The sequence below is a fragment of the Mercenaria mercenaria genome, chromosome 8 (genome assembly GCF_021730395.1).
Source record: "Mercenaria mercenaria strain notata chromosome 8, MADL_Memer_1, whole genome shotgun sequence".
Taxonomy (NCBI): Eukaryota; Metazoa; Mollusca; class Bivalvia; order Venerida; family Veneridae; genus Mercenaria; species Mercenaria mercenaria.
The window spans coordinates 71,884,180-72,028,358 of NC_069368.1; the positions used below are offsets into that span (position 1 = coordinate 71,884,180).

The 144,179-nt window shown below is 33.8% G+C and overlaps 1 protein-coding gene across 4 annotated transcripts; it reads right to left on the reverse strand.

Moving 5' to 3' along the window:
• Positions 1-34,646: 34,646 nt before the first annotated feature.
• On the reverse strand, positions 34,647-90,805 carry LOC123566114 (ADAMTS-like protein 1). 4 transcript variants are annotated; one of them, XM_053550159.1, is made up of 16 exons: positions 90,563-90,799; positions 52,705-52,866; positions 51,392-51,625; positions 50,736-50,912; positions 50,104-50,243; positions 49,076-49,274; positions 47,697-47,847; positions 43,705-43,771; positions 43,324-43,436; positions 42,216-42,338; positions 41,667-41,796; positions 40,778-40,982; positions 38,809-39,657; positions 38,403-38,582; positions 35,789-35,936; positions 34,647-35,562 (listed from the first exon to the last, which is right to left on the reverse strand). In XM_053550159.1, the coding sequence occupies exons 1-16, from the start codon at positions 90,614-90,616 to the stop codon at positions 35,447-35,449; spliced, it is 3,048 nt and encodes a 1,015-aa protein (XP_053406134.1). In that variant the 5' UTR covers positions 90,617-90,799; the 3' UTR covers positions 34,647-35,446. The 4 variants fall into 4 exon arrangements, with proteins under 4 accessions (XP_053406134.1, XP_053406135.1, XP_053406136.1 ...); XM_053550160.1 differs by lacking the exon at positions 90,563-90,799 and adding an exon at positions 63,828-63,959; XM_053550161.1 differs by lacking the exon at positions 90,563-90,799 and adding an exon at positions 56,653-56,820.
• Between the last annotated feature and the right edge of the window lie 53,374 nt (positions 90,806-144,179).

Genomic DNA, 144,179 nt, shown 5'->3' on the forward strand with positions numbered 1-144,179 from the left:
TTTCGCTCTCGCCTGATATGGATTTCCTCGACAGCGTATATCCCGTATCCTGTCACCAACAAGCAGTGTAACTAATAATATTGCTGAGGTTTTCTAACTATACACTTTGGGAAAGATGTGCTTTGTCTCAGTTTTCATCAAACATAGTTTACCATTGTTTCCAACTGATTATTACCAGTATATTCCATGTTTATCCAAACATCGGAAATGAATCAGCAATATATTTGTGTGTTATGGTTACTGATGAATGATGTTGTAATATATTTTTCAACCTTCCCAGCAACAGATTTTTCGCGTTATATAACCGATTATGCCCCTTTTTCATTGTTTTTATTCATATCCTAATGTGTATATATTTGTACTCTGACTGCACGGCACTAAAACCAGAAATAGAATAGCATTCAGTGCAAGTGAAACCTAAAGATGAAAATTCTCGTTTGGATTTTATTTTTTATATTATACTAAGGAAATCAAAGTAACTATTTTGCCATACGATCCTATACATATTTGGTAACTGTGACGATAAAAATGTATGAAGACTTGGATATTCAGTAGGTGTACTACATAGTGTTAAATATCTCAGATGTAGAAGCTTTTAACGAAATAATGTCAAAGAGATATAATTACGTCAGCAGTTATGACAGGCGTATAATTTCAAGGAAGAAAAACGGGACACAAAGGCCGGCCGTTGTCTGTGAAGGAGGAAAATAAACCCATCAAACCACACTTTCCCTTGATTATATATCTATCAACTAAGGACTTGTTTTGTATCTATTGTATGTTCAAAAGTTTCCCCTTATTTGTTCCTGCACACGTCTGCCTGTGAATCACATTGAGGCTGGCTACGTCCATGGTTGCTCATTCAATTTTGAGGTATAACTTATACATATACGTTTATAACAAAACTGAACCATGTTTTGCTTATTTTACATGATTTTTTTACAAATATGGGCCAAAGTGAATTAAGTCAACAAAGGGTTTACGAAAGCCTTGTCACGTACTTACGCAGGCTACTCAGTACATAATGTATACCTATAGACTGATTATTAGTTATAGAGCTAAGAAAGTCAATATTTTGATTTTTGTTAGGGTTTAACTTTCCAGCTTTGATGGTGGAGGAAGGCACCAGTGCCTCTCCGTGCATTATTATTTCGTTACGATGGGCACCGACCTTCAGTAAGCCAGCAATATTTTGAATAAAAAGTAACTTTACCGTTTTTTTTATTTTCTCTGAAAAATAAATGCGTTCCCCAAGTTCTAAAAACAAAATTGACTTTCATACAAAGCAAAACAAAAACAAAACAGTTTGGCTCAGATGTTCTTTAATTTGTTAGAGGATATTTTAAATACATGTGTTATTCCTTTCCGAAGGGATTTTTCGTTTCGTTCGTATTATTAACTTATGTCACCATGTGTCAGTATGTAAGGGTCAGGGAAAACTACTTTTCATTATTTGATCAGATTGATACGTGTAATTTCCAGCTGTTAGCTACAGTAATTTTCTGATGACACAACATTTATATATGACGTATACGCGCTGCGGCAACGTTGTTAATGGACATTCACAAATTGGCATAGAGTAATTTTTGTAATTACATCCGTTTCGAATGCTATTATCTATTTGTTGTCTTTTCTAGACTTACCTTGTATCACTTTCAAATGACCAAAGGCAAATTGTTTTGCTTTGCGAATACATGTAAAACATGCGTTAAATTCACGCTTTAAGATTGTAGGGAGATTTAATAAATCGAGATAATTTGTCCTTCGCGGCTCTCTGGGCAAAATGTACTTGTCATCACATATATATCAGGAAAGACATTATTCTAGCAAGAAAACAAATTTGACAGTTTTTAATTCTCATTTCCTTTCGGAAGTTTGTCGATAATATCAGAAACTCAATTATAAATCTAATTAGGGATGTTAAATGCACATAAAGATATGGTATGTAAAGACAAACCGCCTTTTTTTTTTTTGCTAAGTGCTGCATACCACAATTATGTAATAAAAAAAATAATAATGATGCATTTCTTTCCATTTATTTTATGCTACCTGGTGAAATACCGAAAATCATCAGTGAGATATTTCTCTATCTGACCACAGTGCCGAACTTTTTCAGAAAAACAATGCCTTCTTTTTAGCAACTTTCTGAGAAAGGACCCAGTTGTACGAGACCGTAAGGATATGTATTGGATTGGTAGATTGTTGGTAAAGATGTTGTTACTTTACCAAATATTTTTATGGGCTAAACCTCAAGGAGGAACACAACAGTTTTTCTGTCATCAACGTATGCTATTAAACATTGCTAAAGAAAAGTGCAAGGTCGACTAAGAATTTAAGCTGCACGGCGTAATTCTAAAAGCATCATGATATATATAAAATATCAATATATGCACACAAACTTGTACAGTATACATACATGTATAAAAGATCAAACTAAGATCATTTCAGAAGAATTTGTCTTCACAAGCAAACTACGGAATAAGTAATATTTTTATAAGATGAAACGGAGAATCTGGTCAATAAACCTGTTCTCTGACGAAATGTTTTAGTTATAAAATACTTAAAACTGAAATAGATTTACACGAAAAGTTAACAGCATAAACTATATACATTTATTAAAATAATAAAATCAGTTATATCCCTTTCTGTTCCCATCCACTCAGTGGTTTTACCTATCTCAGAACCTATATCTTACTGCTTGTAGTTTGCATTATGCCTGAATAGATTTTTTGAAGTTTATAATTATTTTTCACCTAAACCAATAACAATTTGAAAAAGATGTATACATGTATCACACATTTTTCATTTAAATTGGCTTCGGAATTATATACTGGCTAGCCAGTAGCAAAGATATTTATTCGGCCCAAAGGTCCGGACCTGCAGATGATTTTCATAAGACAAAAACTTTTTCACGTACTTACGCATGATACTCAGTACAGAATGTATATAAATAGCGTGATTATCGAAACTTTGTCTTTTTCCATTTCTCTAAAACAATAAGTGCGGCAAACACATTTGACTTACGTACAAAGCAAAATATATAATGGCTCTATGTAATCCCTAAACCCCCTACAAACAAAAAGATCAAATGGTCATCTGCCTTGAGTTTTAAATTTATGATTTCAGTTTTGTCTTTTATGTAGTAAGTCATTTTTGCGGATGATGTATCTTCTTTGAGTTATTAGTGGATATTTTAAATGTATATGTTATTCCATTCTGTCGGTACCATTATGGAGATTTTTTGTATTATTACTTTGTTACAATGTGGCAATATGTAGGGGTCAGGGAAACCTCCTTTTTTATTTGGTCAAATTGATTTGTGTAATTTTCAGCTGTTAGCAAATCATGTCAGTTTTGATTTCTTACAGACTAATTTATTAAATGGAGATTTTACCCTAAAAGACGATCTGCTGAAAGGGTGCATAACATTTATCAAGTTTGTCTCTTGACTGAAGTATATGCGCTGCAGCAAAATTGATTAACGGTTATTGTTAATGGACATCCACAAATGGGCATGGGGTGATTAATGTAATTATACCAGTTTCTACTGCTATCATTTATTTGTATTTTATGCTTTCTTCCAATGTATCCCATTTAAATTGTTTTGCCTTGCCAATATATCTGAAACATGCATTAAATTCAATAAACACTTTAAAGGAACTGACCTCCAGATTTTGGCCAAAATGATCTTTATATGTTGAAGTTTGGTTATATTATGAACATTAGAACAAGTGTTTTTGTTTCTCATCTTTCTTAAAGAATATGTCTTCGGCTGAAAAATTAGACTATAATTACGTAATATGACCTATAACGATTGACTTTAATGGTCGTCAAATTTCAAAGAAGAGCTGGATACATTTTTTAAGTACAGTTAACTGAAACTCGGATGATTCGAATGCTACCCTTTGCTCGAACTCATTTTCAGGTCCTGGAAAAAATACCTATATAGTGTATAATTTTGGATGGCCCGAGCTACCGATAACTCGAACAAATTGTGCTGGTCCCGTCGCGTTGGAATACAACAGTTCAACAGTACAAATAAATAGCACAGCTTACTGTATATTAAATACAAAAATTCTGCGACAATAAAACAAACAAAAGTGCTTCATTTAAGAAATAATGTATAGAAAATCCGTGTTTTAACGTAATTAATGCACGGAAAGAGGTCATACGTCCGCGGAATAATTTCACGAGGGTGTAGCCCGAATGAATTATTCTAGCGATGTACAACCGATTTTGAGTGTATTATTTTAGGTAACTTATGCTGAGTGTCTCTCTCTCTATATATATACTAGGACAGACTCTTATGACAACATTTTTCTACACCTATGGAATTTAAGCGACATACAAGGGGTTCCAACTGGTGTGTTTCGAAACAAATCAAGCAGCTCAGTTTCTAAATCTACATCTACTACAGTTTACACAGTGTTTAGTAAAAGATGTATATTCAACAGAGATAAGTTAAAACATATCCTTTCCGCAGCCTTAACGTAATAAAACGTATTAGCGTCTGATGGCCCTTTCACGCTTCCGTAGAGTCAACATTTATTACACGAAATTTATTTTGAAAATATTTCTGGAATGTCTAGGTCTGCAGCTCTCAAATACGGTTATATCTTACATCCGAGGCATATATTGACACTTTCAGACAACATCAAAAACGTCCTTTTGAGTGATTTGATGAAATTCCAAAATTATCAATGTCATTTGGTCCGTTACGGACCCCTGTGGGATTTGTGTTTATCCCGAGCTCAAATATCCTTTCGTAGATGAAAAGCTGGCATGCCGTACTAAAGCCCAGGAATTTCAATTCGTTAGAAAATGCTGAAAATTGACTCCCAAATAACAATAGGGGGTGACCCCTGACTATCTACGAATCAAAATACGGCCTTCGTTTTCAAGTTTAGCATTTCTACTTTCATTTTCTTTACTTCCGGAAATAGCTGAAGGTCGAGTGGCGTCATTTTCTGTGCTGTCAGAAACATATATATGCCTGGTGAGATTGCATAAATATGTGCCGGCCGTCCTAGGGATATGAAAGATCCAAAGCAAAATGCAATTTTATTACTTTGCTGTTCAGATAGAATGCGAGTTTACTGGTTCTTTCTCACAGTGTTATATATTTGACATTTCTGGTTCTTTCGCACTATGTCATATATTTGACAGCTAAACATCAGCTTTATTCATCAAGATTTATGTTGTTTATAAGAGATAGACTACTTTTATAAAGATATCTACAACATTTGGACACATTTATGCTAAGAAACAGGAGTAAAATGAGATAATGAAAATGGCAATGTCGACCAGAAATGGGAATCAAACAGTAATATGAGAACAGTACTATTTGATTATATTGCTATTGCATCTATTACATGAATGTTAAAAGTACATATGGGCCATTCCATGAGAAAACCTGTATCACATGATATAAAATGTAGTGGAAAATCATCGTTTTTCTTATGTTCATGCAGAAACTAGAAACCAGTATATTGTAATTCAGATATCTAACTTAAAGGCAAATTAAATTATACCACTGTTTTACATATAAATGTTATTTGTGTTGTCGTGGCAAACGAAATTCCAAAGTATCATTGCACCTTGATAAAATAGATGCATGTGTATGTATAGATATAAAAGGTACAGTATAGATACACAAGTTATTTTCAGTAAAAACATGTTAAACTGTTTCTAATGTACGATGTTTTATTGGTGATACGTGTAACTAGTCGCATAAAGGGACATATAAAATACACGTCATGCACGACCACGTCATACTGCTTTCATGAAGATCCTAACGCCATGTCTCTAAATGCCTTCAGTGACTTATTTAAAATCATTGTAAGTCTTAAAATAAATACAGGTTTTGTCATGTACGGCCCATATTTACTTATATATTGGTCAAATGGGTCGGGCAAGGAGTTTTAACAAAATTAGCAACAGCCCTCCCGAAAATACTTTTTTTTAATTCTAATGTATACATTTTAGTTTGTCATGCACACAACATGACAGCCCTCCCCAAGATTGATTCGGGTTTTCGATTGTAAGATATATTGCAGAAACTTGTTTTAATAATTTAAACGCAACAAAGGCCCGATCGGCGTATAACCAAATTCTTCTAACACTCTTCTGCTATTTATCATTTCGATTATTTTATGTCATTTAAGTTCAGAAGCGGATCTAATGTGGAAGCTTTGTTTCTTTTTCGTCGCTGTATCGTTGATAACTGGAAATAAATCCGGTTTGTCATTTATAGCAAAGAAATGTGTCCGTACTTTTATTGACTTGGCACGTTAAAGAAGTAGGGAAAAAACATTAAACATATTATGTAGTTCTATTTCTATTTTATGGGGTTCGTCAGATAAGTTCCTGTTAATTCATGATGACGAAAATGTGCATTTTATTAATACAAAAAACTAAAAACAATTACTAGTAATTACAACAGTTGTACCCATACATATTAAGAATACGGATGTTGACATCAAATTTGTATTTGAAGCATCTAAATGCATGTCTGTCAATGAAAAACATATCTTCACAAAATAGATTGTAATTTTTGCTGCGTGGTTTTGCTGTTGTAAAAATAAAGTAGATATTTACTTATTCTTTCATTTATATAATTTAGCATAATAATTGTTCATTAGCTCAGCTAATACATACTTCACCATGTTTATATCATTAAGCAACAAGTAAGCAAAAACAGTAATTGTTATTAAGGATGTTTAAAAGTAAGTTTCATCTTTTTTTCTGTAAAACTCTTACGTTCATTCCAAGAATACTCTAGATAACAAAATCAGATGAAAAAGAGTCGAATTATTAGTTCTTGTACCAATCACATCAACAAAAAAACAGAAACTTGCATTCCTTGTACGTTCTATGGATAGAAAGTAAATACTTTACACATGCGACACTTCATTAAGCATATCAGCGAAGTGTTGATTTTCATATTCTTTTTGTTTTGTTTTGTTTTGTTTTAAGTCACAGCCGAATTTCATTGGTGAAGCAACTTTCTGACGACCCCCCCCCCCCCCCCCCCCCCCCCCCACACACACACCCGTCCTTTATGTCAGAAACAGCTGGGAACGTAAATAGAACCATTGTCCTTTTGTAAATCAGCTAGATGGTTTCATAAACAATCTTAGTAGGATTCGAACATGAGCTACTAAGTCCAACCTCGCGACTAAGGATACACAGGTGGAATAGTTGATGAAAACTGGAAAAAATATTGTATAGTCGATACTTCGGACATGCTTAGTTACTTTTACTCATGAGTGCATAATCTTTATGATTTTGCTAACCTGACCTACGTTTGCAAGGTTAGGAAAGGACATCAAAACTGAAATAAGATGTCTTGATAAAACAAGATAAAACAAGCAATAGTTTTTTCAAAATAGTCGTGTTTTAATCATTTTAATGACAGTTGATTTATCACATTACTGAATACAATAGAAATTCTGCTATCACAAAGAATTTTGCGACGTTCGAAAAATGGTAAGCAGTGACTACGTTATCCAAGAGAACAAACTAAATAGACAAAAGCTAATGCCCGAGGCGATAGGCCCATAATACCTTCAGTAATGAGTCTGTTTCTACAAACCATGAAATGTCTATTCAATATCACAAGTCTGACCCAAGTAATTATATAGGATTTTCTCTTATAGAAGATATGTTTATTAAAGTCTCACTTTGCATGATATACAAACACATACATATTAAAATAACATCAGGCATTAAAACATGCATACCTTTCTAATCAGAAATATGAGAGACTATAATCTTAGTATTCACAAGTAGCTAAAACGCTTTAGTAAACCTCTACCAAAACTGTACGACCAAGCCAGTACACACTACATAGAATCGAAACAATTCATAGTATCAATTATTTCGATTATAATATGTACTAACTTGGACGCACAGTTCCAACAAAATTTTACTAAAACCCTCCATGCTCACAAAAGTTAGTATGTAAACAAAAGGAAACTCTTAAATATTTTATTAGCAAAACCGTGTTTTAACACTATTTATACATTCGTGCGGTTATACGTCGTACACACAATTTCACTCGGGTTGCGCCGTCGTGAAATTATTACGCCCGACGTATAACCGCCCATCGTGCATAAATAGTGTTAAAACACTCTTTTGCTATAAATTATTTCTTAGTTATTACATTCTTATAGTTTAGTTTATTTGTTTATTAGAGTCTCTATCACATACATACAATAACAATATACATTTACAAACATACATATAATAGTACATAACTGTTCTATATAGAACTATTAGAGACTATACATTATACATTTATTCATCGTTAAAACAATTCTTCTATTAAAACCACTTCTATATACACTAAGATATATTGTACTATCTAAAAGCTTATTGCTATGTACACATGTACATTATGAAATATGTACTACATGTGAGGACAATATCATGGAGAAACCAAGATTCCGACTCATTCTGCCCCGAAGCATTCATAAGAAGACAACAAACAATCTTGATTCTCCCACAACATTCTCCCACTTTACTTGCACAAAAATGTCTGACGCCGTTGTAAAATTAAAAAGCAGGTTTTTGCACAATCTCTTATAATATCATCATTTGTAAACAGAAGTATGAATTTTTCTTCCTCTGTCATATTTCCAAAATCTACATTTAAATGTACAGCTTTTTCAAATAGTAAATTACGTAGATCATTATACATTGGACAAAAGAACAGAGTATGTATTTCATCTTCAACTAAAGACACACAAAACGGACACGTTCAAGCAGCAACAGGCAAGTTTTCATACCGCCCAGTTTCAGTTCTCAACGGGGCAACACCGGCTCTAAATTTTGCAAAGGCAGCCCTGTGAGATCTAGACATAATGAGTTTACAATAAGTTTCTACACCATAATCCTGTTTAATTAACTTATACTTTCTTAACTTATTACCTCCTCTTCCATTAATTCCATTAATTCTATTGACATTTTGTAACCAATTATTTTTAAAATCATTCATTATGTAGTCTGTAACTTTGGTATTGAGTTCTCTTTTATTAATAGTTGTCTCATTATTTACAATAAATTCTGAACAATTCATCTTACGTAACAATGTTTTAACTCTAAAATTCTAATTCCTACATCTGTAGTTACCAATCTTGTCTAGATATACAAAAATTCTTTTATTCAACCTGTTTATTATCCATTTTACTCATACGAACAATGAAATTATCAATGCTAATCCACTGTCTAGCGAGTGGCGGTGTCCAGCCCATATCGCCTGCTACTGCACCGGTCGGCGTATAAGTACAATGGCAAAGATCTTTTCTCTTATTTTACGTGGCAGACTGAATAACTGGTGTGAGAGTCAGTCTAAATTCAGTGATGTCCAGTTTGGATTTCGTAATAACTGAAGTACTTCTGACTGTGTATTCATCCTTCGCAGTATTATTCAGAAACTATTGTCAATTAATGAAACACTATATTGTGTCTTTATAGATTATGAAAAGGCGTTTGATACTATCGACAGAGAAATATTGTGGTATAAACTACTTGACATTGGAGTGAGTAGTAAAATGATTAAAATGTTATTATCTGTTTATGAACATGTATCAGCCTGTATTAAGGTATTCTCAAATATGTCTGATTTTTTCGAGGATGTCGCTTGGCTTGAAACTGGGGGAACCACTCTCGCCGATACTTTTTATTCTTTTCCTTAACGATGTAACATCAAACCTTGATTTTAATTCCCTGTCTGAAACTGATTTAATTCAATTATATATTCTTATGTTGTTATTTGCAGACTTTATACTACGAACAAACAAAACCTCAATGCTCAATTAGATAGTTTATATGTATATTCTGTTTAATGGGGATTAAAGATCAATATTAATAAAACAAAAATATGTATTTTTAGAAAACGAAGAAAAGTAGAAAATTATCAACGGTGTATTAATAATGAACCGTTAGAGATAGTAGACTCTTTTGTTACCTCGGGGTAAAGTTTAGCAGTAATGGATCAATGGTGGAGGCAATTTAATATTTGTCCGACCAGTCCATGGTTTATATTCAATCTTTTCTATGCTTAAATTTGATTTGAAAACAAAGCTTTTATTATTAGATCGCATGGCTGAACTGATTTTATTCTACTGCTCAGAGATATGGGGTGTATATGATACCAAATCTATAGATAGGGTTCATTTGAAATTCTGCAAAAAACCTTGGTGTTAAACCCGGGCCCCAACTTCTAAATATGGCTGTTCTTGGTGAATTAAGAAGATATTCTTTGTCTATACTGTGTAAGGAAAGAGTTTTGAAGTACTGGCTGAAAATGATGAATAATAAAGATTCACTTTAAAATTTGTACCATGTTTTTACTATGCAGTGTAATTATATTGACACTCCAAGATGTTTCAATTCGGCTAAACATGTGAAATCACTATTGAATGACTTAGCTTTTAGCAATTTGTGGAACAACATTAATGAAAATATAAATTATTTTCCAATGTTACAGAATCGTCTCAGAGACCAATTTAAGCAGAACTGGTACTTTGATATCAATAATATGTCAAAACTGGATTATTATGCAGAATTCAAAACCAAATTTAGATATGAGCCTTATCTTGATATTGTAAAAAATGATCTCAGAAAGTTGTTTAAATGCTTTCGTCTTAAAGCACACAGCCGGTCTATGGAAACAGGAAGGTATGTTGGTACCGATAGAGCTAATAGAATTTGTAGAAATTGTATTTATAATGTTGTAGAATCAGAAAATCACTTTTTGATGACTTGCGGCAAATATTCCAATATTCGATCAAAATACATACCACGTCTTTCATGGCCTACTATGCAGAAATTCAACATATTAATGAGATAAAAAAAATAGAAAACTGTAATAAATATTTGTAAATTTATCAACGTGTCATATAAATTAAGGGCAGAAACGTTATAGTTAAGTCTATTGATATGAATTTCTTTTATTATACATATAATTGTAACGTTTACTCATGTGCATGTAGTTATTTATTATAGTTATATCTGTTCATTAGCCAAAGACATGTTATGTCGATATTGCTAATAAAGTTTGTTGTTGTTGTTGTTGTCTTATTGACAAAACAAATCATTATGCGCTGGAATGTACTATAGTCCAATTTGTTTCGATCTTTTTAAAACTGTTTGTTCGGTGTTAAAACTTTATGTTATATGCTGCACGAAACATGTCATATTTTGTCTACCGCAAGACCTTTTCATATATGTGGAAAGTTATCATTTATGAATCAGCTTCATAATTCTTCTTTTAAACACTGTAGCAATCTTTATTACCAACGAAATAACATCCCGTAGACAATAACCCATTAGGCGCTTTCAGAATGCAATAAATTTTAAATTTATTACATATCTAACGTATTGTATAGATTACAGTAAATACAAAAATGCTGACATGATAATTATATATATCTAAATTGATGCAAAATATTACAAATAATTCGATATTTTGTATCATTTTAAAGACAATTCACTATGGTTTGTACATGTCATTCCCCATTATGCTTCAGTTTTTCTTATTTATTTAAGTATTGATGACTCAGTGTTTATTGTAAGGCCTGTCCTAGTTTACAGACATCATGTATGTTAGTACGTTATTTTTTCTACTGTTTTCCAAAAGGTTCCATCACAAATACCGATAAACGGGGTGTTAACACAATTCTAAGTCTGGGCCGGTTATTCTGTTTTGTTTTTCATAGTTTTCTTCTTAATTCTTGGTTATACATGAAAGTGCTGGAATCTTCCATGATGTTTACAGTAATAAGCTGTTTGAGGACAGGTAGAACCTAAGTTAGATGTAATTGAAAAAAAAAATCATGTATTTCGTAATAACAAAATATGACCAGTTTGGACATGAATTTGAATTGACCAGGACAGGATTTGGACTATTTTTGTATATTATATTTGGACTTTACGGCTAGTTAACACTTTCAAGGTATTTGAAATGTTATTTTTCAAAATAAAGTTTGTTATTGTTAATATTTGCTGGTTTACTTTTCTAATTCCTTTAGTATTTTAAGTAACAAACAATTGTTATTTCATGACGTAACAACTAAAATTAGTCTGACAGTTTACTTAAAATGCTAAATCAGTTATCTAAGATAAATAGTAACCTTTTAGTTTTACGATATCCAGTAAAACCGAAAGAAGTACAGATGAGGAAAATGTGTTAAACAGTAAGATGTACCGGTTTTATTTTTTATTTTAGTAAATTATATAATTTTTCATATAGAATCAAAAAATGCAAAATGATAATAAAAGCTGATAAAATAAATAGTTTTAGAAAGTAATACACATGACTAGGCAGATTAACAGCCAAGTAATAGAAAATATTAGATTATTAAGACCTATACAATGTAAAGTATATTTATCAAAGCTGGAAAAAATATTGCCAAAGACTACGCAAAATTATATAATTCTGTTCTTTATTTTCATATTAATATATTCAAAGATTTCAGATTTTCAGTGATTTCATGCTTAAGGCACCATGGCAACTAAATTAAGAATAAAACGCTGACCTATTGGTAAATTCAAAACTTTCAATCAAGTGCCAGTCTTTGATGCAGAAAAATGGCTAAAAATTCACTAGTTACGGTGACATCTGCTTGATTCAAATGCTTGTATTTCATATTATTAATGAAAAGTCGCTACTCCTGAGATTTAAAGCGCCGCCCTTCAGAACTTTTTCATCAACAAAATTCCATAAACCAACGTTTCAAGTTTTTTTTCTGGTCTGATCTTTGTTTCTACACTTCGGAACATTTAAAATAATAAAAGTGCTTTAAATGCCATTAATCATATATAACTAAATACACGTTTTTATATAGCATAAAGACAAACCCCTGTTACTGAAATAATAAAGGAAATCACATAATATTACGAACTTCGTTCAAAGGAATTGTTATCACAGCCGTCATTCAACCTGGCTGCTACAAGAGACATCCAGTCGCCATATACATTATATACGTACCAGTAATAGAAAAATCTCTCAGAAACGAGAATATTCAATTAAAATTTGACCTCAGGTCAGAAAATCTCCTTTTTTTTCGTTTCTGTTGACAATACGTTCCTGCAAGTATATATTATTTATTTCTCCATTTCCTGAAGGCATCAGCATAGATTTTTTGGTTCTTGTGGTTTTTGTTCTCAATACAACAGCTTTCGTTTGGTATTAAGCGACACTTTCCAATTTATTTTGACGGTAAGATTTTCAGCAAAGAGAAGCAAATCTTTTTCCATTTTTGTTTTCAAGAAAAAAAAATATTTAAAAAAGTTCAAACAGCTCAATTTCAAACACAAACAGCTATCTCATTTACATTTGAAGTAATTCAAACACATGTTGTTTTTTATATTAGCCATAAGATTTGTATTTTATAGGAAAAGTATCGTTTAATTTATCATTACACGTTTTGAGTATTTGTCTAGATTTAATCAATATGCAAATCACGAAGCTGGAGATCGACAAATGTATTTTCAAATGATTGTGCTTTATTTTTTTTTTTAAATACATAATGAATTATATTTTTTGCGAATGTGAAGTAGTTAACTCATTTAAAATAAGTTTCTGTCGTATTTTTTCATGAAAAAAAATGAATGCAACAAATATGTTTGAGTAATCCGTGCACGAAGAATCGCGTTAAAGTAAATAAATTTTAAAAATATGGCTTTCTTTTAACTGGTGCGATGATACGTTTTCCTCTGAAAGAGCCATTTTACTCCTATCGTTCTTCAAGTTGAGCTTACTTTTGAATATCCGAGGTCTAGGTTGCCAAGTTGGTAAGGTCACTGACATCAATTCACTTGCCCCTAGCAAATTTGAGTTCAAAACTTAGCGTAAATTGCCATTCAACTTGCTTAAGAATGCTTGTTGGTTCCGCCTAGGTATTTGCCAATGCCTGAAACAATATCTACGGAGGGGCAGGCAGCTGGGATCTTTCTCCACCGTTAAAAGCTGAAAAAAATCGTCATGTGACCTAAATTGTGTTTGTATGTCTCTAAACTAAACTAAAGGAAAAACTACTTTCGACAAAACTTTTGGCTGCATGTTAGATTCAATTCAAAAACATGTAAAATTTGGTAAGGAATAAAGATACTGCAGTGTTAATGACGTTACTTGTCGTTAAATCTTGTACTGTTTAGTGTCTCCTACCCGCCTCATTCCCACAGCAACTTTTCTCACAGTTTTTAAAGCTTTCCGTTCGATATACCAGATGCATTTACTACACACAATTTGCGGTTTAGCTAAGGATTCGAACTAACGTTACTTCTCATGCGAAACAGAAAACTTATTAAGTGTCTAATTCAATATTACAGACAACTCGTTAGTTAACTGGGCATTTATGTTTTTCTCTTCAATAAAATAATGCGTTATGAAAAGGCAATTAATATTTTATTGTGTAACATTAATACATCGTTGTCGTCAGTGATAGAACTAGTTGAATGCAGAGTGAACATATACAATGTGACTCATACATGTTTAATCAATTATCTTAATCATTACGACTGGTTGCAGAAATGTTGTTAACTTGTATTATATCTCTAGGGCTAGCTCATGAGTTGTTTGAATCTGTAATTTAATCTTCTAAATGTGAAATTTTCGATTTATTCTTGCTCTTTTTACTTTCACTGCATTTCGACAATTCCTGTGATACTGACTTGATTATTAAGAGCGGTTCATACAAATTTCTTGTTATCTTATTTATTGTGTAAATTAAAACTGTATGTTGATTTTAGTGAACACAAGTATTTAATGTCATATTCTGGCCGTACAAGTTTCTCGACAAAAGAACCGAAGCAGAGCAGGATATTCTTTGTATGTTTCTGTTGCTGGGATATAAATACCTTGACAATATTTTGTGTAATCAACGTAACTCACAATCATACATTTTCGTATATCCAGAACTTTATAATATATATTTATCGACAAGCTATTCAATAAGTTTTATGCTTTTATATCACTTTTTGACTTTAGCCCAGCATGTCTGTGTTTAGATCAATCTGTAATTCAATAACAAAAGGTATGTACCTGTGACTTCGTAAGGAATCAGGTCATGATTGTTTCATTAAAATCCGCGATTTTTTATGTATACATGTATAAATATATCAAATATCACCTGCAAAACCCTCAAGCTGCACAACAACACAAATGTTGCAGTTTTTGCAGGTACAGTATCGCATCTCTTATCTTTTCTTCATCTCACAATTCAGAAAAATTAAGTTTCCATAAGCCTTAGGGAATGTTTGGTATATCTGTGCAATAGTTTCTTCTTTTCGATCAGTATTTTTATCATCGCAATGTTAGATGTGAAAAATATTACAATAAGCGTAAACCGTATTGCTTTTATTTAATTGTCTGTGTTCTTTAATTTTACAAATTCCATGTAGGCATAGAGAACCTTATTTAAGAAAGCAATTAATTATGAAATCTTTAGTTTCTGGATCTATTTTCACGCACAAAAGCCTTGTATGTCATGTTGTATATTTCGAAAATATCAAATCATTGTAAAACTATTGTAGTACTAGAAATTATAACATTTTATCATGTCAACCAATCTGACTAAAGTACTTGATCTTCTAAACGAAGATCTGAGAACGACACATTCACATTCGTCTTCTGTATATTTTGGATTTCCAGTATTGCTATTTTTATTTTATCCAATCAGACGACATGTTCGAATGTCAAAGAGTAAGAAAAATGTGCAGTTATTCCAGGGCTCGAACCCAGGACCCCTCGCTTACAAAGCAAGTGGCCTACCGACTGAGCTAACCGGCTATCTGATATATTATGACATAAGAATTGTAAATATCAAAAGTCAAGGCTACAGGTAGATTTGCAAGATGTTGTAAGTTAGGCTCTGATTGGCTAGCGAAAGGGTCGTCAGAACGAGGCAATGAATAGGTCGTTGTCAGATCCTATGCGTAGCGTAATAGGATATGTACTTTAGTCAGATTGTCATGTCAACTTACTGTACGTGGAATGTTTCCACTGGCTTATGTATTCTCGCAAATGGTTTAGGCGGCTTTGTTTTATTTTGGTTAATATTGGTGTTTCTCCCTGAAACCATATAAACAGCTAATTTAGATATAATAGCCGTCTCGTCACCATACAATTATCATTTAGCCGGATAATGACATCAATTATGAGGTGGCGAAATGTATGTTTTCTAGACAAATAGATACCTCAAAGTGTTGATTATGTAGGTGACGCTGTTTTAGTGATTCTTTATCCGACATAACATGAACTTTGAAATATCTGAATCTAAAACAAGAAACGTCAAGTATCAATATTACTTGAAAAGTAATTCTTGTCGATTGGAATTACATTTTTACCTCAGTTTCTTGTGATGCATTTTATCCATTCATACCATAGTGAAATAAAGTGTTATATTTAAGTATGTAAGTCCAATTTTCCTCCTATTAATCAAACTGATAAGAAGACAAATGTTGAAAATTATGCTGGTTGTAGTAACATGTCATTATTTTGTTGTTGTTGTTGTTGTTTAATTTGTTGTTGTTGTTTGTTTTGTTGTTGTTGTTTTTTTGTCAAATTGAATAAAGAATTTAAATATTTCAAGAATATGTAATGCGAATTAACATTTCAAATTCGTTAAAGGTGAGTGTGATTTTGAAACATGTCAACTATTGAACATACTTGTAGGGTGTTATAACCATTCCAGACAATTCACGAATCGTGCTGTAAATAGTGCTGTTACAAGTTTCCATCGAACAATCATGAATTACAATGAACACTAAGTGCATGTAAATCCTGATTTATTTACTGCGAATGGAGAAGAGCTATCCGTTTTACTGAACCTCTACTTTTATATCAGATTCTCTAGTGCGTGCACAGGACGTTAATATTATTGGTTTTTCATTAAACAAATAAAGAAGTTTCATTCTTTTTATTCCCATAGTTTGATAGCTTCATTGTATTTTCAAAAGATTTGTATTTATAAAGCAAACATGGCATCATTCAACTTGACAAGCTTTCAGCTACTAAAAGCAAAAATACGACATTCTGACGCCATTCCATAAAAATCGTTCATGTTTCATAATAATTTTAGGAGCTTTCTCAAAAAAGATTATATTCGATAGAAAAAAACTGCTCTTAATTCAGACAGCTTCTTCTTCTTCGGAAGAATTTTCCTTGTATATTGAAACTATGCATATTATAAATTTGATGTCTGCTTCCAGGAGCTGACAAAATAGATTTATGACGTTTAAAGCACTATTTACATTTGAGACTTTGTGAGGATTTTGAAACAAGTGTAATTAAAAGTGTTTTTGTTATGCATTTGTGCTGGTAAATTCGTTATACCGTGATTGCTCATATGGAGGCGACGTCTTTTTTTCCTAATATTTTTCGTAATATTCAGTATCTTGTATTCCTGCGTCAAAAGCAGCCGGATACTTATACTTAAGCCGAAACTAAATGACTAAATGACTAATTCTCCTGATGACCAAGAGGTTATGTACTGACGTCTTCGGGCTATGGAGTCGTCATGTAGAATATAAGCATTGCTAAATATCGCACTTGCAACATACAAACTGAAATGTATACACTCTTCCTAAACCTAATAAAAGAACTTGTACAAAAAATGTCTTTGTAAAAAAGATAAAAGATCACACTTTATCACGTCATTTTCAAATCAAACTTCCTATTTATTAATGATCCATATTGACTAGAGGAAATTTCCTTTATTTCAGGTAATTGCAATACTATAGCTAATTATGTTGATATTTCAAAGTTGAAAATGATCATTTACATATAAATAAAATACTCCTCTGTGTAGACATTCACATTTTGAAAGGTGTACATTGGTCATCATGTACCATTTATAATATTTAGATCGACTGATGGTCAATCCAATTAAGTTTTTAAAATATTGTCACCATGCTTGAGTAATCACAAGAACTAGAAAAGCTTGCTAATTCACTTCAAATCATACAGCATATGTATCGCAAAGTAATAAGGCACTTCGGATTGGAATTAACTAACAATGAACAGTATATTAATCTGTAATTACATCCCCGGTATCGTGTTCAGCATCGGGCACATCATGCTTGTACTATGTGTATTATATACTTACCAGTAAAAGGGAATGTATCAGAAATTATAGTCTTTAAAAGAAAATTTGACAAAGTGTCAAAACTTTTTCAAATAATTCCTTCTTTTTTCCAGACGTATGTTTCTTGTATAAGTTCTCGATTTCCAAAAGGTGTCAAAATAGAGTTGTTATTATTTAATTTCCCCTCTTTTACTATTTCAAATAATGCTGCTTTAGTTTTGCTATTGATGTAGATTAGAAAATTTGGCAGTGTAATTTATCGCGGTTTATCATATCATATACGAGGATTGTTCAAATATGAATGCATCTAAGCACATAAAAATGTATCCTTGATAGATTTCACTGAAAATTTCATTTGGTCCGCTCGAAGTATTCACCTCCAACAGATATGCAAAGTTTCAGTCTTCTAATCCAGTCCTTGAAGGCATTTTCATAGTCTTTTCTAGGTATACTATGAAGACACTGGAATATTGCAGAACCGAGGTGTTTGCGCTGCAGAAATTTTCGACCAGAAAGGTATTTTTCAGCCTTTGGAACAAAAAAAAAGTCACACGGGGCAAGGTCAGTCGAATAAGGAGGGTAAGGGAGCACAACAACCTTTTCCTGCTTCAGAAAGTCTTGTACTTGTGCGATGACGCATTGTCATGTAGCAATCTGACATTGGCTAAACCAGTTGCGGGTCTTCGATTTTTGAAATATTTCTTCAGTTCTCGAAGAACTTTAGTCTTGTAAAACTTCTCATTTACGGTTTTGCCTTTAGGTACAGAAACCTGAATGGCAGGACCCTGAGTTGTGAAGAATATGGCATACATTACCTTCTTGACACTCATGGTCAGCTTTGCAATGCATGGTCTTTTGCCAGACTTTATTGCCCATTTGTTGTTCTGAATATTTCGTTTGGGCTTAAAAAAGTGAACCCATGGCTCGTTACCAGTGACAACATTTGCGAAAGACCGAGCATTATAATTTGGAAACTGTTTAAGCAACAATTCTGCGCATTGCACGCGTGTCTTTTTCTGCTAATCTGTCAACAGATGGGCAATCCATCTGGCACAGATCTTTCTCATTTTCAAATTACGTTTCAGAATTGTATGAGCTGCTCCTAATGAGATGCCAACCATACTAGCTATTTGCCTAGCGTGTATCTTGGATCAGTAGCAACTTTTCTTTCACTCTAGCAACCATCTTAGCAGACGTTGCTGTTTTCGGTCGACGGCCATGTGGTGCATCTTCTGTTGAAACTAACCCACATTTGAATTTCTTAAACCAACGAATAACTGTCGAAAAAGACATTTCATTATGCCCATAAACAGAACATATATCATCAAAAATGTCTTTACACCCTATGCCAAGAATACAACGATTCTTAATATAGGACCGTATTTCAACGGCGTACGCTGACCTTCTTCAAACCATTTTTGTATTAGTATAGACGAGTAGGCAATGTTTAGCGAGCGATAGACACAGCTAAAGTGAACGGATTTTAATGGGTGGGGTGGGGTATCAATGTAAAGCTAACATGTTTATCTACCCAATAATTTTAATTGCCTCGTGATTTTCGCATTATTGAGCGAGATAACGTTCTAGATGCATTTATATTTGAACAATCCTCGTACAGTTACTGCACGAGTTTGCGATGCCTGTGCGAAAAAAGTTGTTTCATTAATAACACCGCATTTTTTAATTTGAAACCGTGAAGCAATCTTATACATATTATTAGTAACTATACATGGAACGTTCGTGCAATATGTGAATCGATAAGTAGTTCACTAATCTAATTTTAATTTACTCATTTAAAAATTAGCATTTATGGCAAGCATGACTTTTTATGCCCCCGAAGGGAGGCATGTAGTTTTTGAACCGTCTGTCAGTCTGTCGGTCTGTCAGTCTGTCCGCAATTTTCGTGTCCGGTCCATATCTTTGTCATCGATGGATGGATTTTCAAATAACTTGGCATGAATGTGTACCACAGTAAGACGACGTGTCGCGCGCAAGACCCAGGTCCGTAGCTCAAAGGTCAAGGTCACACTTAGACGTTAAATGTCATTTTTCATGATAGTTGGGCGTGTCCGGTCCATATCTTTGTCATCCATGGAAGGATTTTCAAATAACTTGGCATGAATGTGTATCACAGTAAGACGACGTGTCGCGCGCAAGACCCAGGTCGGTAGCTCAAAGGTCAAGGTCACACTTAGACGTTAAAGGTCATAGTTCATGATAGTGCATTGATGGGCGTGTCCGGTCCATATCTTTGTCATTCATGCATGGATTTTAAAATAACTACGCATGAATGTGTGGCACAGTAAGACGACGTGTCGCGCGCAAGACCCAGGTCCGTAGGCATAAGGTCCTAAACTCTAACATCGGCCATAACTATTCATTCAAAGTGCCATCGGGGGCATGTGTCATCCTATGGAGACAGCTCTTGTTTTAAAGAAGAAAAGAAACAAGAAGAAATTGTTCAAATTGAAAAAAAATTTTTTCTTATTATTAGTATAATAACAAAACTTTTAAATAAAAAGTTATCTCCTCCTTGCATTTAAAAAAAAACTTAATATTTACCGAAAACAACGTAAATAAAACAATGCAAAAAGATATTTGACAGATGTAAGTGGTAACTAGAATGACGGTCAAGATGCGCTATATTATAATTAACATTTATTATTATCATTATTATTATTATAGTAGTAGTAGTAGTAGTAGTAGTAGTATGCATTCTATCAGCTTTAACATTCTTCCAGGTCGTAAAGAAGAAAAAGTGAAAATCTAACTCGAAATTCAGACATGTTTCGCAATTTTATCCGTGGCTGTGTATCAAAGGCTAGAAATGCTAAAGGGCTAGTTTTATTGACTCTTAGACAATATAATCTTATAAAGCAGATACATGTACCGACACATCCACATATTATAACCAGCATGTATGGACTTGAATATATACTGCTATACATAAATATATGACCTACCCTAGCCTCTAGAACTGCTCAAGATTTCAAACTGTATCCAGGATATATACCTACTATTATATGTATTTTATGTTCCGATGGTAGGGGCTCGAACTAGGTCGAAAATCTTACATATATGGTCAAAATAGTGAAGTATTTTACGTTCATTATAATGGATATTCCAAAGTTAATGACTTATGTAAATTATTATTGAATGATATATAAAGTACTCTACAAAATTTAACTACATAGTGATTTGTCTCATAATTTTTCGCATACCCCTATGTCGGCTTAACCATGATCACGCTGAAACGTTTGAACTATTTTTGCCCTTCAATATAATCATAATTTAGTCGACATAAGGGTATGAGAAAAATATCAAACCAGTCGTTTTGTAGTTAAATTTTGGGACGACCCTGCGAAATATGTGATGGATTTAGTTTTCTTTAAGTATGCGATTGTACGCACATTCTATTCAAATGAAACTTTCCTTTTTTGACATATTCATATCTTTATCAAACAAACATGACGTCATTAAATACAACTTGCTCTATGCTACTGTAAGTATTACAAAGGACACCCCGGCGCCATCCGATGAAAATCTGATACATTACATACTTACCAGTAATAGAAAACGTCTCAGACAGGATGATATACAACATAAAGGTTGACTTCTTGTCAGAAATATTCTTTTCTTTAGTTATTTCTTCTGGGGTACTTCTCTTGACAAAATATCAGATGCTTTCGCCTTCTATTATTTTGTTGTTTACACAATAAATTCGTTCTTATTAAATTTCCACTTTTTATGATGGAAAGGTTTCGTATTATGTTTGAAAGCTGTAACCAGCTGCTACTTTATGAACTATTTTCTTCTATCACAATCAAGCTAAAATAAATTTGTTTTAAACTTTGCTAACAGAGAGTAATATAAATACTATAAGAAGGCTCTGACTAACGTATCGGGTGCAGAGGACGTGTTCACGGCTGAAATTACATTTACAGCATTATAGTAGAAATACAGAGCGCAGATCAACGGATCGCGGGGTCGTGATTTTGATCCCCGGGCGAGGCGTATGTTCTCCGTGACGATTTGATAGCAGACATTGTGTCTGAAATCATTCGTCCACCACGTCTGATTCATGTGGGGAAGTTGGCAGTCATTTGCGGAGAACAGGTTTGTACTGGTTAGGATAACTGCCCGCCGTTACATAACTGATATACTGTTGAAAAAACGGCGTAAAAACCAAAACAAACAAATAAAAGTAGCATTACAGTAGGTCTATGATTAATAAAAACCATAATTTCAAATTCCGTTTTTGTGAACATATAAAATGCCTAGGTGACCACTAACCTATAACCAAGACATAAATTTACTGTAACATATAGTCCTACAGCCACGAGTTGATGGCCTTTCATTTGATAGATTTTTCAAAATCCGACAAAAAATGTCATTTAGTAACGTAGTGGTTACGGACCTAATATTGAAGGTGAGGGACAATACATTTAGTTATCTCTATTCACCTAGCAAATTATTCTTCAAGCAGTAGTTGCTAATCCCATGAATCTGGCACCAAAACAAGACTTCATTCCATGTATTTACTCTTCCCTTTTAAGTGTCAGTTTTATGCCAACATTGCTACGGACCGCAAATCAAAGTGATAGTTGCCTGTTTGATTTTCAAAATTTCGGACTGCTTTTTTTCCTTGCATAAAATATCTGTGGTGACAAACAAATCAACTTGTGATACAATCTGAGATGTTAGGCATCTGGTAACTGAAAGCCTAGAAACATGGTGTATGTCCGGTTACAGCACGCGTCGCCATGGCTTTGATGAGAAAGTGTGTTCGTGTGTTTCGATGCTTATTTGAAAGAGATTTACTTCCCTTGAATACGGATTTGCGATGTTTTAATACAATTTATGAAGCAATATAAATGACATTAGTGGCAATGCGCGCATCATAATAGTTAATAGCATTCGCCATTTCCAGGAATCAAACAATCATGGGGATTATTGCAAAGGTAGCAGGTCTTTTTGTTTATAATACAATGTTTAGGACATAAGAATGAAAGATGTATTTAAAGTTTCATAGTAAGCAGTCCTTGTGTAGTAAGTATCCGGTTCAATGGCGTTTAGACAAGCGGCTCAATCTGCTACTTGCATATACTGCGCAGGTAAGTATTCGAAAGAATTTAAGAAACTTATCGATTTGTCGTCGAAACCTAAATTTCAGTTGTCAAAACCGCTTTCATTTGACAGAAAAGTTACGGATCCTTCGATTGTTTCAGTATCAATTTCACACTTGATTTTTTTCATGTCTAAAGAGCATTAACCAAAGCATTTTGAATTTGAAACAGAATTGCCAACTATGCACAGTTCGTTTTAAAATGCTAACAAAAATTGGCTAATAGAAGGTAGAGAGGCCCTGATCCCAAGTATCTTTGGAATCTAAAAAAAGGCCAGATAACTCATATTACTTAAATAACCTTACAATTCAAGAAGTTGTAGAACATCGATGTATACATTATTTCATGCACAAGGGTCAGGCTTTTCCGGTGTGTTAACCCTTACCGACAAAAACTGTCATGCTGGTAATGGCAACTAACAAACGAGTTAGAGTAATGCTTCGATTATATATATGTTACGTGAGAATGATCAAGTATCTTGATTGTTGGTCTTCTTTCCTTATGATCAGAAAAAAGGTTTACGGAAGAAAGTAACATTATGCTATACATCATATACAAAAAGGGACTTTGATGTTATGTGTCTTTGAAGAAGGCAGTGACGTCATTTCTGTTTATTGAATAAATTTCCTACGCTTTATGTACGCTGGACTGCCACAAAGAATGTTTCTCGTTTCATTTTATCTATTTTGTAATGTCTGCTATATAGTATGCATGTACAAATAAAATGTACTAATAAATTTATATGCCACTGGTTATTGATGCAGGTAGGGATATCCGGCAGTCGAGTAACTGTTGTGGCTTAACTATAAAAATCAGGTAATTATATGCCGGTTCTACCATGTTTTTTTATCCAAACTGCGTAAGACAGTTCAGCAGACGAAAGGGAAAAACATGAAGATCATTTCTTGCTGAAGCAACATCCAGCCAGTTACATACATAATTTCTATTATCTTCGTATAGAGAGTTTGTAACTATAAAGTTAAAGTGCTGCTACATAGTTTTGTTCTCTTTGTGATATTGTACTATTCGGATAGACATGGTATCAAAATATTAAGAGACATCTTTGAATTAAAAATGTATGATATCTAACACAATTTATGTGTCTGGTTAACATCAGAAATTGTTCATTACTTGAATGATATTTATACAAGTTCACTTCTAACCATGTATATGTTCATAAGATAAGTTATATGTGTTTACTTTGTAAAATTTTATTTATTGATAGAATAATAGTTTTTCTCATTTTTAAAGAACTTTCTCTATTAATAAACACTCACATTTTAAATGAGTTAACATGAAGTGAAATTCTATAGCATATATGTCGTTTTTACTACTAGGTTATCTGTAAACTACGCTTGACGGTCACTTCTTGGATGCTTGAATTTTTTTCTACCGTCCATGAACAGGCTCAATCAAGCCAAGCCTGCAACATTTTCATTTGTGTTTGTTGGGCGACCTGTGTTTTCCACTTTTTATATTTAATTATCAGGTAGCCGTGCGGCGGCCGCGATAAGTCTCCCGTACCTTCAGTCCTTGATGTTATATTTTCTCAGCTTGACTATTTCGGCTTGGGTGGTTCCAGTACTCCTGCTTTAGTAGCTTTGGGTATTGTTTAATGACCCCTTGGATATGGTACCTGCTTTTTCAATTTTGTCTTTTGGCAGTTTCTGTGATATGCAGGCTCCATAAGCTCAGTTCCCCTCTCTAAATTCCATTTTGTTTTGTTCTGTCCATTGTTTTCTCGTGTATGGCAAAGTCATTACTTTACCAGGAGACCATACGCCGCTTTTCATGGAACTGCACTCCGTGTATCGTTGGAAGTTCCATGTGCATCGTCGTATGGATACATATGTGGATGTCTCTATATAATGTTTCAAGGATGGTAGCTTGCATTTCCACTACCGTCCACGAACAGTCTCAGTCAAACCGAGCCCGCAACATTTTCATTTGTGTCATGTAGTGCGACCTGTGGCTTTCCACCTTTTTTATTTTTCTAACACGTACAAGCATGTAAAAACTGCAAATATTTCTAATTAAATCAAGAGCAAATTGTAACAAGAAATATCATTAAAAATGATGGTCGGCGAATTGTAATAAGGAAAGAAGTTTATGAATTTTTCATCTAACATTCATCTTTCATCTAACATTTTTCAAATTGCAAAACTAAATACCGCACTTTAACAATTTAAATGGTTCTCTTTTAATTTTTCGCAAAGATTTCGTAGGGTTGCAATTTTGTTTATCTTTAGACGAATAATTACAGCAGTAGTTTGATGAAGATTCATGAAGCGGTTCATGAGAAGAGGTCATTAAACGTGTTTATATTTTTGGCTAAATTGGTCCCTATCCCCATTTGTAACAAAATAGCAGGAGACCTTACGATATTGTTACACATCGAGTTTGATAAAAATCCATTACATTTTAGTGGTTAATGCGAAGAAAGGGCATATCTACTTTTAGCTATAGTGGTCCCTAATAGGGCCCAAGTTCCTATATAAATAAATTTGGAAAAGGACCTTATAATGATGCTCCAGACCAAGTATGACAAAGATCCACCAAGCTGTTAATGAGACGCTGTATAAAGGCATTTCTAGTTTTAGCTCTAGCAGACCCTAAAAGGGGTTAAATGTCCCAGCTGAACAAAGTTGGCTGCGGGCCTAATAAAGATGCTACAAATCAAGTTTGATTAGAATACATGAGAAAAGAATCAATTAAAGGATTTTTTTATTTATTATTTTTATTTATTTCTAAAATAGGTCAACTGATCCCGCTTTAACAAATGCATATTCGCTATTCATGAATCTTTGGACAATGACGTTACACCTATAAAAAAGTGCAGGTCAAGCAAAACATACAATTGTAATTATTTCAATATTTCTGTTTCATAAGCAAAGTTTGACCGTAGTCATATCACATAGATAAACTTATGCAGCGTACCTTCATTTCAGAGTAATGAGATTCAGTCATTATATTGCATATATATAATAAAACAGATTTCAACTGAGCTCAATATTTGCATACCATACTAGAGAAAAATATTCATATATAATAAATCAGTTAAATAATTTATAACAAATATATCAAAGCAAACAAATACTCATTTTAATATGCAATCTGAATAAGTCACAAAAGCAAGAAACCTTTTCATATACAGACGACAATTGTAACAAGGAAAATCTTTTAAAAGCACTTCTCTACATAAAAGACTCTTATCACACCCTTATTCATGTGATACGCAGACCGTATTCAGTCTTTCTTTAATTTGATATATGTTTGTATTTGAACAGGTTTTTTATCATATTTATTAAACTTACTTATCATTTTGAGATATATCAATATTCTTGCTAAATATACTAAGCCAAAGTTAGCTTTAAAACTGTGAACAGCGTCTTTTATGATAAACGCTTTGTCTACATTTCACTCAGCGTAGCACAATCAACAGAGTGAAAGAAATTGACACTCTCGTCCAATCAGGCAGAGTGTTGCATAAATCTTCCATTTTAATAAATTATCTATAATGCGTTATCAAGTACTTTGATTTGCAAACTGAAGTCACGTGGCATAGGTAACGAAAACGAATTTAGACGGCGTCGCCGAAAAAATAAGTACAGATGTACTACACATATTTTGCGTTTCACCCATATTGTGTATTTGCACTTATTACAAAAGCATTTGCTATCCACTTTATGGATTTTTATCATAAATACATATACATATATTAGAATATTTCTAAGAAATAAAACATAGACAATAACGGTTCAAAAATGCGAGGTCTTAAAGAAATTTGAATGTTTAATAACTTTGCCTCAAATAAGGCTCATTCAATTTACTTCTGTTACCAAGTCCGATGACTAAACTACTAGGCCACGGTGTACGTTGATAAAAGGAAGAACATAACGAGGATCTACAACTAAAGTGGGTTCGCTTTCAAACGGCCAAGGGCAAAACACCATTAGAGAGTTTAACGGGTTAATTGTGCACAATCTATCACTTATCATCCCAAGCACATTCTTAAGTAACAAGACAGTGTAAATGAAAGAAATCTCCGTCAGAGGAATCGCTAAAATACACAATTGTAATAAAAGGTATGACATGTAAACACACAGACAGCTCGAGTACAACATTTTAAAAGGCTAACGATCCATATACGCATGTATACAATACTTTTGCAGAAGGCAGAGCAAAAAGACAACACCATTTATGGCCCGTCGGGACAGCCCAGAAGATATTAAAGCAGTTCATGCCAAGTGAACTTAAGGAATTTCCTAACATGTTTTTTTTTTCAGACACAATTATGTATGATAGATGTAAGTGTAGCTAAGGATGACTGAGGATGGCTGAACATCAAGCCACATTTTATAACTTACGTAAAGAAGAAAAGCCTCAAACTGGCAAAATCCAACCGTGTGTCTTCTTCTCGATGTATTAATACGCTTGGCTTTCTTTCTTGTCAATATACTTAGCAAACAATGTACAAAACAAATTGTCACAGCGATAAGAATGGACTAATTCATCACTTGTTATGACCTACACTCAATCTTGTTCGGTTTTGTCACATTGCATTACACCCTGGTATCTAAATTTCTCTGTAGCCAATAGCTGTACGAACGTCATCAGATGTTGTTTTCCTGTTTTGTATCAATGTGCCGTAAGGCTCGAAATTCTATATATTCAATATACGTTTACCTTTTTATTTATGCTGAGTTAATTAGGATTGACCATTGTGAAAGAAGTATGGAAGATGAAACAATGAAACTACGCCGTAGTATATCCTATGAGGGTTGCAATAGCCTTGTTGTCTTTATAACTAGGTAAGCCTCTCCGTTTTATTTATTTACAATTAATGGTGAATTCATGTTTAATTATGTTTAAAGGAAAGTTATCGTGGCTATATAACATCCGTTGTTATGCATAATTGTCGAGAAATGAGAGGTCCGTTCTCCCTCAAATTCATATTTTATTCTCTCTGTAGACATGTTTCATTATAATGTACATGCTCCCTCTATCTGGAATATAAATACTGACAGTTTGAGTACTTCTTATAGCAAACGTTTTAATAGCCGTCGTTGTCAACGAACAATGTCGCTGGTTCAAATCCTCTCTGTTAAAACTGAGCTCCACGCAGTGAGTCGATTTGTCTCATGTAAGGGGCATTGTGGAAGGCAATGGTTCTACCCAGCTGCCTGACACTATATTCTTGAGGACTAATTAAGTTTTGAGCAAGAATGTCGCCGTATGACATAAAGTGGGTGACTTAGATGAAAAAAATCAAACAAGATAATAAAAAAGAACCACGATTCATCAAGGGATGACCTTACTAGCAAACACGGTAATACATGCTTAGGTCAGTAGGAAGTCTACATCATATTGACAATAAAATTTGGTAAATGAATTATAAATTGCCTGCTTATATGTACTTTATTATTCGCTTAAAGCGTTTGCGTTCAGCGAATAAGGAACATGCTATGATATATCGGAGAAAGGCAGTAGCAGAAATGTACTTTAATACATAACATTAATACAGTTTTTTAGCTCAAGGAATCTAGCATCTCGATCTTTTTTAGAGTCCTTAACGAACAAAAGTACATGCCTTGAGACCATTCAAACCAAACGCCCGTCGAGTCAATGGAAAGCATATCGATGCATTATATCTATAATTCCATAGCAAATTATTGGAGCGTTGTCCTTCTATTTCTGTTCCATTAATGTAACATTTTAAAGAAGTACTAAGATGTGCTATGCCCTTTTCGCCCGACCCATAGCATCAGCTCAGGTAAATTCTATTTCAGTACATCGAATGCCTTCCATAAGTTTTGGTAGGTACCAATACAATATTATATCTTACATCCACAGCATCCACAGCAATGAATGCAACTAAGCAACATAAAATCAGACTCGGTTTGATTGAGACTGACCATGAGCGGTAATGAGCACCACCTCTCTCACCCCTGTCACCATCTTGAGCGGAATTCTGTTTCAGTAAATCGAATGTTCTCCATGATCTAAAGGATGCAGTTTTCTTCAGTCAATCGTAAACATGTTCGAATCAGCCACTTCCAAATTTATTCTAGTAAACTGAGCTACCCAGATAGGTGCATTGACACCGCTATACTACAGACGGCTTTAGGTAAATAAGATGCATCAGAAATTACAAATAATTTATGTTTCAGACATTTGTATATGAAATCTACATATCTAAACTACCAGCTTCTATCTAACTAAGAGTTTTGTATTCTGTTACAAATGGATGGACTGATATGTGTCTTTCAAAGAACTCCCGAAGACAGTTGCAAACAAATTAATTGAATTCTCCCGCCGCCGGCGAAATCTACCGTGTGCTTTTCTCTCACTGTTTTAATCAGCTTGCCTTTCTTGTAAATTCACTTAGCTAACAATGGGCCGAACAAATTGTCCCGGCGCTAAGTATATCTAATAGGCATTGCTGCGTACAATAAGACTAATACATCTATTGTTATGCCCTAGGGCCAAGTTGATTCGCTTTGTCAAATCATGTCTTATTATGGTTTTCCTGTTATATAAACGCTCTGGGAAAACGAATTAATAAACCAGATGTAGGAGCGTTGTTTTCTGACATTTTTTTCTCGTTTTTTATTTACGTGCCTGAAGACGTGAATTAGTACAGATTTAACATATTGTTTCCTTTTTTGTTAATGCCTGGTCGGATCTCGCCAAACTGATCTGGAAAGAAGAAGTATCTTTAAAAAAGATACATGACTGCATTAGTCATTGCACACTTTAAGCTTCCAAACGTGCATGCACTCTGCACTTTTACATACGATCGGGTATTTATAAAGCAAAACAAAATGTAGTTTTTAAATTAAATTTTTAATGTTTTATATGTAGACCATTTTTTAAATCGTCAAGGGATATGAAATGACCAAAATGGGGACGAGTTGACTTGGGGACGAGCTGGCTAGAGGATGAGTTGACTGTAAATCGTTTACGGGAGATGACTCCGTATCAGAGAGGCAAAGTCGAACTCTGCCACAGGGGATTCAGGTTTACGACGTTTTACAAGCTATTTCTACAGGAGCATTGCAACAGAATATACTATCTAACAATACAACTCAGAGCACCTGCACACCCTTTAAGAAAATATTATCTATTTCATTCGGAAACATGTGGAATTTTTCATCAACCAATCAAAATGTACACTTTCAATCAGCTGTTAAACGACCTGCATCCCATATATAAACAGGAAGTAAAAATGAAATCAATACCGGCCTGTGACCGGAAAAAATATACATGTGTTAAGTAAAACTGTGAGACACCCCCGATGCTGCCATATTTAGGACTGTCGTAACAATTTGTAATAGGCCGTCAGACCTTCTATAGGCTCGTTTCCAGCTAATTCGGAGGAGTTCGGGCGCTGCATTGAGATGCATTGTGTAACTAAGGATTAGTTTGATTATTCAAGCTTACTTGTAAGTAGGAGGGATTGAACAACATTACATAATGCTGTGAAAGATACAAATAGCTTAAACATTTGTATTTGTGTCAGATTTATCTGCAGAGATTTTCGGCACGAGTCGGGATTCGAGCAGACGTCTCCATGAATACCCAGTCCGTTACTACTGGAACCTCCGGCGGGACTCTCCGCCCTTGTGCTGTGGAACTTTTCTCGCTTTAAGAAGCCTAATTGCCCGAAGTATATGTCAAACAATTGGTATTATGAGACATTGTATGAACTTTTAAAAAGACGAATGATATACTTGGGATATAATGCTGATAAACATTTGTGTGGCAGGCAATGGACAAAAGTATTATGTAGTCTTTGATGTATCTTATGTTGTTATTTACACACTATGTACACTTACACTAAACACGTAGGCATTCGCAGTTACAAATAGTATCACATATTTTACCAAACCCAATCTTTAAAAGATCCAAAATGGATTAAGTAAGTCAAAAAGAAATGTCAATAAATTGTTCTTTGACACATGTATAAGTTGATTGTTGTTACATTGAAAGAAAGGAAACTAAACCAACAATATTAATGGCTATGTCTAATTCTGTAGTTTCCTCTGCAAGAAACTGGGCTGATATACGTCCAAAGACAATTACAAACATTTTGAAATCAACAATGTGCCCTCCTGTCGCTTTCTTATATGCTTAGTTACATATCAGTTCACTGAGCTAACAAAGGGCCAAAGAAAAAGCCCTGGCGGTAATTATTTTAAATATTACTGTTGACAGCAATTAAGACTTATTCATATCTTGTTATGACATTGAGGTGATATACTTAGTTCGCTTTAATCGAATACAGCCTACGCGAGAAAGAAAAGTATATGCTCCTTTAGAACAAAGATCTATTTTCCAGTAGACTGAACACCTAACTCGACTTGAACCGAAAACGTGAGAGAAACAGGATTTAACTCGGGGACCTTGTGTGCCTTGGAGATATCCTTTGGAAGTATAGAACACAACAAAGCAACATAAAAGCAGACTTGGTTTTATTGAGTCAGCTCGTTAATTTCAACTCAACTCAATTTACGTAAGCAAAATGTTTGTATCAATATCAAGCATTACTTTGATAACTATTATCTCTGTCAAAAAAAGCACTTTGGGTAAAATAAATGTAAGTGCCAGACAGAGAGAGCATGCGCATCAGACTTATAATCCTATTGCTAGAATATAAACGTCAATGATTTTCAGAAAAAGTGTGTAGGTTTCTAGGCCATCTGCATTATATTGACAGTAATCACATTTTGTAAATAAATTAGGAAATGTGTGTCAAAAATAAGACGCAATTGATATCCGCTTACGATTAATTAGTTCTCTGTCAAGGTCAAAGAAATGTATGACTTAGGCATTTTTGTATGTATTTTACGAATAAACAACCAACTTTAAAAAGGAGTGTGTCTAAACTTGAAGACATTCAGCATTCTGATCATTTGTATACTCGAAGACGAACACAATTACATACCTAAAGACAGCAAAAAAAAAGACATATAATTCAAAGTAGACATTGTGTCGTAAAATGGCACATTAATGCATCATATATACAATTCATATGCAAATTATAGCGTTAACTTTTTGATAGATATGTCGTCTGCAAGCCAAAATTGTGATTTGGATGTCTGAATAATCGTTCCACCTTACGTGGCGGGAATGTATACTCATGATGAAGAACATCAAACTGAACAGAATAAGTAACGTTAGTAAAACTGACCATTTCCTTTCACTGATTACCTTCTTTACTCAAACAAAATGTTATTTTATCATGCATTTTATTAATTTTGATATGTAATCGTTTCAATCATTACATCATGTTTGGGTTTTAAAGAATGTTATGGGACATCCGTCACCGGAGGGCTAATGCCACTGACTTGACCGCTTAATATTACCACTCGTCGCAATCTGACTAAAGTACATCTCCTATTACGCTACGCATAGGATCTGAGAACGACCTATTCATAGCCTCGTTCTGACGACCCTTTCGCTAGCCAATCAGAGCTTAACTTACAAAATTTAGCAAATCTACCTGTAGCACTGACTTTTGATATTTACAATTCTTATGTCGGAATGTGTCAGATAGCTGGTTAGCTCAGTCGGTAGGCCACTAGCTTAGTAATCTAGGGGTCCCGAGTTCGAGCCCTGGAATAACTGCACATTTTTCTTACTCTTTGACATTGTAACAAGTCGTTTCATTGGTTAAAATAAAAATAGCAATACTTGAAATCCAAAATATACAGAAGACATATGTGAATGGGTCGTTCTCAGATCTTCGTCTAGAAGATCAAGTACTTCAGTCAGATTGCACTCGTCGCTGAGTGTTTGAAATCCCGTTTTATATGTAGAATTCTTTAATGTTAGGCCAAGTATCCGATGGCTTACAGGTGTGCGTTTCTTTATCTAAACGACAATAGAATTTTCTTTTTCATATTACGCCTTTGTCCTGTACATTATTTGATTGGTCCGGTTTTGCAATATCAGTTCCGACAAGCATTGTCGAAGGGAAATAATCTTATCACTGACCTGTCATGCCATGAAGGGTTGTTTCCCTTCAATGAAATACTTGTAATCAGATTTTTCCAATTCATTTTTTTAATGCCGCCATATTTATGTAAGGGCATATAGCATTGCTACTGTCAATGCGTCCGTCCGTATGTACGTACGTACGTCCCGAAATCTTGTGTGTCCAACTCCTCCCACACTATTAGCCTGAGTTGCTTCAAACGTTAACAAGTTTGGTGTTCAGATGATTATGACCTTAAAGGAAGGAACTTTGGTAGTGACCGCATTTATGGTCCTTTGATAGTTTTGATATATAGAATATAGAGAAACTCGTGTGTGTACAACTCCTCAAACACTGTAAAAGGATACCTTGATGTGAAGATGACCATAAATAATGGACTTTTTCGGTGGCTATATTTTCTAGAATTATGGCCCTTTTTTAATTTCACAATACAGTGAAGAAATTTGGTGTGTTCACCTCCTCATAAACTTTTTGAAGGAATGGATTCAAAGTTGTTCAGATGCACAACCTTACCTGAATACAATTTGCTTCGATTTTAGCCGAACATCCTTTATGTGAAGATGGTCTGTACTAAAAACTTTGCTATTTAGAAGATGGCACAGTATTTGGGGGCATCCGTGTCCTATGGACACAATTCTGGTTATATTATTAGCATGACATTTAAACTCTACAAGAAACGGTTTTTTTTTCATAATTTATTATAGTATTATAGGAAAATAATATAAAAAAATCCTATTTTACTTGCAAGCAGAGAACATGTTCTATAAACATGTCAGTTGTTCTAAATAGTCTTGAATTATTGAAATACTAGTTTAACATTTTTGTACATTACATTTTACAAGGTTAACATGTCAATTATTTAAAGCAATGGCTGGTTGCGTTTCTAATTGAAAATGTTTATACTCGTGCATTTTGCCGCCTTATTGGGATAGTTAGTTTGCAGCAACATCATCAGCTCATACTGTTACCAGTGAATTATCTAAATCCAATTACTCTAAACAATGAATGCATGTAAGTATTCGAATAAAAGTTTAGATGATGTATATATCCACATTTATCATTTAACTTTTTTAATTTATGCGTTTCAGTTAGCATATTGCATCTGTCTTCCAATAACGTACCATCCTGATACTTTGTTGAAAAACAATGGTCTATAGTGGCTCTTCTGATGAATGTTACCTAATAGTTTACAGAGTGCACCAGGCAATTGTGTTTCACATTCTGTTTACTTTCAAAAATGCCAGTTTCAATCCTCTATATTGAATGCGATGGCAAACTCAAAATGGAATCAGATAGTAGAATAAGTAAGTTTTTAAGCACAAAAAGCTTTCAGCTGAAAAATGAATTTCAAACATTGTTGCAGCGAGCTTTGAAGACTTTTAAGTCTAAATTTCTGACCCATAGCATGTTAAATAATAAACTAAACTATCAGTTTTATTCTATATTACTTTGTCAAGGTAAAAGAAAACAATCATTTCCATGAAATGGAGGAGTAAGAATAAGATCAGATTAACAAATTACGACTTATTAATCCAAAACACCGATCTAAAATAAAGGAAATGATCCTTTTAGGCAAGGTCAATACATGTACATCAACAACTTCAGCAATACTGACAAACGCCGCCGACGGAATTTTTTATATTTACAAATCTTTCAAAATGTACGTCTAAATCACAGTATGCAGAACTGTTTACGCAAGCACTAGCTATTAATAGCTCTAATGCATGTTTTACCGCATTTTTGGTAGAGTGTGTGACATCAACACATCAGGAATTTTTCATCTAGCTTACAGTATGCAGAACAGTTTACACAAGCACTAGCTTATACTGGCTCTAATGCATGTTTTACAGAATTTCGAGTGGAATTTGTGATATCTACACATCATGAAATTTCATCTACATCACAGTATGCGGACCTGTTTACTAAAGCACTGGCTGACTTTGGCTCTAAGACATGTTTAAGCCTTTGTCCGACTAAATCACAGTATGCGGAACTATTTTCACAGGCACTGTAATGCATATGACAGCTTTTCTGGGGGCGGAATTTGTGACATCTGCACATAATTAATTTGTCCGACTAAATCACAGTATGCAAAACTGTTTGCACAAGCACTGCCTTATATTGGCGCTAATGCATGTTTTACAGCATTTCCGGCGGAATATGTGACATCTACACATCTTTAAATTTGTTCGACTAAATCACAGTATTGGGAACTGTTTACACAAGCACTAGCTTATGTTGGCTCTAATGCATGTTTTACAGCATTTCCGGCGGAATTTCTGATATCTACACATCTTTAGTTGTCTAGCTAAATCACAATATGAGGAACTGTCAACACATGTGCCTGTAAAAATAAAAAAAAAGTGTATCCGATATTGGTTGAACATGTAACGCTTAAAGATAGATTAAAAGTGCAGTTTCAATGAAAAGTAGTGTTTGTCAATTCCGAGGTGGTGGTTAAAATCGTGAGGCCACTAGAATATAATGAGAGACTTAATGACGTCAACGTATACATGTGTATCATTAATCATCTATATATTCATTTGAAAATGTGTTGTAGTCTCACTTACTATGTCTGCATGGCGCAGGTTTACAGGGTTTTGAGACAGATGGTTTGGCTTTATTTCTACACACATTAAATGCTGGAAGTTTGGTCGTCACCCACACACAACTTAACGTCCGTAACTTTTTTCTCTTGACGCCACATAATGGTGTGCACTGCAAAATATGGCGACAATCAAATTAAAATCATTATATTTACGTTATTTACATGATATGCCTAGCATGCGTGCGTTTCTTACATATTCGCTAATTGTAATGTATGCTTAACTTGCAAGGGAAATAATCTGCATCTGTTACTTGCATGTCATATATTACCTACATCCGTTACTTGAATGACATGCATAATCTGGACCCGTTACTTGAATAATACGCAGAACATTCAAAATTTGCACACGTTAATTATACTGTATAAATACCCTACATACGTTACTGGCATGACAACCATAACCTGCTTCCGTTACTTGCATGACATATATAAAATTACTGTCTATGCCTTCATTTGCCAAAATACTATTAACATATTATAAATATACACACTTCTTTTTGTTACTTATTTATGGCCACTGGGATCTACTATCAACCAACGGTGCTTCGAGTGCCATCTCTTTTAACATTTTTTCGCAACTTTTTTAACCGTCAACATAGAGTTACTGGTTCGGCTTTTTCACGCATAACTTCTTTACTTTCGCTTGTCACATCATTGGCCATAGATGTCGAAATGCAAGATACACCCTCTGTAACATCCCTTGTCACATATTTTAAAATATCTGATGCGGAAGTTGCAAAAGAAGTTTTTTTACTGTACAGTTATCTTTGCTTTCGAAACTTCACCCCATGTTTGTGGTTCACTCGATTGGATCAGGGATGTATAAACTATATACGTTACTTTTATAGCCAGAGTCTGTTATTTAAATCACATTCAAAACCTACAGAGATCACTTACATGGCACAGATAACCTATATATGTCATTTACATGACAAAATAACTTTCATACTAGTACATTACTTACATGATAAACATTACTACATACGTTATTTACATGGAATACAGTCGAGACTGCCTTAACGACCCCTGAATTTAGCGACTCCCTGTCATATGCGACCCTATTTTATGCTCCGGACGCAATTTACTATTAAAAGAACCTGAATTAAGCAACCCCCTGCCTTACGCGACAAGCGACTGTGAAATCAGGCTCCCGAATCGATATTTAGACCGTTTTCAGCGACTTTGAGACGCTCCCTCGCAAGATTTTACAAGATAGAGTTGCCGTTCTTTATCTCGCGTGAAGTTGTTTGAGACGAGAACTTATTTGTTTACAAAAAAAAAATGGCTGATGAAAAACATAAAAAAGAACTGTTTTGACATTAGAACAGCGTGTTAAGGCACTTGAATTGCTCGATTAGGGAAAACCAGCGTATAAAGTCGCTGAAGAATTCGGAGTCGGTGCATAAATTAACTTTATTCCTGGTAAAACAAAAATATGGCGGTATTTAACAGGAAACGACGATGTAAAACACAGATTAAAGATGCAGTCAATAATCGAATAAATGTCAATGAACAATTAGTACACAAAAATATAAATATCATAAACCTCAGTGTGTAAATAGTTCAAATGGAACACTTATATTTTACTGCTCCCCTTTATTTTCTTGCCAGATCATGAGCTTAAATTTGTTTTATCAACATCATATGAATGATGCAAATTATTTTAAATTTATATTTTATCAATATGCAATTAAAGAAATAGTATTTAATCATTTTCCATTCCTACCTTAAAAGAGGCCAGTATATAAGTATTCGATATTCATGTACTTTAATTGGAAAAATATATGAAACCAGCGTCATCCTGTTAAGTGAGACTGATTTAAGAGACTCCCTGTCATATGTGACCTTTTTCGCTGCTTCCCAAAGTCGGTCTCTTAAAACAGTCTCGACTGTACATAACTTATGCGTGTTACATGGAGGACCAGTTTTACAAAAATGCGTTACGTTAACGGTATTCAATGTCTAGATGCGTTAAATCATATGGTATTCATAGTCTGCATATATTACGTTTGTGGCAGTCAACTTGCATATTTTATTTTCGCATTATATATTAACTGCCTAAGTTACTTTCATGGTATACAATGTGTTCATACGTTACTTATTTGACAAACATACGTTATTGAATTTTACAAGAATTAAATAACCAGTATACATGGTCTCGAATGCATGGACACGTTACTTACATTAATGCTATGCCTATAAACGTTACTGAAAAAGACTAAATAACATACAGCAATGAATAACATATATACGTTACGAAACCTACGTACGTTACTAAACTCGTTCTAGTGTAAAATAGTAATACACGTTACTTACATAGTATAATATGCGTACACACATTAAGAACACGGTATAGATATAGCACATGTGACGTGCATGATATAAACTGTTTTCACACGTTTATTATATTGTTGTAATGTCTAGAAATAGAAATCACAATTGTTACACCTGTTGCTTAAAGCATTGTTAAACATGATCATATCCATAAGTAGAGTACTCTATTCCAAAATATTAAATAAAACACATATCTAGTCAAATTCACGTACGGGTACGCGTAATTTAGATTTGTTACTTACTTCCGACCATTTTGATGTCTGCCATACTGCTGTGCAGTTTGGATTTTTACAATGCTGTTGACTAGGAGGACGTTCGCCGCTACATTTATATGCTTTAGCCAGAGTCCCATTCCTATAGTGACATGTTACAATTCTCTTCTGCACGGAATGGCCTACTTTTCCACAATTTTCGTCAGTGCACTGAGGTTTAATTAAAGTAGTATCAGACATTTGTAAAAATGGGTCAAAATGATTAGTATAATGTTACACGTATTTAAGAACGGCAAAATGAATGATAAAACAGTAGTGCTTTCTTAGTGACGTAAAAATAGTTTCTGCGGACAATGTACATAATATAAATGGAGTCGTTTAAGCTACTTAAATAAATCGAGTTTAGTTATGGGCAAATTGTGACAAACACACTCACCTCTGACCATTTTCCAGCCATCCAGGTTGGGCATTCTGGCTCAGTAATACACTTTCTCCAGGACATAGGCTTTTCCAGACCTCTTTGTAAGCACTCTTCTTCCGGTAAAAGTCTTATAAACCTGTCTGTCACGTGATTACACGTGACTATTCTTGTTTGTGTACCCCATCCACATTTCTCAGAACACTCTGTCCAATTTGATGTGGTAAAACTAGAATAATCATAAGCGCTACTCTCATCTATTGAATTAATATGCAAATATTTTGTATTTTTCATTTTAGATGCACCATCGGCTTGAAAATTGCTTTCATTAGAATTCGCATGGAAAATTGTATATAAAATTTTATTCGACTGCAACTTTGCTTCACGTTTTGTTTGAAACGTCAAATTTACAGATGCATGAAGCAATCCCGCACTGCACGTAAAAATTCCCGTGTCAAGTATTGGATCTGCACGTGTTATTTTAAGCGCACCCTTGGAAGAAACGTGAACACGTCCCGGAACTAATGGGATCAATCGGCGATTTTTAGTCCAGAAAATTAATTTCTTTTGAAAATTTTTCACCGGGCATTTAATTTTTACCGACTGATTAGGCAAAATAATTGCCTTCTCTCCAACATAAAGTGGTATTCTTTTCGTTCTTTTGGTTTGAATAAAAGTTCCTTTTCGCTCCTTTATTTCCGGAAGTTGTTGTAATTCATAACAGTCTCCAAAGTGACAGGGCCTCGTGGTTGGTGGGCGTGGCCCGAAGCACTCTGGATCTGATACATTCACCTGTAAATCATTCGTCACATGTTTCACACAAAACACTGGCCGAGATTCAAATCCCATGCCGCACGTAACCGAACACTGAAACATTAGTTTAAAAATATTTTATTTCAGTAATACATGAAACATTTACAGAACAATTAATTAAGGAATTGGACAGAACGCTATATCAGCTTACGGTTGTCCTCTCCTTGTGAAATCACTGAAACATTGAATAAAAGTAGCTGAAAGAATAATAAAACCGTGAATTCTTCTACGAGTGTTTCATTCCAAGACATGCTTTTCTGTAAGATACTGGGTTGTGTCCTTATAAATTTACTGTTTCAAAAAGTGAATCTATTGGCATGGTATTGAAATTATATAAACTATGCAGTTCTTTTACAGAAAAATATTTTCTCTTAAAAACGGAAAGATTTGTCCGCCTGTCTTGCAAATCGAGCTGGTGAGAAGACATTTGCACCAATTTCAACTAAATATGACATTGGCGCATTATTAAGATATAATCTTTTGGAACTGGACGGAAAACAACAGCGATTTTCAAAAAAGGATTACAGTCAAACCTGTCTATAAAGACCACCCCTGGGAGAGCCAAAATTTGGTCTTTATTGGGAGGTGGTCTTTATTCACAGATTAAAATGCACTGTAAATGTTAAAATGGGAAATAAAATATGTGGTCTTTAGAGCCAGGTGGTCTCTGTTCAGAGGTGGTCTTTAACACAGGTTTGACTGTATAACTAATGTAAGGATTATGACTCGATTAAGTGAAGTACAGTCAGGCCAATACAAATATTATATACAAAACCAAATTAAGCTAACATGACGAATATATCAGCAAAAGTGATCATTTTAAACAAATAAGGGACAGTATAATTTACTATCACGGCAATAGTAGAAATCCTCAGGAAAGCAATAATTCTCAACTGAATGTAATTAATCATGGCAAAGATATGGCTGCAAGACGGATAGATGCGGACGGACAAAGGTACAACGCCAACACTATCTCCCTCAACATTCACGGGTGTTATAGGATGTATACATAAACGCTTTTTCAAAACCATTCTGGTTATAAATTACTAGTAGACAGCAATCGCATGCTTTACGAGATATTTAATTTAAAAGGTCAAACATGCAAATCTTACTTTAATTGAGATATGATATCAAAGTCCTTGACAAAAAATATTAACAGCAAAGCATTCCATACTTCTGCCCAAGCTCCCGTGTTCCACTCTGCTTGACAAAATTTAAGATTACAAGATCTTTCGGATAGCGGAACTGGATCGGGACATCTGTATAATGGCAACGTTTCCATGTCACCATTTGATGTCATCTGAACGCATTCAATGTCTCGTGACTGTCTTCCTCCACCGCACGGCACAGAACATACGCCATACTCGCTAACATGCCAGCTGAAAACATATTCATAAAACAGAATTATCTTCGCAATAATATGTTCTAAATTCATACAGATTTTGTAAACAGGAGAAACTACTGAAATATGTCGAGGAGACATTGTGGTGAACGCTTAACCTTTTTTTGTGAAAAAAAAAATCAAACAACACTTAATCATAGAAAGAAATGGTTGTTTCACATGAATATTGAACAGCAACAGCATATAAAACATGTATATTACTCTGCACAAAAATGGTCAGTTAATTGATATATACATTGAATTTCGGACAGTTCAACGCCTTTCAAAACTCGCCATTTTCAAAGAACTGCTACATATCTTCGTTTTGATGCATTTGCACTGATGTCCCATAACTAGATGGAATGTACTTTTCAGCAATTGTTTATTTTCATTATGTCCCCAGCATCTACTGATGCGGGAGGCATATAGTGGTTTATCGCTGGTTATCCCTGCAAATGCTTAATGCAGAGTGCAGTGAAATTACGCTGAAGGCAGTCAAGCGTTTTCCTTGTTGATACTTACGCTGAAGGCAGTCAAGCGTTTTCTTTGTTGATACTTATGCTGAAGGCAAAACATGTCCTTCTAAATATTAAAGCTGTAGGGCAGTCTAAATCCTCAAGCAAACAGTTGCCCCGAAACACTTACGCTGAAATACAGTAAAAATGTCCTTGCAAATACTTACGCTGGTGGACAGTCAAAAGCGTTGCAATATTGAGTTATCGAGCCTGGTTTGATTAAACTTTCACACAGGAAGTCGGCTACAGTTCGGTCACTGACTACGTCTACACACTCAAGTGTACTGGATTGTGTTCCTGTACCAAAAGAAAAACGCATTTAATGAGTCCACAATAATACTTTTTTATGGGGAGGGAATGATATACCCACTGGCTTATATTATATGTAAGACACACGATGCTACGTTTTCCACTGTTGTACTCAAGTTCTTATGACGTCATTTTGTACAGTAATCAAGCTTGGAATTTTGCAAACTTACACTGTCGACAGAAATTTTCGTTCACAAATTGATTTCTGTTGTTATAGTTTAAAAACGGCACGGCGTTTCTCATTCAGACAATTATTTTATTTTCTCTCACACGTTTAAACTCATAACAGCTTTTAAGACCTCTTCAAAATGATATATGACAAAAATGAAATCCTTTGTCATCTAAACTTTAAAAAAAAAACACGATCTCAAAAATACCTTAGACAATGAGAAAATGGTATTATTTACCACGTCCGCACGTCTGACTGCAAGGTATGAATTTCCGGTGACGCCAGACGAACGCTGCGTCACCGGAAGTTGTCAGTGGACACTTGCCTTGATGACACTCTCGTTTTGAGTGAGGCTCGATTCCTGCAAGTAAAATTAACAACTGAAAATGAACTCAGATGCAATCTATTTTAACTGTATTCTATCTCAAAAAGTTCCTAAATACGTTATTTATCGACAACAAACATAACGCATACAGTGTGAAACTGAACCTGTGTTCAGACAGGCATTAATTAACTGCACTGTGACTTCTTGGAAATCCATCAACACTTGCTATTGACAATTAATTAAATCAATGACTCGCCCCAGTGATTTCTCTCTTCGCGTATCGCCTTTGCATGATGATGAAGCGTGAAACGCAAGAACAGTATAATGAAGCGCGAGATCATAATAGCGAAGCGCATAAGTGTGAATATTTTGTGATTTCGCGTTTCTCCATCGTGATTTTGCGCTCCGCCATTGTGATTTCATGTTCCGCCATGGTGAGCTTTGCTACCATGCGAAGGTGATACGCGAGCAAAGTGCGAGATCACGGTGGCGGAGCAAGAAATTACGAAAAATCGCGATTTAGGGTGGCACTATACGTTCTACCTCCGCCGGGCAATTTCGTGCCTCTTTCAGACATAACTATTTACTACACAAGTCTTGCTTCCAAACATCATCCGGAAGTAAACCGTAGGCAGGATTTAAGTCATTACTATAAGAAACTGTAAAGCTACCTTAATTAAATGGTCAGCGGCAATGCCGTATATGTAACTATTACACATACACTCATATAGAAAATCCTGATCAAAGGTTTATCTAGGCTAAATAAAAAATTCGCTGAGTGTGCGGAGCTGCATTATGATATCATGCTAACATTCCTTTGTTAAAACAGTTTACAGTTGTATAACAAATTCACACTGTGGATGGTTATACATTAATTGCGTAATATTTTAACATAATACACAATACTGTTTATTCACAGAATTATGTTTATTTTCCGTTTATACAGATGTTCATTTAGCAGATATGTAATCTGGACATAGCTTAACCTTAAATATCCTTTGTTCTAAATCATTAAAGCTACCTTCACATTTAGAAATTGGCACTAGCTGTCTGTCTTTTATACACGTGACATTTCTATGCCTGTAACCAACACCGCATGTCACCGAGCACGGACCCCACGTAGAAAGCTCGAATCTGCAAATAAACAGTTGACCGAAAACTCTAAATTAGCAAATAACTTTATATTAGACGTTGATGTTGATAAGGTAATAATAAAAGGAAAGAAGGACTTGATTGGTCGATTAGCTATACTTCTAATCATAATTAAAAACTCTGAACATAAAAAAGCTGTCATACACAAATCACGGGATAGTATCGCTGATTGTCCTTTTCATAAAACCAAAAGACGTCTTCTAAATTATGCAAATATACTTTTTAAAATGTCAAAACTTCCTTGCGTTACCTTGGCAATACGAACAAATCTTGGAGCCTAGCATCGTCAAAGAAATCGTGTTCTGAGACGGAAGAATCTAAAAGAGATAAAAGTGAAGTATTAGTAGTTAAAAATGGAAAAGTCCAGCGCTCTCCTGATAGAAGCAGTATTATCAAATAAATCCACACCTAGCTCGCAGTATTCATTTTTAGAGATACACCTTAAACTGAAACAGCTCACGGAGAAGAATGTTATAAGACATGTCTTTCACGTGTATCCTTAACTCATTTGGATGTTAACTTGTTGTCGTAACTTTACAAATTTATATTGCGTATTCTTGGGAACAGGTAAATTCAAACTTAAACAGAACAGCCTTGTCCAAAATTAAACCAGCAATATCCGTCAAACTTGTATATCTCTTTTACTTCTGGTTGATGCTCGTTTACCCATACCCATAATTCCCCGCTCTACCTATAATGCCCCCTTCTGTTATTTTGGGAAAAAAGGATTCCTTTTCCTAACAAAATATCAAGGGATGATAAAATAGGTTTTCCGCGGAAAAACCCGAAATGACCATGAAAGATCGGAAAGACATCGCCTAATTTCCTATCAAGTGATATTTTTACAAAACAGATATTATATTTTTCAACACTTTACAAACAAACCGCTGTGGATTTCGTAAATTACATGATTATAACCTTACCAAAATCTTGATTAAGAAATTTACGGTAAGAGGGTGACATTTGCTATATGCTGACAAAGTCATATGAACCTTTAATACTGAATTATCAATGTGTTATATAGTAGCCTTTAAAGGTCTTATAAAATCAACATCTAACTTAAAACGATATCAAAAAAATCTTTCTATTGGCTCGATATGCACGAAACAAAACATATAACTGGAAAATGGGCATTTTTTCCTATTAAAATAATTATTGTTTACCTTAAAAGCAATTTTATTTTGTAACAATGTAAAAGGATGACGCAAAACCTATCAAAATAATTATTTTTTACGTTAAAATCAATTTTGTCTGATGACACAATAAAAGTAATCAATTTTCATCAGTTTAGTAAATATTTTGAAGTAACAAAATGTATTTCAAAAGCCATCAGTTCCGCCTAATCAACTTCTTTTTTTCCGTGTGTATAATTGTTGTTCTCTCCTTAAGGAATGTTATTAAACTTAATGACATAATTATTTTATTTTATTATAGTCTCTTCAATGTGACAATACAATACATGCATATTTACAAATATCACAGATAAAACTAGTTAAAAAAAGCACACTGCCACTCTACATAGAGTTATAAGAGACTTTGTAGTCTGCAAGAACATCACAGAATATCAATAATTTAATGTCACAGGACCTTTACACTCAGAAAATAAACCTTATGATTATTGTTTCAATTCAAACATCAAAGTACTTTAAATATGTCTTGCACACTAATGGTTTACGTATAAACCTACACGCTTCCGTCAACTCTGTATTATAAAGGTCTAATGTGGGAAAGCAAGTGTAGTTTTATTTTAAAGTGTTTTTTTTTCACAGGTTATGAATAATTTTACATGTTTAAACATAGGCAGTCTCTGTTCACAAGTAGCCTTTAGCAGAAGTTTGTGTAGGTATTAAAAAGATATCACAACCATTTTGCCCGCGTCAACATTTTGCAGGCAGAAATCGGCCAACGCATCTATTACTGTCTTGTTTTAAATAAACCAGCTCTAAAGTGGTCTTTCTCATTGGTTCTGTATATGGAGTTTAACTAGTGACCTTTAGCCTAAAGCAGTATCAACATAAATGCGCTGTTACGTCGTATAGAGCTTGCGCCGTATACTGCTCACAAGTGAGCTGTATTCGTTGACTATAAAACCGCATATAGCTTACACTGAATACAGCTCGCCGTAAGCTGTATACGTCAAGATGCTGTATATCCCCGTATGAATAGCTCATTTTGATAGGTTGTAATTAAGAATCAACAATATCATTATTGAACACTACGTTATCACCACCGTCGTCAACAACATCATCATCATAATCATCATTGTTATATTCGTCTGCATTACAACCATTAGCATCAGCAGCAACAACAACAGTAGCAGCCGCAGCATGGTCACCACCACCACTACAACATCCACAACCACCACCATAATCATCGTTATTTTTCTAACGATCATCACTATCAGCACCACCATAGTGATACGCATTGTGTTCATCACCACCTTCATCAACAGAGCAGCGTCATAATCACCATCATCAGCGTCGTCATCGCTAATAGTCATCAACAATCAATAAAATGAATTATCAAATTTTAAATTGTAGCAAGCATATTTGCAGACGTCTCGGCAGACGTGCACTTTACCGCCGGACATGTATTTTCGGGCATGCATTTCTTTTCGAAAATGCATATCAACATAGCTTTCAACTAATGGACATTGTAAATCATGCACACAGACGACAGGGTGGGTCATGGCAACAGGTTTACTGTTTTCTTCAATCTTTAAACCTGAACACGTGATTATCAAATTTATTATCGTGTTAGAAACATAGTTTCAAACCAAAACACCAAATGTGTAACGTAATCATCCAAAACAACATAAGTGAAACATAAAGCCATCGTCAAAATCATCCTAGTTATGTGAAACATAAAATCAGCATCATCATCATTATCATCATTATCATCATCATCATCATGTGAAACATTACATCATAATCATCACAGGTGAAAAATAACAGCATCATCATCACCATCACGTGTGAAACATAAACTCATCATCATCAAAATCATCATTTGAAACATTACATTATCACTATCATCATCATTATGTGAAACATAACATCATCATCATCATCATCATCATCATTATGTGAAACTAACATCATCATCATTACCATCACGTGTAAAATATAAAATCATCCTCATCATAATCATCATGTGAAACAAAACATCACCATCATCATCATTATGTGAAACATAACATCATCATCATCATTATGTGAAACATAAGAACATCATTATTATGTGAAACATAACATCATCATCATTATGTGAAACATAACATCATCATGATCATCATTATGTGAAACATAACATCATCATCATCATTATTTGAATCATAACATCATCATCATCATCATTATGTGAAATATAACATCATTATCATAATCATATGTGAAACATAATATCCTCATCACATGTGAAACATATCATCATCATCATCATCATTATGTGAAACGTATCAACATCATCATAATCATCACATGTGAAGCATAATTATCACTATCATCTCCATCACGTGTGAAACAACATCATCATCACCATAAGCATCACATGTGATATATAACATCATCATCATTTCCATCAAGTGAAACATAACATCATCATCATCATTACATGAAACATAACATTATCATCATCATTATGTCAAGTCATCAATAATCGAGACGTAACAAAAATCATCATCCTGTGTGAGACCAAGTCATCATAAAATGTGAAACACGACGTCATCATCTAAATAATCGTGATATGTGTAACATAAGACCGTGGTCATATATGACCGTTATGTGTAATCATCATGTATGAAACATACTGTCATCAAAATCATCGTCATATGTGAAACATATGTTTATGAGCAACACTTTCATCCATTTCTGTACCATATGTCGGTAATGCAAAACCACCTTATTCCTATTTGATTTAAAGCCAACCATGCATAACACCATTCATTTTGGTTCGTTAATAATGCCTTTTATAGCAATGCAGAGACCGCTGTGTGGTCCTGATTTTCTCAGAAGTTTACGAGCACTGTCAATTCTTGGAACGCTAACCATCGCAAACGATGCTATGTGTATTCTTGGTAATGGAATATAAAACGCCTCGTTCTGACCATGCAAGCTATATACGTTAAGACGACAGACCTATCTGAAAAGCATAATGTGTATATCCAACGTATACAACTGAATATAGCTTATGGGTGACCTGTATACGGCGCAAGCTCTATAATGTGTAACAATGCGCTCTTACCATCTTGCTGGAAGCCTCCTAAATCGCATGACTTTCCGGCGTAACATTTCTGGACGGTTGCAGGTTTGTGCTCGGTGTAACATAACTCTGACAACGAAGCTTGACAAACAACCTTTCGTTTCTGCTGACCGTATCCGCAAGATACAGAACACTAAAACAGGATTAGAATAGATATTAAGGCTTATTAAATACCGTCTTAATTTTTGGAAACCGTTCTTTTATTCATACAATATTGCTTTTCCTCTCCATTTACTCTATAACTGTGTAAAATATAAACATACTTTCTTCAAACGTTTCTTCAGTTGTAATTCAAACAAGCATAATACAATACGATAAGGAGACAAAAATACAGTTGAGCAATGCAGAGTTATGGTACATGGAAATTGCGCTTCCACTAAATGTCCGGTATCAAAGTGCGAAATATGAATCGAACCGCTTGAACATTTCTTAAATAATCTTTATGCAAGTATAATAAAAAGACAAAGGTGATTATTGAAAAAGGAGACAAAGGAGAATAATGTCCTCTATTTTTGTAAGCAGTTTTAATAAATTCGCTTAAGAATTTTTAAGAGTTTGTCAAGGACAGTTTAACTTAAGAAAGGAGATACGTAAAAAAAGAAAGCAAGGTAGAGCTATGGCACTTTCCCTCAATGTCCTCTGTCAATAAGATTGAACAAACTCCAATAAGTGGTTTCAGAAGTTCTGACTTGGACAAAAAGATGTAAAATAAGCCCAGCTATGTATCTGTTACTGGATATCAACTTTGTTGCACAAGAATTGTCACTTGATTAAATGCGACGTCAAATAAAGCTTACGTCTACCTGGTCACGGACAAATAAGGCAGACAATCGGATGGACGGCCATATGAACAGTGTGATTAGTTAAGCGATTCCACCAAAATCGGGACTATAACCAACGACCAATTCTGTGTTAATTACAACGTCACTATCTTTCTGAAGATTAAATATTTGAGCCAAAAACGTTCGAATAGAAATATTTCCAAATATTTGCATGAAATTAGCTTCAAGTTTGGCATTCTCTAATCACGGACAACTACCTCGAAACTAAGCACATTAACTTATTAGGTACATATGCATACAAGTATTTTGTATTACAGAAAATAGATCAAGTTATATCTGCGAAAAGTTTATTTAAAACTACAATGTCGGATTTTTCTCATCAAAGTAATAACTTGCTTAAAAACAACTTTTTCAAAACTGTGCAGCAAAACAAAAACAAGCACACAATCCTACCTTTTTATTAACTGAATTTTATTAGCATTTATTCATTATCATGATGCCTTAAAAATCTACATTGCAGAGTTTTTCTTTCACCGAAACGCGCAAAACTACTTTAATACAGTGATGGAATATACTTACAGGAGACCATGGTCCAGTCTGCCATTCGGGACAGTCCCCGAGGTAACACGGAGCTTTTCCTTCCGGTCTCACATCGATGCAGTTCCGGTCTAGCGCGTGCTCTGTGCTGGAGTTATGATGTTTGAGGCATACCACTCGGCGATACTTGAAACCATCTCCGCATGTACGACTACATAGTCCCCATTTAGAGGTATGCCACCTGTAATAAATATTGAAATATGAACCGCTAACAGAAATGATACATTTAGAGGTTTACAACCTATATGCTATAACCTAACGTTTCGTCTCAGTACTGTTACCTATTTGGATTTTACCTAAACCAAAACAGTATTGTAAAACGTATCTATTGATGATATTTATCAGTGATTATTTCTTTATTTCTGACAATCATGTTTCTTTTTGTGTCAACTCAACTTGACTTTTAAAAATTTAAGCTAGTGCCACCATAGTTACATTTCTGTGAAATTGTGATTTAGGAAGAGATGCCATTTAGCGAATTATTTTTAGCTCTATTAGTTAAGTAATTTGAACAATCTTAGGTTCACCCAATGAACGTAAGTGTAAAATCATTTTACAATCAGGCCAGTAGATTCTGACAAGTATAAATTTTCCAAAACATTCCACTAAATGCATATGGGAAAAGTAATTGCTCCCCCTTGCAGCAATGGTTTTGACAAACATGAAAATTTAAACAAGACTGGCACAGGGTCAGTTCAAGATCGTTTTTAATGCTTTTGAAATTTGATCAAAGGCTTAGGAGGTGTTTGCTAATCTAATCTCTGGTGGCTATATTTTTTGACGAATCAGAATAACTTAATTAACCTTCGTAGAGAGTCATCCAAGAAACATTTGTGTACAGTAATCTTGAAATTGGACCGACAGCTTCTTGAAAGAAGATTTTTAAAGTTTCCAATATACATACAGGAGAGAGTGACTGCCCTTGTAGAATTGTAGAAGGGTGTTTACTATTTGGAAGTGTCATCACCAAAGGTCATACAGTACTTATAAACACTGATCAACACAGGTACCTATAAGCACAGGAGGAACTTTCCTCACACTCTCTGGTCTTTGGAAGGGATGGTTTAGCGAGGCTTGGACAGAACGTGGAGCTGACTTCTAGTCCCGTGTTTGAGTCTTTACACACCTCATACGGAACTTGTAATCCTTTCTAAAAACATAATTACATGAATCTATAGTGTGATTATAGGTGAAAAAGTTGGTATTCAATCGACATTTTGTGCTTACAAAGCAACTACCGACATAGAATTTATCAAAATAAAAAACATGGTAAAATTCTCCAGCTTAATTATTTAATTATATCTATCGTCATATCTATTGAAATATTGTAAAAAAGCGACACCTGTCTGCTTGAATTTTGACAGAAATAACTATAATACGCATTGAAAGAGAAAAGACAGTATGTAATATTTGGGCATGTTTAGTAGCAAAACCTTGGCCCGAGTCCAATTCTTCAACTATTTATTATTTTAATGTTTCACAAATTTCTAGAATAAATTCGGAGAACACACATGGCACATACATTTTTCTGACTACACGTCTTTTTCATTTCTTTTAACAATTAAAGAAAGGATGTCTGATGAATTATGATAGCTTTAATGTATTCTAATTTGTCCCAAGTCAACATGATTCACTTCCCTACCCCACAGGTCTTGGAACACATACTCCATCCTATGTCCCAATGAAACCGTTTGACGTCAGCTTCGTGATGTTGTTTCTTATGGTCACGTGCTGTGTCGCATGATGTTCCGTCGCCGCCACATACTCCGCAAGGATCTAGTTTTCTCTTGGAGCCGACGATATCGTCACAGCCGACTTTCTGTAAATAAAAGGTAACCATAACAGTTTTCTGCCAAATGGTACTTATTCAATTTCGAAATTCTAGTTTACTGCTATAGCTATCACCTACCACACTTTCGACGGTATGTCGGACTTTAATTTTGTTTGATCAGTAAGCCCTGTCGTTACCTGTTGTTTACTAAAATTACACAAAATGTATTCAAATGTCAACTCATAGCAAAATCATTCTTAAATGTGAACGGGGCAACAAATTTATCGCCTGATTGTTAGAATTAAGGAAGTCATTTTTTTGCCATCGCAGACTATGTATCATTTGATTTAATGACCGGTAAATACAGGGCTGGATGAAATACTAACTTTTAAAATGTTAGTTGTTCTTTTACCTAATTTTGGCATGTATTTGTTGTATTTACGTTTCAAATAGGCCTTAGACGTTTAGTTATCTCATTTATACTTGTTTTTTTTTTCGAAGTATAAATCATTATCAGAATTACTGACCCTGCAGCGACCTCCTATGCAAACACCTTCTCCATGCTTTCCGCAAGCAGTCCCGTTCCATGCACGAATCTGCATTTTCAGAATGAAACCAGTTTCTACAGTTCGGCAATAAAGTGCGCATGGCTCTGCTGAACTATGGTACGGTACCCAATTAAAGTAGTTGTCTTTGATGGAAACTTTGTTAAATGACTGGCACTGTTTGTCCCTGATAAAGAGGCCCTCACTTCCACAGCCCTAAAATAAACAAGTAAACTTGACCTTTGCACTTTATTTTACTCAGAAAACGTTCTTCACTCTGTTCAAATTAGGTCGTTTTTTATTCACTTGATTTCCAGAAGTCCCATTTTTAGCTCTTATATTTGAGACATTCTATGCCGATGTTAACACCAGTTTTGAACATACCGGTGTTAATACCAATTTGGAATATGCCGATGGTAATAACAATTTTGCCCTTGTTGATGTTATTTCAATTTTGTCCCTGTCGATGCTTATACCCATTTTGACTCGGCCAATTTTACACAGTCGATGTTATAGCCTTTCTGGAAGATGCCGATGTTATTATGTTCTGTAACTTGAGACGTACATTACTGTGTACAACTGACACTTTAGAATGAAATAGTCAGATTTTATATTGAAACATTTAAGGTGGTTCGCGGGTTTCCTACGAAAATTTCGAAGTATGGGATATAAGACTAATATTCGGTCTGTATATTCTAACATCTCCTGTTTTTCATTTGGAGAAAAAATTAAAACGTTCTGAGTCCACATTTTCTTTGAGAAGCGCCCCCTAGCGACACATGTATTTTTCAAGGGAAATCGCAGTTTTTCTGTCAAAATGGCATTAGAAATAACGTTAACAAATCGCTTAATAATTTGATACTCTCTAGGAACTATGATGCTATTGCAGCGACCAGCCGCCAGACTTTGTGCTACATGAGAAATTTATATTCCGTATTTTGGGGTCAGAAAATCAAATGTCAATGTCAAGGCGCCCTGATTTAATTGTTTCCGTATCCTTTTGTATACTGTCATGGCTGAATCCATTTGCAAAGGGGTGTATTATGCACATTGGGCGTTGTTCTTTTTTGTTCAGTACTGTGGTAGAATACGTCGCCTTACGCGTTGTAATGTTAACATATCTGTTGTATTCAAAAATAAATTTATTTGAAGTTGAGAATAACTTATTCCTCGGTTATGTTTAATTTTCCACCATATCTACCTTCCCAAGCAATTAGAAAGCATTTTTAAAGTGAATATACATTGAATCGGACGCAAATTCGATATTTGAATTCCAAAATATGAATCTTCCTCACCAAGGTGTTGCAGACTTTGTAACGTATACCAGTGCCCGGACATGTCTGCGAAGCCCCTAAACAAGTCCGGGTCTTGTTGGCAAGTCCTCCGCCACAGGGCCTCGAGCAGTTGCCATATTCTCCCCATGCTGCCCACTCCGCACTGATATTGTAGGCTATCACCTGAAATAAAAATAATAGATTCTGATACAAAAACTGTACATCCGAATGACGTGAATGCTTATAATGTTAGGTCAAAATTCCGCATTCAGTACAATGACATCTATTTTAGAGCTGTATGTAAACATTTAAACAGAATATCTTGTTACTATTAATTATCTTTATTATATTTGGAAATATATTGTTCTCATTAATTCCTTGTTAATAACACTGACTAAAAGAAATGCTTTTTTACGGATCAATATGTATGTAACGTGCACACTGGGATTTGGGCGAAGTGTCAGAAGGAACTATGGTAAATGAGTAGCAGACGCTTTGTTCCGAGAAAGCATCCGTATTTCTATCTTCAACACTTTTTATCTCAGGTAAAACCAAATACATATTAACCCTTAGCCTGCTAAATTTCTATAATGGACTGTTCCATCATTCAGTTTGGGCAGTACCATTTAGTATTCGAAGGGGTGTTTACTGAAAATTTACTGACTGAATAGCGAACAGTGCAGACCATGATCAGCCTGCACGGATGTGCAGGCTGATCTTGGTCTGCACTGGTCGCAAAGGCAGAACCAATCGCCGCCAGCAGGCTAAGGGTTAAGCAAAAATGTTGCCTTAATTGAGTTACCGGACCCCTAGTCACTTCCTTTTTGAAAAGGCATATATGAACATGAATTCCTTGAAAAAAGTATCAGAATTACGCTCGTATATACAGCCTATCATCAATGTAGAAAGTGATGTTTATAAATATGTTCCTACCGAAGTTTAATTTGAATGGAGGCAGGCGACTCTATCAAAATAAATATTAAATGCTTGACATATTTCGCCCCGTGGTATGTTTATCAAAATACTTAGTACGTGCCCTATTGTAAATTAAACAAATATTTGATTGATAAAAGGCATACCTGAACAACTCTTAAGGGGGATAATGTATGCAGATTAAATTTTCAAAATAATATAAACAAATCTTGTAAACAAAATATAGTTTATCCTTTAATAGAACACTTTGTTTTGTTCTTAATTTACAAACCTTATAGAGCACGCCCTGGTCAGTTATCAGAGCACGTCACTTTTTACCTATCAAAGCACGACAACGGTTTATTATCAAAGCATGTCAATGATTAATTGGATGTCAAAGCACGTCACTGGTTAACTATAAAAGAACATCACTGGTTATCTTAAGATGATTTAACTGGTAAACTAACAGAGCACGTCACTGTTTAACTATCAGAACACGTCACTGGTTAACTATAAAAGAACATCACTGGTTATCGAAAGATGATTTCACTGGTAAACTGACAGAGCACTTCACTGTTTAACTATCAGAACACTGGTTAACTATAAAAGAACGTCACTGGTTATCTAAAGATGATTTAACTGGTAAACTGACAGAGCACGTCACTGTTTAACTATCAGAACACTGGTTAACTATAAAAGAACGTCACTGGTTATCTAAAGATGATTTCACTGGTAAACTGACAGAGCACTTTACTGTTTAACTATCAGGACACTTGTTAACTATAAAAGAACATCACTGGTTATCTAAAGATGATTTTAACTGGTAAACGGACAGAGCACGTCACTGTTTAACTATCAGAACACGTCACTGGTTATCTATAAAAGAACATCACTGGTTATCTAAAGATTATTTTATCTGGTAAACGGACAGAGCATGTCACTGTTTAACTATCAGAACACGTCACTTGTTAACTATAAAAGAAAAACTCTGGTTATCTAAAGATGATTTTAACTGGTAAACGGACAGAGCACGTCACTGTTTAACTAACAGAGCACGTCACTGGTTAACTATCAGAGCACGTCACTGGTTATCTAAAAAGAGTCTACTGGTAAAGAATGACACGGTTAACGACAGAGCACGTCACTGTTTAACTTCAGAGACACGTCACTGGTTAACTATAAAAGAACGTCACTGGTTATCTAAAAGATGATTTCACTGGTAAACTGACAAAGCACGTCACTGTTTAACTATCAGAACACGTCACTTGTTAACTATAAAAGAACATCACTGGTTATCTAAAGATGATTTTAACTGGTAAACGGACAGAGCACGTCACTGTTTAACTATCAGAACACGTCACTGGTTAACTATAAAAGAACGTCACTGGTTATCTAAAGATGATTTCACTGGTAAACTGACAGAGCACGTCACTGGTTAACTATAACAGCACTTCACTGTGTTTTCGAAAAAAAATCGTTAAATGTCTGTTTCTGGACAAACATCGTTGTGAAATAAATTTGTTGCACTCTTAAAAGAAATATATGCTCTTGTCAGCAGGAAATGTCTAAACATGTAGTATACTATAACTTAAATGATAAATGAATTTAATATGTTTATGCTTTAGAAATAAAACAAACAGATTCCCGATTCAATTACTGGCCTGCCAACGGGAATATTACACTGTAGCGGAATTAAGTTGGCATCACGTCGGAAACACATGTACTGAAATGTTCTACGTACCTACACCTAGGGTACAAAGACCACCCGTACACATAGCAATACATTTGTCTTACTTTAGTTATTTTATATACATTTTATATAGCATTTCAAAAAGAGATTTATATATTTCTGTTGTATTTCAGAAATGTAATCAGTTTATCTTGTGTATCAACTACGACTTTTTCATCACACTTGACAGCTGACTGTGGACGAGAGCCACCACCTTCGTCTTTCCATGAAAAAGTATGTCACGCATATCTACACTATTCATGCTGATTATATGTATGTCCTCGTTAACACTGTTGAAGTAACGCGCATCCAAAACTTGAGAGAAGGGTATATGAGTGCCCCATTCCCATTAATGTCCGTCCCGGAACAAGATATGTCGCGCACATATACACCCAATGACGACCATGTGTATTAAACTTCATTGGAATCTCCTTTCAAGCGTGGAAGTAGTCCCTGCACAAAAACCCTTTCGCACACGTCAGAATTTAGTCTTGAATCAGAAATTTGAGTAGGTATTTAACGCCACATAGACCAACAGTTAGTCATTAGTCTTCAACCTGACAGTTTTATATGTGTCTTTTACCTGAAAGTAGTTATGGGTCTTAGACCCAGCCGTAGGTTTGGTGGCCTTAAAACCCGACAGTAGTCATGGAATGGGTCTTGAACCGGGCAATTGTTTTTAACTCGACATTTGTCCTGGCCCCGTGTTCACAAAACATTTTCAGTCTTAGCTGGGTTTGATTATGAAACTTAATATGTCATTTCTATCTAAACAGCATGTTTAAACTGAATTACGAGTTAATAACTATGTTCAAGTGGCTATTTAGTATTTATGGTCAGTTTCAGTTGGAATTTAACCTTGAAAATTTCCTAAAATTGATATTAAAATTTCAAATTCAAATTTAGCTGAGATCGAAAAATGTTTTGTGAACGCGGGGCCTGGATATTAAACGCATCAGTTGTTTCAAATTTTAAACCTGACATTCCTCATGGGTCTTTAAATAGACAGTTGTTACTGTTATTGAACCATTTAAGAAGTCATGAATGTTAGATTAGGCAGAAGGAATTTTTGCCCACTCAAGAATACAGCAAGAGTGAAGTTCTAGGTAAATGCGGAAATGGAGATTATTTCCTTTGTGTTTTTTACTGTAATCAGAAGTAATATAGAACACCTGAAGCTAGCGCGATCAAATCCCGACGGAGCGGAATTTGACTGCGGTTTCCACACTCGGTCAAAAAACGCCTCCATTGTTAATATATGTACCTTGCCAACTCTTTAAGCAAGTGATTTTCCAAAGTATAATTTAAAAAGACATACATGTACTTACCAATATTGGTATTATTATCCCAAAACGGATCATATCAGAATACAAATATATCCACTAAATTAAGTATATATGTCAACATGGTGAAAAATTATATTTTAAAAAGATATATAAACTCGTTCAATTGTTTACAAGACATCCAATGTTCATCCAGACACTGATATTTATGTCACAATACTACCTTCCTAAAATAAAATGTTCTTCTAAAGTATTTTTTAACTTAATCTGTGTTACAGAGACAAAATTCATATTTTAATCTTTCTCCCTAAATGCTTGGACATGAAGTCAAATAAAAATCGCTTTTTATCTTCGCACGCATGAGACTTGGAGTCTCCATTCATCATTACAAATTATTCATTATGCAATTTTAAATAACAACAATAAAAACCAGCGTCCGCATCAATTATTGATAATTAAATTCTTTTTACTTTTAAACTGAATGAAAACCAAATGTCATTTAAAGCAAAAATGCATGTCAGCGTCCGCATCAATTATTGATAATTAAATTCTTTTTACTTTTAAATTTAAACTGAGTGAAAACCAAATGTCATTTAAAGCAAAAATGCATGTCAACGAGGCACTGGCGCACTGGTTTTAAAAAGATGAGTTCATAAATGCTTGCATTATAATATTGAAATCATTTAGTTGAAATGCTACATTAATTACTGTTTTCCAATCAATCCAAATTTATCAGGCACCTTTAAAAACTCAAAAATGCAATTTGCGTTAAATATAACATTTTCATTAACGTTTTTTGAGCTCTTAGTTCGAGTAATTATTTATTTTTTTACAACGGCTGGATTAAGTAGGAGTTCCTATCTATATCTGATATTTTATTTGTCCCAGCTATGCATATTAATTTTTTTAAATATTTTAATCTAAGCATTTGATGTACTTTTTTTAAAAAAAAAAACGCTTTAATCCAAATTTGAGTATTAATAAAACACTCGACATAGTTCATTGAATTAATGGGTACGTAAACCTACCACTCTTATTTTTGCTCTTTTTAGATGATAACATCTAAAATTTAAAAAAAAATCAAAACCTTTCTAACCCTTTTATTATAAATGTTAACTGTGAAACTTGCAGTCATTTTTAATAAATGCAATATAACTTACATATATTCACTATTGATCACTTGAAATAAAGAAATATGTCTCTGTTACTATCAAAAAATAAAATGAAAGCTATTTAAGATAAAATGTTATCGTGTCTGTTTATGTAAAGTAGTACGAGTGCAACTTCGACACGAAGCCTTGATTACGGTGTACCGTAAGGACTATCGTTGTTTTGCCCCTTCCTCGTAAGACGAGGTAATAGCGAAGTTACTGTTTACGAGCCACGACGGGATATGGCAAGATAACACGCTATTTAGACCAGAAAATTCGATGCAAACAAGCGAAAACAATATATGATTCGTTTACTGGGAATATTCGACTCGGGGGCAACAGTTTAGGTGGTAACGAGTTACCAAGAACATTTGTAATGGTGTCATTTGGAAAATGTTTCCTCTTCTAAGTAACCGGGTGTTTTATTATCCAGTGACCTTTAATATACATATAGTTAATATCATGAAAGAATTCACCTTAAGGTTCTTTAAAACATGACATGTGTTTGAACTGCTTACCAGTTTGTCAAAGTCATTTTTAACACTTACAAATAAAATACCGGTATGATATAAAGTGTATCTATGGAAATGATAACAGAATGTGTCCGTAAATTGATTTTATACAAGACACATACACATTTTAATGAGCTAGGCAACAGACCATTAAACATTTTATTTCTTGTGAAATCTAAAACCAAAGTGAATATAATTTCAAGTGATTGCAAAGATAAGTATAGTCACTTCTTTCAAATATCTGTACTCCATGGGAAAACGTCTGGGAGAAATCATTTTTGACATTCTTTATAATAATAGATGCCATGCCGACTAACTTCGATTTTTCGACTTGTTGTCTCCACTGGTAACAAGTCGAGCCCCTAGTATAACTTAATCATACAGAATAAGTCCTTAATTAACATACCACAGGATGAACGGTTTATCGTTGATTTATTAAAAACAATCAAACCGTAAGGCTTCGTGGTTATAAAACTGAGTTTTGAGGCATACAGACATAATGGCGGATACAAATAGTCCTCAGTTTTTTTGCTCTGTAGGGCTATTTTCCTTATTTTCTTTTTTTGCTCAAATCACATGACAGATCTATGCTTGACATGTAGGTAGCATTTTCATAATGAAATAACAACATTACAAAAATTTTCATGGAAACGTAGATCATACACCACCAGTATAATTTGGGATCTCATTTTTTAGCTGATTTTGCAGACTGTGTGTTTGACTGAAATTATTTTTCTTGCATTAAACATGACCCCCACTTTTCTTTTGATCTTTAGTTAGTACTGACAATATTCTTCAAGAAAATGTAGGTTACAGAAATTTAAAATGGGTTCTGATGTGTGCTGCAGTCATTGGAATTAGGTCAATTTTATATAGAATAAAGAACAACAACTATTTAGTGTGTTATAACCTTGAGACCAAAGCCCGTAGTCATCCAAGTTCTAAGTCTAGATTTTAAGCTTACACTTTAAATGTATAAAATGCATGACCAACGACTTTACGACATCAATATTTTACAAATTACACGAAGTTAAATAACTTGAGAAAAACACATACTTTTTCATGTATGAAGAGGGGACATAAAAAAAGAAAACGTAATAATATAGTAAGGGAAATGTTTACAAACATCAAATGGTAATAGCACAAATTTGATCGAAATAAGTCAACGACCCCGTAAACCTAAATTTTTATGACAACTTCACATGTAAAATTTTAATTACTTTTGTCCGGAGACGTTAATTTTACAAAGTAGTACATTCTTTTTATATAAAAAAAGAAGAACGCTTTTGAATAACTTCTTTTATCTAACTATTTCATTATTTACAAATATGTACCAAGGATCCTTTATAAAAGTTGTATGTAGAGAAAAGGTACTATAAATTACTGTCTTTTACAGCTAATCTCTGGGAACTGCGTGATTGTCCTGGTGGTTATTTCGTTCGCATTATAACTGTTTGAAATACTGCCTCCTCTGTGATTTTATTAAACAGTTTTCAAATGGTTTATCAATATTATCCTTGACAAAATAAGATATATCATAATTATATACATTTGACAAGCAAATCGTGGTATAACTATATATTATGCATTCAAAAGTTGTCACTCTTTCATTTCGTTTGTATGCCTTACGTACATTCTCTGTAAATAAAGCGGCATGGAGCGGTTCCATTCTTTTAATGATGGTGTGTAAGTCATACGGGCAGTTGATGTCATTAAAACAATATTAGACTTGTCACCAGTCATTATTGCAGACCAAGGTGGGTACTCGGGCGGAAACCTCCGTATTCTGCTTGCCTGCGGGATTAAAAACTAAATGAGAAAGTACTGCCCGTATGCTAAACATTATCCCAAAATTATAACAATAAATAAATGATCGAATGATAATAGCAAAGAAAAAACAGACTATTTTGTTTAATTCGTACTTTGACAATCGACGTATTCTCCGTGAGCATTTTCAGGATTCTCCGTTTTTGGTTGCGGGTTTATCCCGCTACCAAAGTTAGGTGTATTTCTGACAATCATGTAGTATCTTTATTTGATTCCAAATCACATCCAAAGGAAGGATGTTCATGTGTTACACAAAGTAGTCCCATTCAAGAAGAGTGCGGATGAATTATCAATGAACAAGTAGCTCTTATTCTTCCTCTATCCATTCACACTGGCCATTTAGATTATATAAGATATGCCAATGATTAGGTATTCCAGCCCATGGTTACATCACTGACTTCCCGCTGTTCATGTAAGGTCAGGCAGAGTTTATCTTAGATATGAGGCACATCAGTATTTGTTTCTTATACATATATATTTATAGATTTGCATTTTAAATGAAAATAATTCTAGCAAAATCCGCAACCACCAGACATCTCAAGGCTTTGATTTACAGAAAGCCATGCACGTGTCGAGCTACAGAATGCCGAATTGTCTAACGAGAATACGTAATCACGCGGAAATTGCCGAGTATAATTTGCCCACTACGTTAATGCTTGTGTGTGACTAAGTATGACGCATCATAGATTTGATATACGCTTTATCTGGGTTTCATTTATAGGAATTTCCGCAAAATTATAGAAACTTGTTTTGTTAGACATTATTCTATTTCAACTGATTGTCTTGTTATCATGTAAATGTCAAATTATCATGTCCAGACACCTAAATTTAAACGCTGAATTATGTTATTTTGCACGTAATTGTGTTGAATTTACAGTGACAGCTAAAGAAAAAAAGCACTTTGCAATCAGCTGACATTTACATTAAAATTTATTGTGATCTTCGTTTAGTGGTTCTTGTACAATTCCGTCAAGCGGATTAAACATGTGTAGAAGAAAGTAATTCAGATTTTTAAGAAACGTATATAAGCGGTTTTAGACTGTGTTAATTTCAAGTACGACTGGAAGAAAATGTTTTAAGCCCAATCAGGATATAGAAAGTCTTGGAATGCTTCGCCGAATTTGATCAAAGAGGTTTTGGAAAAGTGACGTAAGACCCGGCAAAGGTGAATCTACTCATTTTGGGCTACGATCATTACTTGATAATAAGCTTGCCCGATTCGTCGTTCTAATGCATTATCTTATCCGACTGACAAAGCACGTGGAGCAGTAAAGAAAATATCAAGAACCATACGTACCTCTCGTAAAATATGAGACAAAGACAGTGTTTGCCGTATACAGTACTTATGAGACGAAGTTATAATACCATCATATCGTCTGAGTTATCTAAATACACTAACTAGAATATTGAAACATTGAATTTAAGATTTCTAACTGATACGTTCCTAATGTCTTACTTTCTGTACAACTTTATTATATAAATGTTTTAAAGAAATAAGAATATACATTTAGATTTACCTTTGATCATTGTTTTAGACAGTGGTTCTCCTATAACAATTGCATCTCTTCGTCCACTGAATCTAAAAGCTACATACAACCAGTATTTTGCATTGTTGTCATCTATTAATAAAATATTCATACACATGCGAGAAGTCCTGCAATCTCTCTCTCTCTCTCTCACACACACACACGCACACAACAACAACAACAACAAATAAACTTCACATATACATGCAAATGTGTTAAAAACAAATAATCTAATATAAGCAAGAGGCGCAAGTGGGCCTAAGTCGCTCACCTGAGGCCGACTTTGACCTAATTAGATCTTGCTTGTGACAAAGTATTCAATTTAAAAAAGAATTTTAACAAAAAATAAAAAATTTAAATCAAAAAGGACTTTTAAAAGTATTTCTTTTTTAGCTCTAGCGGCCCCTAAAAGGGACCAAGTGCCCCTACTTGAACAAATTTTGGAGAGGACCTTATAATGATGCTACAGACCAAGTTTGATGAAGATCCATCAAGCGGTTCGTGATAAGAAGTCGTTTAAAGGTTTTTTTATATTTTTAGCTCTAGCGGCCGCTAAAAGAGGCCAGGTGCCCCCATATGAAAACATTTGAAAGAGGACCTTATTATGATGCTACAGACTAAGTTTGATGAAGATCCATCAAGCGGTTCATGAGAAGAAGCCGTTTAAATGTTTTTCTATTGTTAGCTCTAATGGCCCCTAAAAGGGCCAAGTGCCGATTTGAACAAATTTGAAAGAGGACCTTATAATGATGTTACAGACCAAGTTTGATGAATATCCATCACGCGGTTCATGAGAAGAAGTCGTTTGAAAGTTTTTTCTATTTTTAGCTCTAGCGGCCCCTAAAAGGGGTCAAATGCCCCCAGTTAAACAAACTTGACAGAGGACCTCACCAGGTACTACAGACCAAATTTGGTGTTATTCTGACCAGTAGTTTCAGAGGAGAAGATGTTTAAGTAAAAATGTGGACGACGGACGACAGACGACGGACGCCGGACCATCCACCCTATACTGATAGCTCACCCTGGATCTTCAGTTCAGGTGAGCTAAAAAGAAACAGTCTAATGTATTCATTTTAGTTTAAGGTATTCATTAAAAGTTTTCCTTAACAATTCAATTCATTTTAGTACGATTAAAACCGGCCGCAATTTTGTACAGAATACCAAAACGCAATAGTACCACTGTTTCGTGTTACAGTGCTATATATCTTGTTCATGTCGCTCATTTCATCAAAAAGGGGAACTGGAACATTAACTATCTTACCAGATTTATCAGATACATGTGGATCCACAACAAAGTAGCATTATAATTAAACTTTCGTCCTTCCAACCTGTACACAAAATGGACACGTTTAACCATAGCAAGAAGGACACAACACAGTTTCATCGGTTTGACAGCGTCTGTTCATGAGAGGTAATGGAGAGTGCAACCCCCATCACGACCTCTAGCACAGGCTAAAGTAGAACTCTGTTATATAGACACGAATGGACTCCATGATCCCAAAGGACCATACAATATAAACATGTTTTCCTCTTTGCGTTTTAAATTTTTGTGTTTGGAGGCTTCTTGTTATCATATTGAATTACTTCTGTATGGCATGCCTTTTGAGTAGCTTCAAAAGCCTCGCATAGCCATTATCAATCGGCCTTGCACTAGTATTAGACTGGCTCTCCACTGAACAGTTATCGTTGATAATAATTGGAAACACTTTATGAGCATTAAAAGGGGTGAACAATTCCATTGTATGTTCGTAAACGTAAATCATAATGCCGATTTCGATGACAATGAAAAAGTGATATATAGAGAATATGATTGAACACACCGGGACAATAGCAAGTCGGATTTGGTTTTTAGGAAATCCACTCTGCTGTTATAAACTGAATCAGCACTCCCTTGTTCGGCATTAACCTATTATCAGAGAAGAGCATGAACTTTATTATATGCTCGGCTATTCGAAGAATAGGTTAGCTATTGTACCCACTCTCGTGTCAGCGTAGGTAGCGACGTTGCTGTTGCATTTAGTTTAATGTTTTATCATTTATGACAATGAACCGTGATAAATCAGGCGATAAACCACTGATTACTTGTTAAATCAACAATGACCCTATGATGCAGTATAAAGCCCATATAATATATTACATAATGTGCAACATTATGACAACAAAAAAAGGAAATAAGTGTGTAAACAACATACGAATTAACTTACCAAATTTGAAGACAGATAGATCCACAGTATAATACCACTATATAAAACAGTCATCTTTCGTGTTTCATAACGAAAGTTAACAGTTGACAAGGATAAGCTTAATTTAAACGAGAGCGAAGATGTAACGTAACTTGAAATAAAATGCCTGCTGTTTTGTTTAATTGACTTACCAGAGAGATAAAATTTCAGTAATAATAGCTTTATGTTAGCTAACGAGCGTGAGATCAAACTATCAAGTACATTATGGCTTATAATTAATGGTCTTGTTATTGAATGATTTGTTCATGGTGTTAGATAGATCAAACGTATTTGCCATTAAGCCTTGTCTGTAGTTTTGCTTGTGTAAAAACGGGAGATTTGTGTAAATCTTTGTGTTATGTGTCATTAATTTATTACGGCTTAACTTGTAATTGTAAAAAAAGAATAAAATGAAAAGAGAACAATTGTAGTACAATAAAATGGGACATGGAGACAGAAATATTTCCACACTACGTTAACAAGATTATTTGTTTGTTGTTGTTGTTTAAATACAGTAAGGAGAAACATCTTTCAAAGCATTACTTATATTAAGACGACCTGCATGTGTGTCTTGTAACAAGTTCCTGTTATTTACACAACATAACTGACTGACTGTAAAAAGTTAAAATATCTAGTTAATGTAAGTAAATGCATGGCAGAAGTGGACGATACGTAAACACAAAGCATGAACTTTTGCCACCGTAAGAAGCGACATTTTGAAGGAAGCATGTCGTAAAAAATATTTTTGATGAGGATCACCATGTTTCATATAGAGTTAATACTTTTGAAAAACGTGTAAAATCAATATTCTACCTTGGGTTTTACAAATATCATACATGACCTTCACTTGTATTATTTTGTGAGTGTCAGTAAATGAAGATTTTTTATAATTATTTCTCGTCAATTGTGGTCAGTTTTTAAAAACCTTGAAAGTAGAAGTTAATGCTGTTTAGAAGGTTAATATATTATATTGAAAGATTGATAGCACTGTTCATCAGTGAAATCATCAGAGAGTCAAAGTCAACTTGAAAAGTTTCATTCGTGAGCACCAAGTCCTTCAAGTTCTTAAAACTCAAGTTAGGAAAATGACTCGCCGTACGAAAAGTATTGAGATATAAATGTTGGCAAAATTCCCAGGATCGTAAATAAAAAGTTGAAGTGTGCAAAGAGCGATGCATTCGATCAAAGAGTTAAATGCAATTTTTGCAGAAGCCAAAAAACAAACATTTCAAGATAAACAGTTGAAAGATTTATGCCAGCTTAAATGCACTCTCATTGAAGTTTGGATAAAAAAGTGAACATAAACTTACATATGTATATAGGATGTTTCTTTAAAAATGTGGTATCTAAAAACAGACAAAATGATTTCCCAGAAATGGTGTCAAGAAGTCAAAGTAATAAATGATTCAGTGTCTGTTAAATTCATTCTGAAATACAAAAGTAGATTTTATCATTTATCCAGCGATAATTGAACAATACTGTATATTAAAATAAATTAAGATGTACACAAAACGAATAATCGAATTTTAGAAAGAGCTTTGGCTGAAGCAGCTGGTAACTTCATATTTAAAACAAACATTTCCAGTATGTACCTATAAAACAACGTATTTGTTAGATTAAACGCATATTTATGGAATTGCAAAAAAGGCAATCGTGATTGACTGAATTGATTAAAACGATAAAATGATAAAACTATGAAAAACGTAGTCTCATTTTCACATCAATGCTGTTTTTGCGCTTCTTTTTCATAATATGCATTTCGTAAACTAAGTATCAATCAAATATGAATATAAATACAATTTACAACAGAACTCTAGGATAATTAAAAATTTTTTAAGTGACTTCAATTGTATTAATTTGCGTATCTGTGGGAATATCTTCAGTAATATCTGTTAGCCTAATCAGCGTTTGGTGTGTGTCCTGTAACACCTATAAATAAGACTCCAGCTTACACTTTGTGCAGCTCGTTGTCAATATGTAAGCCACCGGTAATCCATATGGGCGACTCCTCCAGAAGTTAGTGAGAGCATAGTGCAAGATACAGAAGACGTTGCAATTTTAAAAGCTTTCCTGGTTCTTAAGCGTGCCAGGTGTAAAGCACCCATACACGGGACTGTTATCCAAGCGTTAGTATTTTTTGTTAGAGGAGCGGGGGCTCGAACTCACGAGCCCTGGTTTCTTAGTCAAACAGTGTTACCACCAAACTTCTGCGTCCGCTCTTTGCCATTTACGGCTTTATAACAGCGCGTTGAATTCAAATTTGTTATAATAGCATGTATTGTGCAGTAATGTACAAAACAAAGAGTTTATATAGTAAGAATTACTAGTACATTCTCTTTAGAGATTATCGCTGAACACGGTACATTATTTAATTAATTTCACCAAACTTTTAACCTTTCAGGTATTTGTGCAGAAAAATGGACGTTTCAGTAAAAGAACAGTTTATAAACTAAGTATTTCTACAAAACATTCAAGGATACAAACACTGACAGATTCCATTTTGTTCTGCTCTATTCCCTTTTTGATACATTTAAATGTTTATTGTTTAAGCAAACAATCGTTCAATTTTGCTGATGTTTATGAAACGGGTGCATGGTTTTAATTGTAGGAATTTGTAAAATCAGCGTTTTACGTAAAATATATTATAGTGAAGTACAAAGGTGAAGACGTGATTCTTCCTTGTGTTTACAATTACAGAACAGATTGCTCTTCAAAAGAAAAATGCTCGAAGTATTAACTACAGTTCCAAGACTGTTATCTTAATCGCTTTAGACATCTTTTTAGTATATTCTTTTACATATAGATTAATGTTAATTATGTCTCCCCCAGGAGACATATTGTTTTTGCCCTGTGTCCGCCCGTCCGTCCGTCCGTACGTCACACTTCATTTCCGAGCAATAACTGGAGAACCATTTGACCTAGAACCTTCAAACTTCATAGAGTTGTAGGGCTGCTGGAGTAGACGACCCCTATTGTTTTTGGGGTCACTCCGTCAAAGGTCAAGGTCACAGGGGCCTGAACATTGAAAACCATTTCCGATCAATAACTAGAGAACCACTTGATCCAGAATGTTGAAACTTCATAGGGTGATTGGTCATGAAGAGTAGATGACCCCTATTGATTTTGGGGTCACTCCGTCAAAGGTCAAGGTCACAGGGGCCTGAAAACTGAAAACCATTTCCGATCAATAACTAGAGAACCACTTGACCCAGAATGTTGAAACTTCATAGGATGATTGGTCATGAAAAGTAGATGACCCCTATTGATTTTGGGGTCATTCCGTCAAAGGTCAAGGTCACAGGGGCCTGAAAACTGAAAACCATTTTCGATCAATAACTAGAGAACCACTTGATCCAGAATGTTGAAACTTCAATAGGATGATTGGTCATGAGAGTAGATACCCCTATTAATTTTGGGATCACTTGTCAAAGGTCAAGGTCACAGGGCCTGATCATTGAACAAACAATTTCGATCAATAACTAGAGAACCCTTTATCCAGAAATGAACTTCATGTGATTGTCCCTGAGAGTAATGACCCCTATTGATTTGGGGTCACTGCCATCACAGGTCAAGGTACAGGGGCCCGAAACATTGAAACTTTCCAATCCAATAAAAATTAAACTACCTGACCAGAATTTGAACTAGAAGGATGATGCATAAAAGTTAGATGAGCCCTTACTGATTATGGAATCACTCTTCAAAGTCAAAGTCACAGTGCCTACATTAAAAAACCATTTTGATCAATAACTAAAGATACCAAATTGACCAGAATTAAAACTTCATAGATGAATGTACATGCAAAGTAGAGATCCCTGTGATTTTGGGTCACATCATAAAGTCAAGGTCTAAGACTGAACGTTGAAAACCAGTTCCGGGGCAGTAACTTGGAACCACTTGACCCAGATGTGAAACTTAATAGATGATTGATCATAAAGAATAGATGCCCCATTATATTGGGACTCTGTTAAAGTAAGGCCAGGGGCACAACGGGAAAACCATTCAATCAATAACTGAAACCCTCGACCAGAATTGTTTGAAACTTCATAGGATGTTGTCATGCAGAGTAAATGACCCTTATGGTTTTTGGGTCTACTCCGTAAAGGTCAAGTCTCAGGGCTGCAACTTGATAACCAGTTCCGATCAATAACTTGAGAACCACTGACCCAGAATGTTGAAACTTCATAGGATGATTGAACATGCATAGTAGATGACCCCTATTGATTTTGGGGTCAGTCTATTAAAGGTCAAGGTCACAGTGGCCTGTTCATGTAAAATCATTTTTTGGAAATAACTTGAGAACCACTTGACCTACAATGTTGAAACTTAATAGGATGATTGGACATGCAGAGTAGATGACCCCTATTTTTTTTAGGCCACTTGATCAAAGGTCAAGGTCACAGGAGCCTGAACAGTGACTTGAGAACCACTAGGCCACGAGTGTTGAAACTTAGCGGGATGACTGGACATGCCAAGTAGATGATCCCTATTGCAGCCAACCTTCAGTGTCTCTTTGACTTTCGCTCCTGACCCCTATTGACTTCTTGCCTATAGGACTTTGCATTGGGGGAGACATGCGCTTTTTTACAAAAGCATTTTCTAGTTTGAATTGTTTTTGTACTTTAGAAAGGTACTTTGCAAAACGCAAAAGTATATTTTCATGTAGCAATTGCACAAATTAAAAAATTTAAACTACATTGTACATGTATATTTAACTCAAGCAACGGAATGAATGTTAAAATGTTGATGTCAGCACGGCTTTTGACTGCTTACGTAAATATCATTTTACAATATAATCATATCACCACTGCGTTCAATAAAAAAAATCCCAAGAATGTTTTAGAGTATGCAAAGAAAAATTACCAAAATGCCAAATTAATAATCTTAATTCCAAATCTTGAATAGGTTGTTGTAGTAGTTTTCTCGATTTCTTAAAAATTGATACACATTTCTAAAAGATATAATAAATGTTTTTAGATTTAGTAGACGGTTTCGTTCATGAAACACATAGTCGCTGATAGGAGGAGATAACTCTTTGACTATTAAACCTATTCGTGGACGTTATCTATACATGCGCTTCGACGTAGCATGCAATAGAATAGACACTGATTTCAAGATGCGAATGATTGCTTATTGTATGATCCAGGGGCAGCAGAGGCCGTGACATTGACGCCGCGTTTGCGTTATGTAAACACACAGGAATGTTAGTCAGCATGTGAAGTTGTGCACCTGGGGTTTTGTTTGGGATTTCGGTCGGTCAGTCCAGAGTTACGGCCCTTGATTTAGTCAAAAATATGCATGAAGGGAATAGAAGTTTGTATCGCATGTATCGCAAAAAGTATTTGGCTTAGAGTCATTAAACATTGGGAGATTGCTATTATCGTAGAATTGGTCATTTTCGCGCTTTACATACCTTTCGGTTAATTAATCCAGAATTCTTAGATTGATTTGTTAGAGAAGTACTTTGCAAAATATCGAAGGCTTTGGCCAGCTAAAGAACAAGGATAAATATCAAACAGGGAATGACGCGTTCAAAAAGTACAGCCTCCCCAAAACACAGCACGCAAAAACACCGGGACAAAACGAACAAATAAAGGAACGCAGTGGGGAACAGCCTTGGAACGGTCAGTGGCAAAACCCCACTGGGGAGTTTAAACCCGACGAAACAGACCAGAAGACAGAAATCAAATGAGTTCAGTCCTGGTTGGATTTAAAAACTGCTTATCACAGAGTCCTCACCCTCTTTCGTCAGCCACAATCAAAGAGGTAAGCGTAGTGTCCAACTGTAAACGTGCTGAACACTAAACATGCGGCGTGTCACAAAACAGTTGGGTCGTAACCTCTTAAAACAAAATGTTTTATTATTTACCAAATACAGTTAGAAAATTACCATGACCCAAAATCTTACGAAGTTTGTAAAAGAGCAAGGATAAATATCAAACGGGGAATGCCACGTTCCACGTTCCAAAAACGCAACCTCTCCTAAACGAAACCCAAATGTGCACACTTCTCATACACACACTCACATACAAAGCAAACACACGAGGATAAAGGAACACAGTGGATCACCCTTTTGCTTTTATGTAAGTTGAATTAATCATACTGTTATCAATTTGTTAAAATTGTCACAAACTGACATACGTACGGGCCTCAACGTATCTGTAGTATAAATACAGGTATTGCATCATCTTTTTATAAATTTTTGAGTTATTGAGGCAAATGTCAGATTTTACGCATAAAATACCTCTCATGTTTTTCTGTATTTGATAACTTAAATTTCCATACAAGTTAAAGCATAGCAAAAGTTCCTTCTAGCACATATCTATATAAATATAAAATGATCATCTTGTAAAATTTTGGTTTCAATGTCTGTTTTATACTGCCAAAAAATTTCAAGTAAGTATTTACGCTAGTTATTTAACATAAATTGTTAAATCCAACAACAAATTAAATCTGTTACCACTTTCAGTAGAGTAAATACGGCAATAAGACATTGACCCGGTTAATCATTTACGATTCGATGTGTGAATTTGTTGCGCATAATTAGAGGGTCGCAATGGGGTTTGTTTTCATATATTAACTATGCATTTCAAGGTAACGATAATATTTAGTTGTTCACATTTAAATATGCTGATATATGTCTATCTGGCCGACTGAAAGTATGTTATGTTCCTCAAGAATGGAGGAAATAACATCCTCGGGTTTATGTAATCCACGGAAAGCGTTCAGTCACAGTCGCCTCAATTAGGAAAGAATGGTCTAACGTCAGAGGTTATTTCTAAGGTCACGGAGTTTTATTGGCCAGCTTGTAATGACAACAGCTTTCGGTATCAGTAGCTCAGTCAAGTGTGACCTATTGATCTATAATATTCCTTCTCAAGAGAAGGAATAATAAATTTCATTAAATTCAATTCAGTAATAAATAAGTTGATATTTTTTAAGCTTCAGTAATTTATGTTTTTATCCCCCAAACCACTATAACGGGCGTTAAATTGTCCATTTTCCTTTCGCGCCATGATAGTCCGAGCTCACGGCTATGTCATGATTCCCGTGCAATATCCAATATTTGGCGGGACATAACGAAACAAATTGACTAGACCAGATATGCTTAGCGCACATCACATTACAGTCTGATTACACAATGTCACTCTTGTATTCTTGGTAGAACTTAATTTTTGCTCGATTGAGGTAAGAAGTTTATTTGTTAGATTTTTGTATGATTTTTGAATTGTGATTTTATTTAGTAAATTTTTGTTCATTCTACAGAATTTTGTAAAATTTTACTTTTCGGCAAGCTGTTACCTAGTTTCGATATGTCAGGCTAATTCATTAAATTTTTCTGATTTTTGAAAATTATTTATTTCGAAAGAGGAATCTAAAATGTTTCATTTGTAGAAGTTGTAAAATTTATATTGAAAATTGTGTACCGTGATAATTAGCAAGTAATTTTTGTCATAAATCGTATTTGTCAATCTTTTCGTTGTAAATTATGGAACGCGATTATCACGGCTATACCCGGAACCGTGCGATTCTCACGCCGCCGCGTAATTATCACACGCGAGGTAATATTACCACGCGTGTGATATTCACGCGACACCGGTACTGCATTGTATTGTATTGTATAAAATGTATGTTTTTCCAAGTAGAGTACCGTATATTTAATTCTTAATTGCAATTTAAAATTATTGTGTGCCAGTATATTGCATATCTATAAAATGCCCGTTTTGTTGTATGGTAGCCGATAATACAGATTTATCGTTCATACCACCTATTGTCAGTGTGCCCAATCACGTGATCACGCTACGTCATTTTGTTCCCGCTACAAGCTCGAAAGCGAAAGTGGAAAGGTAAACAAAAATTATAAATCAGGACGTAAGTTTTTTATTCAATATATTGTGTAAATATCACGCACATGATTCGAAACCTATTTGAAAGTGCTACCCTCGTTTTAACGCTATTCCTGTTCAACCACTTTTGACATACGCGGTCTGAGGTGTTCTCACTGAGAAAATTTGCAAAAAACACTTTCTTGTGGATAAAATTCATAGCATAGGTCATCGCTATAAACCATTGATACCTGAACACCATAAATGGCTCGTTTTTTTTATTCGTAGTCGCATATTGGACAGAAAATGCCATTCTATGGAATGTTCCCACAACAAGTCCATCGCAGACCATGTTCTTACGGAAAGCAATTATTTGTTCTCACAACAAGTCAAATGTCATGTCTTTTTTTCTAGAATGGACGAGAAGGTTTTGGTGGGGAGATCGTATAACCGGGGGTACCACTTTCAAATAGGTTTCGAATCATGTGCATGATATTTACACAATATATTGAACAAAAAATTTACGCCCTGATAATTTTTGTTTACCTTTCCACTTTCACTTTCGAGCTTGTAGCGGGAACAAAGTGACGTAGCGCGATCACGTGATTGGGCACACTGATTGTGTTACGTTTAATTTGCATTGCATTTTTGTTAATTTGTGATTGTAATAAGTTCAAAGTGAAATCGAAACATCTGTATTACCGTCACAATGACATTATATAAATAATATGACAATTAAACATCTTTTATAAACCATCAGATATTTAGCTCAGTTTTTTTTTTTCTCTTTTCTTATATTTAGTTTTTTTTTTTCATTGTAAATATTCATTTTTTTCTGTAAATGAACTTGTAAATATTGTAATGAGTGTTGAATTGTTCGTACAGTTTCTGTCCCCGGTTCGACCATCCTGTCACAAAAATAAGCTTGTCTTTTTCATTGTATGCTTTGTGTATTTGTATTTAAATTAGAAGCAATAAAATATGATTAAATAAAACAAAAACTGTGTAAATAAAAGTAATCCCCGCCAGGTGAATCTCTAACACACGCAATGGACACAAAAGGCATGGCATGTAAACACAAAGATACTCCTGTATAATGATATAAAAATCAAACCTTAAGAACCAAAAACGTATGTACTCAATGCCTTTGCAGAAGACAGAGCATCAAGAGAAACACCCTTAAGGGCCCGACGAAACAGGCCAGAAGACGGAATTCAAAACAGTTCAGTCCAGGTGGGATTTAAAAACTGCTTATCACAGAGTCCTCCCCCTCTTCCGTCAGACACAATCAAAGAAGGAAGCGTAGTGTCCAACTGTAAACACTAAACATGCGGTGTGTCTCAAAACAGTTTTAATAAAACGTTTTATAATTTTACCAGATACAGTTAGAAAATTACCATAACCAAAAATCTTACGAATTTTGTAAACCACATCCCAATAAAAATCGGGTTTTGAAATTCCTTCATTTCCAAAGTAAAATTTGCAAAATATTTACTCAATTTTTTTATAACGGTAGTCTTGCTGAAGTTTATTTGTAACAACATCCCCATAAAAATCGGTTTTTGAAATACCTTTTCGCAGAAGATTATTATACTGGTCCGGGTCGCTGATGGTTTAAGGTTATAGTTAGTCTGAGACGAGGTTTGAAACACAGGTTTGGGAAGAAACGTTGTTAGGTTTCAAGTCCGATACAGAAGTTTAAAGTTATATAGACATAAGGTTTGAAACTGAGTAAAGGTTTGGACCTATGTGGGTTGTGGAAAGATCAGTCCCTCATGCTTGCAGCGTATGCTCAGATTTGAAGGGGGTTCAAATCCATATACTCATTCTAGGTCGAGTGGTTCGTGACAAGGTGTTGAAACACAGCTGGTAAAAGGTCAATGATTTAGGTTGTTTGATACCAGCTGTTGTATAATAAGGACCACATATTGAATTGAATTTCTGCCTGATTTCTAGCTGATTTACGTTTCAAACAATCATTTTCAAATTATTGGTCAAACTAATCAGAAGCAAGGCAGCTTGAGAACAATTTGTTATATCAGTTTTATACTAATCAAGTAACGCTCGGTACACGTGACACTGTATAGCATGACTTGTGAAGTTTTGCACCTGCAGTTCTGTTGGGAATTTCTTTCAGTCAGGCCAGTGTTATGGTATGAGAATTAGTGAAAAAAACAACACAAAGTGCTTAAGGGGACGCATATTGCTACATTCATAGTTCATACAGAAATGCGGAAAGGGTGCATATTCAAGAAATCGATGGTGGGAAAATAAAAAACATATTCCTAAACTGATATAATACTGATGGACACCTGTAATATTCAGTATTTTGTGGATAAGGATGTGGTACTATGAATGTAATAGGAAAACAGAGGTCTTTGTGAAAGTACATTCAACACAAAATATTAAGCTTTTGTATAAGGAAATAACAGGTTTTTTACAATAACAGTGTTCCAAATAATGTTGAAGGGATGAGATTCTCTTTCTAACACACCAGGTTTGCTTAAACATGTAAAAATTTAACGCCACATCATTTCAGCTCGGGATGGACGCCATATTTCTCATTGATAAAAATGTAAACAAAAAAAATCAGAGTGGGATTAGCACTGCAAGGGCATAACATGACATTCTACACAATGAATACCTTAGAACAGATATCTAAGATGCTACACAGGTCAGGCGGGTTAAATGCATAATGGCGATCACTTGAAATTCATCTTGAAAAGGTGGTTAATTTTAGTTTATTTACATGGTTTTTAATTTTCCCACGACTTCTCGGCGATTCACTGCAAATGTATTACTGCGCTGGACGAAAGGTAACTCTAATAAACAACGGGAGACAACTTAGGTGTCAGCACGTGTGCGATTTTTAAAAAAAAACATGTCGATGATTATAATTTCTTATCAAATAATGAATCCTATTCAGATATTCGTCTTTAATATTAGAAAATTATTAATTTCTGTAGACATTTGTCAGAAAATATTACTTACATTGGACTACTTTGCGCATCAAACTGGTTTCCGCTTCAGTTGTGAGGCACTTCCGTTATACTTTTTGACAACAATAACAAAACACAAAATGAATCAATAAAGTCACTTATAAACCGACTGCTACTTAAATCAGTGTAAGTAAAGTTGTTGTTACAACATTATACATGTTCGTTACGTTATGAGATAAAGTTTATCTTGAACTGCATAATCCATTAATTACGTTTAGATGATATTGCATTTACAACTTATTTGACCCCATTTTTTACGTGAATGACAGCATTCTCGTGCAACTCGTGCAAACAGAGTTATGAAAAGTATGGTGGAGAATTCAAGGACAAATTATAAATGACATTAAAGTGAGGATAACTGTATATTAGTCCAGTTTTGATCATTGACATGCCTGCTGTGTATTAGTAACTTTTGTGAACAAGATTAGAATGTTACTTTTGCACATATACACATTGATTGGACCTCTCAACCAAATTTCATACCTTATTTTAGGGATTTTTAAGACAATACATTTTCAAAAGTTTGTTGAATGTGTTTTGATATTTAAGTGCATTGTAGTTCATGAATACCAAGTTAAAAATTAATAATGGCAACATTTCTAGGCCCTTATTTTAAGCCACTAGACTTCTGTAACGATAAATGTTTAATGTATTAAGGGGAATATACTCTTTTAGTTTTGGAATGTGGCATTCCTTGACCACCGTATCTTTTCTTATGCACTACTTTGTAAACAAACTAAATAATGTGTTTTAGCTTACATATGCCAAATGAAAAGCAAGACAGTGACCATATTTCACATTCTTTCTTTAAATTAGAATCTGTAGGATATTGATAAATGTTTGGACAAGGTGAAGCACTATTTTTTTCGCACCAAAAAGTCTTAATTGTTGACTTTGAATGTACACAATAAGTCTTATGTAATTCAACAATAACTTTCTTGTTTCAGTTTTCTCATTTTTATTTTAGTGAGCAATCCTTTATGTACTTATAACAATTGAAACAATATCCATTTCATGTACCAAAACCTTGTACTTTTTGCAGGTAAATTTTATCATACCCCACCCACTTTTTTCTAATTTCAAAGTATGCGTCCCCTTAACATTTGTTTTGCATATATCTTACAAAATATTTGATCTATATAGTTATGAAACAATGTTGGAATATTATACGTAATGTAATGTGAACTGCAAGACCAGAGTTAGGTCTCCTGACTTATTCAAAAATAAGCATTAAGGGCATACAAGTTTGTGTCCCATGAACCTCACAAAATATTTGGCATAGAGACATTAAACATGACAGGATTGCTAAATATGATGTCAAGTTGTGCATCTGATGTTCTGTTTGCGATTTCACTCAGCCAGACTAGAGCCATTGTCCTTGACTAATTGAAACATACACATTAATTGCTTTATAAGCATATTGTTGCATATATCTTAAAGAATAGTTCACCTCAAGTCATGAAACCATGTAAAAAGACAGGAAATTAGGGTTATCAATGTCCCAGGGACATGCATCTAGTTTATATGCAAGTTGAACTGTGCAATATGTAAATAATATATCTCCTCCTGTATCTAATACGGAAATATATTGTATGGTCAGGTCACATGATGTAAATGCAAGGGGGAAAATAAAAGATACGACTTATTAGTAATACATCCACCCTCGGTCAAATAAAACGTCCAAATTGATTTTATTTGATTAATAAAACATTTTAATACAATATTAACTTTTATTATAACGTTTTGAAGTGCTTTTCTTCCAATAGTTAAACGTACGTTCCCGAATCCTTAAAGACATCAATAAGATAAACATTTTTTAACTGCTGTCCGAAGAGCCTATCTAACTGAGGCAATGATCAAAACTTTACAATTTTATTAAATGTTCCACATGTGTACTGTATCATTGTTTATTTAGACGTGTCACAATTGTAAAACCTTGAACTTCTCATGCAAATAATGAATTTTACCTCTAATCAAGAAGAAAGCATGAAGAATTAAAGATTGGCCTTTAATTACTCTAGACAATAATACGCGATCATAGAACTAATTAGTAGGAAACGAAAGTGTATGCCGTTAAACACCAAAGGCACACGTTTACACATACGTAATACACGTCTCAAGTTCTCGACAAGGGAATCTACAAAAGTACTCTAGTATGTTAATACAAGTCTTGATATAATTGACATTTGATGCTTATGAACATATCAAAATAGAAGACTAAATGTGATACGTGAACCTTTGGAGCTATTGATGAAGTACATCGGCACATACAGTACAGATATTGTTGTACACTGTAACATGTAATACCATAAACATAACAGCAAAGGTACATACATGTACCTTTGCTTCCTTTGCTTTTGTAAACTGCAAGTAAAAGTTAATGAAAATTTAATATGATTTTGTATCTGAGCCTGCTAAAACATGAAATGTATAAAATTGTTTGATCCGACCAGTATATATATTGCTAAATTATCAGTATATGTTTAAATACATGTACTTAGGTAGTTAACACTTACACATAATCGGCAACTTCCGTGCTTTTACGTGTAATTTTATGCTATTTCAGCGTCCTTCAGCCATAACGAATTGTCATTACGAATTAACTACTTTCTTAGTTTAAACATCATTGTTAATCTGCAGTTGTAACGTTAATAACGGAATTACTGACACTGTGAAGTAAAACAAACCTCTGTTTTAAACCTGCTAATGATTTTAACAAGAATCAGCACTGATTTTCATGAAGGAATGCACTATTTTCTTAATTGGGCTTAGTTATTTAGGGTATATTTATCAACAGCTCATCGGTATTCCAGTAACTTTTCTCCCCATGTTCAGTTAGTGTGTGTAAAAGATAATAAATATCAGATTTTCCTAAATTCTGAGTATTCAAAATTATTTTTCATTTCAGACAAATATTTCGCAAGAAGACCAGAAAAACGCAGCCCTTAATGATAGATATCAAAATTAATTCTTTTCTTGAGAATTTCATTTGACGCAAATTTGAAACATCAAAGCTATTTTCAACAAGTTAAATTGCTTCTTTAGCGCAAAATGCTCTATCAAATAAGCGATATTTATAATAAATGTTTATATTAAAGACATTTCTTTATCAAAAACTAATATGAGCCGTGCCATGGGAAAACCAACATAGTGGGTTTGCGACCAGCATGGATCCAGACCAGCCTGCGCATCCGCGCAGTCTGGTCAGGATCCATGCTGTTCGCTAACAGTTTCTCCAATTCCAATAGGCTTTAAAAGCGAACAGCATGGAGCCTGACCAGACTGCGCGGATGCGCAGGCTGGTCTGGATCCATGCTGGTCGCAAACCCACTATGTTGGTTTTCACATGGCACGGCTCATATAACTCTTTCATACAGTTTTTATTTGGATCAAGAGACCATTTTCACACTACGCACAATACAATTTTAGGGGGATGGGGGGCTTGTGTACTTTACGAGCTGAACATGACGCAGCTACTCCTAATATAAGGACCATGTCGAATGTTTTAGAATGTCTTAACTCGTCGAGTATTTAAGTAGGTATACATCTCATTTTCAATACATCAATACAGATTGGAAACTAATTATTGATATATTCCTTATATTTGGTAACAATCACTAAGATACAATCCGACCGACTATTTATCACTAGCAGGTGAAGATTTTTGCATCGGAAATATAGCTTTTATGCAACAAGCAATTCATACAATATATTACTGTTACGGGCCCTTAACAAGCCCTTAAAATGGCAAGGTACTTAGGTTATCTGTATCTAACTAGTCTTGTATGGAACATGTATGGAACATATACACGTAGGTCAATCATCAAGGTGTGGTATATTAAACTGTGACTTTTATATTTAAACACTGTTGTTTGTTGTTTTTTGTTTTGACATTTTCCAAATTTCATATCTTATGACACAGTTTTATTGAAGGAACAAAAAGATCCATTAAAAAACGCTAGGTTTCTATCAGAAAGCAATGTTTAGTTTCAGTATTGTGTAAACTCAGTATTATATAATTTATGAACATTAAATTTTAAAAAGAATTCGTTTCACACATTTTATCACCAACTTACCAAGACATTTATCTTTTTATGGTCAGAGTTTTATTTGTTAATGCGTCATATACTTTAGGTATCAAATTTTGTCCGATGCCAGATTTTATGACAAGCTTTGATTTGCTGATTAAACATATTTTATTCCATTTAGTTACATTAGGAAACTGACAAAAATATCATTGGCCTTATTTGTAATAACATTTTCTTAAATGAGGACCGTCTAGTGGTACAGCGCCCTCTTCAAGAGTTGGAGGCATGGGTTCGCTCCATGGCAGCATCATACCAAGGACGTGAAAAACGGTGTTAGTAGCTTCCTCGTTTGGTGTTCAGCATTAAGAGGATAGTTCCGATGTCAGTCAATATAATGTGACAAACGGGGTATTATGTCACGTGTCTACAAGTAGACACCGTCGTTTATATGTTGAAAAACAAACGTAAAGACCAACACAGACACACGCACGTATGCTCACACACACACGCACGCACGCACGCACGCACACACACACACACACACTTTAAGGAGGGTACCGTCACATTTGCTATAAAATATAAAGGTAACAACGGTAGTAAATGGAATACTTTACTCTTTTATAACCGGTCACCTAAGCTTTTTCGAATGTTTTATAAACACAATATATAAACAAATTAAATAGTCAAACAACTTAATTTTATCTGATGTCTTACCAAAATTAGGTCATTAGGTCTCCAATTAAATATAGTTGAACTACAACACCTATATACGCAAATATACAATAAAGCATATATAGTACGACAACTGCCGTATCCGCTTATGCTATACAACCCGCCTGGGACGTGACGTCACGGGCGCACACAACGTCATTCAGTTGTACGTTGGCTCAATGAAATGTCGTTGCCAGGTGATAATCTATATGGACGATATTCATGCGTGATATTAATGCAAAGTTATGCTATTGTGATCTTGGCTAAACTGGATGTTGTTCACACTGTTGTTATTCGTTTGAATAAATATCCCACTGGTCCCAGTTTACGCGCAAGTACGCTAAAATGAAAACCATGAATTATTTTCGAAAACACTGCATAAGCATATTTTTGACCAAACTACTTCTTTTACGCATTGTGGTGATCTTCTTTGTACAAATAAAATGCATTAAACACCTTACCGGCAATATATACAATGTATAATATCGAAATAAATGAAAGCAATTGAATACTAAAAGTTTATATATGTAAAATATAAGATTACAGTAATAGATTGTTTAAGCCGAACTGTTTATATTCTTTCAAATCACTTTAATTAATTTCATTCGCGCACACATTCTAGAACCATAATTTACAATTTAAATTTCTTCAAATAGTTGCTTCCCTGTATCATATTTTCCTGATATGCCTTCCGCTTTATGTACTGTATACATACTATACATCATGCAAATGTAACTATGTCAAACATTTTAAAAGTTAGAACACTGACGGATATTGCAATAACATACATCAAATGGGTAAATAATTTAAGAACGTAAAAACTAATGTTGCTCTCACACTTTCCCCCAGCTTATGAATGATAAACCAGTTCTCTTATTTCTCTTTGTACATATAATCTCACTACTCAATCACTAAGCGAAGTGAGTCAGAAAATAAACTTCACTCGTAAGATTATCAAAATTTGTGAAAATAGTACAACATATAATGTGGGTACGTGCAACACCAAATAGAAATACTAGTAGGTTTAATGCTATTTTTACTCTGACAGAATTACCCGGTGTAGTTTGTTGCCCTTCTCATATATCTGACATGACTTTCTCTCATTTTTTTTAGGAAGCATTAAGTTTTAACTATTAATGCACAATTCATTTCCTTTTTGTCAAATTTGGATTCGTTTATGTCAACCCCTTAAGGTTTAAATCAGTTATGTTTTCTTTTGAAAACAATTTCTAACTGTCATCAAAATCGTAAATACCGGTATATTGAAAAGATGCAAGTTTTCTTCAACATGCGGTTTCAGGAAATAGCTGAGTTTAAAAGTCCTGATTGCTTTTTTTGTTTTAGATATTCATACATAGTGCTTATATTATAATTCTTATTCTAAAATATTTCATATAACTTTAATACAACAAGTCTTGAATAAATGTAAGCGCTATCAAAGTCTACAATAAGGCGTACCCACCTATTGACCTATACAAGATAAAGACGAGCGATTTTGTCATTTAAAAATTAATTTTACTTTGATGGTATGAATGAAAACATGCATATCATATATCATCATATCATATTATATTATATCAAATCATACCGTATCATATCGTACTCTGTAGAAAATAGACTGCGCACTATTGAAAACAGGAACCTAGCTCTAATAGGAACAGCTACGTTCCGAGAACACTGCCTCCCAAAACAAAACTTTTCAGCTCTATCATACCGTAAATGTATCGCCTCCGTAGGCTAATGGTAGTGCGTCCGCTTGGAGAGCGGAAAGTCGTGAGTTTGCACCTTTGCTCCCTGGTCATTATACCAGACTTAAATAGAAGCTTCCTCGCTTGGCGTTCAGCATTAAGACGACAGTTCTAGGACTAGGCAACCCGGTGACAGTATAATGCGACTGGCTGGAGTATCATGTCACGAGTCTACGGCGTGATATTCCAGTGAGGCACACTATTTGTCAATCACTCTCAGCTGATATCTTACTTTGAATTGTTTCACTCAAGTTAGTTTAGCTAACGAATTGATTTGATTACGGTGTTGCTTTTATTGTTTTACTGTACAGAAAGAAACGTGTTGGCAGAGTTATCTTGTGTTTATAATCCTGCGATTCGTTATCCTATTGAATTTGTCTTTTGTGACATCCCCATGGAGTATTTTCAACAGCCTCACCTAGCCTTGTTGTTAATCAGCTGGGATTTTTTATCTGCCAGGTGTTTGCTACCTAGATGTGACTTTGCATCTGTAGAAATCCGCTGTCTTGTAGCACCAACTGATGGATATCAATTTACGCCTTATCTCGAAGAACAGAGGGGCGTATGTTATACAGTACTCATTAATTGTTTTATGAACCATATTTCCTACATCATACACATATGCACATGTACGAAAATATTTAAGGTCACTAGCTAATGCTTGTGACATTTACTGATGTCTACAAGGTTATACCGTGTACAAATATCTCTATACAACAACCAACACTTGAAGAGCGCTAAACACTGACAAAACTACTGTGCAAAATCCACCATGTATTACACAAACTAGATCTTTAAAGTCCAGTAAATGTTAAAGATAGAGGGGGATATAATACGTTCCATAGGTCTGTTAAATTCCGTTAGACCAGAACATTCCGAAAATTTGCAAATGCAGAGCAACCAAATAACGTAACAAAGAGATAAAATGACACATCTCCGGATGTGCTAACGATCAAACGGGAGACACCGCCCATGTTTATAATATGGGGAAACTTCATCATTGTTGTAACCCACTTTTCTACTGTAGAAGCGGGATAAAATTATTAATTATGGTACTTGAAATAAGGTGACTATCATGAAATAAAAAAAAAAAACAAGGCCATACAACAGGTCAATAAAGGTAACATATCAGAAACAATTTCATAGCAACTATAACTATGTCTTAAATCTATATTCGCTAGGAAAAATACAAAATAATTCTAAATCACACCCGTCTTTCTGTGATTAATAGTGAAAATGAAAAATATGTTGTTTTCTTTCAAACTGTGTAAACAATACTTCTGTACTAAATATCTAGAGGAGAAAATAAAACCTGCTTCTCGAGCCTAGATGGAACTCAAGTAAATATATTCTTTTTTTATAATTGATGCTCTAATTGCAGAAAATGGAAATTGTATTTTCAATCAGTTTGAGTATGCCTTTGATTTTATTTTATTTAAAGTTACTGTTGTTGGTCAAATTTAGAGCTCTGATTTTTACAAGTGAAGTGTTTTTAAAAAGTTCAGGACATCTCAATGGGAAGTCAGCATACTTTTTACAGGGTAATTAAATTGTGAGAGTGAGTTCTTTGCATTAAATGCTGACTAGAATGGATTATATTTACAAAAATATAAAATTATCAACTGGAACATAAGATTAACTAAGAACCGAACACAGTATTACCTGTCTGATTGAGGGGTTTAAAGTGTCTTTAACATCGATGTATTATGAAAGTTTGAAGTAAATTTACATTTGTCTGTAAAAGAGTGTCTATGAGCTTTACTCTCTGTATCATGGCATTCTTACGCTAGTTTACATGATCTACAGAAGTGATCGAGTTGTTAGTAATTTCAACATTCAAACATAAGTTTGATTAAGTCATGTGTTTTTTTGTTGGTTTTTTGGGGGGGTTTTTTCAACATTTATAAGAAAGACACATTTGTCATTTACATTATTATCATTATAAAATACTAAATCATCTTTCATGACAGAAAATTAACATTTAGTTGCAATACCAGTGATGCGAGGGTTTTTACTAAAAACTGGACAATTTGCAGTCCTAGACGACATAAACGATTATCAGATCTGCATGTTGTCTGGTGACATTTAGTTTTAGATATGAAAATGCAGTCATTCGAGCTCCTGCATTATTATTTGACAGGCCTGTAATAGCATTACGGGAATTTATTCTTGCTACTAGATCCAATACAATCTGTTATTTCTTGCGACGAATATTTTTTTACAGCGCCGCTACAATGTCAGTAAGAATCATAACCTACGGAATCCTTTTCTTTTTTTCTAGGCAAGAAGATTATCTTTATTAACATATATAAGATAACGTGACCATGTTGTGAAATTCTAATTTAACAAATACTAATTTTCTCAATTGTGCTGTAATTCTATGATTTACAATGGTCCTGTTATAAATCAATAGGTCCTTGTCTGAGTCCGAGCCGAGACCGCAGTCCGAGCACTAGTACGACAGACTGAAGATCTGTAACAGGGCCCTTGTTAATGCACATGATATATAACTTTTATGACATCATCACTCACATCAAAGGTTTTAAATTAAATGACAATGAATAAGATAATTTCACTTGCATGTAAACATGTACTTAGCGCTTATACTGACATTTATGGCGGCGATGAAAAACTGCATTTCGTAAGAAATTAATAAGATAACGCAGTACTTGTAAATCCATATTACTTTTATAATGACCGGTCGTTATAGGCCTGTTGATAATGGACTGGGTCTTTTAATTGTGATCATGTAATAATAATTCGTAATAGGACTATATCTGGACTATCATGTAAAGATATAATTTAATGCATTATATAGCATCTAATGCAATGTTCTTTGTTTTGCGATAAATTTTTATAAACACTAATGAAACCTCGGAACATATAAAAGACATTAAAGGAGAAAGGTTTGTATTTTGCAAAGGTACCTTTAGAGATAGGAGTAGTAGCAGTGGTAATAGTAATAGTAGAAGTAGTAGTAGTATATACTGATAATGATAATAATAATAATAAAATAATGATATAACAATATAAAATAGTAATAGTACTAGCATAAGCAGTAGTAAAAGCAGCAGCAGCAGTAGTAGTAGGTTTAGGAGTAGCAGAAGCCTCTGTAAAACGTCGCAGTGACATTTATGCGGCTTCACAATGCAGGAGTTTAGAAAAGTACATGCAAGACGAAATTCTATTACTTCATCAATTGGGCGTTTATATCCTATAATTCTCATTACATCATCAGGGCGATACTTGATAATGATATTACTCAACATATTCCAGTACACGCATTCGAATGATTTATATGTGAAATATTCATTCTACATTTCAAAAAAAAAAAACATTCAAAAACCGTGACGATATCATTGGAAACAGGATGTGTACCGAAGGAGTTTAAACGTGCGAAGATAAGACCTTTCCTTAAGAAACCTTGTCTTGAAATAAATATTTGCAAAATATAAAAACCCGTATCCTATAGTTTTTCATTTAAATGGGTGGGTTTCTAGATGTAAACAAAGTTCATGAGGGACTTAATCCGCATACATGGAGATTCACGCAGCTGAGTCGGCTTATTTAAAGGTTTAGATCAACATCAGCTAGTCGCTTTGCTAAATTCTGTAACGGTCCTCGTTCTGCTTTATCTGCTTGCAGCTTCCGACGCACTGTTTGCTACATACACTGTGACATTGTATCAAGCACCTAACACCAAACTTTCAAGTTGATGTTTTATACGTATTTAGTACATTTATGTGTTGTTGCTATGGAGCTTCTGTATGGGGTTACCGACAGCTTTCGCGTATTACAACGGTACAAAACCGTGCAGCATGTTTTTACGGATTTGGCCGCTGTACACTTAATGCTGCTGAAAATGGAGGTACAGGCTTGGTCAAAGCCTATGTTAAGTAATTATCGACTGTCATGGAAGTATACGGGTAAAATAAGATTAATTACAAAATGTCTGAATGGTCAATGTCACAAAGTGGAATCTCTTGTAAACATTTCGGTTATAGATTACAGAAGCTGTTTCACGAGGCATAAATATTAGATATTTTTCTAATACAGGTGATACTCTCCAAACTGATAAAGATGACGACTATAGGAATAAATAATTTTAAGCATATTCACAGTCTTGAAATGTACAGAAGTTCTTCAATGCCTGGTAGACATAGAATGCAAAAGCAACATTTAAATGTTAAGTTGCTTCAATAAGGTTAGAGCCTGGGAGTTATGAATGAGTGTAGGGATAATACACGTTTATTTGTGTATTAACGTCTGCAGAAGCCCGCGGGATTGTTTGTGACCGAGACCGAAGGCGTAAAAAAATATTTCACGACGATTTATGTATTGTTTTCATATGTGATGACTCGACGATTCCGGTACATTTTCTATTTACCATTCCAGTTGTTCTTGGAAACGGTAAACATGTTTTAAATATCCGTATCCAGGGCCCAGAAATAAACAACACTATCAAAAGCACATCCTGAAGGTTTTAAAGCGATTTTTTTAACTCTCATTATTACAAACATAAAATTACCAATAATTGTTCATATCATTTCACAATTTGGTGGACTCGATCACAATTTCAAGAATAATAACTTTACATTCGAGATATATTGAGTACGGACACGCTGTTGGAGTACGGATGCGTACGAACGTAGTGTCAAGTTTCCAAGCCGTTTATATAAATTCTTCGAGAAATTATATAAAAACATACTGACTGATACTTTCCAAAATCATAAATGTGATACCTAAAAACAAAGAATCGCACAGGTAAACACGCGATTCTTTAACATTCACGGTTGTCTACAAAATCTGAATTGACGCAGAGTTCTAAAAGGGGAGTAAACAAGGGAAGAAACGAGTACGAACAATGTTGGGGGCAGAGCATTTGGTGTTAGTTACTGATACAGTAAAACATTCTATGGTTTAGATTGCATCTTTAATGCTTCAAGAAGAGGTTTTTATGAAAGATACCAGATGTCAATCTGCGCAGAATTACATGTAAGTCCCTGGGAAAGCATTTCAAAAATAAAAATTGGGTATTAACAGCACGTGAATTGCCTTGTTTGCACACGATTTTTCTCCCGTTAATACATGGGCGGATCCAGTGAAAAAAGTAGTTTTTATGCAAGAATACCTGTTGAAAGTACACGTAACAATTGTATTGAAGATGAAATTCAATGTAGAAGACGACTGCTCTATTCGTAAATAGTATTTTAATGGACTTTTACATTTTACTGTGAATATCTAACATGGTCTAAATTACTTTTGATATTTGACATACATACATCTTCAAGTTTTATTGGTGTAAAAGTGTGCATTTTTAGTTTTTAGACATTATTTATAAAAAAGAACATTGTATGCAGTTTGTCTTTCACTTGTCTGTAAGGAAAGGTTGTCAAAACTAAATAATGCGCATCTTTATTCAAAGGCAAAATCCGATAGCACGATATCAAGGGTTACCCTCTGCATCCTTGAAGGCATAAGTATTAAATATATGACGCTATGATGCAATAACTGTGACGTATAAACAATAATTCTGTTGCACGATAACGTCACAATTTCATTCTTCTTAACAAATCATGAGGTCTTAGAATAATGATTTTATGAATGATATATCATCGGAAGTGAGATTATGATTAACTATTTTTATTATCATTGTCACAACTCATATAGCCATAGTGGGTTATTTAATAAATAGCCAGCAATTTCTTTATTCTGATTTTAATAGCAAAGAAACGTACCAAAGAGATTATAAAATAGTATTTTTGCGAGCAAGCAAGAAGAGCATGAAAATTAAATGTCAAGCTCTTTTTAATATGTTTGCATCGTACGACAGAAATTGTATACCATTTAAAGTTATCCGGATGTAAATCGTTACATTGGTTTTCAGAAAATCAGAATCTATTCTGGCAAACGACTGTGAACAATCAGTTGACTTTTAAAGAGAAAATAAAAAGGAGAACATATCAAGCAAGAAACGTCTTAAAGGGTAGAGCCTAGTATCAACTTGGACACGCTTGGTCATGCAGTAAGTCCGACTTAGTAAGATTAAATTAATCAATTTACCAATAACAGAAATCTTTCTTAAAAACTTCTGTCACTTCAGATACATTTTTGATATAGTTACAAGATTATCACCCAGTCATAGATCTACTTTCCACAAGACATCAAGAAAACGAAAAGAAAAGTGCCTATTGAAAGTAAGCAATGAAATGTAAGCTGTAGTCAGGTATCCTCATATTGCCGCAATTCAGAAGCCGGTCCCTACTTCCGTTTTCAAGTAACAAAAAAACTCAACAACCAAATCAAATAATTGATTTGTTTTATTGACCACTTATTTATAGTCTAGATAGACGCAAAATCTACTGACTCTCCAAAGAAATATAGTGAGTCACCACGTGACCACCTTTTAACCAATGAAAATTGTAGAATCTAATGTGAGGTAAAACAAATCACATTTAGCGTATGTCAACATGACCCATGATCAAAACCGGACAAGTATAAAAAAATCCTTTTAAAGGATTGTCAATTGCACAAATAGGCTAAACGGATAAACGCATATTCATGCAAAAGAATTACCTGACTGTAACAAACAAATTCGTTCAGTTAAGTCTCATAAACTGCGTTTACTTTATACTACTTTATTTAAGCTCGATTGTGATGAAAGCTTCAAGTTTATCTATTGACTCTCGAGTCCGTTTCCTGGAAACCCAGTATTGGTGTCATATGATGACCCCAGTGGGCCTCGAACCCGAGCGGTTGACACCTTTATCTCTAGACTACCCCTCTAAAATGCAAACTTGTGACAGGAAACATGTAGGGACATGTATTTTGTTCAAATACAGTAGAAGTACAACAATCGAGAAGAAAAAGATGAAATTAAAATTATACTTTCTACGTATTTATAGTACCAAATGTGGGTTAAACACTTACAAATACGATACTCTGTTTGCAAAAGGTGCATTATATGAAAGTAGCTAGATTTCATTTCTTATTTCGGATTTAAACAGTTCTATTGATTTGTGCATTATGTCTCTTTTATAAAAAAATAGCTTAAGTTACTTCTTTCTTAAATCGTGAAAGAAAATATGTTGCATTAATATTCTGAGTCAGACTAAAACTGTGTTTCGTACAACAGATTTAAAAAGAGAGAAAATTTATGACTGAAGGTAAAAGTGCATGAAAACTTAGGATTTCTACTTGCAGAAGCAAATGCATTATGTTGTACATTTAATAATATCATTGCTTCGATTCTATATTAATACACTTTGCAAAGATTGATAAAATAATGCAAACATTTCTTTGTTGTAATATTGAAAATAGCATATTTCTGTCGGTTTGTGCATCAATGTATATGTTACAGTCTATTTTGTGTGATCAACTTGATAAAACACGAAGCTTTTCAAAGGAGAGAACTTGCTCGGTACTTATCTGGACTGTTTCAACCATATAATCCGTACCAGGGTTTTTTTTTTCTTGAGCTGAAACTCTTTTCTTAAATAAACTATATATCATTCTAAAAGTCTCTGAGGATGAAAGCAGGAATTATCAAAACATCTTTAAAAATGTTAATTTTATTACCATTCATGTGTTTTCACCCATTGTAAACGTCAGTCAAACTCACAAATTTAAATCAAAAACGTTTTAGAAATATCTTGAAAGATTTTGACAATCCATTCACATCTAAAATGGATTTTTATCTAATCTTTGGTGTCAGAAAAGCTAAAACTATCCCATCAAATTCATATTTTGAAGATAAACTTTTGAAAATTTAAAAAGATACTGCTGTCACCAACGGAGAATTTTAGAATGATACATATTTAATTGATATCTGGAATGTGCAGAATAAAGCCTCAATTCACAAAAATGCCTATTGCGGAATATGTGGATCGAACAGTAGATGACAAACAAGTTCTCTCATTTGATAAGTTTCGGAGTTCTTTATGGTGATGTATGTTTAGAGAGAAATCAGATAAAATCCTTGTTAAAGAAAAGGCAAAAATGTACCAAACAGTAGGTATAACTTTGCAATTGTAAAGGCAGTAACAAGTATCTTCCAAAGATCGTACTTAAACGATTTTCAGACTAAGTTTGACAAAATATTACTTTGGAGAAAACAGATGCCTCCAGTTTTTAATAATAACTAATCTAGCAAAACATACGACTTCAATACAAAGAAAGAAGCTGTTTTTGTCTAGGAAGTTTCTACAGCGCCAGTTCGAGATTATAAAATGATTTATTTTTTATGAATGAGGCGTTGGTTCTTAGGAAATATTTGTTTCTAACTTTTATATGAATAGCATGAGAAATATTCTAACAGTTAGAAAAGTTCTGCATAAAATATTTCATCATCATAAATAAAAAGAAAACGTGATTTTCTCTGGTAAGTTGTGCATTCCATTCAGTAATGTCAATACGTGTTCATATTTATTTCTGAAAATAATATCTAAGTATCAATTTAAATGTAATATATAGATCCATTTTAAAATATAATAGACATGGTTTTTCTATTATAGTGGGAGGAGAAAAGTCAACTCTTGTACATTTCAAATGAAATGTGAACATACAGAGATAAACTACACAATATTGTTAAATCATAATCTCAATATTATATCTTTGGAAATTCTTATCAATTCCCTCATCATTGCATTTAAAACAAATACAGTTTACTCATAAAGAGTAATTATTGGTCTGTCATTGTAGTCGTTATGACCAGTAAAATAAAAAAAAAGGTTTTAGTTTTAAACGACACTCTTTCTGTGTGTTTCGATTATAATCTGTTTGGAATGAACGGTGTTCCATCTCTCAATGTGATTATCTCGCTTAAATGCATAATCTATCTTGAAATGAAATATCTATAGACGAGAAAAAAAAATCTTGAACTGATATACCCAATAATATGATTTTATCGACTATCGATGTACAGTTTAATATACAAAATACAAAATACACATTACAATAACGGGGTATAAGATAGCTATTTCTAAGTAACGGGGACTGATGCATATGCCACAGCAACAAAAGAAACTATGATTATAACATAAGTACTTCAATCTGTGTGTATATTACAATAGAAACGTCAATATTTTCCAACATTGACGTGCAAATTTCACATATATTCATGCTGAGCCGACATTTTGTTAGAATTGTAAAACTAATTTAAAAGCTCATGAATCGGTCATTCAACGATAAAATGCGAGGTTCTGCTCACTTTTATTCAAAGAAATATTAATTCACTGAATGTGAAAAGACACAAATGCAATATGTTAGCTTTGTCTGCTCAAACATCGACATATCTTCCTTCTTTTAAGTCAAACATGTGATAAATACATGTATTATTAATTGATATAAAATGTACCAATGAATACACATGCTTTATAAGGTGATCTAATTCTTAACTAATTAACTTACCAGCGTCAGTTGCCAAATCCACAATATGATCACATCCAGTAGAAGTTTATTCATCCTTACAATTTCCTTACTGACGAGGACAGGAGCTCCGCTTAGCTTCTGTTAAACGACATCTAGTAGACATGATTGCCTATCACTGCAAAATAAGTGAGAAAGAATTTGCGGCGTGACTTTAATAAATAGCCAGAAATTTTGTTTATACCATCCTAACCAATTAACGTGCAGAAAAGATAAAATTGCAGTAAGCATATTGATGTTCGCTTTAGAGAGACTCTGAATGAGGGAGAGATCAAATTTGATAGTATGTTTATGTTTACACTTAGTGAAAGGATATTTTTGTGCCAGTACTTCACAGGATTTTATTTTGTTTTACAACTGAGCGAACTACTTTGTCTTACAATATATCCGCTGTATTTTTTTTATATTTCCTTTGCTTTTATGAAATGGAAGACGGATGTAAATCATTAGTCCAAATGACTAATTTTTCGTGACATGCGAAAAGATTATATATATTGTGCTTTTACACTGCAACGCTTTAGAATGTACACGTTTTAATGTTATCAATTTTTCCTGATAAAAAAAATAATTAAAATATGAATAATTGCAAGATAATTTTTACCTATTATTTATAATTTCTAAGAATTGAATCCGACATTATTCGCTCGTTTAAAGACATGTGTGTTATATTTAACGAGAAAACTGTATTTCGATCTGTGATCTGTGACACGTCTGGACAAAGGCATACAAGAAGTCATCGCAGATATCATAAATCTTTAATCATAAAAATAAACAAACATTTTAAAGGCGTACGCAAGTCTCTGCATTTTTGGGGGGTAATGCTGTTTTCAAGGGCAGATAACTCTTTTTCAATACTGGTGACCTATGTCTTTTGTTGCATATCTTCGTTTCATAGATGATTGTCCTTCAGTATCCAAAGTTTGAAGAAATTCTATTATTGGGGAAAAATCGCCCATCTCATATACAGAGAATCTAGCGTACTTTAGCGTACGCCTTGGGCAGGAAAACGTGTAAAAGAAGTATTACTCTTTTAATGCACTCTAGCTAGAACCATCCAATAAACATATTGCTGTTCTTTTCGAATTGTATAATATTTCATACAAAGCTCTCTTTAAAACAAATGTGTAATATTCCGACAACAGTACGCTCTCACCTATAAGCAATGTATCTTCTTGGCATTATAAATATACTAAAAGTTCTTCTCCATCTAAGCCACTGCACTAGTACGGTTTGTTTTCTCTCAGAAAATGATCTTTAATTTTCAAAACAGAGCATAATTTCCTGACAGTTGCAAGTCAGCAAATTTTAACAAAATACTTATTTCATGTATAACAAATTAAGTGTGATAGATTTAAAAGTGCGAGTCAATGTTTACATTTCCAGAATAAGTAATTTTCTAAGAGAAAAAATATTTAGATTAAAACGCATTCTATGGCTACAAGACTATTATCTTAATTGAATCACACTAGATAACAAAAACATTTGCTTACCCTTGGAGCCTTAGAGCACAGTCTATGTATATTGTATCTTATTTAATTCATACTGTTATAAGATTCTTTTCTCTGTTATGTTAAAGTAATAAGTGTATACGGAAATACCCAGGATAATTAGCTATTAGATTATAAATGAAATCTTTGCACGGTACGCAACAGGTCTGATAAATGCTGAGAAAGATATGAATTTCTTCATTCTACAATAAGTCACTAAGATCTTATGATGAATGTTATGTTGCCTCCCTTCAAGCCATTTTTATAATTGATAGACCACCGTTCTTCATAATACATAAACATATTTATAAATTGATGTATAAACTTGAGCAAATTTGAATCTGTATATACAATTTCATGTGATATAATATTGTTAATATTTGTATACTAGGTGACTGATAGGTCCATTGGGCCGGGTGTTGTGTTAAATTGATTTTAATATGATTTGTGAAACGTTAAAAACATACCACTATAATAAAGAATTTACTTACTTACTTACATAACAGTACATTATTAACTTTCCCATCACTTGAACCAGTTAGAGCGTGTTACAACATTTAAAGTCATAATATACAATTATGTATCATTACATACAAATAGCAGAACCTACAGAGGGAATGGTCTCACGTTACTCCATCTCGTACTTATAAACTTCTTAAGCCGTTATTGAATCTGATGCAACATTGTTATTTATAAGTTGTGAGATTTTGTGTTATTACAAACTTCTTCCCTGGCACAAACCAGATTCTTAAACAATTTTTATACTTTTCCTTGCCCCTTCTAAACAGTAGTATTAGCGAACAAATTCTGTATTCTCCGAATAGTTTTGTTTAATGACATGTTTTGGATGTGTTTTCCCAATTATTGTATAAACAAGCAACATAATTAACACTTGTAGACCGTGTTTCACCTGTAATATTTATATATGAAATGGTTTGTTTTAACAAGCAAATCATACAGGTGATTTAAAATAAAGATTCTTGACAAGCTGCTGAAATAAAAAAAAATTGAACTCATTATTCCTATATGAATTAATGCGCCTGAAAAAAATTGTGACAACTGACTTTTGGACTTTGGAAATAGGTCTTAGCCATTTTTATCAGATATGTTTTTTTCTGTTTAATCCTACTTTCGAGTTGGATATTGTATTGCAGGATATTTAACATTTTCTTTTTTTACTTGTTCCGTTTTCTCTGGTTTTCGCCCCAGTCACATGAAAAAATAGTATTTCACTTTTTTCTTTCTTCCTTTTTATCTTTTTTCCGTAGTTTCGTTGTCTCGTTCTATCCCGCAATATAGGCATGACATATAATTACAGTTTTACTCAGGGTGATCATGTCCACCAAAATCCAGATAATTTACGTAACTTCTGTCAAACATGCAAATGAGATGTATATGTCCGTGTTTGAATTGTTTGAATTATTTTCAAGAATCAATATTTTAGTCATAATATTCAGTCTTTAGAAAGATCTTATACTTTCCTTTGGGAGTTGATGACTTATCATATATATTGCTATGTCCTTGAATTCATTTTCAAAACAGTTGACTCATTTAAGCTTATTCACGTCTTGACTCATTCCAAATTCATTTCCAGTAGAAAACAGTTTAATAACGCTAGTTACTGTATCATATTTTAAAAAAGCTGACATGAGATCCCACGATGGCTGGAAAATAAATGACACATATGATTCTATTTTAGATAACATTAAACTGAACGTTATAATTATTTCAGTTCATTGTACCCTGAAAAGTATAGAACGGACCAGCAGACTGACAGATGTACAAGGTGCAAACAGTAGGCTTCAACACTGGCTTACAACTAAATAAAAAAAATAAAAACGATTCTCTCGAGATCTGAATACGAAACATAATGTATTTAGGAGGATACAGATATTTGTTTTCTGTTATGACAATATGATACCACGGTATATATCTCTATTGATAAAGATTCACTGGATACATTAATTCTGACAGACATTACAAAAAAAATTATGTATCAGCTACATTGAAACAATCATAAATCATGTTGTTTTTATACTATTTTTTGATAAAATAGGTTTTTTGTTTAATCTTATCATACTCACCAATTTCCATGAATAAACTTCACTCGTTAAGTTATCACATTTTGTAAAGAAATGGCTCTTTCACACTTACGTTGAATTTTTGTTTTATTTTGTTAGCTTTCCCGCCTTTTTCTCAGACAATTTTGAACATGCTGTGGTAATTATTTAATAAAAAGATATTTTGCTAAAGAGCTATTTGCATTCTTTGGGTCAAGGGGACAACTCTGGTCAGACGCTTCAGATGTAAAAGGCCGATTCGGAAAAAAAAATCTTTTTTTCTCGTCAAACGGAAATCAATAAGTAAACTTTAATTACGCAATGCTTCCTGTACTGCAATCCTTCTTCTTCCCATGTATATATAGATGTTCAGGATATACTTCAACCCAATCCATTTCGCTATGTAACTGGCCAGAAGTCTAGTCTGAAAGTCTACTTCTAGCACGGGTGGACACATGGGTAGAACCACTTAACTTCATTATGTCAATAACATGAAAACAAATGCATTAAAGTAGAGTTTTAATTAACACACAATGGAGAGGATCATAAGATTAGAAGCCGACAACTTAATTAACCGGCAAAAAAGACCCTTGAATATGAACATGTCTATCAAAATTCAAAGGTAAATTTTATAGCACCATAATTTTACTGCACTTCATTTGCAGAAACACCGATTTATATTCGGATAGATGTGTCAAGCGACAGGGAATGAAGTCATTTCTGTATGATTATTAATACATTCTAAACAGACTGCATGGTTAGTGTCTTATAGAGACAAGAAACTGATCAAAATGGAACTGCATAGTATGTGAGGCAAGATGATGTTGTATTATCTACGGTGGCTTAGTTTAGACTTAGTTTTTTTATTTAGTCAATTAACAATACATCGTTTTATGCAGATGTATCATAACTGTAGTTTGATACTTGAGTTAAGTTCTGCTCAGTCCGGAGCTACAGAGCGTCTTTCCACAACCGTACGTGAACATGCTCAATCAAACCGAGTCTGCAGCATTTTCATTTTTGACGTCTTTGGCGACCACCTTTTCTGTTTTATACAACTATACTGTTCAATGTTTCTTTAAATATGATGCTGAAAACACAAATGTCAGATACGTTATGTAAATACTTTATAAATTACGGACTTTACATCGATTATGGTCAAACGTCAGTTTACATATAAACTGCATTCAAAAATTGTTCCGGACCTCGCACCAATACCTATGCGTAAGGTTGAAAAGGTTAAAATAAAAGAAAGAAAAAAAACAAGCTCGGATTGGTTACCTCAAAGCTTATCAAAATTGCTAGAATTGCGTCATATTTGAGGAAAAAATGAAAGAAATGGTATAAATAATTGAATTGAGTATAGTTATTCCAAAGATAACACGTTATTAGGCGATGAAATTAGGTTGTCTGCCAAAGATTAGATATACTCTTTCTCTAACTATTATTTTCTTATGTCAGCTGATATTACGTAAGGTGTACTTGCAGTTTAATGACCACTAAAACCATCACTGAAAGAAATAAAACCATTGTAGACTCTTTGGACAAAAGTTTCACACTGTCCGTTTTTGTGCATTTGAACAGTTTAAATACTAAATAGAACAAAAAAGGCTTTTTCTTACATTTAAACGAAACATGAAAATATTGTTTTGTTATTCTATTTGATTGCGTTGTACAAAGTATGGTTTCAAGAGATAGTCTTGAAGATTAGATTATTTTTACAATAGCTTAAACATGCTGTTTCCATTGTATTTTATTTATTTTTGTCATGTTTTTTATTAAACGAGATTATATGAAATATTGGCCAGAACGAGACGGCAACAACAAAATGAAAGGTATTTAGAGAAGTAGCATTTAATAAATAAAAAAGCGCCTAAAGTTTATTAGATACCATTTAATTCTCACAGTTTCTAAAAGGTTTTATTTTTTTTAAATATCTGCCCGACAAAGCAAGGATGAAGTCTATGAAGTTTGTTGCCAATGTATATATCTACCCTGACTTTAAGTCAAAGCAATAAAGAACGAAATTCATTATATTTTACTATTATAAAACAGATGATTGTTAAAATGCAGCATGCTGTTTGAAGATTAATTGGTTAGATATTTTTATCATTCCGAAATAAAATTTATAATAGGTTAATGTAAAGTTAAAACCCTTGCCTTTCTTGTGTTTCTATTTCAAGATTCAATTGTTTTACATAAGAAAAAAGAAATTTATATTTCCACTTCTTTAACTTATAGCAAGATCTCTATCTTAATTAGAACATTAAGTTAACAAAACGTAAACACAAAACATAACTTTAGTTTGGAGCCAAACACCACAAGACACGTATTTCATCGTAGCTATGAGGAGTACAGTATCTAATAGACTTCTTTGATAGGTTTTATAGAAAAAAAAATCAATCTTATTTATGTCAAATATATTACATATTTATATTTATCAATAAACAGGCATAATTTTTTCCTTTTGTTTTAACCGAAATTTTGGGAACTCCTTAGTCTTTTAACGGTTAAGTATGTTTTTTTTTTATTACATAGCTTCTATATTTATTATCTCCAATTTATACAACATGCAATATTCGTCAGGTGGTATCAGATCAACCTCAGATCAATGTGTTCTAACCGCATTATCATGGATTAATATTTTTCCAATTAAAAAGGCATACATTGAACTTCTTGGAACAAATTTTTAGAATATATGGTTACAATGCATTTTTATTATTAAATGTCTTATTACATGTTATTGTGTTACTCTCCATACATCTTAAATCTACCTGACAGTTAAACATTAGAAACCCTTGGCCCTTTGAATCTCTAAACTCATCACCTAAACGATGTTTCGGAAAACTAAAAGGAGATTTCAGGTTGTAACAGATTATATATACTGCCGGAAATAAAGATGGTATTTTTTCTTAACTGAATCGCCTCTTAAAACATTATCTCGTACTAAACATAGCCACTTAAAATAGTATGTAACCTAATACCTTACTCCTAAGACCTCTTTCTATTCCAGCTATGAAATCTATAAGAGATTCCTTTGGAAGCGTAAAACGTAACAAAGCAAAATATTTAGATGAGTCTCTTCGACGCTAAGTTTAAAAGTATGAGTTTCGTCAACGGCTCCGTATATCAACAATTAAGTACCGATAAAACAATTTATTTTTTTATTTGGGTTTTACGGCGCACCAACACAGTATAGGTTATATATGGCGCCAAACAGGACTACAAATTTTGGTTCCACATCTAATTTACATCGAAATAAAAACAAGATAAAACAAAATGAGCTGAACAGTAAAAAAGCAAAAACAAGTATCCAATGTTGTTACACATAAAACACTTAAATATAAGCTGCATCTGTTTAACCTCTTGCGCTCATTATAGCTGCAAAAATGTATTGTTATTGTTTTAATATGCTTGTTCGCATTTTACGTGAACCACAAGCATGTTATCCCAGTAAAAATACACGTGTGGGCGGAAGAAATAAATGTTACATTTGTAATATATTGTAGAGATTTCGTATAAAAAGTGAATGGCAAAATGTGAATCGGTTATATTGTACGTGAATTTAAAGCAATGAATTGTTAGCTAATTTTAGTCTGAATAGATTTGCTTTCTATAGATACATGTATTTAAACGAAACTTGAAACCCAGCGTTAGTATCAAAATGCATACTTCAACGTAAATAAAGATGAATAAAAAGTAAATTTCTTTGTTTCACGTGCTCATGAAATTTTTTTGACTCACTTTTAGGTGAGATATATTCCATATTCACGAAGAAACAAACACATATCCTCTATTTATTCTCCCACTTCGAAATCAATTTGAGTGCGTATATACCTGCTGTATTTATTGTTATCGTGTTCTACAACATACAGAATTTAATTTTGCAACTTTTATTGCTTTTTTGTCCTTGAGGGAGGAATAAGCTTATATTATTGTACCTAATGTAAACTTCATTTTGTTTAAATATTTGATGTATGTACAAAACGTTTTTTATCTATGTTCAATAAAGTACTGCTTGCCGATCTTTAGCTTTTTTCTGCGACTCGCAATAAAATAAAAATGTCGTCTCTACTGGTTCCCCGTCATAAAACACATTTTCTCAATCTGCACTGTTGAAGCTCTAGCTAATTATTTCATTGAACAGTATAGTTGTGTCAGAAATGTTTTTGCGATCATATTATCTCGGGTGCTTGTTTTTTCTACTTCAGATTTTAAAGTATTTCTTGCATTCTTCTTGCTTCAACGTTACATTTGATAATTTCTAGTTTAATATTGACGTTGTAGGTGCAAAGATTTTAAACTGGTTCAGTAAAGCCTAATGTTATAAACAGAGTATCCATGCCAGTCTCAAAATGGTACATTTATCAGATCAGAAACAACACAGTTGTAAAAACTGCTCTCCATACTCCGTTTCAAAAACAAAGACACAGAAGTAATATTATTTGGAAAAGTTAAGTAATTCCTTTATCACCTATCTGCAAACATGTCTATACGATTATGTGTAAAATGCAAAAGAATTCTGCAGATGCATTAACTTGTAACCGTTTTAAAGAGGCATACTCTATAATTTGGTGCACCTTAAAACCGTCCGAAATTGAATTATTTACACAGAATTTGTAATTTTACATCGAATGACGCCAATCACAGATCGCTGGACCTTATCATTCGCCCACAATTCTCGTTTTCTATCACTTTGGTTTTGGGCCACCGCAACACCTACAACGCGCTTATCCGGGCGCAGCAGTCGAAAGGGAATAAGGTAGCAAGGTAACAGGGGTACCGTTGGATAGATATTGGAACGCTTTATTGTTCTTAAAAACACTTTAATGTTTTACATGAAGGTAAGTAATGTGACATATAAGAAAATAAAACGTGGCATATAAGTAAGTAGGGTGCGTTCTACAATTTTACTTATAAATGTTTTACATGTATGAAGGTAGTGTCCACTACAGTTTATACTGAAAAAATGTTTTACAAACAAACATGTTTTAATTACAAATTAAGCATGAAAAAAGTGGCACACAAGTGGCATATAAGTAAGTAGGATGCATTCTACATTTACTTATCAATGTTTTACATGCATTTAAACGAGGTGTCCTCAACAGCTTATACTGTGTTTTACAAACAAACATGATTCAATACAAATTAGGTATGGGAAAAGTAGCACACAAGAAGTTAGTAGGGTGCATTCTACATTTTGACTTATAAATGTTTACTTGTATGTAAGAAATGTGTCCTGTGCAATTTATACTGATAAATGTTTTACAAACAAACATGTTGTAATACAAATTAAGTATGGGAAAAGTGGCACACAAGTAAGAAGGGTGCATTCTACATGTTCTTATAAATGTTTTACATGTAAGTAAGTAAAGTGTCCTCTATAGTTTATATTGATAATCATTTTACTAATAAACATGTTTTGATGCAAGTTAAACATTTTGTTTATGATGAAAAAAGTGGTATATAGGCAGATAGTGTATATTCTATTGACACATATTTAATATAGAGAAAAAAGACAACAAAAAAACATACTGCCCATTTTAAAAGTGGCATAAAGGGGGTTATTACTTATTTACCAAAACCCAATAAAAAAGACAATTTCTAAAAATTTGGAGACAAATATCGCTTTTAAATGTTATTTTCAAACTAGCTTCGGCAGTCATTTCGAACCGACTTAAAATGTTTTTGGACAAACTAGTTAACAATGATCAGAAGGGATTCATTGCAGGTAGATTTATCGGAGAAAATATAAGGTTGATTTATGACATTTTGTTTGAAACTAAACAACAGAATATTCCAGGACCTTTTGGTTCTATTTCACGGGATTTTATTTACAAAACGTTAGAATATTTTAATTTTGGACCTTCCTTTAGAAAATGAAAGGAAGCGAAACAACTTGTATTTTACAAAATGGACATTTGTCAGATTCTTTTCGTTTAGAAAGAGGCTGCAGATCCTATAAAAAAAACTTTCAACGGTTATCGGTCTTACCAATGTAAAAATTAAATCAGATATATTTGTTGTCGTTGTCGTACAATAAAATGGCGGATAGCGATTTATTATATTGCCATTATATTGCTGTTTACGTGCCTAAAATGACATGTTTTTCGATGTAAGTTCTTCTAATTGTTATTTTAGGTTCATTTATTTAATAAAACAGGTTCTCTGTATCTATTCCCCTCGTTATATGGTATGCCCCTTTAAGCATTTAGACAAAATTATATTTGTAAAAACATACAAATGTGTCTTCTACGCTACACACCTATATTTGATAAAACTAGAGCTGCTTTGGAGAAAAGCGCATGTCTCCCACATCTGCCTAATCATCTAAATAGTGAGTCTGTCTTAATATACTTTTTACTCACAGAAAATATACCTTTGTTAGTTTTGGAGTAAATTTTGGAGTAAGCGGCCTATCGGTAAGTTTTAGAGTAAGCGGCCTATTGGTAATTCAAGGGCGATCATTCCGAAGTGCCTGGGCCGATTTGGCTAGTTATCTAACTTGGCCTAGGACTTACTGGCAAACACGTTTTGCTATTGTGGTTACTCTCCGTACATCATAAATCTACAGTCAAACATTAGAAACCCTTGGCCGTTTGAATCTCTAAACTCATCACCTTAACGATGTTTCGGAATACTAAAAGGAGATTTCAGGTTGTAACAGATTATATATATATATACACTTTCGGAAATAAAGAGAGTATTTTTTCTTAACCTAATCGCCTCTTAAAACATCATCTCGTACTAAACATAGCCACTTAAAATAGTATGTAACCTAATACCTTTCTCCTAAGACCTCTTTCTATTCCAGCTATGAAATCTATGAGGGATTCCTTTGGAAGCGTAAAATGTAACAAAGCAAAATATTTAGATGAGTCTCTTCGACGCTAAGTTTAACAAGAAATATCTTTAAAAATGATGGTCGGCGAATTATAATAAGGAAAGAAGTTTATGAATTTTTCATCTGACATTCATCTTTCATCTAACATTTTTCAAATTGCAAAACTAAACACCGCACTTTAACAATTTAAATGGTTCTCTTTTAATTTTTCGCAAAGGTTTCGTAGGGTTGCAATTTTGTTTCGTTTATCCTTAGACGAAAAATTACAGCAGTAGTTTGATGAAGATTCATGAAGCAGTTCATGAGAAGAGGTCATTAAACGTGTTTATATTTTTAGCTAAATTGGTCCCTATCCCCATTTGTAACAAAAAAGCAGGAGACCTTACGATATTGTTACATACCGAGTTTGATAAAAAAATCCATTACATTTTAGTGGTTAATGCGAAGAAAGGCATATCTACTTTTAGCTATAGTGGTCCCTAATAGGGCCCAAGTTCCTATATAAATAAATTTGGAAGAGGACCTTATAATGATGCTCCAGACCAAGTATGACAAAGATCCACCAAGCTGTTCATGAGACGCTGTATAAAGGCATTTCTAGTTTTAGCTCTAGCAGCCCCTAAAATGGGTCAAATGTCCCAGCTGAACAAAGTTGGCTGCGGGCCTAATAAAGTTGCTACAAATCAAGTTTGATTAGAATACATGAGAAAAAATCAATTAAAGGATTTTTTTATATATAATTTTTATTTATTTTTAAATAGGCCAACTAATCCCGCTTTAACAAATGCATATTCGCTATTCATGAATCTTTAGACAATGACGTCACACCTATAAAAAAGTGAAGGTCAAGCAAAACATACAATTGTAATTATTTCAATATTTCTGTTTCATAAGCAAAGTTTGTATATACATAATAATAAAACAGATTTCAACTGAGTTCAATATTTGCATACCATACTAAAGAAAAATATTCATATATAATAAATCAGTTAAATAATTTATAACAAATATATCAAAGCAAACAAGTACTCATTTTAATATGCAATCTGAATAAGTCACAAAAGCAAGAAACCTTTTCATATACAGACGACAATTGTAACAAGGAAAATCTTTTAAAAAGCACTTCGCTACATAAAAGACTCTTATCACACCCTTATTCATGTGATACGCAGACAATATTCAGCTCTTTCTTTAATTTGATATATGTTGGTATTTGAACAGGTTTTTATCATATCTATTAAACTTACTTATCATTTTGAGCTATATCAATATTCTTGCTAAATATACTGAGCCAAAGTTAGCTTTAAAACTGTGAACAGCGTCGTTTAGGATAAACGCTTTGTCTACATTTCACTCAGCGTAGCACAATCAACAGAGTGAAAGAAATTGACACTCTCGTCCAATCAGGCAGAGTGTTGCATAAATCTTCCATTTTGATAAATTATCCATAATGCGTTATCAAGTAGTTTGATTTGCAAACTGAAGTCACGTGGCATAGGTAACGAAAACGAATTTAGACGGCGTCGCCGAAAAATATGAGTTTCGTCAACGGCTCCGTATATCAACCATTAAGTACAGATAAAACAAAATGAGCTGAAAAGTAAAACAAAAACAAGTATCCAATGTTGTTACACATTAAACACTTCTGAATCAATAAAAATTGCATCTGTTTAACCTCTTGTGCTCATTATAGCTGAAAAATGTATTGTTATCCGCTTTAAATAATGTTTTAATATGCTTGTTCGCTTTCTACGTGAACCAGAAGCGTGTGGGCGGAAGGAATAAATGTTACATTTGTAATATATTGTAGAGATTACGTATAAAAAGTGAATGGCAATGTGGCAACGTTAAATGTCGCAACGCCGCTAAATGTCGCAACCACCGTTAAATGTCGCAAGGTTGACGTTAAATGTCGCAACCACCGCTAAATGTCGCAAAATCGTCTGCCGCTAAATGTCGCACCTTTAACGTTAAATGTCGCAAAAATTTGCCCACCGTTATATGTCGCAACACCAACGCTAAATATCGCACTTCCTATTTGACACTATGAGTATCAATTCCTTGTGTATATTTACTTTTTTGAGGGAAGAAAAATTAACAGGTTTATCTTAATGATAAGTGCTGTTACGTATAGCAACAAGAGGGCCTTGTTGGATCTAGAACGCTCACCTGAGTTCCACACCTTGCTTGAACAGTCACGCAAGAAAAATATTTGTGAAATTATTTTTTAATAGGGCCAGTGTTTAAGGACAGAAATATTCTGAGGTTTCTTCTAACTAAATACGATTTGGTAATGGTGTTGTATGTTTATGGGGGTTGGGTATGGGTTGGGAACGGGGCGAATAACGACACAGAAATCTAAGACACAAACACACAACACCAAGACAATTAATAGAAAATATATATATTTACATTTTTGAAGTGGGGAGAGTGGGGTGTGTGTGTGGGGGGGGGGGGGCTATGTGTGGGTAGGCGGAAAAGTAGGATAATGAGGGGAATGAGACTAAACCAAACAATTTTAAGAGACTAAAAGTAAAATAATATCAAAATTCCCGCTTTAAAGAATGTACAGAGTGCCACATAGGATCTTTCTCCGCCATGGAAGCTTAATAGTTACCTTATGACTTTAAATGTAAACCTCCAAACAAAGAAATAGAACCCAAGGCTAATTAATAGAAAATCTTCGTTTTCTACAGCTGGTACAAAACACAGTTACAGTCTCCGTGTTGCGTAGTTGAACATCCTGTTGTGTTACAGGCCTGGATTGTGGCATGACCCGATCCCCCCCCCACCCAAACCCCACCCCTGTTGACTTACTAGTGACTTATACTCATCAAAGTTGCACCCAACTATTTTGGAATTAATATTTTCTCAAAATGTAGACCCAAAACGCCCCAGAGGCAAACATTTTATACTTATATTTCAAAATTCCCCAGGGGGAACAACCCTTGACCCCTTAAAATGAGGAGAGTACTCCTCCACTACCTTAAACTTAAGACAAAAAATGCACCCGAGGTAACCATTTTATACCTGTTTTTCAAACTTTCCCGGGGAGAGACCCTGAGCCCTCGAAAATGGCAGGGATAACCCCTCCCATACACCGAAATTTTGAACAAAAAATGCAATAAAAGTCCAGCATTCCATACCTGTATTTCAGAATTGTCAAGCGGAAAAGACCCTAACCACCTAAAATAAGGGGAGTGCCCCTCTAGTATGTACCTAAAAAATAGACAAAAATGCACCACAGGCCCACATTTCATACCTGTATATAAAAAACTTCCCCACAAATACGGACAGAGGAACCTACCGCATGTAGCCGGTGACGCTTTTGTTTTAAACTGGTGCACCCCCCCCCCCCCCCCCCCGCCCCACTCCCCCCTCCTTTCCTCCATCAACAATTTCTGGCCCCCAGTCTGTTGTGTAACGAAATTAAGGTCGACTAAAGACATGCGATACAATGCGCGACAATACGGAGCGCGAGCTTAATGTCTCATGAGCTAGACAGGACTCCATAGAATTACATAGTTCAGACCTGAAATAATTTTAGTACTGTGGCGAGTACCACGTTATAGAGCTCAAACCTTCAGATATGAAATATATAACGTATGTATGGTACGGAACCACTGAAAAGCAAACGTGCAGATTAGAGTGAAAGGTCAATTCAGCCCTTCCCAAATCAAGCATGCATTACCCAATCTTATCTCTAAGTTGTAAAGACTGTTTAACTTACCTTATTTTGCTGTGCGACATTTAGCGTTGGTGTTGCGACATATAACGGTGGGCAAATTTTTGCGACATTTAACGTTAAAGGTGCGACATTTAGCGGCAGACGATTTTGCGACGTTTAGCGGTGGATGCGACATTTAACGTCAACCTTGCGACATTTAACGGTGGTTGCGACATTTAGCGGCGTTGCGACATTTAACGTTGCCACAGGCAAAATGTGAATAGGATATATTGTAATGAAATGTTAGCGAATTTTAGTCTGAGTAGATTTGCTTTATATATATAGATACATTTGTTTAAAGGAAACTTGAAACCCAGCGTTAGTATCAAAAAACATACTTCAACGTAAATAATAGGATAAAATAAAAAGTAAATGTCTTTGTTTTACGCGCTCATGAAAAAAAATCAATTCACTCACTTCTAGGTGAGATATATTCCATATTCACGAAGAAACAAACACATATCCTCTGCTTATTCTCCCACTTCGAAATCATTTTGAGTGTGTCTATATCTGCTGTATTAACAAGTTTTCGCTTATTGTTATCGTGTACTACAACATACAGAATTTAATTTTGCAAGGAATAAGCTTATATTATTGTACCTAATGTAAACTTCATTTTGTTTAAATATTTGAAATATGTACATAACGTTTTTTATTTATGTTCAATAAAGTACTGCTTGTCGATCTTCAGCTTTTTTTTTTTTACGAATCGCAATAAAATAAAAATGTCGTCTCTACTGGTTCCCCGTCATAAAACACCTGGTCTTAATCTGCACTGTTGAAGCTCTAGCTAATTATTTCATTGAACAGTACAGTTGTGTCAGAAATGTTTTTGCGATCATATTATCTCGGATGCTTGTTTTTTCTACTTCAGATTTTAAAGTAATTCTTGCATTCTTCTTGCTTCATCGTTACATTTGATTATTGACGTTGTAGGTGCAAAGATTTTAAGCTGGTTTGTCTTGTTCCTGCAGTAAAGCCTAATGTTATAAACAGACTGTGCATGTCAATCTCAAGATGGTACATTTATCAGATTATGTTCAGAAACAACACAGTCGTCAACACCGCTGTCCATACTCCGTTTCAAAATCAAAGACACAGAAGTAAAATTATTTGGAAAACGTAAGTAATTCTTTTTTCACCTATCGCAAACATGTTCATGTCCATACGATTATGTGTAAAATGCAAAAGAATTATGCAGATGCATTAACTTGTAACTGTTTTAAAGAGGCATACCCTTTAACTTGGTGCACCCGAAAACCGTCCGAAATTGATTTACTTACAGAGAATTCATAATTTTACATCGAATGACGCCGATCCCAGATCGCTGGACCTTATCATTCGCCCACAATTCTCGTTTTTCTGTCACTTTGGTTTTGGGCCACCGCAACACCTACAAGCGTAGCAGTCGAAGGAGAACATTCAGCAAGCTAACAGGGGTACCGTTTGATAGATATTGGAACGCTTTATTGTTCTTAAAAAAACCTTTCGGTCTCACTAATGTATCGGTCTTACTAATGTAAAATTTTAATCAGATATATTTGTTGTTGTTGTTGTTGTTGTTGTTGTATAATAAAAGCGTGGATAGCGATTTATTATAAAATGTCACTATATTGCTGTTTACGTGCCTAAAATGGCATTTTCGATGCAAGTTCTTCTGTGCACTTGAATGAAATATCATTCATTTGTTATTTTAGGTTCATTTAGTTAATAATATAGGTTCTCTGTATCTATTCCCCTCGTTATAGGGTATGCCCCTTTAAGCATTTAGACAAAATTATATTTGTAAAAACATACAAATGTGTCTTCTATGCTACACACCTATATTTGATAAAACTAGAGCTTCTTTTGAGAAAAGCGCATGTCTCCCACAACTGCCTAATCATCTAAATAGTGAGTCTGTCTTTATATACTGTTTACTCACAGAAAATATACATTTGATAGTTTTGGAGTAAGTTTTGGAGTAAGCAACCTATCGGAACGTTTTGGAATAAGCGGCCTATCGGTAATTCAAGGGCCATCATTCCGAAGTGCCTGGGCCGATTTGGCTAGTTATCGAACTTGACCGAGGACTTATTGGCATACACGTCTTGTTCAAGTTTGGTGAAAATCGGATGAGAAATGTTCGACATAAAGAGTGCGGACCAGATTTGTGACAGACGGACGGACGGACACACATACACACACACACACACACACACACACACACACACACAGAGAGAGAGGACTAATTCAATATGTCTCCCACCACACAGTGGTGTGGGAGACATAATAAGTCTAGAACATCATTACTTTTAAGATCCTAATGCGCTTGGTCTTGGTCAAAGCCGAATGTTATGTTTCCAGTTGCATAGAGACAGTTCGGATCGTTTGGCGATTGCCGTTGATTTGATATTGTGATGGGTCCAATAATACCCGTTCGCATTATTATGTTATTTTCCTCAAGTATACCCAAAAGTTATGTCTTGCAGTAGTCTTCAAAATTGGTCTAACTGTTTTTTGTTATGAGACAAATAACAATCATCTTGGATACACGCCGAATAAGAAAGACATTCAACAGTATTAGCAACATACTGTGTACATCGACATGATATACAAAATAAATTTTCTCTAACAAGTCGAGTAATGCAATACAGGTTCATCTGTCGAGTAATAATGTTAAAAGAAATATCATGGTTAGAAGATGCTATATTTTGAAGCATTTTTAAATAACGCAATCCTATTTGTTTAGAAATGAACTAACTCTTCTGTAGCAACTAATTTAGTTTCTTGCAAATTGCATATCAGTAACTTTTACATAACATATATTTCATGTGTAAATAACGAAGTGTGAAATATCTTAAACCTTCAGAGCGTGCCTGAGTGAATGATTGTATATCTAGAATAAGTGGATCTTGAGGAGTAAGCACATTGTTTAAATTAATACGATTTATTGGCGTCAAGACCATTATCTTAATTGAAACGCATTTGATACATTACTCTCGAAGTCTTAGGTCAATAACTTTTTGAATTGATTTATGCACAATAAAGAAATTCTTTTACAAATGATACATTTAAAATGTTTCAGTAATTAAAATACAGCTTTTTGTTAGTAATTTAGGCAAGGTATGAATGATATAAAAATAGAAAAAGAGGAACCTCCATATGTCTCCCAACGAGACACAAAAAAAGAAAATATTGCAGACATGCTTTATTTGAGCCTGTTCATGGACGGCAGTGGAAATGCATTCTCCCATCAACGCCCTCAAGCAACGGGTTGGGGATAACTCAACATTTGCACATGCACATCCGCAGATGTGTTCATAATCGTGAAAGTTAAATGTACCTTTAAAATTCTTTAGCATACGCAAGTCAAATCAATCGTCAAAGGCTAATATTAATTAATGCCCCAAAATACAAAATGGCGACAGATAAAACATAACGTCTATAATCCGTCTATAATATGTTTCCGTTACAGCTTCTTTTTGTTGTGGGCCCACTTTGCAAATGCGTGACTCTGTGGCTGTGTTTGTGGTCCTCTGTGCTTCCGAGAAATCTACCCTTACCTTTTATCTTTTATCTTTTCTAACCTCGGTGCGTACTGAATGATAAACATCTTTTCCCTTTTTATATAAGCTTATATTTTATTAGCATCTACTCGCTGAAAAACACCATTTGCAAATAATTTATATTATTTTAATTTCATAAAAGGGGGTATGTGGCGTAGTTGTAATGCGCCTTAGTTCCAGGCTTTACTCCTGGTCGCGTCTGTTTTGTGCTGGTTGAGTAATATAAATTGGTACTGTTTGCAGCAGTATCGCTTAAACTAGATGCTAGAAAGTAAATATGACACCTGCCATACTATGCATGAAAACTCGTGCCAAGCATTGTGTACAAACAAGCAACACAATTAGCACTTGCAGACCGAGTTTCACCTGTGATGTTTACATAGGCAATACGTCTTGTTCCAACAAGAGAAGATTAAAGATGTTTTCAAATAAAAGTCTCTGACAAGTTATTGAAATAGAAATGAACTAATCAGTCTTGTTAGAAATGAAACAACGAGAACTTTGACAACTTGCTTTTGGAGTTTCCTCTCTTGATTGAGACAGTTATTGCAGCATTATTGCATAACATAAGTCATTAAAGATGGGCACAAGTGACTCGAATATTGAATGGTACGTTGATTAAAAAAACATGTCTGACGAGCAACTGCGTAACTGTTTTCAACACTTATCTTAGTATTACTCAAAGGTTCTGTTTAGAACACTCAACGCATGTTTAACACTTGATACACATAATTCGTCCTTTACTTGTATCACGTTCTTAAACTTTCCTGAACGCAAGTTTTATTATGCGCGAGTAGCTGAGATTAAATATGACATAAAAACTACATTTAACACACGTTGTAACATTTTAGAATAACTGTATCTACTTAATACCCCAGTCACACATACGGCGCGGATAGTTACGTCTAGCCACGGACAGAAACGTAGTAATCCGTATCGATCCGTACCTGAGCCGTACCTTAATGTAGTAACCCGTATCAATCCGTACCAATCCGTACGGCTCAGGTAAGGATCGGTACGAATTACTACGTTTCTATCCGTAGCTAAACGTACCTATCCGCGCCGTATGCGTGACTGGGGTATAACGTCGTACAGATGACGTGTAGAGATTTGTAATGCAAAAAACGAAAATTAATTTGCGTGAAATTGACATTGCCCTTTTTGTACTGTATCTAACGGACAGAATAGATACGGAAATATTAGCTACTTTAAGACATTTTCTTACAATAAAACAACGTGAAACTGTACAAAAGAAATGATAATTGTTTAAATCAATTTCTCTCATACACCCATTGACTAATATCTGTCACAAGATTACAAGAGCGTTTGTTTTTTATTTCTAAATTTATTTATTCGCTTACTGACAAACGCATTTAAACGAAATAATGTGATATTGTGAGTACACTTTCAGAATAGTATTGACTTTTTGTCAGATAAACAATCTGTATAATACACATTTTCTTCCACATTATGTCCTTAATTTTCAAAATAACTGACTCATTTCAACTCACTAACGGTCTAACTGTTTCAAAACTTTATTTCCCAGCAAATGCTGATTATCGATATTTCATTAAACTAGGCAGTCTTATAATTGTTAAATAAAATATTAGTTTTTTCGTACTGCTCGGCTCATAAAACATGATAAAACAAAGAGCTTAATTAACCTTTGCATCTAGAAACTGCGAAGTTTTATACCATGTATACTCAAATGCATATGTTAACAAATAATAAATTTATATCTTATAAAAGCTGTATTTCTCCCCATTATCAGTCTCACTTTTCTTGTTTACATCAATATTTTGCACATTATATTATTTACACGCACCAACAGTGACAATACTCTAGTGCAGTTAATAGGTGAATCGTAACTCATTCAAATGAACAAAACTTATCTTAGTATTACTCAAAGGTTCTGTTTAGAACACTCAACGCATGTTTAACACTTGATACACATAATTCGTCCTTTACCTGTATCACGTTCTTAAACTTTCCTGAACCCAAGTTTTATTATGCGCGAGTAGCTGAGATTAAAGATGACATAAAAATTACGTCTAACACACGTTGTAACATTTTAGACATAACTGTATCTACTTAACGCCGTACAGAATGATCGTGTAGAGATTTGTAATGCAAAAAATGAAAATTAATTTGCGTGAAATTGACATTGCCCTTTTTTGTACTGCATCTAACGGACAGAATAGATAAACCGGAAATATTAGCTACTTTTAGACATTTTCTTACAATAAAACAACGTGAAACTGTACAAAAGAAATGATAATTGTTTAAGTCAATTTCTCTCATACACCCATTGACTAATATCTGTTAGAAGATTGCAAAACATTTGTTTTTTATTTCTAAATTTATTTATTCACTTACTGACGAACGCATTTAAACGAAATAATGTGATATTGTGAGTACTCTTTCAGAATAGTATTGATTTTTCTCAGATAAACAATCTGTATAATAAATATTTTCTTCCACATTATGTCCTTAATTTTCAAAATAACTGACTCATTTCAACTCACTAACGGTCTAACTCATTCAAAACTTTATTTCCCAGCAAATGCTGATTATCGCTATTTCTATAACTAGACAGTTTTATAATTGTTAAATAAAATATTAGTTTTTTCGTACTGCTCGGCTCATAAAACATGATAAAACAAAGAGCTTGATTAACCTTTGCATCTAGAAACTGCGCAGTTTTATAGCATGTATACTCAAATGCATATGTTAACAAATAATAAATTTATATCTTATAAAAGCTGTATTTCTCCCCATTATCAGTCTCACTTTTCTTGTTTAGATCAATATTTTGAACATTATATTATTTACACACACCAACAATCACAATACTCTAGTGCAGTTCATAGGTGAATCGTGACTCATTCAAATGAACAAAATAACTAAGCTTTTCAAACCTATTAAGTTGAGGGATGAAATTTTGATTACCTGTCATACTGTACCTCTCAATGCAGGCAATCAAGACTGTACTATAACATATACTTACTGTGTCATATGAAAATTGCTAAGATATGTGGCCGCAATCAAATGGTATTATTTGATTCTCCGCGCCCACAGGCGGAGTATTTGTGATGGCTTTTTGTAAGTGCAGTGCAGTGTATGTCGTAAATGACGATTCTTTTCCTTTCGATTTGCAAAATTTCAAATTTTTATTTTTCTTGCTCATAATATTGGCATCAGATTTAACAGCACAGGCGAGTAAAACAAGTTTAAGAAGCAAATAAGAAAGGTTTATAGTAGTGAACTTTTTAGTCAATATTCATTGCTGCGTATCAACAACAATAAAGGTCCTGCTCATACTACAGGCAATGTTTTTTCTCCAACGTTCATGAAACCCCATCAGACTGTCTATTTGCCTAGGGTCTACAACAAAGACACCAGTATCGTTATATCATCTCCTGTTCTATCAGTACTACTTACGCTGCTTTGTTTGGCGCGGAGTTTCCTTCTGCTGCATCTTGCAGCAACTTTCATACTTGTTATGATTACATAGGTAAGAAGCCGTGTATACGAGTTGTCTCACTTTCTTATTCTTGCTGACAACAAGGTTTAACACCATTTCGCTTACAAAAATGACACGGATGCTGATAAACAAGTAAAAAAAAAATGAACCTCTAACATTCCCACTAGAACATTTAAGGCTATATTTATTTTCTTCCTAGTTTCATTTACAAAATGTTTCTCAAACGTGTATACATTTTAATCACATGGATGGACTCCTGTCAATATATTTCAGAGTATGATATAAGATAGGAATAATAAAGTAAATACTTATAACATTGATGACAGCTTCAATTTCAAAATGGTTAACAAACTAGTATGGTGAGACAGGGCATTAATAGGTACTAATGAAATGTACCTAGAAAATTACGATTCTTGTGACAATCACAAAAATACATTCGTCCAAATGTCGAAGGAAAATACTTCTCAATATTGTGTTTCAGCCTAACAAATTTGACAAACTCTGAAGATGCAATTATTAATGTAACCAATCAACACAAAATGTAAAACTGAACAAATGTGGATATTTGTCAATGTCAATTAACATAACCACTGCCTAACTGCTAACCTGGTGACTACTTCACCACATGATATATATCAACGGTTGATGGCGGATGACACTATACATTATTGTCTTCAGTCAATACCGAGGAGAACATACGCCTCGCCTGGGATTCAAACATACATACTCCTAAATTGAAGTTATGGGCTCTACCTACTGAGCTGAAATGGGAAGGGCTGAAATAAATATTAATAAAATTTACCAAAAGTGTTCAGAAAAGCAAATTAAATGTTTAAAAGCGTAATAAGCGAATTATTCCGGCGAATGCAATATAAACATATTTACCTCGAATTAATTTTCCCGTGTTACAAAAAAAATAACAAAATAATACTCAGCAATGAAAGCTCCCCCTCCCTTCCATTTCCCAATGCCCACAACGCCCCGTCCTCGTCTCGGGGGAGGAATTTGTCATATTTACTGCCACAGGACTCGCATCTTATTGAAAATTTAACTGAAGAACCTGTATATTCTTAATATAACTGAAAGACGGTGCCCCACTGTGTTCCTTTATTTTTTTTTTGTTTTGTCCTTGTGAGTTTATTGTGTGTGCGTGAGCGTGTTGGTCGTGTGGCCGTCCGCGTGCTGGGTTTTCGTTTGGGGAGGCTGCGTATTTAGAACGTGGCGTTCTCTGTTGGATATTCATTATTGTTTTTAAGACTTATAAAATGTATTTCTTGAAAAAAAAATGTACTTAGAAACTTACAATTTTCTTTTTTTGGAGACTGGCGAAAGACTGACGGACGATCAAACAAGTCAAGGGGCAAAATAAAAATAATTTGTATATTCTTCATCTATTTCTCTATTTCTCTGGTTTCTATGGAATTGAAGAAACGCAAGCATCTAGTTGTGTTGTCTGATCTTTTGCATACCTATCTATTATTCCCATGTTATATGGAAATGAAAAATAATTATCTCGGTATTTGAACACGAGGGAAGACGCTGAGAATTGTTCGACGATATGATACCGTTGCATATTTGTTAGTTTATATTACAATGTACTCCACTATTACCAAACAATATAGGAAAAACGTAACTTATGATACTTACAACTTGAAATGAATGGTTTTACATTGTCTATAATGAAACTGATTTCTTGTTTAATCTTATAGTCTTCAATTTCAAGGAGGATTCCATTATAAAATAAACATTTCACATTCAGTTTTAGAACATTTTAACTTCCTTTCAAGTGGCTAAGCCAATTTGTAACTAAGAAAACGAAATATTTTATGGTGTATCATGGCACTGGACCCCATAATAATGGTGTCAATGTATTAGCTCACCAGAGCCAAAGGCTCAGGGTGAGCTATTCTTATCAGTCACGGTCCGTCGTCAGTTGTCCGTCATCCGTCGTCCGTTGTCTGTAAACTTTTAATTTAAACGACATCTCCTCATAAACCGCTAGGCCAATCTCATCTAAACTTCACAGAAATGTTCCTTGGATGAAGCTCTACAAAAATTATTCGAAGAATTGAATTCCATGCAGAACTCTGGTTGCCATGGCAACAGAAAGGAAAAGCTTTAAAAATCTTCTTCTTAAAAACCAGAAGCTCTAGAGCTTAGATATTTGACATGTAGCATTGCCTAGTAGACTTCTACTAAAGTTGTTCAAATCATGATCCAGGGTCAAAACTGACCCCGCCCCAGAGGTCACTTGATTTTACATAGGAAAATTTTCAAAAATATTCTAAAAATAAACCAGAAGCCCTAGAGCTTAGATATTTCATATGTAGCATTGCCTAGTGAATCTCTACAAAATTTGTTCAATCATGACCCCCGGGGTCAAAACTGACCCCGCCCCAGAGGTCACTTGATTCTACATAGGAAAGTCTTCAAAAATTTTCTAAAAATAAACCAGAAGGCTTAGAGCTTAGATATTTCACGTGTAGCATTGCCTAGTAGACTTCTACAAAATTTGTTCAAATCATGCCCCCCGTGGTAAAAATTGACCCCGCCCCAGAGGTCACTTGAGTTTACATAGGAAAATCTTCAAAAATTTTCTAAAAATAAACCAGAAGGTCTAGATCTTAGATATTTGACGTGTAGCATTGCCTAGTAGACTTCTACAAAATTTGTTCAAATCATGACCTCCGGGGTCAAATTGACCCCGCCCCATGGGGTTACTTGATTGTACATAGAAAAATCTTTAAAATTTTCTAAAAATAAACCAGAAGGCCTAGAGCTTACATATTTGACATGTAGCATTGCCTAGTGGACCTCTACAAAAGTTGTTCAAATCTTGACACCCCAGGGTCATACTGACTCAGCCCCAGGGGTCACTTGATTGTACATAGGGAAATCTTCATAAATTTGCTAAAAATAAACCAGAAGGCCTAGATCTTAGATATTTGATATGTTACATTGCCTAGTAGACTTCCACATACTTTGTTCAAATCTGACCACCGGGGTAAAATTGGCCCCGCCCCAGGGGTTACTTGATTGTACATCAGAAAATATTCCAAAAAAATTCTAAAAATCATCAGTTTGACATTTGAAACATGTAGCTCATATTTCTCTGGTGAGCGATCCAGGGTCATCATGACCCTCTTGTTTCAAGATAAAACCTAGTAAACATTATTACAAAAGTACTAAGCCTAGATTCCTTTAGTCAATATCAAGAAAGGTGTTGAGTGTTAAAATCTTTTTTCGCAAGAAATAAAAGTATTCATTTATAACTGCATAATTACAGTTTCTTTAAATACCTAGCCAAGTATTAGCAAAACATTGTTTTACTTCTTCATGCTCCAAGCTAATGTTACCTTTGTAGTGACTTGGGCGTTGAAAATTGGCATTGTCTATAAGTAAATGTACTTACAAAACTATTTATACATAACCCGTGCTAATTTTGCATTGTTTTTTTACTAATCACTTTCGTAAGCATCTGAAACATACATTCTGCTTTCCTAATTAATCAAATCTTTAAGAACAAGCAAAATAATACCAACCTCGATTTGGTTGAATACGTTCATGATAAGTAAAGAAATTTGCAACACCCTTTTGCGCCCCTAGCGCCGTTTTTGCGGAACTGTTCTATACAGTAACATCGAATAGATTCCCAAAGGACTGGGAAAAAAGCACTGTACAAGGTAAGTATTCCTGCTATTGTAAGAGTTGACAAAATCGGTGGAAGACCTTATGGAAGCATAGAACGCATATAAGCTTTGTAATGTTTCGATCATTCACCTAAACGGAAATCCTTTGCACGACCAAAATTGACGACATATGATAAATTAACAGTTCTTGAAACGACCCATGACTCCTGACGAGAAAATGATTTGTATTTCAATTTTCTCTGTTTGTCGTTGTTGTTTTTTACGCTCCGATTTTATCCAGTTATATACAGTTTGACTGCGATTTGTTTTCTTGTGGAGAAAAAAAATTGTTCTCGTCCAGGCTTTATAGTTCTATATGTATTGAAAAGTTTCCATACTTTTATGTTACAAACAATGTGTTATGCATCGACTTAGTTTTTGTTTCATTTCTCTGTATTATTTTCAACAGGAAAATGTTTTACGAAGATATGTTATGCTATACAGCTGGCTTACGGAAGGTCGGTGGTTCTACCCAGGTGCCCGCTCGTGATGAAATAATGCACGGCCGGTCGCCATATGACCTATAATTGTGTCGGTGCGACGTAAAACCCAACAAAATAAATAAATCATAAAACATTTTTGTAGAAGTACAAACATATATAATGCACATTACAATAATGCATAGTGAAGCTATTTTTATCTCACAATCACAAAATATTATTAGTTATTTAAGGCATTTTTGATAAATGTGAGAATATGTGTTGCAATTCAACAATAGGAGCGTCTAATTAGATTTAAGGATGTGTCTTGCAACAAGAATTGTAAAAGCATTGCTTTTACAGTAACAATATAACCTTTTGTAAAAAAAAGAAGCAAATATCATTTCCGAGTAGGATTCTATGGAAGGGCTTTTCATTTCTTTTTACATTATATGTTTGGTGCATCACAGTGACAGAGTACAATTTATGTCAGATCCTAAAGACACAACAAGGCAATGATCAAAGGCAAGGTCGTGTTGTCTTCTTTAATCCCTCGCCGTCCGATGATTTTACTCAGACAATTAATAATATACTATCATACAAATAAATTTCATTCATTGTTACTGACAACACAAATGATTGATTCTGTGTGTAAATAATTTTTAAATTATGAAACCTAAAGTTATAACTTTACATCGATTGTGTATGATGGCTGATTTGTGCCACCATAACTGTGGACGAAATTTTCATAAAGACTAGACTTACCGCCAGTGCTCTTGCAGCAGAAGGTTAAATTCCACAATGAATAAACACAAAAGATTATTTTTAAGTTTTGAATGTTCATTTAAGTGGTAAATAATAAATCGTGCAATTCGCATCCATTTTGTGAAAAATAAATGATGGTAAAAAACAAATTCCTAAGATAAAGCGTCGTTTGGATGATGCATATAATAAAATTATGTAATTTATCAAAGCAATAGGTATACAATATATTCGAAACTAGTTGTTGTTGTGGATAATGTTCTCTTGTATCACTTGATAAATCAAAGTCAATTTACGCGTCACCGAGAGAAATTATCTTGTCAACAAAACAATCGTTGTTTCTTCGGATAACAATTTATACACTGTCTCTTTTTGTGAAATATCCCATCAACTAAAATACTATATGCAACATTTTTAACAAGTTTATTCTCACATCAAAGTAAGCATGATAAACTCAGTTAATTCAATTCTGTTATTATCTTGCTTGGATGCATTCTGTTTTATAGTGTTGATTTATTTTCACACAAAAACAAGTCCAGAACTGTACGCGTACTTATTTCATTAAAGCTTTTGTCGCATGCATTGGTATTAATAAGCAAACTGAGAATATATGAAACGAAATTTTGAAACTTTCGAAAGGCGTTTAAAATTATATGAAATTTAAACTTTATTTTTCCAACTAAGGTTTACATCAAGTAAACAACATAAGCATCATTTTCATAATTATACAGTGAATAATGGAGGCATATCATATTAACAAATTGCAGTTCAATGGAGAACGACAAACATAAAATATATACATATCTGCCTGATAAATGTATGTAATACTATAAAGCATATCAAATGGTTATAATGTACGTGTTCTTCCAATGTCCCAATAATATATTAGCGTAAACGTTCTTAATAATTACATCGACAAATATACTTAATTTGTTCAGTACAGTTATATTTGTGCTAGAAAACATTTTTTCCCATTTGAAAATGTTCGGATTAACATAGTAATAGCGTTTCAAATATGTTTTTCTTTTATTAACAAATTTTTGGCATATAGAAAGAAAGTGAAATTCATCTACATCATTATTACAAAAAGTACATTTTCTTTTAGAAGATGGTTTTTCCTGCCATCTTCCAATTTCCACGGGTAATCTATGGTTTCTAGTAAAGATAGACTACGTCTAGATGACAAAAGATTGATGTAAGCGCTTCTATGAAAATTAGTTTTAATAGCTTTGTAAATATTAGTGCTTGATGTAATTTGTAAATCAGAATTCCATTTCTGTATAAAGTTGTCTCTAAATTTTTGACAAATTGACTCAATTAACCATTTGTCGTCTAAGAAACTCTGACTATACCATACACCCGAAAATCCGGATGAACATAATAAATACATTGTCGATCCACTGGAACCTTACAGTACCTGAAATATTCATTTCATATATCATTCTGTAAACTTTACAAGACAATTTTTCAGTACTTTCATTAGATCATTTAATAAGTTTTGTCCAAACGATATAACTCTTCTGTAGATATCAATACATACTGCAAAGATACCAAGTTCACCATATATCATATATGACGATGTTGACTTATTAAGTTTAAAATATATTTGTAAAATTTCAACTGAACTTTTTCAATACAATCAACATTTCCAAAACCCCAAATTTCATAACCATACAGTAATACTGGTTTTACCATTTTATTAAAAAGATCTATTTGCAGTTCATATGACAAATTAAGGGGTTTAATATTTTTCAAAAAAGAAAACAATGCTTTATTTCCCTGGTCCGCTATATATAAAATACGTTTAAGTTTCATTTTCATGTTATGTACACTTTGTATGTTACCTTCATTAAATAAAGATTTTATTATCATTATTATTATTATTATTATTGTTATTATTTCTTTGTTGTAAGAAAGGATCCACCCTTGGTAAAATAAATGCCAAGGTACTTGTAATCCTTGACGATTTCTACCTGACTGTTTCCAATATAAAAATTTAAATTTCGTCTGGTTATACCTTTACGAAAAAATGAGTGTTTTTGTTTTTATCAACATTAATTTTCAATTTCCACTGGTCACAATATGATTTAAATACATTTAAGGCATTTTGTAAATCGTTTTCAGATTCCGCAAATATCACAGTATTATCTGCATATAAAAGAATCAATAATTTCAAGTATATATGCAAATTTTCGGCATTTAAACTTTTGCTAAATCCCTCCGCATTTCTTTCACATAGAACATTTTCTAAGTCATTTAAGAATGTACTAAATAATAAAGGTGACAAATTTTCGCCTTGTCTCACACCGACATTACAACTGAAAATGTTGTACAGCCTTCACGGGTTACCACCTTCGACTTAACATTACTATATAAGTTATGCATGACATTAAAACATTTTCCATTTATCTTTTCCCTTTGCAGTTCATACCACAAGCCATTTCTCCAAACAGAGTCAAATGCCTGTTTGAAATCTACAAAACAACAATACAATTTCTTTTTACTAGACTGTACAATATCTATCAAGCTCTTAAGTATAAATAAATTATCACAAGTTGAGTTAGATTTTCTAAAACCTGCCTGTGAAGATTTTATTAGTCGTACATTTTCAGCATATAAATTTAATCTATTATTCAAGATACATGTGAATAGTTTTCCAAAACAACTCAAATGTGATATAGGCCTATAATTTTCAGGTAGGCAAGGGTCACCTTTATTTTTATATATTGGTTTAACTATACCAATAGTCCAAGATTCTGGAATTACTCCAGTATCAAATACAACATTAAACAATTTACAATAAAATGGAAGCATAATATTAGAAGATGCTTTGATCTGTTCATTAACCATATTGTCAATACCTGGAGCTTTGCTATTTTTAAGAGATTTAATAGCTTTTAATATTTTAGCTTCAGTAATTGCCGAATTAATCTCTTCTGTTAAAATGTCATTGTGTTCAGTAATAAACGGACCATCAGTTTCGTTTTCAAAGTCCTCTGTATTCAGGTTACTGTAAAACTCAAACAAGTCCTTTAGACTTGCACTTGTTTCTGCTACCTGACCTTTAGGATTTATAATTTTCCAATAAAGTTCCGGATTGCTAGATTTTAATGCCTTTAGATTTTCCATTCTTTAATGGGTATAACGATGTTTTGCGTAATGCATCGATTTTTTTAGAGTTTTTACTGACTGTTTTAAGAAGCTTTCTATCATATTCCGTTTTATACATATTATAAGCTTTTCTAGTTGTGATAAACATTTCTAGCATTTCTACATGAAGCATCAAAGCAAGGGTTAGTATTAATTACATTTTTCATTTTATCTGGCTTGTTTTCCTGACATTCAATGTTTCAAATGACTGTCTAGAACTATTATCAAAGACTTTCTTTCCCTATATCTGTAACAATATCATTTAAGTCATCTGTAGAAATAATACTATTATATGCCAAATTTTCTATTCGAATTTCTATTTCAGCAATTTTTAAGATATCTAAATTTTCAATAAATAACTCAAATTTATCAAAGTCCCATAGTTTTGTAACAGGTTCCATACTTATATCATTAGCATAGTTATTTATATTTGTAACATGACTATCTACGTCATCTTTACATTTTAGTGCTACTGCTACTTCGCAATGGACATCAGAAAATAAATCACAGAAATCAAAACCATCCAATTCCTGAATATGCTTAAAGACATAAGAATTTGATAAAAATCAACAACACTTGCATTGCTACATGTAGTTTTAGGATTGGTGTAGTCTGGCTCTACTCTGCCGTTTAAAATAAACAGGTTATTACCTTTACAAACATCTAACATTTGACACCCATTGCCATTTAATGAGGTATCAGCTGACTTTCTATTTAAAGGGATATGAAATATTTCTAAATTTTTAAAAATAACTGTCTCTTCAAAGTACAATTCATCAAATTCTGCAAGATTAGACAAAAAGACTGTCAACTGTTACGAAATCTTGTCTATCGCTACATCTAGAGTTGTAATCTCCAAACGACAATATATTTTCATCATTTAAACAATATCTAAACAATTCATTTTGTAACTCAGTGTACGGATCTTCATTAGCATAACTTGATCCGTATGGCGGAATATATATAACTCCATATTTGATGTCTGATTCACCAAATTATAGACGGGAAATTTTAAAGAATAATACCACATTGCTAGATCTTACATGATCTACAACTACAAAAGGTGCATATGCATTTTTCACAAATAAGGCAATTCCGCCAGATTTATACCTGGACAGTTTCTTTCTATTGTGTAAAAACGCAGAAAATCCGGGTACATAAATATTGTCAATATCGTCAATTTTTGTTTCCTTCCTGAAATGCAATAATATCATACTTATTAATGAAATCTAGAAAATCTGAGTAACATAATTTTGCATTAAATAAAATCTGAAAAGTAGATCCATCGGAAGCACCGAGAACAAAGCAAACAGTGAAAATTCTAGACTCGGTTTGATTGAGTCTGTTCATGAGCAGTAATGGAAAATGCAACACTGCCCACGCCCCCTAGCATGGATAATACCTTTAAACTATTTAGTAAAGTAGGTTTATTTTGACAACGTCTATTGTTTGGATAACAAAAGCGGTTCCCGCTCCGTCCTAACTACTGACATCGCTGGCATAAGAATCCCGTGCGCTGTCTGACCTCTGATCAGTTTCATTGTTAGTAGATAGCTGATTTACTGAATGAGCTGACTCATTATCTGACGGAATAGAAACCGTGTCATTGTCTGGGCCGTTTTCTCGCTGCTTTTTAAATGTCAGTTCAGTATAAAGCGGCGACCGCGCGTTTCTTTTACCTGTATATAAGTTATTTTTCTATCGGGTGTTTCTTGTGCTAAAGTATTATCACTCAAGAGGCCAAAACTGTTTCTACGTGCTCGACCCTCCTGGCGTCTATTACAACTTTCCATATTGTCATGTGTATACCTGTCCACTGTTTTCCATTATCTGTCGTGTGCATTTGTTTGTCGTGTCTGTTGGTATTTATAACTGTCTTGCCGTGATGCGGTTGCATAATTTCTGTTTTGTCTTCGTGGATGTTGTTGATTTTCATATCCTCGCATCTCTTCATGGTGTGTTTTAACATAGTCGTCACACTGCTCAGGGTATATACGTTTACCATTTATGTATAGTCTATCTGGAAATAATTTCAATTTATTTGTTTCATTTTGTCGTGCCAATTTCATTTACCCAGAACTTAGTTCCAATCAGTTTGCAGGTGCGCGCATTTTAACATACTCTTTGTCTTTGAAATTAGAAAACTTAACTATAATAGCTCTAGGGTACTTTTGGTCAAATTTATATCTACCTTATCGGTTTGCTCTATCAAATTTAATTTCCCTTTCGAAACCCATTTCTTTTTTGAAGAAATTCTCTAATAACCTGTTCACAGTCCTCACCATTTTGGCGAAAATCTTTGGCTTCTTCTATTCCACCAAATATCAAATTTTCATTCATGCTCTGCCACTGTAAATCAATTAACCGTTCTCTTGTTTGTTCATGTTCTAAATTTTGTTTCGAGAGACTCTATATGTTTTTGTAGACCCTTTATACCGTGATACATTTTTGAATTCATTCTTATGACGTCATCACATAGCTCACTATATTGATGTATTGTGCTATCATACTCTGTTACTTTTGCGTTCAGTACTTTTGTTTCATATTTTATACACTCTGTTCATTACTGCGTGAAATATTTGCTTTAATACTAGTTAACTGGGTCATCTGGTTTTCAATGTTGGTCATTCTATCATTTTGACCAAATAATTGCATCTCAGTAGTCTGCCACCTTTTATTTTGATTGTCTAATTGTGCTTGAATTTGACCTAACTGTTGACACATATTTTGTGCCCACGGCGGGACAATGTTACTGTTACCCGTGCTGAGCGCACTATATGACCCATTGCTATACAATTGACCGTACGAATTTAACTGTACATGATTTTATATACCATTAACAAACTTACTAATTAATTAACGACTAGCTCCATATTTTAAAAAAAATAACGTGTCAAACCAGATTAAATGATAGAAAGAGTTGTTTTGCGTGAAAATTGAACAGCATAAAACGGGTATATTTTCTTATATATGCATTGAATTCAGGACAGGAACTGCATAAAGGGACCACACTTCAGCACCTTTAAAAAAATCATTGTTTTCAAAGAACTGTTACATATTTTCGTTTTGATGCATTTGCAATAATATCCCAGGGCCGAAATTTCATTTACCTAGGGTTAACATGGTTTTCAGCATTTTTGTCTTATTTTCAAATTACATTTTAAAGGGGTACAACTTTTTTAGAATATTTTAATCATCTAACCATACGAGACAGTACGGTATAGTATTGGACGGGTAGATTGTTTTTCAAGACGTTACTTATCTACGAAAAGTTTATATGATTTGTTGATATACTGCTAAACTTTAATCATGTTAATCACTTAGGTACATCTCTGTGGGTTCGCCTGGGCATTTCAAGTTATCAGGCCAGAGTGTGATGTTTACTTATCAGAACAGTGTTTTCTCATGTTAAATAGCTCTGTTACTAAGTTAAAGTATGGCGTCGAAATAGTGTCTTTTATGTTAACTTGCCAAGTTATCTTGTCAAAGTGTGGAGTTTACTTGCTAAAACAGCATACAGTGTGTATATAATGTTTAAATCAAGATGTAATTGTTATCATTTCAAATGTTTGATGTTAAGTCAAAGTGTGACTCCAAATAGTGTCTTATTATCTAGCCATGTTATTAAGTGTGATCTTATCTGGAGAGTGTGTTATTTTGTGAAAAAGCTATATTATATTATTAAAGTATCGCGTGTCTAGCGTGTTATTGTGTTAAAAATTGCGTTATCTTGCTAAACTACCGTATAATTTTGTCTACCAAAAGTGCTGTTATGTTAAATCGCTATGCTAAATTGTTATTGTGTCTTGTGATCTTGGCTATTATGTTGAAAAACTACGTTGTCATATCAAATTGTAGTGTTATTTGTCAAAACAGTGTCTGTATATGAAAAAATGCTATGTAAACAAGTCAAGGTGAGATGTTAACTTGTTCAAATAGTATTTTATTTTGTAAACTTGGCATGTTCTTATGTCAAAGCATGGTGTCAAAACAGTGCCTTATTATATTAAAAAGCTATGTTTCATGTCAAAGTACAGAATGATCTTGTCTACCAAGCGTATTTCAATGTTAAAAAGCGACGTTATCTTGTCGAAATGTGGTGCTTAATTGTCAAAAATAGTAACATGCTCTGTAGACAAGATCACATGGCACTTTTACATGATGCCATAGGTTTTTTACATCATAAGACACGATTCGGACAACTTAACTCACTTTGACAGTATAGCATAGCTTTTCAACATAATAAGACACTGTTGTGACAAGATAACACCACACTTTGACAAGATAACATGGTTAGTTAACAAATTGACACGTAGTTAATAACACACCTTGACGTAATAACTAGCTTTTGAGCATAATAAAACACTGTTTTGACAAGTTAACACCACTTATTTACAAGATAGCACGGCTAGTTAGCATAATAAGCAATTCTTCATTTTGTTAACAACTAGCAGTATTTAAGAACAAAACCATTAAAATATTCTTTGGACAAAGTTTTTTTCAGAATTGTTATGAAATTATAAAAGCAGATATTGACTTTCCCTCAAAAATCAATGTAACTGATCTTTCCGTAGCAATAGCAGCTTCCCTTTAACAAACAGTAGAGAAGCTGCCTTGTATGCAATATGATATTTTATGAGTAATAGTTAGTTGTTATTTCTGGCATTGTTTTGTTTTCAAAACATGATAAAAACACTTCCGGATGAAACTCCCTACTTGACTGGCGTCTGCCTTTGTTTCGGTAGATTGACTAAGAGCAAAGGCCATATTTTCATCGACACGAAATACGCAGCCACCCATACAAAACGTCTCCCAGATATGTATCATGATATACCAATTTTCCATTTTTATAGGATAAATTTTATATTCTTGGTTAAAATATGTCATTGTGCTATTTGAACACCTATGGTAAACAGATTAAATACCTGTTTATCCAGGCATACAATAACTCAAGCATATTTTGTTCAACGTTCCTATATAATGTTATACATATTAAAAAAAACAATAATAGAATTGCAAATATGAAACAACTTATAACATGTAACAGTGTTAGTTTTGGAACATCATAAAGATTTCTTTGTTTTACAAAATCATTTTGTTGAAAGCATAATGTTATTTGTAATTGACATAAAAATACGTTTCATGCAGAACCTGGTGCCTTGTCAACCCGATGTCGAAATAATTTTATAAAAATGTTCCTTTGAAGACCCTCTACCAATATTGTTCAAAGTATTCTCATTTGTCAAAAACATGGCCATTGAGGGTCGCATTTTACGTTTTTGTTTGTATATAGTGGAACAGAGATGTTCCAGTTTGAAACCTAAAACAGAAAAGTCTTCAAACAATATCTCCAAAAACCATGTAATTTTATAAAACGTAGCCGCCAAAGGGCGTGTTTTTCATACGTGTATGTTAAAATTTTCTTGTTAAAAGTATTCAACCGCCTTCACAATAAGTTCACAAAAATTCTCGACCAATATTGTTCAAATTATCTGGATGGTTGCCGAAGGACGTCACTTTTCCATAAATTAAAAAATTGCTTGCCAAAAACTGTTCATTTGATTTAAAAATATAAAAGTTTCCTGGGTGACCCGTTACCAAGAGTTTTCAAGTCATTGTGTTTCGTCATAAGATATACCCACCAAAGTTAAAAATAGAAAAATATGTCAAACACTTCTCCTAAACAACAGACTCGAATTCGTAAACTAATTATGCACAAATGCTCCTTAAGTAATTCTCTACTTTGAAATTTCAGTTTTCTATTCTAAAATATAGCCGTCAGAAGGCATGCCCACTTTACCCTATATGTTATAGTACAAACTTAATAAAAAATATTTCATAAACTGCCGTCCCAAATTTAGGATAATTCCACACAAGTATTATTTGGACTACCCTCTACCAAAGGGTTCAAATAATTTCGATTTGACAAAACATATTGCCTCCAGGTGGCTTGTTCACCTTTTCTTGTATGTATCTCTTCTTAATCACTGGTTGTATTTTTAAATATTTTTACAGAAATGTTCGGGATTGAAAGATTTTGAAAAAGTTCTCCTTTGAATTTGCTAGTCAGTTTTCAAAGTACTTTTTGCATAGCCCTCTTCCGAAATGATTACCTATTGCTGAGTGATCTAGGGGTCTCATGGCACTCTTGTCTATTGTTAATAAAACACTTCAATATAATTGCATTTGTTCATCCGCTTATGCTCAGTAGCCGCAAAATGCATTGTTACCTACTCAAAGTAATGTTTTATTACGCTAAATGGCTTTTAACATAAACCACAAGCATACAATCTCCATACAATCACGCGTGTGGGTGGATAAGATCAGAGAAGAAATAAATTGTTAACATAACTATGTCAAGATTAAATGTTAAAATGAATAATAATATATGTGAGTGATGGTGCTGTATGAGTTAGCGAAGTTAGGTCTAAGTCACACAGAGAAGTAGGTAACGTTCGGCTATGTCCGGAAATAGTATAAAAGTGCTGCTGGCGGTCCTGTGCTATCTTGAAAATCGTATATATTCGTTGGTGACAAATCCATTCTCCACAGGATCAGCTGTGCTATCAATCTGTTAAATAGTTGGAAGACTAGTCGGGGACAGGTGTTACTGCGTTACTGCTAGGCTAAATTCGTAGAATTGAAACATGACCCTAGGTCGCACTACTAACACGCTTGTGGATAGTCGTACCTGGAAGGTAACTGGGGGCATTAATAAATAGTTTTGTTATTGCATTTGTAACTGATAAGCTGGATGCTATGAACCCAGCGAAAATATCAAACGAATCACTTAAGACGCATCGTCTTTAACGACACTAGTGGTCGTACTTCGTCTAAGGTGGAAAAAATAAGTGATACCAGTAATCCTTATGAAGCAAATCACTTTCATATCAAAGGATATTTTTTATGACTGAAAATTTGTTAATAAGAATAATATTTGCAACGCAATTTATGAAATTCTTCTCTGTAATGCATGGTAATTTTTATTTTACATAAAAAACCGATTTACGTTCTTTATGAATGACATTTATCAGGCTCAATAGGTTACTTGATCATTGACAACATGTATAGTACAATATGTAAACAATATAAGCTTCTATTATGTTTTACACAGATTCTTGATACATTATGTTAAAGGTGCTGAGATAAACACTTGTTTTGTAAAGTAATTTCATAATAGATTAATCTAAGACATAATAAAAAGCAGCTCTTCTAGAACTATAGATGTGGCTGCAGTACAACATATATCATGCAGGACGTCTTTGAGAAGAAAACTGCTGCGCCCTCGTGAAATTATTACGCCCGACGTATAACCGCCCATCGTGCATAAATAGTGTTAAAACATTATTTTGCTATAAATTATTTCTTAATTGTATCTTAATAAACAATTATGTATATGGCATGTGTTGGAAGTGCGGGAAATAGTCCCGTTTTTCTTGATTTAAAGGGGTGGAGATAATGCCTTTTAATTCTACAGGCGATCACAAAAAAAAACATTTTGAAGCACTGCCATATTACAGAATAAAGCACAAGTGTTGCTATATTTTATCTGATTTAATACGAGTATCCGGAACGTGCTTCAAAGTTACAAGAATCCTGCTCACCTACACCCTTCATGTCCCGTTTCATCGCGTTTTTTCATGTGATGAAGGTAGAAACTGGAAGCCGCGTGTTTTCTGTTATGGGGAATTTTGGGGAGCTTTTGCTTGTTTCCGAAGTAAAATAATCTAAACTTCATCTCTCTGAAGCGAAGCGGCAGCAGTCCATACCTGTGTTAAAGTTAGGTTTTATACGTGATGTTATTAAATCAACCACTTGTACATTTTCAATGAAGGGGAAAAAGGGTTTTTGAACAAGTTGAATTGTAAGAAATGTGGAATCGTTTCTTTGATAAAGATAATAATGGCCGATAATAAATTTCGTTATTGAACTTTAATACAACAATTAACGAAATTTAAGAGTTTTATGACTATGTCTGATAATATATTACTTACTGTTTAAACAAGGTGTTTTACAATAAAAATAGAATTATAAATCATTTAATAACAATTTGATATAGATCTTTCAAACTGCGAAAAAAACGAGGTTTAATGACTATATAATAAGCAAAATCATACCGCACAGAAATCTGTGCTGAGATTGTCCTAGATAAACAGATGTATTCAAAAAAAAAAAATTAAGTAATGACAAAGTGATCATGTTCGCAGCTAGACATTATGGATCGCTGATACAAGTTCTTAAATATAACGAAAAAGAGATGCAGATGATCAAATTATCATTACAGATATAAATTACATCAGGCAAAAACGAATGATTCCTAGACGAAGGAATCAAACAACCACAGGTTGTAAAAAGTATTTTGACTTCCCTATGCAGAAAGAGCAAATGGCAATCAATAAACACATCCTCAAAACAAAATATTTAACCCCACTTCACAGCACTAGTTTAAGATGTTTATTGTGTCAGATTAGGAAACTCTAGTTCTGAACATACATATTATCCGATATGAGAAAAAACAGTTTTTTGTTAAAATATGTGTTTGTTTGTTTTTATTTGAAGGAAAGTTTGCATAAAAAAGTATGATGTCAGCTTTTCATAACACATGACACCTGAAAATGATAGATAGAACAATAAGTAAATTACAGAACAAATGCAAAACAACGGACATGAAACTTCAGATAGAATTCACATGTCTACTTGATGTTGATGATGTAAACCAAGTTTCGCTTCAAACGGAATGAAACTGTAAAAGAAGTTGACTTCACAATGGTCCGATTTGGTTGTAATATTCCGAAGTAATAACAGGCAATTACTCGAGAGAAAAATAATTGGTGACGAATGTTCCGACATAATGTGCATGACGAATTCATCTTGATGATGTATACCAAGTGTCTCCCAGTTGGATGACATTGAAAAACACAATGTTCAGATGTTGCAGTGACACTTCAAAGTCCAAAAAGGGTCATAACTACAATCAGATACAATGATATACATGGGCATGAGAGTTCCAATGACAGAGCGCATGTCCACTTGATGCTGATGAAGTATACCAATTTTTATTAAGATTAGATGGGATATGTAGTGAGTTGAGTACACAGTGGTCTGATGTAGTAATAATATTTCAAAGTCCAATAAGGGTTATAACTCTTGACAAAAATGGACATAAACGTTTTGGTAATATCAGAATGCCCACGTATACCAATCTCCTTTTCAGTTGGATGGAAACTGTAGTAGTTGAGTATTCTGTTTTGTTAAAGTTATAACATTATAAAGATTAAAAAATGAAAACTGATAATTTGATTAAAAGCCTATTTCTATACAATGACATATTCAATGGCGTTGCACATTTAATTTAGTAAACCTTAAAATATAAATGATGAAATGTAAAACTCATATGAAATTAAAAACTAAATCCTGCTTTTATCGCATATAAACAGTTATCAAAAAATTAAAGCAATGCCATGAAGTCTCTCAAAAACAGATTTTTTAATGTATCAAGTGATTTACTCTTGTGTAATGCTAACATAACGAGATTCAGAATTTTCTCAAAGGAACATGCTCTGTGAGCAGTTCTGTAAAATACATAGGTGCTCTGCCAATGTGATCACATACATTGACATACGGCTATCTAAACTAATCTTGTTTAAACAATGTATCATCAATCTTTTTGTAAAATTAGATTATTAGAGAAGATTAATTCGACCATGAAGACCCCCAATTTTCCTGTAGTACGTATTATAATGTCGATGTATACAATTCCATTAATTGGTGAAATGTGAAGAGTTGATACTTTACAATATTCGAGTTATTTAGTGTTTTAATCCAAAAAACATGCAATATAAATTGGGCGTGCACACACAACACACACACCGCGCCAACAACGCAGCTAGATTCCCCGGCGTATACGAATTCCATTAAAGCAAAACGAAAATAAAAAGAGTCACCATGTGCCCGTTTTAACGTCCCCTGAAAAGATACTGGGAATGCTTAATAGCTGGTTGATGGCTTCGCACTACCACCTATTAAAGTCGAATCATGTTATAAAAATATTTTCCGCTAGAAATTTATGGCAATCGAATCGAGTAAGAAAATTTATTTTTAATAATGGTAGACTTAATGCAATAACGATTGTATTAACATTTGCAGAGTACATGCGTCAAAGAATCACCGTAACAAAAAAAATCAACATTCTCGGCAAGGATTATGCCTCAAGTTATCGTTCCCAGGAACTGTATTAAATTTTTACCAGACTTTTGTCATAAAACAGGGGTCTAAACGTTCGTTTTATAAGTTATAATTAACATATTTAATACATGAAATCTGTAAATCGAGTTAAAATTTCGCATAAGGTTTATATCCTGTTTTCAAAACAACTTAAATAGCAAAAATAAATCACATTTTAAATGAGGTAAGCCTTGCTGAATTGTATTTGTAATATATATTACTCATATGCATCAAGCTGGCCCAATTTAGAAAATACATTCATTGTAATATGGATTCATCCCCATCAAATTGCAAATTAAACAAATTCCCATTTGTCTATAATAGATTAGTTGATAAAATTAATAGATAAAGTTTGATTAACTATATGAATATTGTAATTTTTAGTTTAAATTATACTGGAGTTCATCCGTATAAATGTTTAATTGACAAAACAATTCAAAGCGTTTTCCATACCAAATTAAAATTAAGTAGATTGGTTGTAATTAATAATAGTTGTCTATTTTGAAATAGCTGAACGTCAAATCTTAGTGAAACAAATTGTGCAGTGTGCACGATGTTTATGGGAGCCCATACAAGTCAGGGACCAAACGCATTTCCAAACCTGACGTAATTTTTTAGTATGCAAAGGGCTTACCCAAATTGTCATATATTAATTTTCGCAACATTTAAAACTGTACGAAGTTAACCGAGTTACAAGCCCGAGGTTCACTGTCTCACCGCTGGATGTTATCCCAGCCAGAGCTTTCGTCCCATGGTTGTGCCGTAAACCGCAAAGACGCTGATTTTTGATTCTCTGAAGTCAGCTCAGGGATGCAATCACCTACCACCATAGGGAGCCAACACGGAATCAACGTATTCACGGTTTAAAGGGACTGAATTTAGAGATACGTTTTGTTTGTGCTACTTAAAGTTCGCAATTAAATTAAAGAACTGTACCACGTCACATTAGAATGGAACTATACGAACTTTGTATCTGGTGATACTGAACTTTTATTTTTTTTTTTCTTATAATCAGTTTTTTTTTCTTCATATCATCTATTCATTGTAAATAATCATCTTATGTAAATAAATTTGTAAATATTGTAAAGGGTGTTGATTTGTTCTGATGATTACTGTCGCCGGTACGGCCTTTCCTGTCACAATGTGAAAGCTATACATGAATGAAAGTATCTTAAACTAAATCCTTGCTTTCACCGGCAACCAATGTAAGTCATACAATGCTTGTTTGAAAAAAGGACAATTATTCCAGCAAAAGATAATCGGACAATAGAGACCAGACAATATGCGCGTGTACGCTTCATACTGTTGATGTATACCAAGTTCCATTTCAATTTGGTGGAAACTGTGGAAGGAGTTGAGTACACTACACAATATTCTGATGTAGTTAGTGATACTTTAAAGTCCAAATAGGAAAAGTCATGGCAATATATACAAATCCGCGGACGTGCACACGACCAACACACACACGCGCGCGAACACACGCACGCAAGCATGCACGCGCGCGCGTACATACACATTCCATTCAAAGCAAACACGCGGACAAAACTAACAAATAGCACAGTGTGCCCCGCTTTGGAACGGTCAGTGGCAAAAACACCACTGGGATGCTTAAACTGGTTGATGGTTTGCACCTAACCACCATATTCAAACGTCCCGTGACAGTGTAAATAAAAATATTTTCCGCTAGATGAATCTCTTAAACACGCAATGGCAACAGAAGTCATGGCATGTAAAGCACAAAAATGCTCTTGTACATTTATATAAAAAAGGAAACCTAAAAACCAAAAACGCATGTGTATAATGCATTTGCAGAAGACACAGCGTCAAGAGAAACACCGCTAATCAGAAGACAGAAATCAAAACAGTTCAGACTCGCAAGGATTTAAAAACTGCCTTTCATAGAGTACTTTCCCTCTTCCGTCGCCCAACTGAAAAACGGTTGAACACTAAACATGTGCTGTGTCTCAAAACAGTTGGGTCATAACCTCTGTTTTTAAAACGTTTTATAATTCCAACAAATACAGTTTGAAAATTACCATGACCACATCCCTATAAAAATCGAGTTTTAAAATACCTTTCCGCATAAGCGTCTTTAAATTACTCCTGAATTTTAAAACCAAATCTGTAAAATTTAGCAAAATATTAAATCAATTTAAAATGACGGTAGCCTTGCTGAAATTTATTTGTAATATATTGATTACGTCCACATGACTTCAAGCCCTGGCAAACCGAATTTAACCGAGAAATACATATCCCATTAGATGTAGCCTGGGATACATCCCCATCAAAATGGGGGAAATTTAAAACTGAAATTACCCCACTTGTCATAAATGTTGGTGTGTATAACATTGACATAAATAAAGAGATGTAGAACTAAAATGAAGAAGTAGTATCCGAATTGTTAGTTATTATATTTAACTGGAGCTCCCGGGGATAAATAGTATCTAATTGAGCAAAACAAATAAAAGCGGATAATCCATACCAAACTAAGAATATCGTCCAGATTGCGTGATGTATTATTAAATGCAGTCTGTCTATGTATCTGGAGAAAGGCTCAACATAAAATCTTTCATAGATGAAAACAAATCTGCTGCAAGGTGTGCACAGATTGTTCTTATGGGAATACCCATCACTTGTCAGACAACTGCATTCCCAAACCTGACGTAAGTGTTTTTCAGTATAAAGAAAAGGGCTTAACAAACTTCGTCACAGGTCCATACATAATAATTTTCAACAATAAAACTAGTAACAAAAGCTTTCTCGATGTTGAAAGCGAGAGGTTTAGCATTCTCCCTGGCAAAAGTCTTTGAATCAGACCTGTTAGTTTGTCATTTAAAAAATAACATGCGGCAAAGTGGTAAATCGTATTTACTGACTGAAGATTCCTTGTAATTAATAGTTTTAAACTTATCCAAGATTTCGCTAGAATTTTTATCTGACCAAACTGTTTTTGTAGAGTTTTCGTATACTTTATCGCAATATGTTTTGCACGTGGGCTTTTTATTCCAATGGAATAGAAACTGTTGGAGGAATTTAGCACACAAGTAATTGGGATAGACGGACGGACGACGGGACAGACAGTTCAAACACTAGATACCTCCTGGATCTTCGACATCGGTGGGGACTTCCAAAGAATCGACATTTTATTGCATTTGCAACCTTCGTATGGACAGAACATGTTTGTTCTATAATATTTCACAGATCTGGAAACAAAAAGAAAACGGTTTTGAGCACAGACCCCTACATTTGATATGAGAATCCATGTCAGCATAACTAGTTATTTAATACCTGACTGAGATTTTAACTCTTGATTAACAATTCATACTCGCAAGACTTTGCTTCGTTAATATCCTTACTACTTTAGAGATTGCAGTAAATCGTTAGAAAAAAAGTAATTTCAGTCAGACTCTCAGTAGTGGCAATACTAAATGCAGCCATTTGTTTCAGTTTATTGATAAGAACCAGTCGCGTGCTCATGACAGGTTACAACTGTTCGCGCGACTGTTCTCTCGGCGCTTTTAGAATCCTTACCTAACCCAATGTTACTGGTATACCTCCTAGAATAGTTTTAAGAAGTCACGATTATTATAGAAACATTTTCTACTTTTTACAAAAATATACATATTAAGTTATCAAACTTTGAAATCACAGAAACGTCCATAATATTCACAAAAATAAAAACATTTATGATATTTCAAAAATAAATGCAGTTATTACCATTTATTATTGTAAATTTACCGAATGTTTGCAGATGTTATAATATGAAATGAGCATGCACTAAAGCTATTCTAGCGTAAAACGTGCATAAAGGCTAAAAGAGAATACACTGTTCATCAACATCGTTAAATGTCCATGAAATGCGCGGGAATGTCAGCGCCTTTTTATCACATTTTCGTCATTTTTCTTTTGGGTTATCCGTAATGGCACCGTGATACATTTTCAATTTGCCATGGAGGTTAAAGGTCAGTAATTCAAATCCTTCTTTCTTTCATATAAAAAACGACAACTTCAGATCGTCGTTACGTATCTTTAGAGTACATCACTTTTTCCTACACCTATTTTTCATGAAAGTTCTATCACAAATTCCTAGTTCCTAGTGAAATGCCAGTCAGTTGTGGTCTGCTACCCGAAAAATGGCGCATATTTGCTCTCGTCCGCGCAATAGACACCTACTTCCGGTTTCGATCTGCAAAACTTGCCATGTAGGGTGTATGAACATGAAAAACGTCTCATTTCATGCAGAATGTATTCTAGTAGTGAAAATGGTGATTAAAGCTCTCGTTCTACACAAATTTGCGCAAAAAAATGGGAAAATTAGGATCTATTTATTATGGACTTCTTTCGAAAGCACATTTTCGACCGAATTACTGACCTTATTCCTGGAACGCGCTGAGAAGGTATTAACAGCACGTGCGCGCGAGAATCTGTCTGTTAGTAAAGAAATGTATCTTTTAGAATATTATACTTTTTTGCATTTGTTTTTATGTTACAAAGTTATTTTGAAAATCCTAGTTGTGCCGAGACCAGAGAATAGCGTATCAAGCAAAACAACCGTATTACTGTATGTCTATGCGAAATAATAAGAGTTAGTTAAGAGCATGGTGAATTTTAGAAATTTCTTGCAGCTTTTAACAGTGATAACAGGATGGTACCACATCGTATACCGATTTTCCTTGATTCCCCGTAGAGCAATTATACTTTTTGTAAGACATTTGCAAAGAATAACATTACATGAAAAATAACATTTAACAATGTCAGTTTAAGATATAAACCAGTTTAAGTTTGAACATTCACTTTTTACATTAACCAATTATTTCACATTACTTCAAATGCACAAACTATGTTGCAGACAGTATTTGAGTATATATGTTAATTTCAAAAATGTGAACGAAATTACATTCTAATGAGTGTGTCTGGAAAATCATTGCTGTGGAATTTATTAAGATAAGGTCCGTGACGGGTAGCAAATTCACTACACTGTGAGAAGACGTTTTTACACTTTACAGTTACCATTTTATTATAATAATATACTTTATGGTTTGCACTGCATTGTTTACAATATGCTAGAAGCAAATAAACAATTGTATGAACGCTAATGCTTATGTCAGTCTAAACAGGCACATTAACATTTTCCTTTCTGTTTTCTATTGTTAACGATATGATGTATTTTATGCATTACAGCAAATTCCTTGCAATACTTTTTAGTGCGGTGGTTACACTGGCACCAGAACAGAAAGAAAATGCCTCTGTACATGTTATACCCTGCCCCTAGGTATTCTATAAGAACCATGGTCATGAAGGGGAAAATATACTAATCCGTTTCAATCACGCATTTTATACCTAAAACAGGCAGTTCGGTAAATGTGTACTATGGATATCAAACAAGTGGTAATTTATCTTCCATTGTGTACCGGTCACATTTCTTCAATACATTTTATCTTAGAAAAACAACGCGTAGTTTTCAGTTATTTCAACGTTACACAAAAAACTTGCTTGAACTTCCCTGGTGAAGTTCCGTTCTAGATTAACAAGCGGTGCGAATATATTCACCTATATTGTATATCGTCAGTAAGAGTTTTATTTTCGTTTCTGTTTCCACATATTATTTGATCTTGACAGAACAAATAAAATCCAAATAATGTTAACCACCCACTGGCGCCAGACCAGGAAGAAAATGCCTCTGTACATGTTATCTGTACATGTTATACCCTACCCCTAGGTATTCTATAAGAACCATGGTCATGAAGGGGAAAATATACTAATCCGTTTCAATCACGCATTTTATACCTAAAACAGGCAGTTCGGTAAATGTGTACTATGGATATCAAACAAGTGGTAATTTATCTTCCATTGTGTACCGGTCACATTTCTTCAATACATTTTATCTTAGAAAAACAACGCGTAGTTTTCAGTTATTTCAACGTTACACAAAAAACTTGCTTGAACTTCCCTGGTGAAGTTCCGTTCTAGATTATAAAACCATTCTGATTGACTGTTGTGAAAATGTATGTCAATCGTCATTTGAATACACGTGTTCGCTAAACTGTGAAAATGCAGCATAAATGTGCAAAATGAAGAAAATAAACAGGACAGCTGACGACCAATGTACGATTTCAAATTAAAGCATGAGGAAGAATTGACCTCATAACCGATATTGCAGAAAATCGATATCAGGGGAGACAACAGCTATTTGGTATTGGTAACATATATTGGTAACAGGTGACCGGTATTGCGATGTCGATATCTACTGCCTCCGGGTATTGTCACCTGGATGTTTATTTCAATATCAAGTGTAATAAAAGAGAAGGTTTTTCATAAGATAATTAAACAAGCTTGAATTATCACTGGAGTTACAAATTATGGAAAAGGGATTTTTCATTAGAAATAAAAGAAGTCATTTTTATCAAATGAATGTTTAATATGTAATTTTCTGAACCATAGCATTTTTAACATGTTATTTTATATTAATTAAATTAATTTTTATATCAATAGACCATATCTATCAGCAATAAAAACCATATTTTCATATAAAATTATTTTCATACATATTCTTATATAAGAAGAATGTATATTTTAACATGTTTTCGAAAAACAATGTAACAAATCGGCTGAACATTGCTATCTGTAAACCATTTAGATTCAAGTTAAAGGCAAATATCGATGAAGTCTTTTATTTATTTATTTTTTTTCATTTTCAACCAAATCTGAAATGTAAATGACCCTTAATCTCTAGAAAAAAGGAGGTTCGTACCCAAAGACACATCCTTTTATATTTATATAGCACTAGCATTGATATTTTTACGGCGTCTCCCATCTATAAAATATGCTGTCGTTGAAAAATAAACTGATACTGATAAGTTATTTTGTTGTTTGTTTTTTTTTAAACAGCTTTTTACAATTTATAATTACACAGGTGTAGGTTTTGAATTATTTTAATCTGAAATGGTTGAACATCACACGTATATCAATTCAATAATTCTTAACATATAGACAAAATAGGAAGTTTAATGAATCGAAAATTATGGTACCGTATGTTTGTAAAATTTAAAAAAAAAAAAAAAAAAAAAGATAATGGCAATCAGCGTGGTACAGGTATTTTGCCATATTCAGGCAGACATTATTCATTTTAATATAACTCCACCAATATATGAAAACTGTTTGCAAAATGAAAAATATGCAAAAGATTAAAATCGCATGATAATTTTACCTTGTAATTACAAAACAAATACCCGTATTAAATTCAAAACGCAATTATAGCCTTATCAGTATTATAAACGTCTGTGTTGTTTTAACGTTCCTTATTTAGAGGTAATTGGCAAGTTTTATTACAGGTCCAATAAAAAGGATTTATGCGCGATGCATACAACATTTTATTACTTCTATATAGAAATTTGTTTCATGTAAAATTATCTTGAATTGAACATGTACAATAAATTATGAAAGTAAGTTAATCATGACGACATTTATGATAACTGAAAAGATCATGAAACCAGGTAAAATGTTCACGAAAACAAAAATATATCATTAAGTTACTGAAATAAAATTCAATTCTGTTTTAAATGCAGATATTATTTACATTGCAAAAACATTCTTGTACACAAAAAAAAAATGCTCCGGACATATTTTCCAGCTTTAATTTGATCAAGGCGGACCTTGAAATTTATTTACTCAAATTTATTAAGATTTTACTTAATAATATACAAAAAGTTCTGTATTTTACTTTTTTTACGACAGTTTGCATTTGTGATCCAAGGGTCGATAGGAAAGCTATCTCTTTTAATGTTTAATTGGCATAACTGAAACTTGATATTTAAATGTATATGAAATAAGGTGAGAACAACAACATAAGAAGAAATGCGCATCTCTTTCTTTTTAGAACCGAAGTATTAAAATGCAATATTTATCTTATATTGTTTTTGTGATATTAACACAAAATGAATTACTCGCGAAGTAAAATTACATTAAATGATTAAATCATTACTTTAACCTTTTGATCACAATACCGTATGTTCACGCGGCATACTATAATATCGTCTGCTTATGACGCTACAACAACAACTTCGCGCTGAAGTTAATTTTTCTTCGAAATTAGTGGAAATAAACCGTCTGAGAACGAATCAAATTTTTATTTCACAAAAATAAAATAAATATCATTCAAAAGATAAATTCAATGAGAGTAGGAAAGTTCTTGCACCTAAGCTTTCATATCAATGGTTTTATACAAAAAATGCTTTGAAGAAACGCATGTATGAGCTTTTTGTACATTTTATATGGAAACAAAGAAGGGAAAAAATGACGAAATGATGGCATCAAACTTCATGCGAAGAACGAATCAAAAATTAAGATAAAATTTAATTAAAAAAAACCTTGTGATGAATCAAATGTTGAACTTTGGTAATATGTTTGCACCTAAGGTTTCTTATTTTTAGTAATTTTGTTATTAAGTAAAATGTGTACATGCCCTTCTTATTTCTATATAGAAAATCTGACCGCTATCGATTATTGGCCGGAGGAATATTCTTCGGTATGGATCATATGCAAGATGAATTTAATTCATCATTTCGAGTTTTAGTGTAAAATTGTGACTTTTTTAATTCTGTTTTTGTTTGTTTACATTTGCCAAACATGTGCACACTGCCGTGACCTCTAGACCGGATGTTCATTAGGGAAGTTCAAGCAAGTTTTTTTTTTGTAACGTTGACGAAAGCATGAAATATGTTGATAATCTCAGCAATATGGAATATTGAGACAATGTGACTGGTACACGATGGAAGATAAATTATCGCTTGTTCAATATACTAGGTGCCCATTCACCGAACTGCGAGTTTAAGTTAAGAAATGTTCGATTGAAACGGGTAAGTATATTTTCCCCTTCATGACCATGGTTCTTATAGAATACCTAGGGGTAGGGTATAACATGTACAGATAACATGTACAGAGGCATTTTCTTCCTGGTCTGGCGCCAGTGGGTGGTTAACATTATTTGGATTTTATTTGTTCTGTCAAGATCAAATAATATGTGGAAACAGAAACGAAAATAAAACTCTTACTGACGATATACAATATAGGTGAATATATTCGCACCGCTTGTTAATGAATGCGTTTTGGTTAATTCCAGTCATTCGCAAGCGGACAATTCGCCAGTTACTCTGTGTAATATTTATGTCTTCAAAGCCGCTTATCGCCAGTATCGCCTTAGCACAAGCATGACATAAAATAAATTTATTGCTGCACATTACGGGTTTCCACAGTACTTTATAAGTAAACAAATATTTCAATATTTTGCAGCTACTATGCACTTATCAGTATTACGACGGATAAAAACTCTAGGGACAAGCTTGGCACGACATGTTTATTTAAATACTGATAATTTGTCACAAGTAAAGGAAAAACATTGGACTGACCGTGCATTCTGTTCTTTTTGTTCAGTTGTTTGACTTGTAAGTATATGAACTGAAAAGGTAGATACTGCAAATACAAGTTACTGCTAATAATAACGGACAAAAAGACAATATGCGGGGTTTCAAAATTTCAACTCAACTGGTTTTGTGATAGCTTAGGAAATAGCGTTCTAACATATATACACTGGTGTTATTTTATCGTAAGCATGAAGACTCCAGGTAAGAAGGAAATTAGGTACTATATTACGATTCGTTGATCCCTGCATATAACAATCAAGAAGATTCTACAAGAACTTAAAAACTGTTTACGGTGAATCTAACCCATCCAAAGTCACTGTTTATTCGTGGATAAGGGCGTTTGATAAGGGAGAATCTAGAGTCCAAGATCTACCTCGTTTAGGGCGCCCTAAAACGTCAGCATCTTCTCATAACATGGCTGCTGTGGCAGCCACTGTAGCAGAAGACACGTGATATACAGTTTCCTAAATATCTGCATCAGTGGGCATTTTATCGGGACGTATTCACGAACTTGAAATTATTAAAGGTCTTTGTAAGTTGGGTACCGCATGTTTTGGTAAAAGAGCAAAAAGACCAAAGTGTGCAATGTTGCAAAAAATCTTCCAAATGTACAAAAAATCGGATGAAAGGAGATTTAATGAAATAAACACAGGTTTGGGACAAGGGTATATTATGTCAAATCTCAAAGGCATCAAACAGCGACTTAGGAAAGGGCAAGACCGACCAGTTACTGCAAAAGGAAGGTTCTTTATACAATATTCTTCAAGTTCAAAGGTCCTGCTGTTCAAATACACAGTGCGCCCAGCAGATCTATTAGTGGAATGTTTAACAGAGAAATCAGTTAGAAAACTTTACGTGAAACGTCGTCTACACAATGGTTTACGGGGTATCTGCCTTATTCATTACATCTGCACGCAATAGTGTACACCAATATTTACAGGTTCAGTCGGTCAAGCAATTACAGCACCTTCCATATTCGCTCGATCTTAGTCAATATGATTTTTTCTCATTCCTTTGAAAACAATGAAGAGCCCTTGTTAGCTTGACTGTTTCCAATATAAAAATGAATGATTTGTGACCACCGCCAATAGAGATACATTTTATATAATAACATTATTACTAGTACTTGATAAAATTTATTTCAGATTTAATCTCATAGCTTCTAATATTAGAATAGATTCATGACATAAACTTAACGTGTAACTCAATCATATCATTTTCTTAGTGTCTGGCGGAAATGAATCGTCACAGTGTCTTGACTGGTACCGTTGAATGTTGGTCACAATTCTAATTTGAATAACATTTGCTCAATTTGCCTATACAAAGATTTTTTTTTACAAAACATATACATGTACATAGTTTCGTAATATTTTTGGTCAATGTCAGAAATCGAGAAGCGTACATATGCCTCATTTATCTAAATAGTTTCCCTTTTCTGTTGATATGAAAGAAAGAATTTGCAACTAATAATATTTAAAAGATGAATTCGCATGAAAGCAAAAGTATGTATAACATATAGGAAATTTTCTCAGAACGTTGAGCAGACAATTAACGATTCTAATAATGTAAACTGTTCTGTCATTTGTACTTATTTTCACGATATATTTACAAATAAAGGCATATCAACTTCATCATATTACATCACACACGACAACTGATTGTAAAACAATATCCATTGCTACAATCTCTCCCAAACGAAAACAAATTTGACACTCAAATATTCAACTATTAAGATTTAATATATTTTCAACCTTCAGCCACATCAAAAACCACTCAATCCATAACTTAAAGGCAGCTTTGTTCTCTGTGTGTGTAGGAATATTTTCAAAACTCTCACTACCTTTAACTAACTGTAATATAAAAACGAAAGGCTGGAAGCTGTGAACATCGACATGCGTGCAAATCTTGTCGTAGGACACAATTCTGTTGATCGCACTTTAAACTGTAACTATATCCTATTTAATGTTATAGGGATTTCATGTCTTACAAGTTAATATGAATATAAGGTGATGTCAGTATTATATAAGCATAAATGTCACTGGCAAATCTCTTTCATTTTTTTAGCTGACATAATTACCCCACCCACTTTATTTTCAATGGAAAAAATGTATTTAGATCTACAAAAAAAATCTGACGGTAAGATTTTCAAAATATTTTGCAGCTTTAATGACACACAAAAATGCTTCAAAACGGAAAGCAAAAAGGTTGGGGTCACCGTGCATCTAAGAAATTTATTAAGAATAAACTGTTAAAAACTGGTGAATTTTGATATTTTTTGTTCTTTTTGTTTTAATCTATATTTTCTAGATAAAATAAAGTGCTATCTTGAAAGGTTTTATTTCAGTTATAGCTTATCGTTATATGTATCAGTCAGGGAAATATTAAAACCAAGCCTGATCTTCTTTCATAGATATTTGAAATTACCTACCCCTACCCCATTGTAAATCTTACGTCAATTTTAGGCAAATGCCAGCCAAAAATGAGGGTGAAAAAAAATTCGCAAAAGTAGAATCTATTTGGTGGTTAAATGGTACATTATTAGTCGTATTTTAATTATTTAGCGTTAATTTTTGGCAACACTTTTGTTAGAAAGCAATATTCGAAGAAACATTTTTCAAAATGGCGGATATCCTAAAAAAATACGCTCGCACATCCTTAAGGTCATTTTTGACAATTAATAGGTTTTGATGTAAAATAATTCAAAATGATAGCATAAAATTAGCATAAATGCATGTATTCCAATCGGCATTTTGCGAAATTAGAAAAATCAAGAATACGACCCTGTACTTTTTATTGGCTGAACCTCTTCGGGATACAATGATACTTTGAAAAAAAAAAACATTAATTAATAAAATTATACACTTTTGAAGAATATTTGTTTCAAACGTGCAGAACTAGCTTATGCTCCATTTTAATCTAGTAATTTTATTGCTGTATGATTTCTCCTGGTTCAAAATACAAAATGTCACTGTTACAGTACTTTTTGACAGAAAAATTACCTGAAACACTTAATATACTTTACAAGTTACAAACGTGAAATTGTCAAATGTTACTTTAAATAAATGCTTCAAACAAGACAAAACCTTTTTTTTAATTTTTTTTGCCTGTAAGGGTCAGAGGTCATGGAAAAAAGCTATTATTCATGTCGTCTCAAACGTTTCATTTTACACCTTCAAAAGAAAACAATACAAAAAAATCTTTTGTTATTTCTAAGTGAATTATTTCATAAATTAAAACACCCTTGTACAGTAATAAAACTGATGTTACTACAACCTTGAAACGTTTAATCTTTAATATTTTACAGTTATAAACGACTTTTATCTGTGTGGGTGTAATGTACTTACGTTTAACTACGTATCTACTTGTTTTACGAAACAGCTTACTATCTTTACCATACAAGATAAGATCAGATTAAAACTATGTATTGCATTTACAGTGAATATATCATTTTTGACTGTGTATTTTTATAAGATCTGCACCTCTGTCAGATCCAATTATTTTGCAGAGATAAAACACTCCATAACCATATTGTTATTTTTATATAAAGTATGGAATATCCTTAAATATTCTAGCTTAGTCAAGTTTTCCTTGCACATTAGAATGAAATTGATATCGCATTTATTCTTATCGTTTTTAGCAGATGAAGTCATAGCATAAATAAAATTAATTACCATTTTCATCTTATAAGTTGCTAGTGTGTTTCAAATTTTTGTAATAACATGCCTTCTCAGAAACTGTAAACAACATCTACACTATAAATCATTTTGTCCTAGGTCTGGAATAAATGTCAGTTCTGTGAAATTCTTTTACCTCACCCATAGGGCGTATAATCTTCATATAATTGAAATCAATGGGTGAGGTTGTCATTTATACATAGATATACCGCAATATTTCAGTACATGTCATATCAATTACATAAAACAAGCGGGATGAAAGTTATCCGTTTGCAAACCAATCAGTAATGTCAATGGTTTAAGACAGCTCTCATGACTTCGTGTTCATTTTTTAACTAAAGCAGCAAGATATTTTTGCGTTGTAAAGCTAACTGTGTATTGTTCATGTGGGATAAATTAACTGCCAAACTGTTATGTGAGTATTTATTTAAGATTTTCCAAGATAATTGCATACACAATAACTTGCATTGCTTCTTTTGTTGCATCTTTCTCCCTTGCTCACAGCAAAACCTGTCCTGCTTCTTATATGATTTTATTATCTATTCTTGTTGCGTCCAAAAAGTCCTTAAATCTTAAAGATCCTTTGGAAACATAGAACGCAACAAGTCAAAGTAATAGCAGACTTGATTGACTTTGTCCACGACAAGTAATGAAATGTACAAAACCCCTTGCGACTTATAGCATCGACTTAATGGAGTTATATAAAACATTTCCATTGTATTGACTCTGTGTCAGAATATTTGTATGTTTGATATATTGATAACGTTACACATAGGCACAGATAGTGCTTGACTCCCTTTTCATGCTATAATTGCTATAATTATTGTTGAATTGCTGTTAATAATAGGATTTAGGTCATTTGTGGCTGATTTTGGTTCATTATGTTGATAGCTGGATCCCAGCATCACACATTATGTCATATACAACGATTAAAGGGAACCAGATATTTGTTAGAGCAAGTACTCGTTGTGCAATACTATGTATAAATTTGGACCAATCAGATACAAGTGCTATAAATAGCACCAATCAAAGCTTACGTCTGCTAATGTATAAATAGGTAGATGGATGACAGAGTGATCATTCTGTATCCAGGCGGTGGAAGAAGACACATC

What these genes read in the sequence shown, in the direction of transcription:
- LOC123566114 (XM_053550159.1), bottom strand. Translation starts at nt 90,616, where the DNA reads ATGAATAAACTTCTACTGGATGTGATCATATTGTGGATTTGGCAACTG. An exon ending in GGATTTGGCAACTGACGCTG is followed by an intron (nt 52,867 to 90,562) that starts GTAAGTTAATTA and finishes TTTTTATTTCAG; the next exon opens with GTGATAGCCTACAATATCAG. An exon ending in ACCTGCGCCATGCAGACATA is followed by an intron (nt 35,563 to 35,788) that starts GTAAGTGAGACT and finishes TTATTTTTACAG; the next exon opens with GCACATGTGTTGACAGTTCC.